The 144179-nt window shown below is 38.5% G+C and overlaps 2 protein-coding genes across 2 annotated transcripts; both read left to right on the forward strand.

Moving 5' to 3' along the window:
• Positions 1-2346: 2346 nt before the first annotated feature.
• On the forward strand, positions 2347-13508 carry ARGLU1 (arginine and glutamate rich 1). The gene is made up of 4 exons (XM_030469497.1): positions 2347-2950; positions 7474-7699; positions 10104-10187; positions 11456-13508. Exons 1-4 carry the CDS (start codon positions 2595-2597, stop codon positions 11618-11620), a joined length of 831 nt encoding a protein of 276 aa, XP_030325357.1. The 5' UTR covers positions 2347-2594; the 3' UTR covers positions 11621-13508.
• Positions 13509-19606: 6098 nt separating this feature from the next.
• EFNB2 (ephrin B2) lies at positions 19607-63236 on the forward strand. Its single transcript, XM_008492635.2, has 5 exons — positions 19607-20762; positions 42160-42443; positions 58698-58790; positions 59546-59659; positions 61244-63236. Exons 1-5 carry the CDS (start codon positions 20635-20637, stop codon positions 61624-61626), a joined length of 1002 nt encoding a protein of 333 aa, XP_008490857.1. The 5' UTR covers positions 19607-20634; the 3' UTR covers positions 61627-63236.
• Positions 63237-144179: the final 80943 nt, after the last annotated feature.

Here is a 144179-nt window from a genome sequence, read left to right on the forward strand (position 1 = left end):
TACTGATTTACATATTTAAAAACTTAAAAATCTAATATTTAATCCAGAAAAAAATTTCATGAGTTTAATCAAATATTGAGTATTTTGAGAGGGAACTGACATGAGAAATTACCACTTTCTTTTTCAACTAACTGAAAATGAGAAATTAAATTATTTCATGAAACAAAGCTCTTTAAATTTAGAATTCATTAAAACTTCATTTACTATAGTTCCATATCAATTGTAACTACAACAGAGGGAGGGCTAAATATTAATATTTTATTACTACTAGACTGGAAAAAATAAGGTAACAGGCTAAGAAAAGAAAAAAAAAAAATCACAGATACAAATACTCTTCCACCACTCTGTCAGATCTCAGGAATGTATTTTTAAGAGGAAAAGAAGCTTTTTCCAGAAGTACTAGAACTTAGTCCTCATAAATAACAAAGTAAATGGACTAATTACCTTGACATACTATAGGTATTAAAAATCTTGTGCTCTTATTAATTCAGGAGTTTAAAAAAAAAAATTAAAATGCAGCACTACAATAATGGAATGGGGGAAATTATTTCATTATACCATATTTTATAATTCCACACAATCTATCATCATGAATGTTCTCATATTGTATATTGCATTTTACAGCTCTGATGAACACTACTAAACAGCAACAGAATTCCGCAGTCCAAAATTGTATTTCCTCAGACAACCAGGATGCTAAATATAGGTTCTGTTAATAGTGGCTTACCAAGGAAAAAATTCAGCTTCTGGTGAATATTTTAAAAACTCATTTATACTTAAAACTTGCTGTAAAACAATTAGTGAGGTCCCTCCCCCCATATTCCAGGTCAGGTTTGGTACATCCAATATGGAATGTTAATACTGATGAAATTATGACAAAACTTTTCAGCAGAACCTATTGCATCATATGAATTTTAAAGCTCCAGTACTCAATTGGAGCCAAGCTGCCATAGAAATGATGCCAACTGGAAACTCACCCACCCGGTCTGGAGCTCGACTTCCTTAGTTACCCGTTTCATGAACTTGCCCCAGGGCTAGACACAAATAAATGGGACCAGGGTCTGTGACTGCAATTCCTGCCAGGCAGGTACCACAGTGTCCATTACTCTGCTGTTACTTGGAAAGCAGTTGGTCAAAGATGCCTCAAGTTTATTTATTTTTGGTGCTAATTAGAAATAGTCTGAATTTCAAAATAAAAATGTCCTGGCTCAAGAAAAGTAAGAGAAGCCAGTCAGAGGAAAAAAAAAAAAAAAAAAAAAAAAAAAAAAAAAAAGAATTAGACCTTTTAGATGAGACTGGATTTTGTCCAGCAGTTAAAGGAATGTTTTGCAAAACGTAATTACACTTACTAAAAACGTAGACTTGGGCAAAAAAATAGAATCAAGCAAAAAAAACCCACAAAAAAACAAAGCCCCAACAACAACAACAACAAAAATATAAACAAGCAAACTGTCCCCCCAAAGCACAGTCCCCCCCAAAAAAAGCAACGAAACAAAAAATCAACCAACAAAAAAACCCCCACAAATTGTGAAAGATAACAAGCAGCTAACTTCACCTGAAAGTAAAAAACAGCCTTAACCATCTATAACTTGCACCAGTTCACCTGAAATCATGAGTATTTAGTATTTTCCATTGCAAACGCTGTTAGAGTAATATAAAGATTTAACAACTATAAAGCATCGAGATACATTCCTTGAGAATTGAGATAAAATCTTTGTACAGGGATGGCTACGGAACCACTAGTTCGCTCTCCCTCTAACCTGAAGATGCTTCCTTTGCCTTCATACCTGTTCCCAATAAAGGGAAACACCCTGCACAGGTAAACTCCCCCTGGACACTTAAACCAGCCCCTCACTGTACCACGTTAGACATGAGCTACAACAGATTCCAGCCCCTTGGTAGCTCAACCCAATGCCTCAAAGCCCCCCTTACCTTTCCTCCTCAGCCCCCTCCATCCCCCTCTCCCCCATCACCCCGGGACTCCTGAGGATGCTGCCCTCCCCGCGGCCGGACCGCTCACACTCCGCTAACGGGACTACGGAGCGGCAAGTACAACGCCACTGCAAGCGGAGCACCTCACAGACCCCTTGAAAGGCTGACGCTGACACCAGACCCCTCACCCGCCCCCCAAAAACACCCCCCCAAAACGCTGCCGCCACCAGCACCGGCACCGAGCGCCCGGTACACTGTGCGCATGCGGGAAGTAACAGCGCTGCCGGCCGAGGGTGCCTCCTGGAGCGAGGCCCCCTATTGGTTGCCGAACATTGCCGAGTGCTTTCGGGCTTCTCCGGCTCGACGCCGAAGGCAGCGGGCAGGGGAAGGTACGGCTCGAACGCGGCGCAGTGCATTGTGGGGCGGAAGAGGAGAGTCACCGTTCGGCTAGGGGCCGCCATCTTGCCTGCGTCCGGACTCGGTCCCGCTTTCGGGGCCTGCTCCCGCTCCTCGCAGTGCAAAGAGGTGAAAAAGGAGAGGACGAGGAGCCCGCCCGGGCGGTGCTGATGCGTGCGGAGCGTCCTCGCACCTCTATCTGACGCCGCTAGGGAAAGGGGTAGGGGTGGTTGGGCGGTCGCCGGTGCGGCCTCTCCTCTGCCGGGATGGGTCGGTCCCGCAGCCGGAGCTCGTCCCGCTCCAAGCACACCAAGAGCTCCAAGCACACCAAGAAGAACCGGAGCCGATCGCGGTCCCGCTCCCGGGAGAAAGAGAGGGCGCGGAAGCGCTCCAAGTCCCGGGAGAGCAAGCGGAACCGGCGCCGGGAGTCCCGCTCTCGCTCCCGCTCCAACACGGCCCCTTCCTCCCGCCGCGACCGGGACCGAGACCGTGATCGCGCCTCCTCCCCGCCCGATCGTATCGACATCTTCGGGCGCACGGTGAGCAAGCGCAGCAGTTTGGACGAGAAGCAGAAGCGGGAGGAGGAGGAGAAAAAAGCAGAGTTCGAGCGGCAACGGAAAATGTGAGCCCCGGGTTTGGGATGGGGGCTTCGGGGGGGGCGGCTATGGGAGGGGGTGGGGGGAAAGGGGAGGAAGGGAGGTTGCTCGGTGCCCCGGTGCTTTTCTCTCCGCGCCTTTCTTCTCCAGACGGAGGCCGCCTGCGATGAGGGTAAAGGCGTTTAGGCCCTGGCCGAGGCCTTAACCTCTGCCTGTTTTCCCGCCATCCTTCCTAAAAGCCTGGCTGCTTCAGGTGCGCTAGAAGCCGCCCACTCGGGTGCCAGCCCCCAGCAGGCTGCCCTTCCCCCTGCCCGGCGGCTCTGCTGGCTGCCGATCTGCCGCAGCTCCCCTGTGCTGCTCAGAAACCTCCCTCTGCTGTGGAAGCCTCTGCACCCCGCAGGCTTTGTGCTGCCCTGCCCGCCCCTCCCCTTTCTGCGTGCAGCTCTTTTTGCGTCGAGCGGAGGCATCCGGAGTTGCCCGACTTAAGGTTTTAATAAATACTATGCAACGGTTGTGTTAACTTTGAAGGGTTTGGGGTTTTTTGGTCTGTTGTTTTTTCTTTGAGTTTTGTTTTGTTTTCTATTTTTAGTTCCTTCCCAAATGGGACACTCAGATCCGGTGACTTGTTTCATTTGAAACCTTTCACTTCTTCCGCTTTTCTTGTGGGGGATGTGGTTGTTTAGAAAGTTTACACGGATGGGCCAGTTATGTTATCATGAACGTTGCATGTGCATTAATTACCTAGCAATATTGTTGCGTTGTGAAAGAGACCTTTTCGCAGCATGGGTAACGGTTTTAACAGTTGCGATAAAATGGTTCTTGTTCTTTGGATGTTAACTTTGCTCATTGGAGCACTGAATCCAGAAGTAGCACATGCTTGCAACTTGTGAAGCCAACTACTTGTGTTAATTCTCAAGTGGAGTTCTGAGTTCTGATTCGGGGATATTGTTCTAATGAAATACTAACGGCAGTTCAGAAATTTGATTATACTGAGTGGTCACTTTCATTTTTGTTTGTCAATAATCACTTTTGCTAACTCCAGAATTTGACAGCCGTGCCATCAAACAGTTGCATAGTAACACAAACACGTGAAAATGTGTGTTTGAATTTAAAAAATACTTTTTAAGTAATTTACCCTAATTTTGGGGTTTATGGTTTTACTCAGCAGCGAAATAAAAGTATTCCATGCATATCTGCATGAAGGATTGGAATGTGCTTAACAATTTAAGAATACAGTGAATGGTTTATCTTGGTATTCTGGACTTCTTTTGTTACATATATGTTGTTTATTATGTAAAGGGATTTAAAGATTGATAAGAACATTAAGTTAATAACAAAACATATCTAAATTAAAACATCAGATATAGCACAGAATATTATGGTTAGTATGTGTCTAGGCTTTAAAAGTTGAAAGAGAGAATCTGTTCAAGTGCCTATGGAAAATAAAGTGTTTATAATCTTAAATATCTTTAAAACATTTGCTTCCATTTGTGCTGTGAAGTACTCACAACTGAATGAACTGTAGTTAATTCAGTAATATTAGATGTAGCAACACATGTTTTAAGTCGGTTTTCCATAGTAAAGGTTTCTATATAAGTTAGCTTTGAAATTTTAAAACACCCACAGAGTCTGTAAACAAGGAATATGATATTTGACTGATATTAGCAACAGAATAGTGAACTTCTGACGGAGAAACAGTGTTGGGGAATACTGGGTGTAAAATTTTGATGCTTCTAGAATGTGGTTTACATTTCAAAAAGGAAAAGTAAATCATAAGTAGAAAACCATGATGTTTGAGTAAATAATCTGTAAATTGTATTATATATACTAGCATATACTCATATTAATGAAGGAAAGAAAATATCAATGAATTAGATACCAGACAGTTCATCTATTGAAAGTTACTTTCTTCTCATGTGTGCTTAAATCTTAATACCTTGCTTACCTTCTACTTTTTCCTAATATGCTAGTTTCCTATAAATGTTTTGCAAATGTGACTGGTTTTTTCCTCTGAAATCTGATAAAATGCAACCAGTTTCTGCAGATTTTCTGAAGTCAGCCTTTACAAATTAAATGGAGCATACTAAAATATTTTTACAGTGATACTTTTTTCTCTGGAGTCATGGTTCAGTAGATCAGGATGATAAGGCTACACTTGTATATAAAATAATGTAAGTTCATGCAATTTTTAAAAATCAAGGAATGGTTACTTTAAACTACATAGTAAATAACTGAGATTATATCTGTTTATTACTTGTTTTTGAGAAACTCAACATTTGCTTGAAACTTATTGTTTATTTGTATGGAAGTATATTATCTCGCTGCATAGGCACAAGGTGGTCTTATCAGTGAACTTGGACAATAAACATTTACTTTTTTCTGTTTCACTTTTTTCTGTTTCTAGTGTTTCAAGAAATATAGTTGCTTACACTGAACAGTTATGATATACAAATCATATAGCCTATGAATGTGAAAAGATTTATTTGCCTGTTTAGTTAAATTTTAGTGGCATTTGTTGGGGTGAGAAGAATGAAATGTCTGCAGGCATAGTGCTTAATTTAAGTACATCATTTGCTGAGGATATTTCAAAACTTATTTCAGATATCTGTCAGGAAGATTTTTGTAACTGTACAATCAGGTAGCTTTTATTCTAGATTTCTCCGATGCTAAACATGAAGCTAAAAAAGCTGAATAAAACAAGTAAATATGAGCTTTCTGTAAAGTTACTTTTGTAGAGCAGTTTCTCACATGTGCTAAGCTCTGTTAGTACAGGGTGGTGAAAGTACTTGCAGCTAAATAAAAAAGCCATGAGGGAAGAAAAACCTTTTATTTTTAAATGTTTTTTAATTTTATAAAGGGTATTTAAAAATTGTCTTGTAAACTTTTGACTCTTCGCCTTTCATCCAAAAAGGATTGTAGGTAGCAATGGCCTGACAGAAATACATTAAGGAAGGTAGTTGATGTGGTTTGTTCTGGCTTTTTTTTTTTTTTTGTGGTGGTGGTCTTGGGGTTTCTTTATTCAGCTTTTCTGAAAACAAATTAAAAAACCCAAACCTCAAGAGACTTTGTGTCACTTTAGGAAAGGTGAATTCTGCCCTAACTTGACACTGGATAAGCTTACTATCTCTTGAGGAACGTAAGAATAAAAATTGTGTTCTGCAGCTGGATGTTTAAGTTTTGGGTTTCAAAACTTTACTGAAGGAGATGGACTATCCATTTGTTTCAGTACACTTTTGAAAAGAAGATGTATGTATAAGAGGGGGAATTTGTGAAACTTTCATCTTGGTATTTTACATATTTATTTAGATCAGTAATCAATACTCTTACTATCTCCTATTGCATGTGTGCAAATTGTATGCTGGGAAATCCAAAGTTATTAAATCCTGTAACTTTTTTTCAAAGTTGTATTTATGTGTCAATATAAGTTAAGACTTTTCAAGATAATCAAGAAAATGCAAACGTGAAAATGACAGAATATTAGGATATAGCTAGATCTTATGCTAACTCATGGATTTCTGGTGCTGACAGTCAAAAAGATAGGTTTATAAAATTGTTCTGTACTTCAGAGTACTTGGAAGTTCAGTTTCAAGGTTAAAAGAACAACTTTCTTCTCAAAGTAATTCTAAATTCTTTACATCTAAATAGTAAATTCTAAATTCAACTTTCTTCACAGTAATTCTAAATAAATACTACTACATAAAACACAGCTATACAGGATATGCTTTTGCTGGTCTTTGGATTTCTAATTGCCAGTTTTACTAGTGGTAATTCCTTCATTTGGTAATAAAGCTTCAGATTGACATAATCTTTCTGTGTCCTTATAAATGAAAACTTCCATCAGGGATCAGGCTAAGGGATAATGCTACTGCTAAGCAAAAATAAAAATAAGAAGACATGCAGAATTCAGAACATGGACAATTTTAAATGTTGAAAGGATTTATTTAGCACTTGGTATATTTTAGTTTAGATAATTATGGTAGAAACGAAGTGCTGCAATGAAGAAGTTAAGGAGGGTTGATATCTTTAAAGTATTATAAAGTACTTGGTTAGATACCTAGACTACAGATATAACACCTGAAATTCTTGTTAATATGTTCAAATTAGAAATTGTATTGCTTCCATCTTCTATTTTAGTTATCAAAAATCAGTCTGGTGCCTCTGAGGTGGTGGCTTTAAGACATGTTACAAAATGATCTTGCTACACATGGCTTAAAATTGAGACCATTTTTATTTGTTTCAGGGTGAAGGATGACCAAAAACAGTTGAGGTCTTTTTTTTTTCTTTGCTCGAGAAGCTGTCTTCATAGACTTAGTGTCTTGAGATAAGGAAAGATGCAAAATATGATACAGTCCTAATGGATTCCCTGTGGTAGAAACACTGCCTGAATATTCACTGGGTACAACAACATGGTCTTTGTGTGTTAAGGATATAAAACTGTTTGAGAGTGATTCAGTAGTGTGACTGATAACTGTGTATTTGAAAGAGTTTCTTTCAATGAAGCCGTTCTTTATTGATTAAAAAAAGTAATCCTCGTGTTTGCATTTTGTAGCCGTCAACAAGAAATTGAAGAGAAACTCATAGAGGAAGAAACTGCTCGAAGAGTGGAAGAGCTTGTGGCAAAACGTGTAGAAGAAGAGTTGGAGAAAAGGAAGGATGAGATTGAGCGAGAGGTTCTCCGCAGGGTGGAGGAGGCAAAGCGCATCATGGAAAAACAGTTGCTCGAAGAACTCGAGCGACAGCGACAAGCTGAACTTGCAGCACAAAAAGCCAGAGAGGTAACGCTCGGTCGTTTGGAAAGTAGAGACAGTCCATGGCAAAACTTTCAGTGTCGGTTTGTGCCTCCTGTTCGGTTCAGAAAGAGATGGAATACAGCAAATCTAATTCCCTTCTCGTATAAACTTGCATTGCTGCGAAACTTAATTTCTAGCCTATTCAGAGGAGCTCACTGATACTTAAACAGTTATTCTCCTAAAACCTGAACAAGGATACTTGATTTTTAATGGAACTGACCTACATATTTCAGAATTGTTTGAAACTTTTGCCATGGCTGCAGGATTTATCAGCGGTCCTTTCATTTTTGGGGAAGGGTATTGAAAATCTGTAATTATGTATCCTTCATTTGTTTCATGTTTTTTTTACTTAGACTGTAAGAGGCTTTTGCCTTCAGCTAGGCAAAAAGCAGGGTCCAGCAGTGAGCTGCAGTACCTGTCTTTAACAAATAGGTTTCTTACTCTTCATTTAAAATGAATGTTTTCCCTGAGCATACATTGGACTAATTCTGGGACTTCCAGCGTAAGCCCATCCACGTCTTCATGAAGGATCTATGTCCAAATCATTATATCCATTTTTAATAACTACTAACAACTCCTTTTTTTTTTCCCTAGAAGTTATAAAAGAGCAGGTTGCAGGTTGCCCTTGTCTGAAGTCAAGCTGAACATGTGACTTGGGTTTTTTTTGGTTTTGGGTTTTTTTGTTTTGGTTTGGTTTTTTGGTTTTGTTTTTTTTCTTCTTTTAATCAGCAGCTGGAGCAGAAGCTGAAAATGTCTTTCTGTGAGACAGTAATTTGCTACTACAGGCTTTGATGCCTGCCCGCACCAATCATTCCAGGATCCAGAATTTTCAGTACAAACTTTTAAACTATAAAGGAAATTTGTGCTAAATAGTCATAAATCTCAAATGCCTTTTTCACTCTCTACCTCCCATGCAGTTTATCTTAAATTAAAATTTTGATTGGCTTGCAAAAGTAAAAATGGTAGCGAGGAACCATTCCCTTTCAGACTAAATATGAGTTGTCTTTCACGTAGTATCTTTAAATCTAAAAAAAAAAACCCAACAGCCTGGAACACCAAGTTACAAGAGATATTAAGAATATTAAATTACACTTGTTTTTCAAATTTAAACCTTACTATGAAAAAATGTAAGTTGAATTTAGATGCCTGTAGTCAGCAAGTATTAATGTATAGAAGTTTTCATTCAATCAGATTGATACTTTTTTTTTTTTTTTTAAGAAAGTATTTTTGGCTATTGTCAATGTGATGTGGAGGTGTCTCATCAGTTCTTTATAATGCAGAGTAAGATTTCATACCTGGAGTGAAGTGTGCTAGCTAGTAGCTGGTTACTAGTCATAGTAAGAAGTTTTCATATGCTTGCTTTGTTCGTATTAACTTTTTTTCTTATACAGACACAAATCTCTGGCTAACTTCAAATCTCCCAAATATTAAAATAATTTGGATATATATTACGTGAACTGAAACACCTCAAAAACTTTAACGCAGTCTTCATATTTATGAGTTGCATAACAAGAGTTCCATAAAATTCACCAGGAAAACAACAATTACAAGGCTATTATTTCCTGATCTTGCCTTCCCTGGACTCCTGAATTCCAAGTTCAGACTGCAAATGACAGTTTCAGCTGTCTTAAAATTGTCAAAATATTGAATGTTAAAGTCCATTCTCCCCATGAAAGAAGCCCATAGCTCCATGAAGTATGGATTACCATTTGTATTTTTCACTAACAGTAAATGTATTTTTCTTATTAATTGTTTGCCTTAGGAATGATTTACATATTTTTGTTCCTTCTTATCATAAACATCTGCATTCCTCAGCTCAGCCTTCCTTGTATGTTGTTTCTTTATAAATGGTTGAGCTGCTGATGCAGGTATTGCCAAGCTAACAGTACAAATCATTTTAAAGAGGAAGCTGGCGCGTATGGCAGCCGAGGAGCACACTCTGCAGGACACTGGACAAGACAGTAAATATTCAACTTTTAATGCTGATTAAAGGAGTATAGGTAAAGAATACGTAGGTATACTTAATTGGTGAGACAAACTATTCACTTTATTTATCTTTTCTATATTACTTTTTAATTTGGTAAATACTATCCAGTTTTTGTAGTTGTCCGTGTTGATTTGTGTGATATTAAAATTGTAGTATTAATATTGTCAGGATTCTTTGATTAGGGAGGGTTTAGTTGGTTGCTGTTTGGACTGGGCGGGATGATTTAAATTGAGTACTAGAAACCAGTTTTAGTGGCTGCACAGTTTACCGTTGTGAGACAGAATAGGTGGCTGTAAAGCTGCCGCTTTAAGACAGTTCACAAAATAATTCTGAGAAAGATTAGTGAACATGCAGAAATGATTATTTTACTTTACTAACATCTTGCCCTGTCCTCCCATTTAGGAAGAAGAGCGTGCAAAGCGTGAGGAACTAGAACGAATACTAGAAGAGAATAATCGAAAAATTGCAGAAGCACAAGCTAAACTGGTATGTGAAGATGCAGTTACCCTTTCTGTAGGGGAATACAGGTCCTTCTGCCTCATTTGCAACACAATTAAATAAACAAATCGACCCTTTTTAGACTTTAGCTTGTCTGTTGCTGGTTATGTCAGTAGCATTGCAGTTCTCTTGAGCGTAAGAGGCCAGATCTTCAGCACTAATACTAGTCTGAAAAAACAGTTCAGGTGCATCTAATTTAGGGGAAGATGGCTGCCTGCAGAATTAAAAAGAAATACGTTTTTATATCTCGCAAGGATGGCTGAAAGAAATTTACAAATAACAGGAGTTCTAAAACAGAAGTGACGAATTCTGTTTTGTTGAGCAGAACAAGTACAAACTGGACTTGAGATGAGTATAATGCTGATGTACAATTGCTGAAAGAGACTTTCAGCACAAGCTCAAGGTATCTAACTTACGAAAGTGTAGCTGATGCTAGTCTCCAAGCCTGTTGATGCAGGTGCCTGCCTCATGAGAACATATAATGTGATTTAGCCAATTCTAATCAATTAATGATAAGCTAAACTAAGCTGCTTCTACATCCTGATTGAACTCTATCTGGTTCAATTACCCACCTAATCACACCTTTTTCAGGTGAAAGTGGATGCTGCTTAAAACTCTTTCCTTGAACTACGTCTGCTTTAGATCTCTTCCCATTTTACCCCTCTTCTCAACCTCTACAGTGGAAAAAGGACAAGTAGAAAATTTAAAGTATTAACTGACCTAGTGAACAAAATAAGCACATTTAGAAGAGCACTGGAATAGCTCTAAGAACCACAAGTCATTGTAAGGATTGACTTGTTACAAATCAAGTATAAATGGTCTTGAATTAAGAGGGGGCTTTAGGTGGGATTTGGAGTGGGGAGAACTGTTTGCTTCACTGTTTGTTTGGAGAGGGTCTGTTGCTTCATTATATTGTGCTTTCATCTGACATGTGGTGTGTCAGGACAGTTTATATGTATACTGACTTCCTTAATTAAAATGGGATTTGTCGTTTGCAAAGCAATGGTGAAAAGCATTGCATGTAAGCACTCAAGATTTCAATCCATTAGCTGTAGAAAGTTTTCAGTGTTTCTTTTAAATTCCAGTAACAACTTTTTATAAATAGTTTCACTGAAACCAACTATGGCATCTAGCTGAGGTAGAACTGCTTACATACCTGTGCAGGATTGGACCTGTTTGGAAGTTCATACAGACTTGTAAATTGCTTTTATGACTACAAAATATGCTGGCCTAAATTCTACCATTTTCATATATAGGCTGAAGAACAATTGAAAATTGTTGAAGAACAAAGAAAGATTCATGAGGAGAGGATGAAACTAGAACAAGAGAGACAACGTCAGCAAAAGGAAGAGCAAAAAATTATCCTGGGCAAAGGAAAGTCTAGGCCAAAACTGTCCTTCTCACTAAAAAGCCAGGATTAAATTGCAATTCTGAACTCTTAAAAGAAAAAACAAGGAAAAAAAAAGAAACAAAAACAACAAAAAAGGAAAACAAAAACAAACTTTGTATGGTAGCTTCATGTTGAAGTGTTGTTTTTTTCTCTTTTTTTTTTTCCCTCTTTTTTTTTTTTTTTTTTTTTTTTGAAGTCTGGGAAGTTAGCTTGTTCTAATAGGGGCTGTGCTCTGCAATTCTTAATTTTTTTTTTTAACTTCCATTAAGTTAAACCCTTATCAGATCATTGTTGCCTTTTAGAGGGTAATCTGTTCTCATCAGTTTTGTTTCTGTAGTAGTGGTCTGAAGCAGATCAGGTTGCTTTGTGAACTGCAGATGATCCGATAAGGTTTTACTGACCTACTCATCAGAGTTTGACTCTGATAATTGACAGAACTTTATACCAGGTATTGCTGACTTTTAATTTTTTTTTATTTTTTATTTTTTATTTTTTTTTAAGTCAGCAAATACATGAGTAAATTGCCATAGTATTACTGGACCTCTGTGGTTTATTGTTAAATCAGTGTCCTATGATACTGTCCCATTGTTGCTCTTGATGTTCCTGATACAGGTAAGGAAATAGTTTGTCATTTACAAATACATAGAGAGAGTTCAGTATTGTCTCTGTTAGATTTGTTTTTATTACATTGACAGCGTTCAACCAGCGTTTCCCATTGTGTAAATAAACCAATTTGCTGAATAAAGTGAAAGTCTTAAATTCATATGTTTAAGTAAATTTTTTTAGTACACTTAAACAGCTATAAGAGTGACAATACACATTATTAAATTCAAGGCTATAGCAGTATTTTTTTTTTTAATTTTGCTTTAAACTGTTGTGGCTTCTCCTACTTACAATGCAAAATTACACACAGTAAAAAAAAATCCCTGCAGTTGTGAATATTTTTATGGCTGCTGCTGTTTTCATGAATGTTGTTTTTTATTCTGACAGAGACTTATTTCGACTGCAGTATCATGTTTAAACAGCTGTTTGGCTTACTGCACTCAGACCAATACTTCAATATCTAATCCCCTTCAGTTCACCTCAAAGTATAGTATATTGTATAATTTAAGGTCATTACCATATAATGAATCTGATGGATCCTAGGGGATTTAAAAATGGAAGTTTTTTTCCCAATGGACTGGACTGGCTAGCATACTTGAAATGAAAAACAGAAAATGAGATTCTGCCTAAATATATTGTTTTAGCCAGAAAGCAACTTGTTACTTGTATACAGATCTTGAATGTTACCCATTTATATATACAGGTTTTATTTTGAAAAATGAAACTACAGAGTGAAAACTATATATAAAGTCCCCTTTTTGTATATGTCTTCTACCAAAACCTGGATTACTATAGCTTGTCCAGTTCTAAAACTTTCCTGTCGGTATGCAACTTCTGTAGTAAGCATAAAGTAAAAGTTACCAGTTGTTGCCTAAGCATTTGAATGTCACTGGACAAAGTTGGAAATAGTGCTGGATTTTCCCAAAGCATCTGTTTCTTTAGATTTGGCAAATTAAATGTGGGAGCAAGTTGAGTGTGTCACTGAAAGCAGAATTCAACATACTTTGTATGAAACCTGGGCTTGGGGGCAGACTAATGTGTATCACTTTGTCCAGTATGTCAAGAAAAATGTGAAGACAGTAGAATACCTACACTATTACTGTACTTAAATTTGTTTATATGTTGTATTAGAAAAGAAAGTTTGAAGGTTGCTTAATGCATAAAAACAGAAGCTGAAACCAAATAAATGTGTACAGGACCTGTTGGCAGGAGCAGGCTGTATTTAAAGCTCAACTGATACCTGTATTTCTAAAACAGAAAACATCCCCTGTTCCCTTATGAGAAACAAGCTATTAAAAGTCAATACTTAAAATACACCTATGCATTTTTGTTTCCTCTTCTAAAAGCAAGAAACTAAGTTCTCATCCATGCAGCTCTGGTATCAAGCATTTTGTTTCACATCACTACTTTGCTGGTAAATGTTTACACTTAACGTGGCATAGGCTTAGACTTTGAGAAGTTATTTTTCAGTTTAGGACTGAAAAATATTAGGACTGACTATTTTTCAGTCCTTTAGGACTACTTCATGGACAGTATCACCAATCACAATTAGATTGCCCCTTCCATCATTCCACACTGCCCTACCTCTGTTTCCTTCCCCCTGCCCTCAAAAAAGGAAAGGCAGCTACATACTTTGTGTTTTTATTGGGGCAGAAGTTTAGTTGGAAGAAACCATACTGTCCTAAAGCATTCTTTATTTCTTGGATGGCTTTTTGTAGACCTGGTGTGGGTGGACATCATATTTGCATAATACTGGGGTTTTCTTTATAAAATCACTAAGACTTCAGGGATACTCTTGATTTCTAGGAAATCAGGGGTGTGCACAGTTTGGGAGGGGTAAACTGACATTTGATTGTAAGAATTCTAGATGTTATATTCCCTTAAAGCTTGATACATGGATAATGAAAAGTAGTTTAAAATGTATACTTGCTTTTAGGTAATGATTAAACTAAATGAGTATGACCTCTGTATGTAGGTCTATGTGAGGTTGTTAACCTACCTATAGAAAATGTTAGAAATTGGAATGAGTGTTTTAATTTTTATATTATTACTGTCTGAAGCTTCAATTACATATTTTGGTTAGTTTTTAGTTTGTTCTGGTTTTATGTGTACTTTGGTTCCCCTTCCCCCTTCTCCCCCTTGCCGTCCCCAGGACTACTATTTTTCTTTATATGATAACAGAAGAGATCTTAGTTTTTCCCTGTTCATAAATGTCCTGGAGAACTATTTTAATACCAAACAATGCACGTCTCTGGCAGAGGCAAGTGGAAAGCCTTACAGCAGTATCCTAGCAGTGTGCTGTTACTTTGGAGATTTGTTAAACTGCCCTTTGAACTTCCCATGTTCATTATCATCATTTTTCCAAGCACAAGTAGAAAGCTGACTGCTGTGAAATGTATTGGAGAACTGGTGTCCTTGAAGCTTAGCAAAGAGAGACAAGTAGGTTGGCAAGATGTCTGAGCTGCCAAGCAACTGCATACCTACATATAGACAGATATGTCGGTATCGTCCTGCTTCTGTATCAATACTTCATCCACTCCTATCTCCTCTTGAAAAAAGAAGGCTCTATCTTAATTGTCTCTTCTTTCCCCTTAAGCCTTGTGGCATGTCGTACAACTCACCCTATTGACTTTGCTGACTTGAAGATCCAAAGCCTCTATTTCTGATGCATTAATATCCCCTCTTAGAATATATGGAGGATCTATGCTATTTTTGTGCATGTACATAAAATATGAAGGTGTTGATTACGATTAACTTCAAGCTGCATGAAGAGTCTAGTTAAACACTTCCAGAGCATTTGGGAATCTACTGTCTCTTCCACAAACAGGAGTGAAATTATTACCTGTGATTTCAGGGTCTAAACTCCGAAAGTTCAAGTAAAATCCAAATTGGTCAACCCTTTTCAGTTTGTATTGCAGAGGTGTTTTGTTTCAGAAGCTCTGGAGCTCCCTGTGTGCCTAAGGCTCATTCCAAGGCAGGAGGGTATAGTCAAAGTGCCTGGGCTGGTACAGTTTCAGACCAACAGGCCAGTCCGGGTGGAGCTGAACCATGACTTTCATGCACCTCTGCTCCATTTTCGTGCTAGTACCACCGAATGCCTACATTTTAGGGTTATCCCCCTCCTCCTGTCCCACTGTTTAGTTAGCCAGCTGAAGAGTGCTGATCCTCTGTTGACATTTCCATACTGAACAACCAAATGCTTCCGATCATCTGTCCTGAACAGGTAGAGCCAAGGGTGATGCTGGCTCAGTGGTCACCTCATAAACCCTTGTAAAAGGCTGGTCATGTAGCAGAGGTTAGATCCCAACTATTGCTTCCCACACCATTTACATCTCTGTAAACCACAAACTAATGTGGGAATTTATGTTTTCATGCAGTGGTACTGAAAATCAGTATAAAAATAAGCGGAGAATTAAAAAGAATGGTTCAGGAGGCTGCATGAATTCTATGGCTGTATTTAGGAGTCAAGCTCATTTTCTAAGCACCTATGATTAACTAAAATTGTGGTTATAAAATAGATATGGAGAAGACAAATCAACATCTAGATATACACTCAGTCAACTGAAAATGCAGAAAATACATTATGTTTGAAATGATATTTTAGGAGCTGTTACAAGTATCTGTCACACTTGGCCTTTTTTACAAACAAAAAAAATGATTTAAATCAGTAAGCTTCAATCATGCGGTCATTTGTTTTTATGGAAATTAGTAATTTTATCTATTGAGTTAATGCTTTCCACTTTCAAAATCGTGTAAAGTAAAAAAAAAAAAAAAAAAAAAAAGTGGTGTCTTGTGTTTTCTCATGCCCGATGTTTAGACTGATGTTTAAAAAACAACCCGGGCTTGTGGGCCCGATCCTGATGCCATTCAGATTAGCTGCCTTTTTGTTACAAGGTTTTGTGGGATCAGAGCCAAAATCTATGTAATTATTGACACATCCCAAACGGAAAGAAAGAAGCCGAAACGGGTTATTCAGCGATAAACCTGACTTTTGCTCTAAGGCCGGCTGAAGTACGGGAAATAAAGGTTTCAGCGGCGCAAATGACACAGTCCCGGCTCCTCCTTGAAGGCAGGGTGAAAAAGCAGGTCCCACTCATCCATCCGTCTGTCCCTCCATACGTTTTATCCATCTATCCCTCCATACGTCTCCATCCTCCCAGGGAGCCGGGGGACTTCGGCGCCTCTCCCAGGGCCGCGGCAGGATTTCCTCCCCGCAGAAGCCTGTTCCCTGACAGTCCGGCTGCCAGGAAACTGCGTTCCCCGCGAAACCCGAAATATCTGGCGGGACCTCCTCCTGAAAGAGAAACGGCTACTGAGGCCGAAGCCGGTTCCTAACTTTGTAATATCTGTAGGCTTTCGGGTTTTTTCTTTTTTTCTTTTCTCTCTCTCTTTTTTTTTTTTTTTTTTTTTTTTTTTTTTTTTTGGCTTTTAACCCCCCCCGCCCAAACCCGCACTCTCACGTGTCCTCCGTGAGATTCCTTATTGCTCCTCAGAATCCCGGCGGGAAAGTTGGAGGCCGATGCAGCGGGCAGCGGCGGGACGGGGACCGAGGACCGGGAGGGAGCACGGCCGCACCGCACCGCGGCTGGCCCGGGGGCTGCCCCTTCGAGCGCTGCCCGCCTTGCCCGCTCCCGCTCCCGCACGGCCCCCGCCTCCCGGCCTGGCGCCTTTCAGCTTCGCAAATGACTCCGCGGCACAGAACCCAACCGCAGACATCGGCCCCTCGGGCAAAAAAAGGTGACCTGAGTGGAGTAGCCCCCGAACCTGCATTTTTTTTTTGATGTCTGAACCTTGGTTGTTTGGGTTATCTCGGAGATAAGTTCTGGTTTTCTCAAGGTTCTTATTTAAAAGTGAATTTATCAGCGCTGACTTTTTATACATCTACAGCGTACATCAGTAGGATGCTGAAGAGCAGACTAAAACAGCTGTATTTACGTGAAATGATTAGCCGCTTGACAATAGAAGTCGAGTGATATATTTAGCCACAGGAGGATATTTTCAGACAATACCAGGGCTCTTCATTTCCTCTGGTTTACTTAAAGCAAGGATACAGAGAGTTAGAGGTCACAGTTTACTCACAGCTTCTACAAAACACCGCTCGTAACCTTTTGCTTCAAAACAAACACAAGTAGCAGCATCACAAAATTGAGGTAAACCCACTTTACACGTCTCTGTTGCTAGAAGCATTTATCAAGGTTCAATGTTTACATTAGCTGACGACTGAAAACACACCACACATTTGCTTAAAGTTTAATAATTAAGTACTTTCCTCCCCTCACTGGCGAAGCTCTCCTTTGATGCCCCTCCATGTGCATAGATACCCAAACTCTGTCTCCCAGTTGAGTGCTAAGCTTCCGTCCTGGGAATCAAATCCTTTTCCACCAAATTGTGTCGCCGGATCTGCAATTCCTTCCTCGCTGCAAATTAAATTTAATTAGGCAGTTTACTTAAAAAGTATTCGATGTTTTGTGTGAAAAGCAAACTGATTTCCTTGTTTCTTTGAGTGGTAGATTTCATTAGAAAACTATCAAACATAATTAAGACAAAATCTATGGGGCATCGAGCGCGCCTCAAATCTCCTTTCCCGTCTGTTGAGAGAGAGTGGAGCGGTCTCTGCCAGGCGGGGCGGTGAGGCTGGAACACCGGCTTAGTTAAAAAGAAGGAGGGGGGAAACAGATAATTTTCTTCCAAATTGATCGGGGATATAAATTTTAATGTCAGTCGTTTTCCTTATAAGGGTTTCTTCGCCTTCGTCTAAGAGCCGAAAGAGCACCATCACTAACCCGATTTTTAAGTAAATGCCCATATTTCTTCGGGAATAAAATTATACGAAATTGGCTCTTTATTACCCCCTTTTGTAGCATGCTCTTCGCATGCCTTAACTAAAAGGCAGGAAAAATTACAGAAGGAGCTCCATAATTTCCTGGGGTTTAATTTTTAATCCTTTCTGCAGATACTGTTTTGGCAAGAAATCCCTACTGGAAGAAATTCGGTAACCCGTCTTCATTTTACGAGAGGGGCTATGACATTATACAACTAGCATTTAGCCACCGCTACCCATCCCGGCGCCCACCCTTGCCGTGTGCCTCCTCTCCGGTACAGGGCCACCAATCCGGGCCAGCGGTACCGGTTGGTGTTCTTGCCCGGGGAACCGCGTAGTCACCGAGCAAAGCAGGAGACGGGAGCGGCAGCGGGGGGACAACCCGGGAGCACGGCCGCCCCCCGCTCCCCGCGCAGGGCTGGCGCTGGCCGCCAGTGGGCGCTGTGGCGCCGTGTATGCGCGGCCCGCCGGGCCCGAGCGCAGCGGCGAGCGCACCCGCGGAGGCAGCGGCCACCCCCCTGAAGCCCCTCCGCACCTCCCCGGGGGTCCCTGTGGAGCCATCGGGGAAGTATTTCCAGCGGTTCCCGTCGGTAGTTACCTGTGGCTTGAAATGAATTATAAAATGCAATGAGAGAGCTAAGTGACGGAGGGATACGCGGGGTCAGAGGAAAAAAAAAAAAAAAAAAGGAATTGGATCACTGCGTATTCCACACGCAGCCCTGGCCCTAAAAGTGTGGGGCAGGGAAGAGAGAGGCGCTGAGCGATCGCCTGGGAAAGGCGAAGGAACCTGCACTCGGCTCAGCACCTCCGCACCGCACCCCTTTGCGGAGCTTCCGCGCGTTCAGCTCCTCTTTTATTTCGGGACGGCCCGCGGCTAATGGTCGCGCAACGAGAAAAACTGTGTAAACTCAGAGACCCCCACGGGAAGAGACCGGTGGGTCCGGGCGGCAGCGAAACCACTGCCCCTCTCCAACGCCCCGGCAGGACAGAAGCAGAAAGTTGCGCGGGGAGTTCCGCGTTAGCAGAAAGTCGGGCCCAGCCCTTCCCGGCGCAGCTGCCGCGCAGGGTCGGCACTGCTCTCTCGGGGAGAAGTTGGGGGGGGGGGGTTCACTCCGCGGCCGCACAGAGGGTGTGCGGGAGCCCCGCGCCGCCGGGCCTTGCCGCTGCTGCCCGCGTTGTGAGCGACAGTGTACTTGAAAAAAACAAACCAATTTTAACAGACGGGGGGGTTTTGATTTTACTGCATTTTATTACCCCCTCCCCCCGCCTCATTTCGCCCCGACAAGGCCAGTCGCGCCTCTCGCCCAGCCCCGCCGTGACTAAGAGCCAGCTGCCTCCCCCCCCCCCCCCCCCCCCGGCGGCCGCCCGCGGCGCGGCGGGACCGGGGGGTGTTACCTGCCGGCCCCTCACGGCTGGGCCCGGCGCTGCCCCGCCCGCCCCGGTGGTGGTAAGTGACAGGCGCGGCGCCCAACCAGCGCGGCGGCCCGGCGGCGGCCCTATGAGCGGCGGCGGCGGGGCGGCGGGGCCGCGCTTATATGGCTACGGCGGCGCGCTGCCGCCGGCCGCGCTCCTGCGCCGGGGACTCTCCGGAGCGACAGCAGCGGCAGCAACAGCAGAAGCAGCACCGAGGGTTGAGGGCGCCGCGGTGGGAACGGCCGCGGCTGGCGCCGCTCCTCCTTCGTTCTCCTCCGCGCTGGGTTGCGCGGCCGCGCAAGACCCACGCCCGGCTTTTCTCATCCTACCGCGGCGCGCACTGCGGATCTTGCAACGGGAGAGAGAGGGACGTTTTGAGGCTGCGACCCCCTCCTCTTGTTTTGTTGTTTTTATTTTTAATTTTTTTTAAATTAATATTTTATTTGGCAATTTTTATTTTTTCGCTCCCTGTTTTATCCTTGCTCCGCTCCGGAGTCTTTTGCCCGTGAGAAGGACAGCAGTGCCCCCCAGGGAAGCCGGAACCCTGCGGATGCGCCTCCCCGGACCGGGGGCGCTGACTCTCGGAGTGGATTTATTGACTCGCGGTTGCTTCCGAGCTCCCCGAAACAGCCCAGGCTGGTGCGGATTGCAAACTGCAGGGAGCAGTGAGAGACACACAGGAGGAGCCTCCTGCTGAAGCTGTGTCCCTTTCCCCCAGCCCTCTTATTTCTCCCACCACCACTGATTTTCTTTTACGTTATTTTACTCCTTTTTCACTCGAGCCTTAGACACTGTGAACGTGTATGGCGCACTGGATCCAAATGGGAGTTGGCAGTTTGAGTGGCATCTTCAAAGGCAGCCGGGAGACCCCCAGTAAAAGGAAGGACTGAGGCGTTTGCATTTTATTTTGTGTTGCTGCTGTTGTTACTTCGGAGGTAGCTTGGATCTTACCTCGCAGGAGAATTTCCTACATGCGAGTGGCATATATGACTCAGTAGATCTGCTTTCAGCTCTCGCCAAGTGCATCGTCGACTCTTCGCGTGTGTTTTATTTTCTTTTTTTTTCTCCTTTTAATCTTCCTTCTCTCTTCGAACCGTCCCGGTTGTTGGGATACCGGGTACCCACCCTGCTGTTGCCGCTCAGGTGCGGGGAAGCCGCGCGGCGGAGTTGGCGAGGCTTCGGGGAGGGACTCGGTGCCGCCTGCGACCATGGCAGCGCGGAGGCGAGACGCCTCCGCCTGGAAGTACTGCTGGGGAGTCGTGATGGTTTTATGCAGAACTACACTGGCGAGGTCCATCGTTTTAGACCCCATTTATTGGAATTCCTCCAACCCCAAGTAAGTTTCCATCCCTCTCCCGCCTCCCCCGGGGGCCGATGCTTCCCTGCGCTGCGCGGGGCGGGAGGGGAGGAAGGGGGGAGGGAAAGACGGTGCCGCTGCCGTCGGGAGCCACGGGGACGGGGCGGGGGACGCTGCGAGCTGCATGGCTGCCGGGGGTTGGGGGCCGAGGGGGTGTGGGTGTGGGGTGTAATTTAGGCTGGGCTGGCAGCAGGACCTGGCCCTCCCCGGGTCCGGTGGTCCGTGTCACGGCGGAGCTGCCCCGCTGCCGTTTGCCCCCGAGGGAGGGTCCCGGGAGGGATGGAGGAGGCAGTGGCAGGAGCGGCCAGAAACCTGCGTCGGGGTCCGGACTCTGCTCCTGTGAAGCCGCCGCCACCACCTCTCCGGGGTTGGTGCAGCGGCGGAGGCCGGCGGAGCCGGGCCGCGCTGGGCTGCGCTGCGCCGCCAGGAAGGGGTGATACTCTTCAACTTCTCCGTCTGCAGATACAAACCCATCCCATTGACTCCAGCGAAGTTACATCTGCTTATAACAGGGCTAAATTTGGTTGTGGAGTTGATGGTATCAAGGCACATGTCAGTGAGTAATGAACTAAGCATTACCCATCACACAACCATTTAGTGTCATTCTTCATTAACAAACCCAGGCAAAAAAGTACATTCGTTCCCAGGACTTCACTGTCGAAGCATACTCTTAAAATAGAAGCATATCCTTAAAAAAAGGAAAAGAGAAAAAAAAAAACCTACAAAAAACCAACCCACCTTCTTTACTTAAACATACAAAATTATTGCTGTTGGAAAGAGAACTTTTTGGAAAGTGGGCCAGCTTTCTAAAGTCTTGAGTCAGGGATGAAATATCATTTCTAATTTTTCATCTCCCCTCCCCCTCCTTTTTTTTTTTTTTACATGCAAAATAAAGGTTGGCTTTGCTCAGTTGTGAAATCCTTTGAACTTTTGTGATTAAACCCACTATTTTAGAAAACAAAAACCATGATGGGAAGAAATAGTCTGTGATGAGTTTGGGGAGTTCTACACCAGCAATGGGTTAAAGTATTTTCTTAGTTCATGAAGTATTTTAAATTATATATGTTTAAAAGCATACCCAAATGCATTGTGTTAACTGAAATTACAATTTTCTATTAAATCCAGTTAACTACACATCTTATTTTCCCGGGGGGACTTTTTAGGGGATATGCTGTTGGTGATGAAACAAGAAAAACAGCATTTCCTGAACTGGAGATTAATTCTTTGTAGGTGGAGGGATCTCTAGGAGTCAGTGAAGATTTCAAAGTTTGAATTAGTAGCATTTCAGGTATATATAGTAGTCCTGCTTTACAGTACCTACCATTGTAACCACTATAGGAAAAACTCTCTAAAGATTTATGCTAGTATTTTTCTAAAATCACCATATTAGCTGTATCTGGACGATTTCTGATTGGTGAAGTTTTCTCATCTTTAAAAAAGCAAAACAAAACAACAACAATGAAAAAAAGAATCAACACACACATAAAACCCCAAACAAAACCACACCAGACGGAAGCAGACAGGAATGTAGTGGAACTGCTCAGTTCAGTGCTTTTACTTCTAGTATTTTGTGACAAATTATCATTTTATATATACATCAGGTGGGAAGCTGGTTAAAATAAAACTTTAGCTCCAGTCTCTGGCTCTGCACTTTTATTATGCTACCGAGCTAAAGCCTACACGACATCGGAGAATAAAGCGACCTGTGCGGTTGTAAAGTGGGCTTTATAATGCAGTTTGAAATCTGAAAAGTCAAAGGCTACGAGCCGGGGTTGCATTGCATTAGTGGGCCTGCTGTGCTGGTGGAAAACAGGCTGGGCTCAGCCTTGGAGGTAGGGGAATGCTTTCGCATCCCCAGCCCCGATGGCTTTATGCCTACAGAGGTCACTCTTCCAAAGCAGAAGAGCCCGCTGCTCTGGCCTGCCTCTCTCCCCGGCCAGCTCCAACCTGTTTTCCCTTCTTAAACTTACCTCGATAGCTTTTATTAGCCATCAGTGAAATGAAAATACCCGAGCAGCTGAATTCAACCCATCTTACAGTGCCTGGGGATATGCTTCCTCTATCAAATACAAGTTGTGTTTCCATTTGGCTAACTCTAAACTATTTGATTACAAAAAAGGTTTGGATGTTGTTAATAGTAGATCTCATGATAATATCTAATTACTTTTTCAACTTAAATGCACGCTTAAAAATAGGTTCTGCTGTTGATGTAATTGAGTTTTCTTGAGTGATTCATTGAGGCTTAATCACAGTGAAGAAGTACACTATTAAAATTAGTCTTTTCAATTGCTGGGGCTAGTGATTTATAGGCCACTTGGAGGCCCGTAGTTTGAGGAAGCTTACAAATGCATTACCGATATTGCTGCCGGTGAGATAGCTCCTCTTCTCTGAGCAGGATTTCTTACTAATTCTTGTCACAATTGTTTGCCTGAAGGATACTGAATAGTTTCTCCTAAGACAGATTGTCCTTACTCTGCATTCAAGCTGCATGTTAGCTGGAGAAGTAAGCTGCTGAATGGTTGTTGGCATAGTATAATAATAAAGCTCCTCTCTGGGTTTGAAGTAATAACTATCTTTGGTGCTGGTTAATTTATTCAGGGAAGGTGTGCATTTAACTCTACTGAAAGCCTCAACACATAAATCTACTGAACAGGTAGGCAATTAAATGCCGGTAGTAGTTGTTAGGTTAATATAAAGTTTGACATAATAAATTTTAGGTTAAGGTGAATACATACACTGAATTGGTTTTGCACTGAAGTTTCAATTGTAATTTCTAGCAGGTGGCTGGGATGGAGAGCATGTGATAGTTGTTTGAAGACAGAGCTCCCTCCCCTGTTCTCCCCACTCCTTCCCATTTTAGAGATCTGCCTTCATTGCCTCAAACAGATCACAAGAGGTGTGTTTTAAGTGACATACATAAAATAATTATACCTGGGGCTTTATTGCTTAGGAGGTTAAGCATCACTGTTTTGACAGACTTTACATACTTATCATCTGAAGAACTTTGGATCTCATGATCCTGAAAACACATTAAAAAATTACTCTGGAGACTTAACTCCTGTTGACACTTTTTAACGGGGGACTTCCTGCCTGTGTTGTTTCTGCCAAGAAAAATAATGTATATAGATAGCATTGATTACCTTAGTTTCACCTCAGAAGGGCTCAGCACCGCCTTTGGTACACAGGACAGCCCCTCAGTGTGATGGGTGCCTTGTAGCCAAATGGTAGAGTCATCTCATTCAAAAAAAGTACTGCTTATGTCTTAAATGATGCTGTTCCCTGTGTGCTGTAGGCCAGTGAGTAAAGCTGTTCTCCTTGGTGACATGTGGAAGGTTATCCTCACAAGTGGTGCCTTTGACACTGATTAAGTTAGATTATATAGCTGTTTTTCCCTCCCTCTGATAGCCAGTTATATATGGGATATTTCACAGCCTGCCTTTGAATGAATGCTAACTTGTCAGAAACTGATAAAATAAACTGCAATTGATGACCCTGTTACATGGTCTATTCAGTGGCATATAGACTAGCCTGCTTCTCATTGTAGCCGAAATTCTTATTTTTGTAGGTAAACAAATGCACATTCACTACCGATTGAATAGCCCCTTGAACTATGCTCTGCAGTTTGCATTTGGGTTAATCTTGTCGGGTTTAATACAGAGAGTACAAAAAAAAAAAAAAAAAAAAAAAAAAAGAAAAAGAAAAAAAAGAAAAAAAAGAGAAAGCACCAGGGGTGGAATTGTTAGTGCTTTCACATCCACATTCCTCACATTTTGTCAGGATGATAAACTGTAGGTAATGGACAGCCGTTGTTTCACAGGACAGGCAAGCCAGCCAGAGCACAAAGAGCTTGCTAAAGCGATATCTCACAACATGTTTGGGAGCCTCTCAGCTAGACAAGAATTTATTTGGGAGTCCTGTGTCATGGGACCACACTTTCTAACCTCAGCAATTACAGCCTCAAGCTGAAGAAACAGGAGTGGAAGGTTAAAATGATTTAAACACATGCTCCTAAATTGTACCCAAAACATAGCTGTTGACACTTGGCATGCTAACACAAGGAATGAGTGGTGGCTTCCAGTCCATTTGATATCTCTAGCATTTGTAGCCAGGTCTCCGAAGCACAAGTGAATTAGCAAAATGAATTCAGAATAAACCGAAGGCCAAATTCTTGAGCTGGTTATTTTCCCCAGCCTTTTATATGTGGAGTATAATTGCTATATTATTTATAGTAATTATCTTAAAGCATGTTATCTGTAAGCTGTGCTACGTTATTTCATTTCGTTTAATAAAGTAATTGCCTTTAGAAAGGTAGTGACTAAAAGTCAAGCTAAAATCACTTTAAGTTCTCCCTCTTCCCACACACAAGAATGAATGCCTTTCTCTTTTTTTTTTTTTTTTTTTTTTTTTTTCCCTGTTTTATCATAAGGAGATCACATTGCTTTAGGTGTGACGGTGTGACGTTCAGGACTGTCTCAAATTCAGCCAGAGTTCTTGTAGTGGGAAGTCAGCAGAGGACTTAAGGTGACTTGTGACAGGCTGGCAGCGACAGGCCTTTCAGCCCAGTGCAGAAGCCAGGGCTGGGGCTGGGGGAAATTTTTTTTTTTTTTTTTTTTTTTTTTTTGGGGGGGGGGAGGATCTGGTCTTCCTGTGTCGTGCAACCTGCAGTACTTGAAATTGCTTGTTGCAAATGAGAAGAAAGTATTCTTCTGAGAAAAAAATAGTGATTAAAATGTTATTCATGTGTGCCTAATGTCTGCCTACCTTGGCTGCTGACATAAAGAAACCTGTTTTTCTGGTCATTTATCATACATCTACATGGATTTGCTTATGAGCTCATTCTTTGTGAGGCGTTGTGGAAACTTAAATAGGAATGTTACACTGCTTGAAATATTTTGATTAAAATATGTAGTGCCACCAAATATAGACTTATAACCAGAACACTGTTGTCTTGAGTGAGGGGAGATTTTCTTGGGGGACGGGGAAGGAGAAGCAAGGGAGAAGAGTTTGGGGGGGAGTTGCGTGAAAAGCAGAGGAAGGGAGGATGGCAAATGGACAGTGTTAGAAGAGCTTGGAAAAACTCCTGTGGCTTCATTGTCTCTTTAAAGCTGGAGAACACAAAGACAAACGCAGTTCAGCCTTTCTCCCATGATGGAAAATGTAAACCGTTGACACAGCTCCCATGTTTAACTTGTTTAATTCTCATTTTAAATTCAGTACTATACTAGCCGTGTGAACTCTGAAGATTTCTTTAGTAATCCATTTTGTAGTTCCGAATCAAAAACAAAGTGAAAAGGTCTGACACAATTTGCTTTTATTTTTAGGCAAATCAACCCTGGTCATAGTTAATAAGGGGATTACAACCCAGACTAGGTCTTTACAGATGTAATGTAAATCAAGGGCAGAGTATAAAGAAACTGATCCCTTTTGATTGAAGTATGGTAAAAAGGCATAGAGAAACTAGCAGCAGTAATCTGATTGTATGGCAATAAAACCACCATTTTCTGTCTTTCAGATAAAAATAATGTGGTAAATCCATGCAGTTCATAAGATGTAAAGGCAGATAAAGGGTGATACCATGGCAACATATAGATTAGCTTGATGTTAGAAATGACACGTCTCTGAAAGGGGTGTTAGAAACTAAGGGCCTTGCTCCGGGCTCTAAGGTATTATGTGAGAACGGCACAAAACTTGGGGGCCGGGATTAGGAAGTATGAAAGGCCTACTTGTGGCTTGGGATGGTTAGAGCAGTAAAGAAAAGCTGCTCAGTTCTTGCTCATTGGTGGTGTATAATATGGTAAAGATAGATTTCATTTACTGCTTTCTGCCGAGATGGGCACCGATTAAAGCTTGAGCTGCCTGCAATTGTTAGGTGTGGAAGGTTTTCCTTTTTAACTCCTGCCCCAGCATCAGCCTTTCTGAAGAATTAGCTGCACTTGGGGTTTGTTGCCTAAATCTATTTGGGCTTCGGGCAGGAGCACGCTGGCAAGGAACAGAGAGCAGAGGGGATAGGTAGGAATGGGGTTATCTGGAAAGAAAACAGAGGCCTTTTGATTTCAGCTGTGTTCCAGGCTGTCGTCTCCATCTCCCACTCTGTGGGAACAGCACAGATAAACACTCTGCATTGTCTGTGCCTTGGCCAGGTGATACTTCAGCATCTCCTGTGATTCCCACCCTGAAAACATATAAAAGGGGAAAAAAAAAAACCAACCAAAAATCAAAGCAAAACAACAGCTCTAAAGAGAACAGCATTCATTCCTATTTACCAATAAGGTTGCAGATAACCAAATTGACCCGGCTTAGTCTCTAGGTGGTATTTATTTCCAAAAGGCAGGCTGAAATCTAGAAATGAATGAGATAAGCATCTGCCTACGCTCCGGCCCCTCTGCCTCAACTTAAAAATCATTGGGATGAGTTTGCTGTCAGGCCCTTGGGTTCAGCTGGCAAACAATCAAGCCATTGTTTTGTCATTTATTTTAAGCGATCTGCAGCTGTAAAGGTAGTAAAATACCTCTTCTAGTGCATCTACTTGGATTTTTTTCTTGCCTTTTAAGAGAAAAGAGCATTCTAAATGCTTAAGACTTGCTTTTCTACCCAACTGACAAACCTAAACACCCACAACTTAAAAACCGGGCGTTACATTGCAGATCGGGGGTACGATTCAAACGAGAAATATTTACTTTATTGCCTGCTCATTTGTCTGCTCTGGGGAGGGGGGCGGAATGAAAGCATTCTGCATTTGTTAAGCAGAGTCTAGACGTAAGGGGAAAAAACACTGAAGCCTACAATAACAGTTGTGTCTTAAGCGGGAATGAGCCTGGGATGAGCTCGGCAAAATGGAATTCATGCTGTTTGTTTGGCACTGGCTCGGACACTCTTAAAGTTCGTTTTTTGTTTGGTGGGCCTTTTTTTTTTAATTGTTATTATTATAAAGATGTTAATTACATGCTTAAAATTATCATTCTTATCCTACCCCATAGTATGCTGGAAAGCTTCACACTTCTGCCTGAAAAGTGAAGTCCAAACCCAAAACTGTCAAGCTTCTGATGCGATTTAACAAATGAAAAATAAACAAGTGCATATAGGGAGCTGAAGAGATTGACAGAATATAGGGGGCCTGAAATGCTCAAATACGTTTCCTCTCTTCCAGCTTAACCTTCACAAATCTATATCAAAAGATCCAATTCATTTGCTGAAATTCTGCAAAGCGAAGGGGCACCCTCATCTAATTTACAAGCCGGTCACATCCAAGCACCTTGCATTCTGCATTTGACAATGATTGCTAATGGGCCATTCAACTAAAGTATTTGCTTGTTAACAGGGAACAGAGCATGATAAATGTCCAGCAAGCTTGCGGCCTCCTTCAGCTTTTCAGATGCAGACTGGTGCATATTTATGGCAGGCAAATGACAAAGAGAGAAGCTGAATTACTCTGGCCTTATGCTTTCTGTTCGAACAAGGGTTAAAGTAATTAAAGAAATAATGCAAAAACCGATGTCCTTTGTTTGCTCACCATTATCCTACATTTAGCTTTCGAACCTGCCTGTCATGTCACATTTCAGACATGTACCAGATAAGGCTCGGTGGGTTTGGCAGGACACAGAAAGGAGCGGGGGTAATTCTGTATGGGCAGTGCATGCCAGGTCTCCTTGTTCTCATAGAGAATCTTCTGGAGGTTACTCTCTCCTGAAATAGTTTTTGCTGACATACATTAGCTCGAAAATGTACTTAAAACAGAGAGGTTTTGCGATTTGCACTTCTGTCCCCTAATTGGATAAAAGAACCCAAAAACCCCAAACCAAATAAAAAAATCCAAAAAACAACCAAACCAAACCAAAACAATACCAACCCAAACCTAAAACAGCAAAGAGGCTTTGAGAAAACAAGCACATTGCACTCAGCATGTTTCTGAAAGCCAAGTATGAAAACAAAATGGCAGAATTAAAAACAGTGTTGCCATTCCTCCTCTGCCCTCAAGGACAGATAGATCTTCAAAATTCAAAACTGCAGAGTGCACACACACAAGCTGCCTAAACTTGAAGTGTCTTTATTTTGTTTTTTTCATTTTGAAATATTTGGGGAGTTTGTGCTTGTAAATTCATGTCTAATCTTAGCCTGATTTCCAGAAATTTTCCATCACATTTAAATGCAGAATTACAATAGATAATCTTAAATTACATATTGAATATTGTGTAGTTAATTTGCTATTTCTAGGCACTTCATAGCAACTATGTTCAAATATTCTGTCCAGCTCCCGTTGAACTCCATGAAAATACCTTCAGTGATTTCAGTGAGCATTACATTAGCCTGCAAGGGCTTACATTTCAAATGGTTTTCCATTACAGGCAAATTTTTTTTTCTTATGATGAAAATCTATCATTATACTCCAGGAAAGGGAACATCTAGAATTTATTTTTTTTTCCCATAATAATTGTGGTTCAGAGAACTTTCTTTTTGATATGATTATAAACATTGTCAAAGACAGCGAATAAGGGCAGGACCTCTATCTTTTTTGGCAATCCTGGCTAGCCAACACCCAGTGTTTATTGCGGTATCAGCATGGTAATTATAATGCAGCTGATTTAAACTTTGATGTAATAGTCTACGCTTTCTTCTGGTTTTGAATGTAGATTCTGATCCAAAAAAGATAAAGGCTGGTAGAGGATTATGTTGCTAGGTGAATCATTCCTGATGTATGGCATATACATAACTAGAAGATGGTTGGTTTTTGTTTTTTTTTTAACCTATAGCGTTATTTTAAAATGTCTTCTTGTTAGCAGTTTAAATAGGATTTAAAGAACATTATGTATTAGGATACGGAGCTGCGTACACTTGAAAGAATAATCAAGTTTTACACCAACAGAAAATGCGAAATTATATGGCTTGTTTTATACAGGAGGGTAGGTTAGATGGTGGAATGATGTGTCAAGCTGAAAAATCTGTGATGCTGCAAATTGCTTCTCACTGTTTGGTTAGCTTTTGTTTGAATTTACTTAGGTACCCAAACCAAAGAATAACAGTGGGAAAAGAGAACAATGCACTGTAAAGGGAAGTGCAAGTTAAATATGAGGTATTCTGGATTTATTATTATTATTAGTTAAAGCCCAGTCGCAATTGAATGCTATTTTATTTTGGATTGGGAGTTCTGCCAGACTCCAGCCTGTCAGAGCTGAGAATACTCAAATCAAGCCCAGGCCTATTTCTGCAGCAAACGGGAATCCTGGCTCCTTGCCTGCGGATTCATTCAGGAAGGCCCATCTGGCTTTTGATGTTCTGCAAGTTAGAAGCAGTTTGTTTAAGGAACCTATGTAGCAAGCACTGGTGAAAGCACATATAACTGTGCTTCTGACTTTCTGAGTAGTGCATCTTTTCATTTTTCATTTTTGCTGTTGCTAGCCATCTGCCTAACTACTGCCTTAGCAGCAGTTGGTTTCTATACCTGTAAATTTGGTGTTGGGAACATCTTGATTCCTTTTGGGGATTTGCAATCCCATAGCATTCACTGTCCACACTTCAGTTGCTTTCTTCATGTTTAATTAATTTCAGTTTAGTCCAGAAGCAGTTTAGCTTAATCACAGCACAACACTTGACCTTCAGGGCTTTTTGACTTTTCTTTTTCAAAGGTATTGCCACGCTGTATAGATTAGCTGAACAAAAGAAGGTCATGTTGGCAGGCAAGATTATTAGTATGCATGATAAATATTACAAAAGAGATAGTTTTTAGTGGTAATTGCTGTTCCTCCTCTTTTTTTATCAGACAGTTTCCATGCACTTTTTGAAGAAAAATAAAAGCCAAGTCTTCATTTGCTTATGGTAGTCTCTTCCATTCTGTGGGTTGGTGTGTGACAGCAAGGCAAGCAAGACTGTACTGTGCTGCTAGTTCCTGGCTGTGTCCTTATTCAGAAAAGCTCATGTTAAGCATGTGCTGAATGCTGAATATTTTTGCTGAAGCGAGACGAATTTAAGCATGAGCTGTCTTGAACCAAGGCCAGAGCAAAAAGGTTTTTTGGGGTTGGACAAATACAGATCTCTCTGAAGCCTCTTTTTTTTTTTTTTTTTTTTTTTTTTTTAATATCATAAAATGATGTCAGAAGCTACAGCCTTGTCTCCACTTGGAACGAGTCTTAATTTTTGTGCAGCTTGTCAGTAGTCAGCAAATTAAAATGGAATGGCTGGAGCTCCTGCTCACCCTGGCTGTTTGCTGAAGTCCTCTGATGGTCTCTTTCACCTAGGATAAAGGATGTCTGATTTAATGATCAATGAACTTCAGGACCTTTACAGATTTTCAACTACTTCAGTGTGAGTTTAGCTTAGAGGCTCAATCCTGCAGTGAGCCAAAACCTGGTTATTGTTAGGTCAGATACGACTATTGCTTTGGAGGTGACAGTGGTCACTTGGTTTTACTCAGCTTCCAGAAGTCAGGCAAACTTTGGAAAAGTTTGTATTTAAGTCAGAATGCAGGGTCTCCATGCTTGTGAGTCAAGGAATCTTGGGTTTAATGTGAGATACAAGTGCAGACTGATTGTAGATCTCCCATTTAGGTCTTTATTTAACATAATTTACTCCCACCTGAAAACTGCCACTTTTTCTCACATAAAGAGGAAAAGGGAGAAGTACAGGAGTGATAGAGACATGTATTTGGATTCAGAAAAATCTTTGCATAACAGTGAATTGCCAAAATAGTTTTGGTCACACAGTGCTGTTGTTATTTGGCATAATTTTTCCTTAAAGTTAACAACTTGCTCTGCTTCCATGTAGGCAAATGGTATGAAGTAATGTATTTTCTAACAACTGCAAAGCAGCTGAATTTTTTTCTCTGAATCTGAGATATAATCACTGATTATTAATGTCTCATCAAGTAAGAAGACAGTCCCCGCCCTCTTTTATAGACTTTGCTTGGAGCGTGTCTTGGAACAAGACTGCACAGGTGTGAACAAATTGTAGTTAAGAGAAGGAAGACTGCAAACTTTGGTTGGTATCCCTGTATTGTGGCTGACACAAGATTTGTTTCTGTAATAGGAACGGTGGGGAAGAGCACAGAATAGCCCAGCAATAGAACAGTCTGGTTTTATTGTTTCTTGTGATTTACAGTGGCCTTTTTGAAAAGTAGTTCTGTGGCGAATGGCAGCTGCTCTCTGTTAGCTTTCTAAAAGCAAAGCCTTTAGTGAGTTGTGCAAGAAGCACACATGGTTTGGTTTGACTTTTCTTTCCATGCTAACTACTGCTTTGCATCTTTTCAACAAAGCTCCATCTTTCTTGGGTTTGGCACACCCATCCTCTGTGTGCACAAGTCAAGTGGAGAAGTGGTTTTGTGTTACGCCGAATTAATGGCACAGATTTTTTTTATTTTTATTTTTTTTCTAAAATCCAAACCATATAAATACCTGATTATCTTTGCTGCAAGAGCAAAGAACTACTTTAATATTCCCAGTAGCATATTTTGAACAACAATTCTTTAATTAAAACAACATTGGTCTCTTCCTGTATTCCATGGCTAGCAAATGAGAGAAAACACCAGTGTTAATATCAAAGGGAGTCAGTTTTCATTACAGTAATGGTTCAATTGTGCAATGCTGTAGGCAGTGAAATTTAATATTATTGTGACTTGTATTGTAATTGTAGGATGACAGAGGAAAATGGATTAAGTTTAAATATAAGTGTATGAAGCAGCACATGGACTTTGTTGAATGGAAGCTGAGGGCTGGGGTAGAACAGGTCCCCCTCTGGCTCTGTCATAATGAATTAGTATTTTGTAAATAACTGCCCAGAAGACTATAGATTGATTACCTTTTGTAGGTATGTGTGGACACACAGACATACATGGATTCTGTGCTGACTGTAATTGCAGTGTGGAGTTGCAGAACGAGTTTATGCCTGTAGGCTTGCAGGGTATTTGAATGTCTAGGCTTCTTGTCTTCACCTATCATGAAAATATTCTTGCCTGCCAGTTTGTGAAGTTTTCTTCTGAAGGATACACCCATCCTTTCAGTTAAGGGATTGCTCATGAATGTCCTCGGAGGGGAAAGCCTTTTGTCATGCTTCTCTTCCCGATGAATAAAACCACACTCAAGTTGCAGATGATCTTTGCTTTAGAAAATCGTTCTAGAGAACAGCTAGTGCTAATGAGCAATATCCCTTCTTTCCCAGTTGCCCATATGCATGCAGATTAAAATGAAAAATGGTAATTTAAACTGAGATTGTTACTGATCTCTGTTAGATTAGGGACAATGAAAGCTAGATGGTTCATTTGTTTACATGTAGGCAAGTAGAAGATGTCCCCAAAGCAGTGCCTGATAGTCTTACTAGTTCATAAATAGGATGCCCTGTCGTCTAACCCCATATCTTCACAGCTTGTTCCAGAGACGTTCATGTTGAAACCTGTTCTAATGTTAAAGTGCAAAAGGGGGCAGTAAAGTGCTATCCAAAAATGTTTATTTTTTAAAGGTATTTTTTGTAGCAAAAGTTGCATTTGTCAATAGTCTTATAATCTCCCATATTTAAAATAACGATCACATGAAGATCTTCTGTTTGAAAGCCTTATAAATGTCCCCAGAGTGTTTCGTTAAGCTTTGTGGGAACAATGTCTGCTCTGTCATTTAACTCTGTCCTGAAAGATGCTACATATTTGGAAGGAATCAAAGGCAGGAAGCTTTCCTCAGATATATTTAGGACATAGCTATAAGAAGCACTTCTGAAAGAATTCCAACTTTGCTAATCATGTCTGGTTCTCATGTTGTGCCTTACCAGCACAGTGGTTCTGGAAAAACAAAATGAAAAGAATGCTGAGGCTAGGGGTTTCTGCTTGAAGTACTAAAGCGTGTAGTGGTGGCATGGGTCAAGAGTTGGGCTCTCATCCAGACCCGCATGCATCATTTGTCAAGAGGTAACTAGAAAGAGCAACTAATCACAATGCACCTACTGAGTGTTTTCTCTCTCAGAAATTCCTCAGAATAAGCCATTTATACAGATTGGCTGCTGCTCTCCACTGCAGGCACTTGCATTTTTTAAACTCTGTGTTGAAAGTGTGTCTCTGCTGAAATGCAATAAAAAGGAGAACGTGGCTATGTGCATTTCTGTGCTTGTGCATGAGAAGAGAGCGAGCAGTGACTGCAGGAGTGAGCCCCTCTTTGCTGAAGCTGAGTAAGCCCACCACTGTGGTGAGGGTTCCTATTTCTCTAAATGCTGATGAAATGTTAATATAATACACTTTAAAATAGCATGTTGGTCATATCTAAGCTGGTTGCTTGCTTTTTTGTTGTTTTGGGTTTTTTGGGGGTTTTATGTTTGGTTTGTTTTTCTTGGGTTTTTTTGTGGTTTTTTTTCTTCTTTTTTCCTTAGGAGACTGTCCTGAAGCACATTAGCAGTTCTTTTATGGTAACCAGAATTGATTTTGTAAATGGATCAGAATTCTCAAGTGCTTTAAGTACTTTTAGCCTAGCAGTAATTGCTTTCTGCACAAGAATACAAAAAGCTAATTGCTATTAATAGTGCTTTATGTGGAGGTCATGTATGAAAACTGAATACAAAATGTATAATTTAAAAAAAAATCCCATTGTCAGCCGTGTTAAAAAAATGAATTGTACATCTTTTGAGCACTTCAAGCCTTACCCCTGTGGTAAGTGTTCTAAGCCAGACTGTGTGTTCTTGTTCAAAGAGCCCAGCTCTTGGTTCTCATTGTGGTGAAAAAAAACTGTTGTGGTTTTTTTTTTTTTAAGGCAGATGTGTTTACAGCAGGAAAACTGTGCATCTCTTTTTGTACCCTGGATTTACATTGGGGATGGAGTAAGCTGAGTAAAGCACAAGTTGGTCTGAAGGTTTTAGTTATGTAGTGGGGTTTTTTTGCTTTGTTCTGTGAGTGAAGAGACAAGCAGCAAGGGAAAGGGGCAGCTTTCCAGCAAGAGTGAACTATCTCATTCGGGCAGAGATGGCATCCAGTTGAAACAGATTTGTTGTCTTACAGCAAAACCCCTTATGGCAGCTGTGCTTTGGGGGGGCTGAAGGCGGGGTGCTGCCTCTGCTTGGCTGGGTGGGCTGAGGAGAGGGGGCTCCTGCTGTCCTTGAGTCCTGGTGTCCTTGGTTACTCTGAGATGCCACAATCCCCTGAAGAGGAACTGCATAGTGGGTTACCTCTTCCTGAGCCCAGGACTTGGGTAGCCCTGAAGGAGAATCTACTGCACCTCTTTTGGCTTATTTACTTGTTCACATCCGTAACCTCATACATCACAGCTATTAAGAAACCAGATTTTCTCTTAGAAGAGTTTCTCCACTAAGTTGTATTCTGTGCCAGGCTCCAGGTGATCCTCTGTTTATGTGAAGAGTGAAAAGGGTAAAGTTCGTGCCAAATCTTATGTCTTAGCTGCTGGTTTTGTGCTCTCCCAAGTGCAAGGGACCTTTAGATTTGTGGCAGCCCTAAGCTGAACAGAGTGAAGAAGTTGTATCTCTGCATCAGCAACAGTCACGAGGTATCTGATGAGGGAAACTCATGATACATCTATCTAGGGGACTGATCAGAGCATTTTCTGACATGTTTGAAGAGGCATAGTGTCTGTGGGTGCCTCTGTACAGTGGAAGCTATGTGCACCTATTAAAAATCCTTTCTTGTATTCTAAATGTTTTCCTCTAGTATTTTGCAAAAGGTAACATGATGAATTGCTAACCAAAACAGGAAAAAATTCATATATGCTCCTCATTCCCCATTTATGTAAAAATTCGGGTTAACACCATAATGCCACAGAATCATTCTTGTGTAGGTTATTAAGATTTCAGCTGTAAATATTTTGCATTGTTCTGCCCCACTGAAGTCAATGGAAGTTTTGCAATTTATTTCAGTAAGAATAAGTCCAGGAAAAGGCACCAAGAATGGCATCCATTTGCGTGGCTCCTTGAGACACAGGAAATGGTGGCACCACTACCCTGTTGTATCCATAGTGGTAACTGAAACAATGTAAACCCTTGACCATTCCCTTTTTTAGTGCAATACATGCATTTTCCTGAAAGAAAATGGGCTCCTTTGTGTCTGAGGATGGGTGAGAACAAGAAGGTGTTCCACAAGCCAGGACGGAGTTTGGCTACATTTGCAGTGTGCTGTTTCAAAACACTTAGGGACTTGGTGCAGGTTTTATTGCAGGAGAGTCTGAGCCCCAAAAAGAGATTCATCTCTTGCAGTGGAAGTGAGAAGTATGAGAGCTGCAGTTTTAGAAACTTGTGCTATGGTATTTTATAATCTGGCTTTGTATAATGTGGTACTCACGTTAAAGATCTCAAGGGATGAGCATGAATTCCTATATTTATTTGTTTGAATTACATTTAGTTCATTGCTTACATGAATAATTTCATTAACTGTGTGGAAAAATGTTACATATAAATAAAGGTCAGAAGATTAAACTTCTTAAATTTTATTTAAATTAAAAAACATGCCTACTTAGCATGTTCTTTAAGCTTTGTTACATTATTAAAATAATCTATTAATACTGTGCTGGCAAGAAAAAGTACCTTTCAAAACTCCCTTAAAATAATTTTAATAATATGAAATGCTGTACTTCTTTTGTTTTCCAAGTTCCATTTGCTAGTCCGTGTATAAAGCCAGTCTGCCTTCTTACCATGTCAAACTATGGTAATTTTTCTTGGAAAGACTTCACTTAAGAGTAGTGCCTTTCTTTTTAACCAAATTCTATACCCATTTTGAGAGAGAAACTCCACATCTTTTTTTTTTTTTTTTTTTTTTTTTTTTTGGTGAAGCTTGTATTTCTGTCTGTTCCACAGCAGTCATTGACCTTCTTTTCACTGAACTCGCCTTCAATTAATTCTCTTAATATGGAGTAAGATCAGTCCTATAAAATCACTGCAAAATGTGAAAAGACTCAGGTTTACAGCTGGGTGTGTATCTTATATCCTTATGACATATCTCTGCATAGGATCCTGAATATAACAGAAACTAATGTGAAAACTGCATGAAGCAAAGGACTGTCTTAACATAGAGCACTGGTCTATTTTTTATATTTTTTATTTTATTCTGTTTGAAGTCTTTGCAAATCAGTTAACCGGGGTTTATGTCATTCAGCAGGCTGTGATTAGGCCATTTCTACTTCACTAAACTCACTAGGACCTTTTCCTAGAACTTTTATTTGCTTTGCATGAGGCTGGTAGGACTTTTTCCTTGCTTAAATACTTCTCTTGTGGACAAAATGATACTCAAAATATGAATGATGTTGATTTTCCAAAAGTCAGATGAATATATGTACTATTTAATAACAATTATTTTTAAACAGTAAGGACTTGTACATGGAATGCTCTTCTGTATTCTGTTTCTGTTAGCACTTGTACAAGTAACAGACTTGAGACACTGTGTTATTAGTATTCTTGACATTTCCTTAATAAAACTTTTCAATTAATAACTTTATAGTCAGATTGGTAGTTAAACTTCACAAAGTTAAGTGGGTAGGATTCCTTAACAGGAAGTTTCAGGCTGCATTTTAAGAAGTATCTTGATTGTTCGCATTTTTAGGGTTATTTTTGTTACATTAATTTTAAGTTAACTGCCTACACCGATTAGTTCAGGTAAGGTATTAAAGCACAGAAATTTGGCACTGTTTCCCTAGTTAAATATGCAAGATTCTCAACAAGAACTAATACACTTTATAAAAAATGCATTTATTTTATAATTAGTGGGATATAGAAATCTAATTGTGCATATGTATGTTTATAGTGTGTGTGTACATAGTTTTGCAAGTTGGGAAAAGCGTTTTTTACATCAATCCATATTGATTAATAAAATGTCATTTGGAATTTACTTCTAAGAATTTTATCTTTTGATAATTTTGCAGTTTCAGAAATGTCTGTAGGAATAGTAGAATATTCTCAGTGAAAAAGGGCTGATAGATAAAGCTCCAATTTTTTTGAGAGTACTATTATGACACGAGGTAGATTTGAGTGGCAATCATTAAGGAAAACTCCTTTATAATTTAATATGGTGGAATGTGCCAAGTTTCTCTAAACAAATAGATTCTTAAGAAATTAGTTGGAAATTGTTTTTAATATAAATTTTAATTTTTGTAAAATTTCACAATCAAATTTAATTTCTCTAGGACTTTGACCAGAAAGGGTACATTGCTGCCAGGAAATTCTGGGCTTTAAAAGCAGTATAGTACAAAAAATTCTTGTAACATTGTTGGGAGTGGGGAATAGGCTACTCTGTTCCTGCTTTCTGTTCATGTGTTATATGAATTTTTGCTCTGATAGAAGTCTTATTTTTTAAAAAGGTTTGAGAACTCTGCATGTTGTTGTTACCTGATAACCTCATGACTAGTTGGTCGTGTGGGAGGAATTCACATCTTTGGGCTTTTCTCAGATGTCAGAAGTTACCCACAGTACACCAGTTTGGGGATGGCAGTAAAAATGCTCCCTGTATCCAAAAGAAGATATCTCTATCCAGACAGAAGGCAATTGAATTTAATTGTAGATCTTTCAATGTACTTTATATAATTTCCTGTACTTTCTCACAGTAAGCACTGCGATTATTGATTGCGAGCAAGATTCTTTGAATGCTCAAGTCCCACAGAATCTGGCTGCTGACAGAAATCAGCTAGGAAACTCACTAAACATTTTTCCTAAGTTTCTTTTGGAGTATGAGAACCTATATTGGTATGTAGGCTTCCCAGTGGGGTCTAAGAAGCAGCAACTTAGAAAGTTAGATTTTTGTAGAAAGCAATAGTTCCAGTGCTGTTGCTACCCTGGCTGCTCAAAGGACATTTCACTGTCCCACCCAACCACAGAAACAAAGCAGCCTCCTTGGATCAGTCACAGGATTCTGAAAACTTCTTGCTCAGTCTTTATTTTATTTCTGTTTGAAGAAAAAAAAATAATAAAGTTTTTTAATTAGTTGAAGGCACATTCTGATGAGACTTTTAAAGCCAGCTCATTAACTTGATTTTTACAGATGCCACCCTGCAAATATTTCATAAGCGTTGATGCTACCCTCAATGCTTAAGGCTACATCAGCAGTTGCAGAACTAAAGATTGAGGATTAATCCTCAGGTTTTTGTTAACCTCTACCATGGCTGAATGCACATTGTCCTCTTTTCTTTAATAGAAGGTTTTCAAAAATAGGATAAAAAAATCAGTAGTCTTAATCCTCCTGACATTTAATAAATAGCTTCAGAAAATGCTTAGTACCCAGCAAAAGATTTATTTAAAGTCTTTATGAAAATACAGTAGCAAAAGAATTACACAAATGGAGGGATAATAATCAGGCCTACAACTAATCAGCCACTCTTAAGTTTTGTGGTTGAACTGCAATGCATGAGGTGAAACTTTTTTTATTCACTCCATCCATATTTGTGCTTTATTGTTGTAAGAAAATAAGGAAAGGAAATTGAAAAAATATCTTTCTCATAAAGGTCATGGTCAAAACAGCAAAGTGGAAAAAATTTCAGTACAATCAAGTTCTCAGATTAATCCTTTCATTTTTCAGCCTTTTTTCCTCTTTTTTTCTTTCCATCAGCATTAGATCCTCCAAATTCAAAAACTCAAGTGGAAGGAGAGTTAACAGTTCTCAAACTGTAGAGACTTCAGAGCCATAGCAAGAATATTTCCCTGCTGTAAAGCATAACGACTGTGTTGTTTTAAAGCTCTTGTAAAATGTGTTTTAGCTGTCTGCTGGGGGTGGTTCTGTCCTCTACCTTTTATGGGGCAATTTCTGCCTACTTAACCAGGGCACACAAATGCACTTTCTCTCTAGTTGCTGTTTCTGAGGGTTGCCTGGCATGCTGTTTCTGAACCCATCCTGTTCGCTCTTGGAGTTTGCATGGAGAGCAGATATGGCTGCTGCTTCTTTGTTACACACGTGTATGTACATGAAATCTAAAATTGGAGTCAGTGGGTTTTGTTGGTGTGTGTTTCTAACCTTATGAATGTCATTTATTATGCATGGGAATGTAAGTTGATTATCTAAAAATGAAGATACAGTCCTCAGAAATATCACACGTTTCATATTCATAGAATCATAGAATCATAGAATTGGCTGGGTTGGAAGGGACCTCAGAGATCATCGAGTCCAACCCTTGAACTGCCGTTGTGGTTGCTAGACTATGGCACTGAGTGCCACATCCAGTCTCTTTTTAAATATCTCCAGGGACGGAGAATCCACCACTTCAGTGGGCAGCCCATTCCAATGCCGGATCACTCTTTCCACCATTACCTGAAGAAGAATTCCTGGCAAGAAGGAATATTTGCAGTGCTGGTGGTGGAATTTGTCAGTGACCAGCCTTTGTCCTGGCATGCAAATGGTGGAATACGAGTAATTTTCATCTTTCTGGTAAACACAGGAGCAAAGTAATTAAGGCTGTGGTCAGAAAAGGTGGTAAAGTCAGTTGCAATTGAGCTGAGGTCGGCTCAGAAACTCACTCAGTCCCTTTACCTTTGCCTGGTTGGAGATGATCCTAGAGAGCCTGAGTCAGAATCCGTGCTGCTCCCTTGGGAATGTTTGCTGGCTGGGATCTTCCATCATTTCTGTGGCAACCTTACAGAGCTGGCCTCTCCCTCCATTGTTCCTCCTCAGGCTGGTAACTCTGAGGAGGATGCGTTTTCCATCTTACTTCAATTTTTTCACCATTTCAGCTTTCAGCAGGTGGTAGTCACCTCGTTCCTTTGGGGTGTCTGTAAAATGAAGGAGGAGGTGCAGCTTTGCCCCATCTCCAGTACATCTCAGCTTGCACAGCCATGGCCAAGCCTAGTTTCTATAGTTTGGAAATTATGCTGCTCAGCATAAAAGAGCACAGTGATTTATCCATAAACAGTTGCTTTTCTTGCCATAACATTTAATTGTTCATTTTTCCTAAATCTGTAATTATGTGTCTTTGTCCTGCTTTGTGCTGCTTCACAACAAATATTTCTTACGCAGGCTTTGTGATTAAAAATAATCCGGCTCAATTAGCACAGGTCATAAACTTTCATTGTATGGGAGCAAGCAGTTTTAAATGAGGGATTCAACATTTGGGGCATTGCATCAACACTTTCTCTAATTTATTAAGTTTTACCCCAGTACTACTGTGTGCTGGTGGGGTGGGCTGGGTTGCCTTAGCCAAGCCAGAGGTTGGAGGTCGCTGACGCCTACAGCTTTGTTCTTCTTGGGTCTTAATACTGTAATTTAAAGTTTCCAGGAAGGCTGCCTGTGAATAAACTAGATTTACTACATGTGCTGTTTAAATGTTAGCACTTGAAGAAGGGTGTTCATTAGGCCACAATTGTTTCAGTCCTTTTTCAGGATTCTCCATTAAGCAGCTCTTTGGAAAAGGCTCTCAGGCGGGGGAAAGAGGAAAGAAAGTCCTGCATTCGAGGACATTGTGTCATTGGCTCTAGTTCTAAAACACACACTTTTTTCCTTAATTAGAACAAATATATCCTGAAGAGAAAAATAAATAAACAAACAAGCCTGCTGTGGTTTTTGCCCTTGTGAGAACAAGGCTCTTCATTTTGTGGATCAATCAATAAAATCAGTAATTATTTATATTTTTCTTTGTGGTAAAGTTTGCCTATAAATTAATACATGTGGGAAAGTTACAATGTCTCATCTAACCCCAAAGATTAAAGCTCACTGACAGTTTGTGTCAGAAGTCCTCATGAATACTAAAGCAAAACCCCACCTGTGTCACTTGCAGCACAAAAAAGGAAAAAAAAAAGGCTAAAATAACGATGGTCAGAATGGAGTCTTACAAAATGAAGAAATCATGGTACACCCTCTTGGAAAAGTGTTTTATCAGAAGTATGTGGGGTCCCTGGGTCAGGTAGATCTCTGTCCATCCCAATTCTATAGACATGAGCGTGGTGAATGACTGTTGTTCCCTTGAATTATGCTATTAATATAAATCAGCATCTTAATATGTTGGTAACTCCTAAAGTCTTAGGTGTTTTCTTTCCCACATGGCTGCTAAGAGGGGGTAGAAAGATTACTCTTGTCATTCTCCTATGTCCAAAATTAACAAAATATGTACAAGAATAGTAAGCATATTACCAAAGCAGAAAAACAGGACTGTGGACCATCAGACATTATATTAGCTGCTGTAAATGCCAATTGTGGAAGAAACAGCAGTGGCTGGCAGAGACATAAAACCTACTAGAGTTTCCAAAACTGGGATAAGGCCTATAAGACACAATGAATCTGTAATTTCCAAGTTCTAAATAAATATCTTGTTGTTATTAATTTGAGTCAGGCCCAAGCTATTAAGATCTGGTTTGCTCACACTGTGATTTTGGTTTTGGAAACTCTGTGTTTGTTCTGTTTTTTTTTTTTTTTTAATCCACAACAACTGCTACTTTTATGGATGAGTTTTATCAAGTGTTTTACATTTTCCCTTTTTTTTCTCTCTCTCTTTTTCTGTTTTAGATTCCTTCCTGGACAAGGATTGGTACTATATCCACAAATAGGAGACAAACTGGATATTATATGCCCAAAGGTGGACTCTAAAACTGTTGGCCAGTATGAATATTATAAGGTCTACATGGTTGATAAAGACCAAGCAGATAGCTGTGCTATTAAAAAGGACAATACACCTCTACTCAACTGTGCCAAGCCAGATCAAGATGTTAAATTTACCATCAAGTTTCAAGAGTTCAGTCCTAATCTCTGGGGCCTCGAATTTCAGAAGAACAAGGACTATTACGTCATATGTAAGTTCAATATTCCAGTTGTTCATTTGTATAAGTTCTCTTACATGTCTTGTAAATTATGTGCAAACTAAGAAGAATGTGAATGGGTTTGTATTTTTTGCTCGGAAAATATTTTCTTGCCAGCATCTTCTCAACATTATCCCTGACTTCTAGGGGTCCTCTGTCTCTTTTTTTTCCTTATTTTGTGTAAACCAAATCAGATTGTACTTGCATACCTGTAAAGGGCTGCTGCTTTTATGTGCAATACTGTGTCCTGTATTCAGATTGAAAGTTGTGTGCAGCTAAACCATGATGTGTTTCCTGCCCTCAGCTCCAGTGGCCGTGCAGTGCTATGGCCTCACCCTTGGGTGCCTTTACACCAGGAGCAGGAGTAGGGTGGCCCAGCCATTCTGAGTTGAGGCATCCTACATGATACAGCTGGACATTGCTCCAGGTGACCCAAGGATTCTTGCAGTGACCTTTTGGCCACTTTTGACAGTGGAATTTCCCTGCAAACCTCACTGCCATACACACCTATTGAGTCCGTAGAGTAGTTAGGAGGGTTCTTGGGCAAACCCTAGACAAGCATGATCTTGAGTTTCCTCTCTTTTAATGGTCCTGGACTTGTAAAACGAATGTGCCTGACACAGGCCTTATAAACTTTGTGTGAGTTTTAGTCCGATAAGGGATTTATGGCTGAAAGCAAGTCTGGAGGTAAGCACTGTGTTAAGTGATTCAAATTACTTACGATGTGTAAAGTTAATGATGTGAATCAGAAGTTAGCATAAGCTGAGACCTCAGCAGTACAACAACAATTTACATTAGTTGAGGTTTTGTCACTGTAATACTATGGTCTGTGGATCCCATTTGGCCCCATGGGGACTTCTGAAGTCTTAAGCAAGGATCACCAGTTAGTAGGAGATGGACACATTCTGTGTATTGGCTTTCTGGTAGTTACAAAGATGTTAGATAGTGGTATGTGTTATTCCTACAGCTTTCTTGAAAACTGGGGGGCTTATATTTTGCATAATGCCCACCACTCTAAATATTTCTTGTATTTCTTTGATTAAAATATTAGTAATTTTACAAGTGCTCTGAGCAAGTACTTTTCAAATATTTTTAAAATGGAAATTCATTTAGTATAGATTAATGCTCACTTTCCAGTTATATCTATAACGGTACACATGGTATATAAAACAGGTTGTATGCCACAGAAACTAAGTAAGAATTCACTGTATTAAATATTAAATGTAGAAATTACTAAGTAGAAGTTGTGGGAGATACACATTTTTTGGCTTTTAAGGTTTGACCAAAAAAATCACATTAAATAGATCCTTCCTCTGTTTGTATAGGGGCATATAAAAAACCTAATCCCACTTACACAGCATTTAACTTTGACAAATTTGTAATCCAGTGAGATTTACCAGTGTAAAAACTGCAAGTGTATATGTTGAGAGGCAGTTGTTTGTAACTCTGTTGAAAATCTGTAGTATAAAAATGACCACACTGTTGGCTTTAATGATAAAATAAGTTCAGTATTTAGTGCTGCATTTAAAAACATGCACATCAAACCATCTGTAGTGGAACAAATGGCATTATTACAATTATTACCTGAAAATTATAGGCACAAATAGAGCTTTCTGATACTGTCAGTTCTGTCATGGCTATGTCATGGATTTACTCAGAGAATTATTAAATATGTCTCATTTTCATTAGTTTTGTATTATTATTTCATTATAAGCAATAAGACATAATAGACATTGCATTTCCTGGAAGATTACAGTATAGTCTGGTTGAAAGAACTTGCTCAGCCTTCAGCCTAATACCTCAAAAGTCACACTGGCCTTGCAGTAATACTGGAGTGCCTTAGGATATTACTTTCCTTGCTCATTTTGGCATAAACAAATGGCTAATTTATCACTATATTGCTAGCATAGTAACTGAGCTACAGAAAGGTTACCCATACATTTTAATAAGTCAGACAGGAAAAAAACCAACACAAACCCTGAAAACCCAGCCATCCTGAAGCTAAAACTCCTGCTTTTCTATCATTCAGGGAGGAAACAATGAACTCAGTGATGTTGATCTCAGAAACACTAAGAAGTGTAGAAAACTAGGCCAGGGCTCAGCTAGGACACCATTTTACAGAGATACTGGAGCTAGATAGGATTTTAACAGTTTGTTTTCAAAAGCTCAGAATCTGACACGGCTTTTTCATATGCAAGTTCTGGTAGTCAGGATGTTTAATGTCAATTTTAGAGGTAATATAGTACATCTTAATCATGTATGCAAATCAAGCCATAAGTCATTTGCTTACATCCCTACTTTCAGACCTGCAATTTAACACGTGTGCATGAAAGGGGAATGCACTGGGTCTCCCACTGACTAATGCTACTCACTTTCTCACTCTCTCCTTCATTCGTTCTCTCTTTTGCTCTTTCCTTCTTTTTTCCTTTCTTTCTCCATTTTTTTCTCTGGGAGTCTTGAAATTTGTCATTTTGTCTTTAATTTCTGGTTGGTTTTTTGGCAGTGTTTTTGTTTGTTTGTTTGTTTGAGGGGTGGGAATGCTGTGAAGTATAGGCAGTAATGCATCTCATTTGCCAGCTTTTGATTTTTGATAGATTTTAGGATCTTGTATTCCTTTGGCTAAGGGGAATACAAGATTTTACAGACCCCAGCATCTTTGCAGTACTCACTATGGCTGTGTCTGCAGCCTCATCTCATGCTGTTTATGCTGACTGGCTATTGCCTGTTTTGTCTATCATCACATACCTTTATCATCTTGCCATTATTTGAAAACATGGCTTGTTTTTCTAAGGTAATAGTAAGTGGTTTGTGGAGATGTATTAAACAGTAAAATCTCCATTCAGATTAGGGGTTTAGTCATATTGGGATGAATTACAACACAGGATGAAACAGCTTCCTGAACCTTGTGTACCTTTAGGGAAAATGTGATTGTGCAGGAATTCTTTAAGCCATAATTTTTATAGCATTCTAATGTATTCATGATAGGTATAGCAGAAGGAGACCCTTTCTACTGACTACTTCCCTAGAGCTAAGCATATAAAAGATGCAACTTTTCTCATTTAATTTTTTTTTTTTGTAGTAAAAACATAGATGAGTTTTGGATGCCTCCTTTCACACTTAATAATACTTTAATCTAAAAATAATCTAATCCATTTCTTGGCAAAATATCCTTAACCTGAGTATCAGGATCAAAAGAGTTAATTCTGTGAACAGCAGTACTTGGAAAGATGATACTGAATGGTATTGTGGAAGTGAATAAATGATGTAACAGAGTGCCCTTGCTTTTCTCTTTCTTGCTATCATCAATTTTTGGTTCCTGGGAAATTAATAGATTCATTTTCCTCCAGTTATCTGATTTCTTTTCAGAAGAACTGGAGAAGGTCAAATGTACTTGAGATCTTGGAAGTATTGTTAGATTATCCTAAAATATGCAGCCATTCAGCTAATGCACCGTAAATCTCTAAGGATATCCTTAAGCAGATGCATGAGGAAAGAAACATCACGCCCAACATCATAAATACCTGTGCAAAGGGCAAAGGGAAGCAGAAGAAGGGTGTGCAACTCTGATTATTTGTGCATTAAAAAGTCTTTTGACATCTTTGCATGGTTGGGGAACAAAGTATAATTTAATGCTGTTGTGGATTGCTCAGAATGAGCAACCAGCATGTTCTCAGTACTAGGGCATTGCTCTGCAAGTACTTGGGTCATGGTGTAGCTGCTGCAGGACTTCTCCCAGGTGCTTGTATGGGAGCGTGGTATGTTAGTGTAATACAAGCATACATAATACACCAACGCTGTTTACTTCTGGTGAATAGGAGTTGTTTTGGACCCTTACCAACAAACTTGGCCTTCAGTCAGAGGGCACAGGGAGCACTGTGGTCCCCCGGGTTTGCACTGAGGGAACACCCTGGGGAAGCCTGCAGGAATCTGTGCCAGAGGGAAGGGAGCAGTTCCACTGGGGTCCGAGCCGCCACCATGCTCCACGGAGAGTTTGGCCAAGCAAGCACGTACTCTGCTCACTTCATCTCTTCTTTTGCATGAGTAAAATTATGATTATGGGCTGGCATCATCGGCCTTAAAAAATTAGTCACCTGCAATGAAATCTTCACCTGTTCGAAATTTGCAAAAGAATGCCTTGAGACTTGGGAAGGAGCAACAGAATCGTCCTAAAAAAAGGTTCCTGTAAAATGCTTGCTCTGCCTGTGACCTCGTTAGCCAAGCTTGCCGCGCTAATGATGCTCATTGGCTTTGACATTGGCAAAATGGAATACTCAGCTTTCCTTAAATGTTTTTTTAAAAACTTTTTTCAAGTGACCCATTTACATAATTGGCCTCTGGCTTAAATTAAAAAACATATATGTAATATATATTTGATTCCTGACTGATTTAAAGGTTTATACTGGCTAGCAGCACTACATTTTGGATAACTGCTTTAATAGTACCGTGGCTTAAAATCAAAACAGTCATTCTGAAACTTAAGCATTAGTTGAATTTGAAAAAAACTCTTTATGTTTTCACTTTGTCATTCTGTTACAATTAAAGGGCAATAACTGTCTGAGGAAGAACACATTAAAGGACAATATAGATTGTACCCTAAAATATGGCCCAGCTGGGAAGAATAAATCTCTTTTTGTGGCTGAATAGATTTACATTAAAATGTTACTTTAGTATTCTGACCAGACAGTTTAAGTACTGGCTAATCTGGCTGGCTGGGCACTCTTGACACCTTTCTGAGGCAAGTTTCAGTCTGCAGCCTCCTGCATCTTCCCAAGCATTTAGTGAGAGCTACTGAAAAGGAAACAATATTTTTTTCTTTGTTTGTGGGTTGATTCTGAACTAGCCAAAACTGTGACAAAGCTGCATCACAATTTCCATTCCGTTTCTTTTTTATCAAAGACGATTCCTATGCTTTTTGTTGAAGACTGTGGTCCAGGAATCTTTTGTTATTTTTTTGCTGGTGGTAGTTTTAATAAAAGCCTGTGTGATAATAGCCCCCCCAGTTCCAGTTGTACAAAGATCACATTTTTTCTCTTTCCTTTCCCCTCCTCCTTGCTCAGAAAATGAGATAAATTATTTTCTTCTCACTGTAAAATGATATCCAGAGGTCAGTCTTTGACTTTGATGAGAATCTTTTAAGGGATATATCAGCAATACCACTTAGCTCTTGTTGAATTAAATATAAATACAGCTCATACAAATAATATTATTGGAGAGAAAAAAAATCACTGTCTGTGAAGCCTCAGATTTCTAACAGAGTCTACAACGTACAGGATTAATGGAGTCATGGTCCTTTGGGGTTTATTCCAGACCACACAGGTCTTGTAAGAGAATAAGGGTATTTTAGATTGATGGACTTTGTTCATATTCAGTGCCATTACCTAGGCAATACCAACCGTTTATCTCCTTTAAAGTAGACAGAGATAGTTCAGCAGGAAATCTGTTATTATTACTCTATTCCTAAGGGAAGGAAATGAAAGATAGGAATGCTCAGTTTGTTAATTGAAGGCATCTTGTGAAAAAATACATTTATTCTCACACACAAAATATTCCAAATAGATGCGGAATCAGATGAAAAGGAAGAATAATTATTCAGATTGGAAGGAAGAACTATTCAGGAAATACTAATGAATTAAACAGGTCTTAAAAATTCGTAGGTAGCTGTATAATTAGTCACTTATTTATTTTTCTCATTTTTTAGTTCCTCATAAACAATTTATAAATACTGGATATACAATCCATACAACAATAAGGGCCGCTTGAAGTGCTTTGCAAAAAACATCTTAAACCCTGACCTTCTACAAGTTCTGTATGCTTAGATTTACACATACATCTTTAATATGACTGTGTGCAGACCAGGGTTGGGTTGAGTGTGTATTTTATGCTTTATATGCAGGATATGAGTAACTTTAAATCAAGGGAGTGTGTACTGGGGAGACATGCCATGCTGTGAGGAAAGTGTCTGCCTAAACTGAAACTTTAAAGCACACAAGCATACTGAAACCTATTTAATATTTAATTTATATTTTTTAATCTGTTTGGTGGTGAGCATTTTATCTTGTTAAGTGGGATGATAAGTCTTTATTTTATATAGTTACTTATATTGTTTATGTTCCATATTACAGCATTTTAAGTCCCTAAATATAAGGCCAGAAACTGCATATGCTTTTATGGAGGACTTAATGAAATTGATTTTAAACACTTGAAATTGTTTACCTCCCTTAAGTCTTGACCTAGCTGGGATGAAGGTAAATGTACTTTTGTCTGAGAAATGCATTAGCTAAAAACCAGGATTGAAATGGTTGAAAATCAGGGTTAAATGTCAGTTTGGCCTTTCTTTCCTGACTTTAGTCAATCCTGAAAACTTTGGAAGAAAAATATTTCAGGATTTGTTTTTGATAAATGCTACTATAATACTAAGCCCTAATGGGCAATCTTCCAGTTGTTTTTTTTTTTCACTTCCAAGAAAATTATTCAAATATTTCTGTGAGTAAAAGCAGGATTAGGCTTAAGGTAGTCTTAGCAGTTCTTGGAGAAGAGTCCATACTAAGATGATAAGTCTAGTTTTAAAAAGCATATTTGGATCTTTGTTAGCATGACTTATCTGTTTTCTGTTTAGTAGATGAAGACAGCAAAAAATAACTAAATCTCAGCAGCAGACCTGTCCTTATGTACTTACTGAACTGCTGTAAAGGAACAGAAGTCTGAATCCAAATCCTGCCAGGGAAACTGAGATGGATGTGTTTTTCAAGTATTTCATGTTGGCACATGGATGCTCTAGATCCCAGCAGTGCAACTGATCACAGAACACAGCAAGGCTGAGTTTGGATGGCACCTGCAGATTGTGTAGTCCCCTACTTAAGCCCCTACTCCAGCAGGGTCTGCTGCTGCAGGTTGCCCAGGACCATATCCAGCTGTGTTTTGATTATCTCCAAGGATGGGGAGGCTCCCCAGGCTGGCTGGACAACCTGTTCCAATGCTCAGTTACCCTCACATTTAAACAAATTTTCTCAGGATTAAGCAGCACTCCCTGCATTTCACTTTGTGGCCATTGCTCCATGTCCTTTTACCAGGCACCACTGAGAAGAGATTGGCTCTTCTTTACTCTCACCCCCAGGTGTATATACACAGATAAGATCCCCCTGGATCTTCTTTTGATAGGTGCTCAGACACTTCTCTTGTGTTTCATCATCAACATGAGCACTAACTGGAGCTGCTCTTATAAGCTGATGTCTGTCTTATCCTGAGGAGACCATGAACCAGCACTCCAGCTGTAGTCTCACCAGTGCTTCGTAGAGGGAAGGGATCACCATCCTTCTGCCTGCTGGCACTGCTTTGCCAAATGCTGCCCTGGAGGCTGTTTGCTGCCTTTGCTGCAAGAGCACATTGCTGGCTCATGTGCAACTTGATGTCCACCAGCACCCCCAGTACATTTCTGTAAAGCTACTTTCCTGGTGTTTGGCCCCAGCTGAAACTGGAATTCCACCTGCCCCAACTGAAAAGTGTAGAGGCTTGCCACAGCAGATTTAATAGCATAATCAACACATGAATTAAATAAATTCTGTTGGGAAAAAAAAAAAAAATCCCAGAAAAAACCTAAACTTAATAATACTAGTAAAACATCAGTGAAATATTAAAAACTGTGTGAACAACGTTTTTTAAAATATTGATTTGCCTCTCTAGTTATGGGTTTTCAAAATTCCTAACACTGGAAGAATTAACTTATGTGCCCCATCGGAGTTTCTTAAAATGGACCAAGATGTGTCTATGTGCCATTGCTAAAGCTAAATCCCTTGATTTCTTATGGCAAGTATTTGAACTAGAGGTCCTGGAGTACCTTGAAAATTCAGAATGCTTTATTTCAGCAATGTTCCCTCACTAAGTTCCACTCCAAGGCTATTTGAAAGTTCTAAACACAAACAAAAGCCAACTGCAATCAAAACACTGCTTAACTTCTGATCATCTTTGCCAAGTGCACAGTCATCCAATAGAGTCATAATTGATCTCAGCACTAAGGTGCCAAACTTTGTGTTCCTGAAGGATAGTTTGATGATGTAAATAGCTTTTTGTGTTCTGCAATAAAGCATGCTTTTGTTGTGCTTGATGTAAAAGCGGGAGATGAAGGTATTCTTTTATTGAAGCAAACATGTGGAAAATTGCTCTAGATTGTAATAGTATAGAGCATCTCCCCTGAAAGGAATGAGGTTCATCTATAGGGCAAACTCTTACCGTAGCACTTTATGGGGGTTGCTCCTGGACTCTGTGTGGTCAAAGCAAATAACATCATGTTCACCTAAACTGTTAAAACCATGAGACTGGCACATTTTCTCATCTATAGTGTTATATTCTGAACTGTCACTAAGCATTAACTCAGTCACTGGTGAAGTCCTACCACCTAGAGATGAACTCTGCCTCAAAATGATGTTTTCCACTTCAGTGCTACTCGTATAGCAATTACTGGGTCATTAATATCATTTCACGCAATTAGTGACAGTAGAATGAGCAAGAGGTTTGCTATTTATTTAATATGAACTTTAGCTATAACCCGTTCTTATCCAAGTGCTGGAGACAGAAACCAGAAAGATTTTCAAGGCAAGATGAAAATCCCTGAAGAGTGCTGTTGAGTGGGTTTGATACAGAAAATAGGTCCTCATTTAATGTTAAAGCTTCTGCTTTTGTTTCCAGCAAGCCCTCTTGTCATTAACAACAATCAGTGTAACTTGAATGCTAACTAATAGAATTAGTTCCCTTCAGCTGAACTGTTAAGTGAAGCTTGCTGGGGTAGAGGGGAGATATTTCACCCCATCCCTGAGAGGCTTTTGCCAGTAGTGTGCCAGGAGAAAGGATGAACTTAGGTAAAATACTTATTTGTGGTTGGTGAAGTTAACTAGCTGGTAATCTGTTTTAGATGCAATACTTTCTGACATACCCTGAATACATCATAATTAGTGATCTTACATCTGCCACAGTTACTTCAGTGCTCACAAATATGTAATTTGTTTATGTAAACTAGAAGCAACCATGTGTGCAGTAGATCATTATCTGACAACATTTCTCAAAGTATGTGAAATATAGAACTGAAATACTTTTAGAAATGCTTAACTATAATGAAAGACTTAAATTGTCATTCACAGTCATATAGCATTGAGATGCTTTTATTTATTTTTTTAATGCACTTTGAATCATTCAAGAGACTTTTTAAAGAGAGATACTTGACAGCAGTGAAGCAAGTAGGGTTTTGTTGTGGATGGGTGCATACTGTGACCTTCTGTAATGGGTAATAATTCAGGAAATAGTTTACTGTTTAGGACACTTCAGCTGTGTTATTCCTTAACCCAGAGATAAAGTGGTGATAGTTTTTAAATTATAGGTAGCACAAACCAGTTGGAGCTCACAGCTTTTTTAAAAATTTCCACCTCTGTCTTGCTTTTGTCTCTTTTTCCACCCATGGGAAGACTTAGTTGACATCCAGGCCTTTTTTATTATCAACTCTATTCATGTTGTATGATGTTGTCATCTCCCTGGAATTAAGAGTATCTTTCTGAATGTAGGAAAGAGGGGAGACGTACTATTTTGTGTTTAGTGTGGGAAAGATGTGGGAAATACACTCCATGGATTTCCAGAGGTTGCCTGGAATTAAACAGTTTTGTATATACTTTGGTATATACCAAAGTACATTACAGTACAGTACTGATTGGTTCTGTCTTGTGTGTGTCCTCCACATTACATTCCTCCCCCCCCCAAAAAAATTATAAAAAAACTAAAAGAGCAATACATTCCTGTCCTGACATAATAAAACAAGTGGAGAATTTTATGGGGAATTACACAAACGTAGTAAGTTTGCATATATAAGTCCTACCACGAGTCATATCATTCACATTTTGACAAGGTACATTTTAGAGCTGTGGTTAGAAAAGTGAATCACCAAGGTTCACTACAGAGATTTTGCCTTCTTCCAGGCAAGAAGGGACCTGTTGTGTTTCTTGTTTTGTTTGTTTGTTTTTTACTTCATTTTCTTCTGGTTTTAGCTTGACTGGAGAGGGCATTGCTGCTTACTTGCTGGCAAAATATAATTTGTAGATTCTGCTTAGATGTAAATCCTGAGACATACAACACAGGAGTTAATTTAAAAAACATGAAGCATGAGAAGTGGAAAAGAAGGGAGAAATCTGGTCCTTCATGTAGAAGTTTTGCCTCATATGTGAATAGAGCAAAAAAAGGCTCGAGTATTTATAAACACCTAGAAAAATCTATCTTAGTTTAAATAAATGTGTAGAACAAGACTGAGAAAATAAGGAGTTTCCTGATGGTCTTGTCATTGAGAAACTTCTCAGTTCTGCTGCCACCTTGCCTTTTCAATTAGGAAAAAAAAATAAGAAAGAAAAAACTGAAATGTTAGAAAAGTGCAAAGTTATTGGTCAACAACTGTTATACATTTTTCGTTAATGTCTTGGTGACCTATATTGGATAAATTGAGCAAATTTAACAGGCTTTTATCTTTTTTTATTAAAGATCCTTTCTTTGTCTCTAAACTCAGTATGAAGGTTAGGATGTGGCTTTATTGTTAAAGCACAAAAAGTTAAAACAGAGGAAGTCTTCAGTCTGTAGTTAGAAACACATTGACAGTAATTCATGCAATTTAAGTTTTAGCCCTTGTGGTTCCAGTTTGGGACTGCTGGTAGTTAAATTTTGGAAGATTATTTCTTTTTTTTTTTTTAAAGGGAAGTTTCAGTGTCAGTTTCATTTTTTGTCACTGTAAGCAAGTGTAAACCATTAATTTCTAGCTGTAATTAATATATTTATCTTCTCTCAAAACTTTCTGCAGCTCACTCAATGTATTGTTTGCCAAGCTACCTGTTCTTTGGTGAGAAGCCTGAGCAATTTTTTTTCTAGTTGTTTCAGATCTCCATGTAGATCTGGCATTGCTACTAAGTGAGAAAAAGAAAAAAAAACAACATTTAATTAAAACGCTTTCTATTACCTCAGCTGCCTTGTTCTCCATCCCTGGCTGGTCTAGAAACAACCTCTGTGTTGTGATCTGTGATTTGTGGTTTTGCAGTGTGTGATTTCTGGTGTACTTAAACCTGTCCCATAAATTTAGATAATTTATGGGAAAGAAGAATTATTTATTTGGTGCTTTACTAAGAGAGTCATTAAAAGGACCAAAAGCAGATGAAAGCAGTCAGAACAGAAACACACAATACCTGGCCAAAATAGTATTCTGTTAGTTAATAAAATAAAAAACCCTCAAAAGCTTTACATGTGCTTAGTAATCCTGTGAGTGCATATGAGATCGAGTGCAGCTTTGCTTTAACAATAACTTCTTACTACTGTTGGATCTAAAGCTTTCGTGGATTTTTTTTTTTTCCCTGCTGTTTAGGCTTTTCCATTCTATTTTAAAGCATAGCTGAGGAAAAGTGAACATGGGTAGGGTTGTTTGATTTTATTTATTTAGCTCTGATTTTGAGGAACCTACTTTCTCATGCTGGATTCAAGCGATATTTAAGGAAAGTATGGTGAAAATTACTATGATTGGACAGTTCTGATCTACTCAAAGAAACCAGCAATTCTAATTTTTCTGTTCAAAGCTCCACACCAGTAGTAATTAATTCTTGACCCAGTCAGTGCTGTGTCTGTTACGTTGCCAAATTATTTGTATCATCCAGCACACTAAGGGGCAAAAAATTTAATTTTGTCCTCCATCATCTGCTGACATCACTCATCATTCCTATAGTCTTTGTTTCAAAGCCTACTTAGTTTCGACAAGGAAGTGAAGTACAACAATCATAATTTCTTTCTGCAGCCATGCAGCCCATTCCATATTCAAACTCCGGAAATAAATGAGTTATAAAGTTCTGTTGGTTCAAAGGATACGACTTCTAATTTGCAAGTAGGTAATGTTTTTCATAATCTTAAAACGTAAAAGTGTGGGTAATAATTGTGGCAGAATCAAGAGACTGAGATTTTATCCTGGTGGTGTTTTCTTTTAAGTAATTGTGGTGACATTTTTTCATTCTGTAATGGATGTTTTAGGAGTGAAAGAAGCTGAATTTTTATGACTGTGCTTTAATTTCTAAACTCTTTGTGAATGAAAAGCTATATACAGGCACAAATCCAGCAGCTTAATTCTCCATCTGATTAGAGCAATGTTACCAACCTGATAGGTTAAAAACAGCCAAGATCCATGCAGTGGCTTGGCCTCCTGGGAGGCAGAGTAATAACAATCAAATGAAGACATATTAAAATGTAATATTACTTCCTCTCCACGGGGACTGTATAAGAATCATAGCCAGGAATTATTCTTGTCAAATGACTCTGCTTTGCTCACTGGTTCCCTGCCTCTGCATTTATGACTAAAGCATTTCATATAATAAACAACACTTGTGAAGTTTTAAAAGCAAACAAATGTAGGACATCATACATTGATTTTCATGAATTCAGATTTTTACTTTGGTTTGTTTTTTTTTTTTTTTCTTAAATAAAAGGAAGTCAGGACTGGAATTAAATTCTTTGGTCTGAATCATTTCATTTCCTTTCATGTAAGTGAGACGATATGCTAGGCAGTAGTCTACAAAACTGAAAAATGAAGACCTGAGCTTAAATTCTTTACAAAATAGCAGCTGCTCTTGTATCCAAGGAATGCAAACACAGTGTTTACATGGAGCTCAAATGCAATTTTTGACTGCTGCAAACACTGCCTATAAATTATTATGATTTTGTCAGAAAGTCTTCAAAATTAATAAATTTGAGGTCACTTGTATATTTGTAGGTGTGCATAAACTGTTGACTAAATAATGTAGTATGCTTTTGACTATAAATATTAGTTTTGCAATTGACACCAGTGGAACAAGTCTGGTCTCAGAAAACCTGAGGTACTGATCCCTCAAAAAGATTTAAAAATATTTTGCTACCTGTTGAGCAACATTGTACTCTCAGTTTCCTGTGTCTTGCTGTATGAATATAAAGCAAAGTGTGGGATTCTGAGAACATTTAATACTCATGAGAAACTTCATATTAATCATTAATTATGTTAATTTATGTTAATATATGAGTAGTACCTAGTTGTCTTAGCACAGGGCCATATATGGTAGTTCATGTGTGAGTGATTGCCTCTAAAATATATACATATTTAGACCTAAATTTAACAAACCCCAAATATTCTTTTTTAAATATATATATATATGTAAAAATAAACTGTATGTCTACAATTTGATCATATAAACACAACAGAGAGTAGCTTTTCTAGTTTAACGCAAGGAATTTGGTTCATATGTTCATATTTCTGTGCTGAAACTCTTTATTACAAACTTTTTTTTTTTTTTTTTTTTTTTTGAAATGGGATAGAATGATAACATCATAGAATTGTTTCAATAGGAAGAGACCCTAAATATCATCTAGTCCAGCCCCTTTCAGAATAAGGAGAGTTCGAGATACATTTTTGTTGCCCAATATGAGTGTAATGGAAGAGTTTACATGATAGCAGGTATAATTTTTATTTGGAGATCTGTACAGGAATGCAGCAGCAAATGTTTGAGGATAATTTTGTACTCATACCCTTGTTTGACTTCTGCACACAAAATTGTCAAGGGACATTTGCAGTATGCAACTGTGTTTTCTCTGATGTCCCAGATAACTTCCTTTTCTCCATGCAGCTTTTCAAAGCTTGAAAAGATGTGTTTAAAACTACTCACTTTCTTCCTGGTACACTAGGGATATGTGAGGTTATATTTCTATAGTCTTAATGAATTTTGAAAAATAATTTCCTCCAGTGGCCTTGGGTAATTGTCAGTTTAATTACAGAGAGAAGCTGAGAGGGAAACTTTCCTTTGTCACTGAAATGCTCCTCTTTGAAAATTCCCCATTCCTCTGGACGTAGCAGTCTGTACTTTGAGCTATAACATAAGCTTTCCAAAAAACCCTTGAAGAACTGTAGAAAAAGTGAATACTTCTGCAAATTCATTCATCTGACATCAAAGCTATGAAAGCATTCTTTTAGCAAGCAAGTGCAGCAGATTGCGCTTGCGTAGGCACACAACCAAACTCATTGTACATCTGGGCCTTCCCATTTGGAAGTTGTATTTGAAATAGTTTTGCATCCTTTTCCTCATCTTACTTTCTTACTCTGCACTGAGGTCAAGCTGCATCCTCTGCATCTTACTGGGGTCTCCTGCTCTGGGTTAAATGGATAGGCCTTTGAAGAATAAAAAGGCATTGATGTTCAGAACCAGCAGCGCTCTGTTTAATTAGAATCTAGTAGAAGGTGTTTAAAGAGATGTGAGCACCCATCGCCTCAATTTAAACACCAAACAAAAAATCACAAAAAAAGGTTAGATAAAGTCAGTGTTTATTAGTTGTACTTTCCGCTGATGCTCAGCTTTGGTATTTCTATTTACTGCTTTTTTTCCCTTGTCCTTGTGCTAGTACATTGGCAAATAGGTCACTTTCAGTGAAGACACATTTGATTTATGTCCAGAACTAGTTCTTAGTATTGATTTTTTTTCCCTCTGGAAAAAAAACAAAAGAAAACAAAACTATATGTCTCCATTATTTTCTAAGCCTGGCAATGCAGTGGCACATTTCAAATCGGCTTTTATCTTAAATTACTCATTGTGCTCCTTTATATTTTAAGAAGTCTTTTTGCAAGTTAGAAAAGAAAGAAGTAGTTGCACTTTTGTCTATTGTAATGTTTTTACAGGAGGGAGGGAACAAGAGGTGGAACTGGGAGGGACCATCTGTGAGGGAATTTTAGGAAAAGAAAGCACAATTTGGGAAGTTTGTATGGTGGCAGTAATTTGAGTTGATCACAAAAGAGGCAGAAGTAGAACAAAACCAAGAAGTAGATCAAAGGCTAGGAAGCAGGGTTCAGCAGTATGGGGTTTATATCTTTACAGCTAGAGAGAAGATTAGATCACGAAAAGTACTGCCATGGGGCTAGGAAGACATTGTGAAGGAAAAGGGAAAAATACATAGGCTGAGCTTGAAAGAAAATCCCCAAGGAAGGTGAAAGAGAAGCAATGAGAAATTAAAATGAAGATCCAAACAGTGTGAAGCCCTGGCTGAATGAGATCCCTGAGCTGAAAGAGGGACAGAGGTAGGGAAGTGCTGCTTAAGCAGTTACCACAGCCACAGTATGTGGTGAGCTCCGTGATCTTCTATTTTCTGTTAGTGGCCTGGTGCCGATGTGCTTGCATGCACCCACCTACTACCAGCATTTTGGGCCTTGGGTCGACAGCTCCAGGGAATAATGGTGAAACTTCCACCTCTAGGAGGTGGGAGAGATGCTGGTGCATTCCCTAAATAGTGAAACTGGAGTCCACGGCTGGCAGACGTGCCTGCTTTGCCATCACGGATGGTGCCTGGTGCGGGGTGGCACCAATGCCCACACCTGGGGAGCTGCCAAATAGTTTTCCAGCAGCTGTTGGGGTTTTGCAACAACAGCTGGCTCGGGCAGTGGTGGTGGCACACCCCTAGACCATGACTCAACATTTTGGATTCTCCAAGGGAGTTGTGCTTTGCAATCTCATTGCAGTGTCAGCTTGCACCCAGGGTGTGTGGTTCCAGCCGGCACCTAGATAAGTGAGAACAATACAAATGCAGGGAAAAGCACCCACTTGTTTGTACAAGCTAAAAGGTTTCTGTGAGAACAGAGAGTATTCCCCCCCCCCGCTATCCACCCCCACGGAGGCTCCTCAATGCTGAGAAAAGTGAGATTGTACTTTAAAATATTAAATGGGTTTCCAATCAGTGCAGAATCTCAGCTTTCACCTGGTTCTTTTGTATGCATTCACTTCTTCCAGCAGGAGATTTGTAGTAGAGGAAGCAGGTGTAATGTAGTGATTATAAAGATATTGTTGGGGGGGGAAAAAAAAAGGTGAATTTCAGTGCTCTGCTCCTCTGAGCCTGCCAGGGCTTCCTTTTCAGCTGACTCCATCACCTTTTAGCAAGGTGCTGTGTTTTCATCCCAGGTCAGTCAGTCAATTGTGCATAGGAAAAAAGGTCAGTGGGTAAATTTGACACCTCGATAACACATTCCTCCATTTGTATATATTGTATGCCTTACCAGTGTATTCATTCCTTTGGCTTTCAACATTTCACAACTTTCCATAGGTCAGCCAGCCTGGGCAACAAGAACAGGTCCTGCTAGATTGAAAGATTTCTGCTTTCAGACACTCATGTTCACATCACTTTGCTTGTTGATTTCCTGATTTTTATTTATTTTTATTTTTTTATTTTTCTTTTATTTTTAATCAGCAACATCAAATGGGTCTTTGGAGGGCCTGGATAACCAGGAGGGAGGGGTGTGCCAGACAAAAACCATGAAGATCCTCATGAAAGTTGGACAAGGTAAAGACCATCTGCTGTTTCATGAAATCACTTTGATCAGTCTCAGTGTCCTTTTAGTTTTCCGGCTTCTTTTAGCAATGTAGAGCAGAGAGCTAACTGAGTCTAGTGTGGTCATTTCTCCCTTACAGTCTGAAAGCAAAGCCTATTTTCTCTTCTTTGGCTACTGACAGATTTCTACAGGAGGGTTAGTGTAATAAGATCTCTCCGTTGGAGAGATCCCTAGAAGGAAAGGTCACCTGGGAGTAGTGTGCTGCAGTCATTTTTATTTTTATTTTAAAAACAAAAGCCACAACTCTGCTGTTCAAAATTATTTAAAATACATGAAAGGAGGGAAACTAATATTTCTATAGTTTGCTTGTTATGAATTCTGATAACAGAGAGGGTTTTGTTCATTGTCTCTTTTCACATATAGATAACCTATTGTGCAGGAAGAAAGAATTATTCTTCTAAGTAGAAGTTGGTTTAGTAGTCAATCAGCTTCCTCAGTTAAACTGAAATGTCATCTGCAGAGCTTTTCTTACCAATTACAGGAGTCCTTATAGTTTCTGCAGATGGCCTCACAATCTAAACCTCTGAAATAACTAATATAACCATTTTGCTTTAAAAGGAAAATTACGTTCTTATATCTCCCAGTCCTTTACATAAAGATGCTTCTGTTCAAACCCATTCATGTCTCAGGAGGTACCTAGAGCTGGTTTTAGAGGCTCTGTACCATCGAGCACCAAAGCTGCATGAGTCTTCTTTCTCTCCCCCAGATCCCAACTTGGCGGGGCTGCCCCGGCACACAGATCCCACCAAGCGCCCTGAGCAGGAAGCTGGCACCAACGGGAAGAGTTCCACCACCAGCCCCTTTGTGAAGGACCACTCAGGTAGGTGTGGTGGGGCTCACATCTAGGGGGAGGCTCTGGCAAAGTCTCTTCGTTTGTCCCCAAACTCATTTTATTTTGCCATTAAAGTGCCAGAAAAAACTGTTTTCATAGTGAGGTGAAGCAAAAGCCAGTTTTGAGGCCCCGCTGGGTGGAGTGGGAGCTGCAAGTTTTGGCAGCAGCTGTTCTCTCCCCTCTTCCACTGTGCAGTAGAAGTTAATTACATCTTGTGAGAATGTTACTCATTTACAGGAAAGTTTTTGGATAGGATGTTCACTAAGCAGCTTTACGATGGTAAATGCTGCTTTACATTTAGTACTCTGGCAGATGAACGAGTCTTTCTGTCTTTATCTTCCCGTATAATACATCAAGTGGTTCTCGGCAGCCATTTATAAAGTTTACTTCACGGCATCTATAATTAATGCCCTAATCTTTTAACTGACCATGTAAAGTATACACATCATTCACTAAATTAAAAAAACTAATTTCTTTAAATAATTACCTAAACAAGGTAAACGGATAGCTCCTAACAAATATCTCTGAATTAATTTCAGACATAAGACAAACAAGGGAAAAAACTAATTCTTAGGACCCAAGGTCTCTGGAAGAAAATTTGATTAATTGGGAATGCTAGAAAGGAAAACTTGCTGGCAATTGATACTAGGGATCCTGAAAATGGCTGCAAGGTTTCCGTACTAGCTCTTTCACTAGTTACTGGACTAGTGGATCTTTGATATGGTGGTTGATGGGCAGGCTTCAGCCATTTCCTAAGGAGGTTCCAGTAGGAAAAGTTCACAGTTACACAGACATAGCATCTGCAGCTTGAGTGAGCATCAAGATAGGGAAGTGGGTCCAAATTTTCAAGTGAGAAAATGTCAAATTAGCACTCATTTAATTTTTGTGACAAAAAATACAATGTTATGATGGTACCAAACACTCGACAGGGTGATCAGCACATGAGCTTTTCCTGACTACCAAATACATTGTGTTGTTTTCTTTTAAGTAAATGTAAGTTAATGCAAACACAATATGCCATAGCCATTTTGCCTGTCTCCCACACTGTCTCAAGCTTCTTTGTTTCGTGTGTGAACGAGAGGAGTCCACATAAAGAGGCAGTAAGGACAGTTTAACTTAGATCAGTATGCAAAAGATATAATAGCAGAAGAGCAGTGTGACACTGAACAGTACCAGTTTTCTTGAGAACTGTAATTTCCCTCTGTTATTTTCCCCTCACAGTCCTGTCCCACCCTTCTCTGCTGCCTGGGGCTGGCCAGCATCTGTTAAAAGATGCTGTGTGTGTCAAAGGCTCCCTTGTCAGTGCCGGTCCTCGCTGCTGATGGATGATGATGTATGAAACAGGGTGGTTTGGGAGCAGCACAAAGTGAGACCAACAGACACAAAGTCTTGTTTAATATTGATTGCTGACTTCGGCTGTTTGCATTTAGCTATCTAACAGAGTAATTGGTCTGTCAAAGTCTAGCTGTCAGTTAATTCTTTCAGTCTTGCTTACTCTACACATTTTTAAGCAGCATAAATGGATCGCAGGATGGCAATAACTTTTGTCTGTTGTATTTCCATTCTTTCCAGGATCTAGCACAGATGGCAGTAAGGCGGGGCATTCCAGTATACTGGGTTCAGAGGTGGCCTTATTTGCAGGGATTGCATCAGGTTGCATCATTTTCATCGTCATCATCATCACTTTGGTGGTTCTTTTGTTGAAATACCGAAGAAGACACAGGAAGCATTCACCACAGCACACGACAACTCTCTCACTTAGTACATTAGCCACCCCAAAACGCAGTGGCAACAACAATGGTTCTGAGCCCAGTGACATTATCATTCCTCTAAGGACTGCAGACAGTGTCTTTTGCCCCCACTATGAAAAGGTCAGCGGCGACTATGGACATCCGGTGTACATAGTTCAAGAGATGCCTCCTCAGAGTCCAGCAAACATTTATTACAAGGTCTGAGAAACACACAACCAACTCTGTGGTACAGTTGAGTCGTAGAGGAAACTCACTGGTCAAATGCTTTCTGTTGGAGTTTGTGATGACACCTTGTGCGCAAGCATTGACTCAAGCACAGGGAGGGGAGAAGGCCACAGCTCTTTCTCCGGGAGCCAACGTGAGCTGGACAGCTTACCTAGTCTGTAGAATTTCTATCTTGGTGAATAAGTATTCACTAAAAGCTGGAAGACTTTTATGTAGAAGATGCCCATTCTGATTGCTGTACTCTCGTTACATTCATCATCCTCAAAGCCATGTGCTGCAGGCGTTCAGGCATGTACAAAAGCCAAGGGAAGATGGAGTGATCTGTGGATGTTAATAGCTTTAGGCATCCTAGGAAGGTGCTCTAGGATATATCAAGCTTGAAATGCAATCTTCTGACTTTTGTGTGTCTCTCTCAGTGCGTACTGGATTTGTCACACAGACCTTGGTGTCTGAGTAAGACTTGTTAAAGTTCTCTTGCTTTTAGTCTGTCACTGTTCCATTTGTTTCTGTTATCCAGGGCTCTGCCATCCTTCACATAAGATTTCTTTTCACTCCACCTCCTGAATCACTAATGGAACATTAATGTTTGGAGATCCACGCTCCATCCATCTGCTACAGCAGCCTCACTTGAATGGGTAATGCATTTATAGAAATTGTGTTTGATAATAAGGAACCTTCCAGCCAAAAAGTTATGCTGTCAACAAAGTCAAAAGCAGGACTGGGTGGTGGAGGGAAGGGCTGACTGCAGTGGCAATTGAATACTGCTGCCTCAAAAATAAAAGCTGGGAAGTGAAAAAGAAAACAAAAAAGACATTTAGGTAGCACAGCACTTTGGTATGCTAAGTTTTAAGAGGCAAGTAGGAGACACAATAACACGTGGGGGATTAGGGCTGCATTTGAAGGAATTAATGGTTATCAAATACCAGTGTGCAGAAACAAAATAGTACCTTCAATACAGTAGAACAAAGGGGTATTGTTAGTAAGTGAACAAGCTTGGAGAGGACAAGACAATAGCAGGCCGCTGTGAATATATTGGGGCAGGGCTGTTGTGGTACTGGCAATAAAATATACAGCTTTGAAGCTGTAGCAAAAATGTAGTCTGCTTAGGATGACTTTTAGGCAGACTCAGCTGCTATACTATCACATTATACTCAACACAGGGAAAGCATTTAAGAAAACAGCAGAGAGCCAAATCTGACCAAGGTGGTTATAAGCCAATGGGTCAAATGAGCTGTCATTCTATTACTGGTGAAGTTGTGGGGAAAAAAAAACCAAACCAAACCATCTCTAAAAATAAGCCAGAATTTCTTTCTGACTGAGCCTTTTGACACTTTGGTTTATTGTAGTGCTGTCCCTGCACAGCAAGTGTAGGTACTGTGACTGACACAGCAGTTCATTGGTGCTCTGTTGCAAAGTTAAAGCACATATGGCAAACCTCTTGCAGTCCGTAAGAATCAAATAAATTATGACACTGAGATGGAGAAGAAAGCTATGTCTTATTTATAATAGGTGTATAGAACACAAGGGATATAAAGTGAGAGATTTTCTGTCGTTTGTTCTTTCTTTTTTTTCTTTTTTTTTTTTTTTTTTTTTTTTCTTTTCTTTTTTTTTTCTCTTTTGGTTTGCTATTTTTTACTAATATATATTTTGAGATTGCACAGAATCTACACCAGAAGATGTGAAATTTGTTTGCGGCAATTACATAGTCTTAAATTGTCATCATTTTACATATATATATATATGTGTGTGTGTGTGTATGTGTATATATGTATATACACACATATCTATGTTTATATATGCGCATATATATATATATATATATACACATTAAAAAAAAACAACAAAAAAACAACAACAAACCCCCCACATTACTTCTGGAAAGAACGTCAGCCATCAAATAACAATGAGAGCATATAAAAAAATAATTCAAAGCATCTCATGAGATAAAATTAAGAAATATAAAGCCCAAAATATTAGGAAATCAATGTTACAGTGTCATGTATTTACTGATGACAGGGTGTGCCGGCATTTATTTTCTGTATTGTGTTTTCCCTTGCCTTATGGACTGATGTGTTCTGTAGATTTTGTTGAGGTTCCTACAGGGGGCTTTTAAGGTTAAAGTTTTCTCTTTAACATGGCTGTTCCCCTAAGCTCCCACCATGGGGAGGAAATAAAAAAACTCTACTTTTATATGTGCTATGCAAATAGACATTTCTAACGTAGTCATGTTACTATGGTAACACTTTGCTTTCTGATTTGGAAAGAAAATGTAGCAACAGCATTTTGGGGTTCTCAGACCTCCGGTGAGCACCTGCAAGAAAAAAAAAATCAAACAAAAAAATCTGTCATAGAAATGATCACTCTCTCTGTTTTCTGAACCTGAAAATGATGCTGGGATGTTGGTCCAAAAGAGAGAAACAAAACAAAAAAATCTCAACCCATGGTTCTGTGGAAGGTTACCATGGTGACTAACTACAGTACATATGTAATTCTTTTCAACAACCCTTCCTTTCTGTGAATTCATCCATACAAGGTTCTCTTGTAAGTCATTAAGATTTTATTTCGGGGGAGGGGAAGGAAAGGAAGAGATGGGTTTACTGATACTGATTCCTATTAAATCAAATCTGTTTCAAAAGTTTGCTACATTCTAGTTATGTACTAAACTGTGAAAAAAAAAAAATCAGATGAATTACTCAAGAGCAACCTGCAAACAATTGAAAAAAAAAAATTGTACTGTGCGTCTGTTTTGTGTCTGGTGCAGAATTATGACAATCTACCAACTGTTCCTTTATTTGACGTTGGTCCAGCTTTGAAAAGTTACTGTAAATGCCTTGCTTGTATGATCATCCCCAGTCACCCAACTTGGAATTTGCACCATCATGTCTAAGTGAAGATGCTGTAAATAGGTTCAGATTTACTGTATATGGATTTGGGGTGTTACAGTAGCCTTATTCACCTTTTTAAATAATAATAATAAAAAAAGAAACACATGAAAACAAGACAAAAATGGCTTTTCTTAACCAGATTGTGTATATAGAGCAATGTTGGTTTTTTATAAAGTCCGAGCAAGATGTTTTGTATAAAATTTGAATTTTGCAATGTATTTAGCTACAGCTTGTTTAAAGGCAGTGTCATTCCCCTTTGCACTGTATTGAGGAAAAAAATGGTATAAAAGGTTGCCAAATTGCCGCATATTTGTGCTGAAATTGTGTACCATGAGTATTTATTTAAGAATTTCTTTGTCAAGTTTGTAAGTAACACAGTATTATGCTTGAGTTATAAATGATTTCTAATTTCCTTTTTGTGGTTTTTTTTTTTGTTTGTTTGTTTGTTTTTTAAGTTTTTGTTGTTGTTTTAGCTTGTTTTTTGTTTGTTTGTGTTTTGGGTTTTTGTTTGGTTTTTTGTTTTGTTCTGTTTTAAAACTAGCCGGTCATAAGTTTGAAATCTGCTTTAGTTTCACATTGCAATTAGTTCCCAGAAAATGAAAATTATGAAAATCACATTCCACGTCTGTTTCAAACTGAATTTGTTCTTAAAAAAATAAAATATTTTTTTCCTATGGAAACCTTGCCTTCTAAGTATTTTCTTCTTCTGTTTTGTAATTTTTCTCTTTTTTAAAAGATTATAATAAATAATAAAGAGATCTCTCTGTCCCTCATCTCTTCTGTCAGTCATTCTCCTCTCCCCCATCTCTCAACCCTGTCTGTTAGTGGTTTATAGGAAAGAAAGCTCCTTGTACTGCTGACTTCTGTTAACCTATTTCTTTCCCAGGCTTTCTCTTGCTTACATCAGCAGATTTAAAAAAACTCATGAGGGTCTTATGCCCTTGGAAGTCAATTAGTCTGGTGCAGTAGCCAGGTTGCCTGGGTCATCTGGGAGATGAGACTGTAGCCACACAAAGAATTTCCAGACGTCATGGAATGATGTTGGATGGAATATATTGGGAGAATGGTGAAGGATTAGAAGTTCTGCAATGTCAAAATATCTCTGCATGGTCCTTTCAATGGGGCTATACATCACCCTGACCCTGCTGTAGTGTGCCTTAAGTTAAGGGAGATGGGGAACAACATGCAGGTGAATCAAGCCTTAATACAGGACCTGTGGTCACTGTAATTTTAATTCCAATAACCAGTTCTGTCATTTCATAAGTAATACCTTCATTTTTGACAAGCCCCAGTTACCTTAAAAGTGAAGAAACTTTCAGTTTGAAAGCAGTGCATAAATGGTGTGATCATCCATGGAGTAGCAGGTGGGAAGGTTTACAGAGGGGAAAGATGCATTTGTCATTTCAACAACAAATGTTTGTCTTAAGACTTTTCATTTAAGAAAGGCAGCCAGTTATTCACAGCACTGGTCATGCAATTCCCATTTGCCAAATTATTTTTTCTTTTCTGAATGATCCAGGAACTGTATGGCCAAGGCCCTATACGTGTTGCAATGGCACAATTATGCTGAAACCAGACTCACAGAAAGCCCTAGAAACTTGGAACAGTTGTGCCAGTATGGCTTCTTGCTGAAGGAGCTCATTTTATAGGTCCAGTTTACAGAATCTGTGCTGGAAGTTGACCTTAGAGGGAAAATCACACTGTGGCACTAATGTTCACCTCCTGACTCTGCTACAGATCTCCTTGGGAGAGTTACTTGGTCCAACAGAAGGCATAAGTGCCATGGTGAGCATCATCTGACTTCTCAGGTAAACCACGGGGGCCTAATCTTGCATTTATGTCTGTGAGCCACTTCAAAGGAGTTAGTCCTGTGTACTCAGAGAACTGATGCAGACCTGGATGGATGAACACTTCATTCCCTGCACCACGTGGGGATCTTCACTTGCTTATTGTCAGGAGGGTGCCCACACCACTAATGCCTGTGAGATGCTCAGGTCTGGTCTGATCTACATTAGGGGCTTGTCTGGCACAGCCATCTGTCAAAGCTGTGACTCCAGTTCAGTTAAGGCTCAGGCTATTGTTTTTATTTTAGGCCTCGGTAAATAGTGGAAGATGGTGATAAGGAAAATAATCAATAGTGTCAATTTTGTGTGGCATTTTCATTTCTGATCCTCTTCTTTTCACCTATGATAAACATATGTCATTTATCACTAGCGTGTATACGAACACCCCCACACACCTATTTTTGTCACTGGGTTAGCAATAAGAGAAAAACAGGGTTGCTATAAACAGTGTCTCAACTGGGGGTGAAAAAAATGGTTGCTGGTGTAACTGTCTGTCTGTAGTTACACTTGGGAACAACGATGCTGGGTTAATGGGAGGACCTTACACACATACCTTCACAAACATAACAGAGCCTCCATTAAGTCTCCTTAACTCATTTTAGTAAATGATATGTGCCTTAGATAGCCAGCATGAAGTCGCTGACTTATAACCCATCTTTTATAACTTGCAGAGGAAAAAAAAAAATCATATTTGCATTTTGCACTGCTGCTGACACTGCACTAGTAATTATCAAAGACAAAATCAGAATTTACTGCCTTTATTACGCAACTGATTCCCTGGCAAGAACTAGTCCAAGTCAATAGGCACTGCTAAGTGGAAAATAAAATTATAATTCAAATCTGTTATTCATCTAGAGTGGAATAAGGATATGTTACATAAAGTAGTGCCTCACAAAGGAAGCATAACAGTGTTACTGCCTAGGTTTTAAAACATTATACCTCTTTCTTTAGTCTTTCTCTCTAGCTTTGCTGTGATACAGTGACCAAATGCTCACTCCGTCAGCAGCATGCTCATTTTGATTCAATGGGCACAATAAATTTTCGTTTTGCAGGAAAGCTTAGAATTGTGTAATGGTTAGCAAAATAAAGGAAAACGAAAACTCAGTCTGTTTAAGAGACTCTCCATCTTCATAGCCACAATAGAAATTTTGGTGGGTATAAGACCCAGGGTTTAAAAACACCAAACTAACTCATTTTACAGTTGATATGTCATTACATGAATCATCAGATCAGAATTGAAGAAATATTTATTTTGGAAAAGATGAGTGTTAGGGGTAAACCACAGTGTATACATGATGTTCCATTCTTAATCTGAATGGTGCTGGATTCAGCCAAATGAGCTATCATCTCTGAAATAAAATAATACCTCTCTTTCACATGACTCACGGAAATGCTTTGATGCTTAATTAAGGCATAATGCAACCCATAGGAGTCACCCTACAGATAAAATCATGGGGCTGGTAGTGGAACTGGAGTTCCTGTTGGAAGCAGTTTGCAGATGATATCCTTGCCTGTGTCTGAATCTGCCAATGATGGATGAGGTAGTGGCAACTCTTGCCAAACAGGGGCAAGAGCCTGCCCACATGTGGTGATGATGAGCAGAAGAGGTTCAGGTGGTTGTTCATGGAGAAAGGAAGAAAGACCTGTGGAGAAGAAGGAGAACTGGAGGAGGAAGGTGTGTAAGAGGGCAGTGATTTCTCGAGGAGGAGGCTTGGGGACGTCTGTAGTGACAAAACTCCAGGGAGACATCAGATGAAGATGAAAGGCCCAGCTGTGGAAGTAGTTAGAAAGACAAGGTCTTGTGGCTGTGGTAAAGGCTTTGGTGGAAACCAGGTAACAGCAAGCAGAGGAAAATGTTGACAAATGAAAGACAAATAACAATAGTATTTGGTAATTGTTGGCTGTGGTTTTGAGCAGGTTAGGAGAACAGGTCCATTTGTTCTACTATACACTGAGAGGAGAAAGTCTACGTGGGATGGAGAACCTAGACCAGAACTCTGTTTTCTGCAAGCCAGGATTCTGTGAAAAAGAGATCAAAGATCTGCAAGAATAGATAAATAGAACTCTTTTTAAAAGTCTAAACAGCAGAGAACCTTGTACATATCTGTCATAATCTCTGGAATAGGACCTGTTTTCATAAATGCATTCACAGAATCTCATATGCTTAGGCTGCTGAAGAAGTACAATTAATTTAATAATATGGGGAATCCCTTGAGGGTAGAGGAATGGTTGCTTTTAGACTGGACCTTCGGTGGGTATAAATTACCATGAATCAGTTTGATATCTGATCCTACTTATCACTGTTCAGAACTGCATATGCATAAGCAATACTTATACAGATTTTATTATACCTCTTACCTGTGAGAAATTGCTTTGTAAGAGTGTTGTGTTCGATATTATAAAGACTGTACTCAAAAGCATACCAACAATTACGTGTTTTTATAAGACTGCTATTAAATGCCATAACAACTGTAATTTGTATTTTACTGAACATCTTCAGTGATTTGCTGTATCTGTTCATTAACAGTGGGTTGGATTACTAGAAAATGTATCATAAAAATTGTTCACATTTTAATGTGTCTTTTTGTCCTGTCTTCTAAAATTTTAACTCATTCCTTCCTATGGTTGCATTCAATTCTAATCCATATGCATAACCAGCAGGTCAACTGTTCACTGCTATTACATTATCTGTTCATCCTCATGCATCATGTTCCCAGTGTTTCCAAATCTCATAATTAGATAAAAATACCAACTGTTGGCTTTCTTTAAACTCAGCTGTTGGATTTATATGAACAATTTAGTAATTACTCACAAACAATAGCACTTTAGCCTTTATCACCATGAGGAATACTGGAGGATATGAAGCCAGGAGGCAGAAGAAGGTGCAAAAGAGCTCTCTGTGACACCCTGAAAAAACAAGATTTGGAGAAATTCAAATGATGATGCAAGAGTTAATAATAGTTACGTGTTTTCCCTTTACTTCACAGTCTTCTCTTTATTATGTGCCATGTTTTCCTTTTGTACATAACCAGCAAAGCACATGTGAGTCTTCCAGGACTCAAAATTGCTTGCAAGCTGTAAAGATTCATACAGCCAGTTCTGAAGGTCTTCTCTTGAATTCCCATTATTAAGAAAAAAGTGGCTGTTTTCCTGCAGCCTGTTTATCACATACCCTGATGCCGTGCCCTGGCCACCTGCTCAGTACACCAGTGCTGTCAGAGAGCAGTCCCAGAGCCCTTTCCAGGGCTTCATATCTGCCTAGATAAGGTTTCACTTCTGCACAAGTCTTTTGCTTCTCACTGTGAAAGTTTCTTTTCAAATGTTGCCCTAGGCTTTCTTCCTTTCATATGACTGGCTCTGGATTTCAGCTGGTGACAATGTTTTCATGAAAAAAAAAAAAAAAGAATTCTGATGGAATACAGGAACGGTACTTGTACCAAGAGTGTGTTTTCTTCTAAGCTTCTTATTTTTCAGTCAGCTTTAGTTTGAATTTTTTATGTGGCTTTATCTCTTCATATTTATTCAGTACCATCTTAAAAAAAATAGCATGCAGTAAAATTCCTAAATATAATTTAAATATAGCTCATTTCAATCTATTTGGTTTTACACCTTCATTCATCAATACATTAAGCTAAAAATATTGCAGGTTTTTTTTACTTGTAATTGAAAAAAAAATTAAATCTCCTTTCAGAATAGTATAAGCAGTTCACTTTGAATTAAGAAGCAGTGATTGGTGTGCAGCCCTAAATTGAGAGCATATTTGAAAGACAGAATGACTTTTAGAATAGCCAATATTTGGTTTCCTTTTATTTCCTGCAGTCAGCTCAAAACTGAGAAGCAGAAAGTGCTGTTGGTTTTATTGCTGGTGCACTGGCCTGGTGGCAGCCAACTTTCATTTCCTTATGACGAGCAGCGATAAAACTTAAGTCTGGATGCTTTGCCCACTAGTAGGTGTAACCTATGTGATTAAACTCAATACAAGTGATTTATTCTGAGACATTGTTCCTGCAGGAGAAACATAAATCCCTTTTGCCAGCTTCCCTCCACCCCCTTCTAGTGCTGCATTTTAAAAGCGCAGACATTTCTCCTTTGGATTTTTCACCCAGCCGAAATATTTCAAAGATAGCATCAGAACTATATTTACCACGTTATACAACACTTTTGTTTTTCTGTGTGCCTTGCAAAGTTCCCACAGCATCGCTTCACTCAAGGCACCATTAATAGATCAGCGCCTACGAACATGCAGATGAGACTTGGAAGACTTATTTTCTTGTATCAGTTTCTTGAGAGGTATCTTGCCATCACATTTTGTCTGTGTTATGGTACTAGCAGATTGAAACATCCATACACCTTAGTTCAGAAAGACCCTGCTCGCAAAAGTTATGAGGACTGACTGTATTTACTCTCTTTCAGTAGCCAGCAGGGAGGCTGTCCAGGCTTTTGCAGGGAAGTGGAGAGGAGGTGATGAGGCCTCAATGCCCAGAGCTTTGATCATTGCTTCTCAAAGGGAAGAGCTGCTCCGTGTTGCAAAAGATGGGAGTTTTGCACTGTCCTCTCTGTGATAAATGAAGGGCCGAAGTGCTCAGTCATTCAGCTTTCTGAACGTGGCTGTGACAGCAACTGTTCAGAAATCAAAAGTTTTCTTGGAAGCAGGCTGATTGCATAAGGAAGGCACGTTGGGGGCTGGATCCAGGGCTTTTGGAGTGCCTTGGCTCACCTGCTGTAGCACTGCTGAGTGTTCTGCCAGCCGTGCTTTGCAAGAAATGAACAATGAGGAAAACTCGGCTTAATTAAGCCCTTGGAAACTGCACGGATGGTGAAAATCATAGAGGCAGCGAGGAACAGCTGTAATGATCACAGCAGTGTCTTCTGCAGATCTGGAAGTGGGCACCAGTTTCTCAGGAGAGATTGTTTCTGGGTCGCAGACAGAGGTCTGGGAAGGTTCACGCTTCCTATTTATTATTTGATGGCTTCACTTAACATTAGTGCTGGCACTTAGCACAGCGTTTGACCCAAACATGATTTCTTAAACCTGAAGTGGAACTTTTCCTTGATTCAGTTGACTGATTTCAGTGGCCTGAAGAATTTGGCCCCTGATAACTAGCCAAGTGGCAGCCATGAATGAGTTAACAATTAAATCACTGTAAAATGTAAGACCCATTCAGTAACATTTCTAAGTCTTTCTGAAATAACAGAACCTGCAAAAATCCTACCTATTACCAGCTATTCTAAGATATAATTGAGTGTATAAAGAGTTTTTTGCTTGTTTGTTTTTTAATAAAAAACAAGGTGAAAATCAGGGCTCTTAATCAGTGTTCATATTCTGATTTTTTTAGTCTTCCTAAAGTCTAGACATAAGGGGCTTTCTGTGAAGGTGAGGTTTATAGTTCACATCATATGAAAAGGTGTTTTCTTTGATCAATTTTTAGCTTTCCACCTTTTAAACTCTATTTGTTTCTTCTGAGAACTCCTAGGTTCTATCACTTCTTATCATAATTCTACCTTTAAACAAAAAAGTCATTAATCTTATTCTCACTCTTATGTATCCATGCTCCTCACCTTATTTCCATTTAGTGAGTTTTCTGTGCCCCAGACTACTTTTTTCACTGCACTTTGAACTCCCCCTTAGTTCTCTTTTATCCTTTGAAAATAAAGATATGGGAAATACATATAGTTTAGATTGCCTGGCTTCTTCCTTTAGTGTAATCTTAGAAGATCTGAGGAAGAACTGTGTTTGAAACAGTTTGGATACCATCACGGCCAACTGTTTTGTTCACAGCGTTGTGGCAAACAGCTCTGGTAGAACACCTTGGATAGTGATAAGTACTTTAAGCTGTATTAATAGTAAGTAGTAGGATTTCAAAATGCTCAGCATCTCTTAGGCATCCCATCCAGAAAGAGGATTATATTTTTGGCTGCAGTCACAAAGCTTAAGAGGTTTCTCCGTATATTTCTCTACAGCAAAATCAGGATGTTTCCTTTGTAATACATACATAAGAAATACTTCTCTGAATACTCTCACTGTATTTTCCAACCTGGAACAAAATATTCCTTTCCCAAATAGGTCTCTTAATCCATTTGTTCCCTCACAAAACGTGTGAATCAGCTCTGTATTAATGATTTGTCTTATTTCTCAATACATCTTTTGTATACAGACCATGCTTTAAGCAAAGGCTGGGTCCTTTCATAAGTACCAAGCGTCCCTGCTAGCAGCCAGATTCACACCATCACCATCACGCCTAAAAACATGCATTTGCCTATGAGCCAGTTTGTAAATTCTCCTCAGAACTTTTGGCTTGAGCTGAGATCCCACACACTTCATTAGCAGTGGACAGTTAACTCCCTCTGAAGGTGGGGTTGGTTTTTTTGGGTTTTTTTGGGTTTTTTGTTTTTTTGTTGGGTTTTTTTTTTTCAGAAATCCAGTCACTTGCTTGTTCTGATGTCAGGGGGAAGTGTTAACAGCACCCATCTGAGGGATTTACTTGAAAAAGGCACAGTATTGAGTCTTACTGCTTCAGAAGAGCCAAGAAAGATGAATCCATCAATTTTTGCTCTAAATGGGAAGCTGAACTTTAAGTCATGGCTTAACCAAAGGGCAGCATATGGCAGCACTACAGCTGTTTGAAATCCACTTCCACTTCACCCTGGCACTTTGACAAGCGCTATTGTGTTACAAGTACTGGATGACACAGTAAATTTAGGGCCATATTCAACTGTGGCATACACAAGCATAATTCCCACTGACTCTGTACACGTCTACACCAAAAAATGTACGGAAGTGCGTAGGACTGAAACAAATTTACAGTGCTTGTAAGCAATCCTTCTGGCAGGCTGAGAAACATTTTGATGCGGTTAGACTGCTGTAGCAGGAGGCGTGAATGATATAATGTGGAAATGGAGGAAAGATTAGGGAATCCATGAGGTCTAAGAGACACCTGGTGACTTTAGAGACAAAACTTGAATTTCTGCATTGGAGCAACAGGCACGCTGGCTGATCATTATAAGGCAAAAGGGGCTCCCCCCAGTGATATCCATTTGTGGTGTTTCTCATCTCTCTGCCAGTTTCTACAAGGAAAGAACTCAGAGGGATGTTTTCTGTAGTTAGAGCCTACAAGAGGCTTACAGAGAGCATTAGACAAATATATCAGAGAAGAGAACATGTTGCAGGGGAGCTGAGGCTGCCAATGATGAGATCTTCAGTTTCTTAGTCACTTTAGGTCAGAAACCAGGTGTTACGCTGTTGATCCCACGGCTGCTTGCCATCCCCTGCTTCCTTCTGTAACTAACAGTCTCAGCCATACAGCTTTTTCAGCTCCAGATGTTTAAAAATACACTTATAAAGTGCTCTTTTCAAAGTACTTCTTTCTATGTTCAGTAGCTGAACTGGTGCTGGCTTCTATACACTGATTTTTAGATGGCATTTTAAAAGCTTCAGCAAGTCTGGACACATATTTTCTTTGCTTAAAAATCTGCTTAACCCCTTCAGCATCCTAGTTTTAGATCCCCTGAGGTTCATATAACTACAAAAGTCTTAAAATTAGAACAGTATAAAATAAACAATAGGAAATCAATAGCTGCCTTTTTCTCAACAAGAGGAAAGGCAGAAAGAAGACTGCTGTAAACATATCATGAATTCAACTTACGTGCGCATTTTCTACCAGTAAGAACCAGAATGAACAGACATATCAGACAGTCAGGCAGCAGGAACAGTTTTGCAAAGTGTACAATAGCTGAAGAGAATACCATCTCACTGAAGCATTTGGGGGGCATTCTTTTCTGACAATCACAACACCAAATTTATTAAGCCAAATGACATTACAAACATTTGGAAAAACAGCAAGAGTAAAACATTCTTTATTGTTCAATAAATAAAATCCATCCTCATGTTAAAAACACATACTTAATCCTAGAGGAGGCTGAGCTGATGCTGGCATCAAAGACAAGGGTGTCAGCAGGAAATGCAGAGGAAACAGCTGAGGCCTTGCACTTCAAAAAGCTTAGATCTGGGCGAGAGATGTTCCCAGCAACAGTCAAGTTTCACAGATGACATTTTCAGATGTCTTCAGTATTTTGCATCCAGGCAATCCCACGGTGTATCCTATGCCATATGTCTTTTCCATAGGCGTCCTTGGCTCAAGTGTCTACAACTACTTTCAGATCTTTGTTACAATTAGTTCTTTGCTACAATTCAGTTCTTTTCTACAACTAGAATTAGTTCCATGAAATTTGGACATATTCCTATCTCTTTCCATTAGTAGAGATGACAATTTTTAGCTGCTTAATGGCAGCGTTAACCATTTTCTCTGACAAGGACATGGCTGACCCATCAGATCCTTGACAAATGATTGATTTAACCTAGAAATGTCTATTTGCAAGCTAATGCAACAAAATATTAAGGATGAGTAAACTAATTAATGAGCAGTGTATTCCCCATGGCAACAAGAATAAAATTACTACTAGGTCAACAGAGAATTCAGCATTGCTCCATATGCTCCTCTTAGTGGTGTTCAAATTTTACAGGTGTAAACTTTAAGTCACCATATTGTTTCATAGTTAAATGGGTCATTAAAGGAAGCTAGGTTTTTGGGTTTTTTTCTTAACTCCTTCATGCTGCAGTAGGCAGGAATAACAATCTTATTTTCTTGACAATGCATCTAGAATTTTTATCAAACTCCTGCTTTTAGAAAAACTGTATCCCTAGAAATAAGGCTGAATTTCCCCTACAATCAGAGACACCATCTTAAACATTTATAATCTGAAACATGGAAAGAGAAGCTCTGACTTTAATGCCCTTCACCCATTTGTTTACTAAAGTAGGGCAAGAAACCTCTTTCTGAAGGGGTGTGGGAGGAAAAAACAGCCTTAGGCACAGCTGATGTAGGTCTCTGCGTGCCAGATGCAGAGAAAGTTGTAGGCATGGCAATGCTCAAAACTAGATTTTAGGTGTCTGACTTCTGTAATGGAATCCAGAGTTCCAAATGTGGTGCAAGAATTCCCCATCTACTGCCTGGGGAGAAGAACAAGGTGAATCATAATCTACCCAAGTAAATTCAGCTATTATGTACAGGCTCTGAAGTCAGCGAGGTTTAAGTTTAAGCTTAAATGGAGAATACTTGGCTTGTGGTTTACTTGAAAGGAAAAAAAATTATAAAAGTGTATATTTCTTTAAATTTTCTGCTGACAGACCACAGTTAATTAGCCTACAGCTGCAGACTGGGGAGAGCTGTTCTTTTTTCTGCCTTGAAGCAAGCAGGTGGAAGCTTAGATAGAGAAGCTGGGTGCCATTGACTTAATTCAGTTGCTTGAACTGAAGGTAGCATGTAACAACACAGAGAAACTGGGAAGTGGCAAATCTTCAAGACCAGGATTTCTAAAGAGTGGCAATTAATAAACAAAGATAAGCATATGGCTATGGAGGAAAAAAATTATTTAAAACATGTATTTATGACACCCCTGTTGTATCTTAGATGCCTTATAAGGGGATGAGCAAGACGCAAGCCCAGACTCAGAATTATTTCATTCTGATGAGAAACGTGATAGAGCAATGGAGAATTATGCACAACAGGAGATGAAGGAGCAAAAGGATGAAGGAGCAAAAAGGTGAAGGAGCTTTACTGAAAGTATCATGCTGTTAGGTACTGCTACATGCATATCTTATGTAAAAAAACTTTTCCCAGTCCCACAATGTGCTCTGCACCCTATCAAGGCCTCTTGTTCTGCAGGCAGTCTTTGTGACATCCAGATACTCTTTCCTGTTGTGAGCCAAAACATGCAGTTGTGCACTGTTTGCAATGTTTTTTATATTTTAAAAAGCTCTATTTTAGAAATCTGTAAACATGAAGATAATGTTTTCTAAGGGGAAAATTATTTGCCCGTCTTAATAGGTAATGGTGTAGGAATAAGAAAAGGCAATAAGAATAATGAATTAATGTAATTATCTGCCCACATAATTTCTTATGATACCTGTTCTATTGGGCATTTGTTTGATGAGGTTTTTTATCTGTATGAAATTATAAAATTTACTGAGATAAAATTGCTCCATCTTCTTTTTTCAAAAAGGATCTTCAAAGTGGCCTGATCATTGTATGCTGACATTTTAATAACATCAATGGGAGGACTTGAGGAATAAGTTTAAATAAGTATGGCAAAGTAAGGCACAGGATTAAAAGGTGTTAGAATGAATGGTTGGTTAGAAGTTGCCTTTTGAATATATTCATTTGAAGATGAGAGAGAAAAGTGTGAAAAGACAACTATGCTGCTTTGTAAGTCAGGAGATAAGGCTGCTGGCAATCACCAGTCTCTCCTTCCCATTTGCCATGAGCACACAAGGGCAGATCTGGTGAGGTAAAAGGAAACCTTGGTTTGGCACTGCAGTAGATACAGTCAGAGGTGAGTACAGCTGTGATGTGAAGCCACATACGACTCCACAGAAGCAACACAGATCTGGCCATACTTATTAGGTCAGGTGTTGTGTAGCACAAATACTTGGAGACATTGTCCAGAAACAATGAAGTTACATTTGAACGAGCTTTACCCAGGGTTAATATTCTAGTATTCTAATATTTCTAGTTGTAAGAGAGCTAACTAGGTAGGGTGCAGATCCAGGTGGGGAAAAAAAGCCACAATACCTTGAGGCTTGAGCTGTCTGTGAGCACTCACCACCACACCTGAGCAAATAACCCATCCCTGAGCAGCAGGTGCCCAGCAGTAGATGAAGAGACAGTACCAAGCAGGAAACAAGCAGTTATTAGTCACTTTTTTCCCCACCCTTTTTATTTTTGTTCTCTCATTATGTCAGGATATGGAGAATTTGTACATCCTCCTGTGGAGTATATGCTTGAGGTGCTGCAGAATGTTGTGGGTTTTCTTTAAAGCCTGCTCTAGCAGCCATTGTCTTTGATATACCATCACATCAGCAAATTTACATGCTTTTGATTAAACTTTTTGCTTCAGAATGGCACCTCGTATTAACACATGAGAGCAGAGCCAAGCAGAATAGCAAACAGAAGGAGAAAGAACGCTGGAGGAAAAAACCTGCAGATCTTGGATAACTGCTTAGAGATTTTGTGTGAAAAACTGTGAAAATTTCTTCTGTCACTAAGCAAAAAAAAAGATTGTTTTAGAGGTTTATAAAAAGTGTAAACAACTGTGTACAACACAATATTTTTCCCTTGTTTACCAGGTAAATCATTATTGCACCAAGGTTTTTCAAAGATTGTATTAAGTGGCAGGTGCTAGGTTTTTGTTTGTTTATTTATTCACTTTGATAAATTAATGCATTGGATGCAAAATCATTTGAAGGATTGCATAGTTGTTCAATGAGCATAAATCCAAGGGCCTATGTTAGATTTCTGGCACTGCAGTGAAACTCAGCCATGCCCACACACCTGCATGAAGTGGGTGTTTTTGTTCTTTGGATCATGTGGATTATCTCCACTGTAAACTATGCATTAATGAAAAGACGAGCAAGCAGTTACCATACTCCCTTTTGGAATTAAGAGATAAAAGGAAACTTGCATCCTTGGCTGCCCTTGAGGAAACTTTTAGAAAAGAAAGTTTGGAAGAAAAATACCAGGAGTATAATGGGTAAAAAAATAAGGAAAAACACTGTGCCATTTCAAGTGTAGATGTATCTTGAAAATACCAATGCAAAATGCTACTGAGTAGCTAAGGGAGATGTCCATCTACTAAGTGTTCTTTTGCCAGTCATTTGGAAAAAAATAAAACCCACAACAACACCAACAAAACCACCAAACCCCAAAATCCTCTTTTGCAGAAAAATGATATATAAAATATTTCTGATAACTATCAGATGCGACAGTTTGTATTTATAAATAATAAGAAATGTCAAGGCAATCACATTCATTTTTCCACCAACATTGGCCTCAGTAAAGGAAACAGAATGCAGAAAAATGGTCACACCTGATAACTATTTCATCATCAGTTAACAGAGTGCAATGCTGGGGCAAAGGACAGTTTCATCAAGAGGTCAGGAGACTGAAGAGCTGGGAGTGCAGAGGGAAAGTATTCCCAGAGAAGGATGGGCAGGGAGACTGGGATACAAGATGGGCTGGGTTCTGTAGGTGTACAGATCCAGCAGGACAAATATGGAGGGGAGAGCTGGTAGGCAGGGAGCAATGCTTTGTAGAAATCCACCTTGAGTGATCTTAGTTCCTTATTTGCTGTAAATGAGATCAGTGTGGCTATTCTTAGGCTGTGGCACAAAGATATTAAAATCTGGTCTTAGCTAATTGAAAATAACCTGAAGCTTTTGGCCACTGAGATCCAGGTTGCAGGGAAGGTGGAAAGGAGTCCAGTTCTAGGGGCTGAATTTCTTTCCTTACTCATTTTGTAGTAGCAGATACATCTGGTACGAAACAGGCTACTTATTTATTTATGTATTTGTTGTTCTGTGACAACTTTTTAAGGTATTTTCTAAAAATATCACAGTGGTATATATTAATGCCACCTTGTTTCAAGGAAACACATATATTACCACAAAACTAATCATGTGATTCAGTGCTTTGTGGCTGTAGGCTCGTATTACCTTGATGTTACAGGAGGATTGTAGCTGCTGTTCTTTGTCAATTTGTTTTGTGCAATATCTCTTATTTTTCTTAAGGCAACATGCAACTGTTGTGGTTAGGCAGAGAACCACTATATTCCCTTTGTCTCTTTTTTAGGTGTGCTCACACTGTAAAATATTGTGATAATTTCAGAAGGATATAAATGAAAGAACAGATTAAAAAATAAGTAATTTCACGTATGTCTCACACTGTAAGCTTGCATCTTTCATGCACAGCCAAAAATCTGATTATGTATAAAGTTTTTCCCTCTTTATATTTGAACATTTATTCCAAAAAATCAAGTCCAAACTAATCAAGTCCACACCTTTGTGCGTATACCCATTCCCTGAGGCAAAATTATTACACAGATTGTTGCACCACTGTTTTATTAAAAAAATTAATTGCCATTTAGTTCAGTTTATTTTTGCAGGTTGGTTAGAATAAATACCTTCTCTTTTCACATGTTTGGCTGCTCAGTCTCATCTGACTTTGCTCAGTGAGTGTTTGTGCCAATTTAAGCATGGGCCAACTTTGCGAGACAAAGTATAAAATGAAAGAAGCCACTATTGCCCAGGGATATCAATTTTGTGGCTAGGACAGCTGATTTTACTGACAACATTATCAGCTGATGTTTCCAACCCAGATGATGAAAACGGGAAGATTTGAACCAGGCCATAACTTTGGTACAATTAAAATGAAAGTATTTGTCGAATTGCCAGGGGTTAGTGATTTACTGGTGACCACAACAACTTTTAGCATGGAGCCTATCTGTGTTAAATTCAATTCAGATAATCATGGTCATCTTAAACACTTACGTCTGCTAAGTGTAATCTTTATCTCTTTTTGTAACAGAACTCAGGCACACGGGTTCATCCACACTACGCCCTTGTGCAAGAACTTAGGCAGAAAAAGTTCCCGGCTTACTTCATAATTGTGAAGGCCTTGTTCAGCTTTTCAAAGAGTTTACAAAAGCTCCTCAAAGTGAAAGCCTGGAGGTATCCTAACCCCACACAGTGAAAGTGCCAGTCAGTCACTGGGATGGGTCACAGAGGTTACCAGAGATAAAGGAATTTTGCAAACCCTGCATAGATGCTGCATGACTCAACACAGTGAGAGGGGAATGCACTCACTCCATCGAGCAATTTAATGTCCTGGAGTAATGAAACGATAAGTTTGTTTTACACATTGGGCCCGTCAAAGAATAATAATAATGACAATGGGATTCCCTTAGGAAACCTCTGGAAAGTTTTACTTGGAAGACTTGAAATCTTTTATTTTCCTGATGCAAAAGTCATAATTCAGTCTAATAAACCCCTGTGGCATGTGGTGAAATCAAGTTAAAGACTAACCATCAGAAATATTGAATCAACCCTTTTTATCCATTGCACATGGCTGAAATAATTAACTACTGTTATCCCTGTGGAGTGTTCTGGTTTACTGAAGAGAAAAATACAGTTTGGTCCAGAAAGTGTTGAGGAATTCTTCCTCAATTTATGTTTCATTTACTTATTGGTTTAGTCTTGAATTTGATTGAAATTAGAACCCTCAAATTAGACCTTATCATTCACTTGCAAGTGTACAGAGCATCTCCTAAAAATAATGTGCATACATGCATATGACACAGCATGTATTTTTAATGTCCACACTTCTGTAAAACTTCATATGCTTGTATTTAATGAAAAATTAATACTTGGGAAAAAAAGGAGGACAATATGTCACAACTGCTTCTTCTCAGAACAATAGCCATTTATAAAAAGCAGTCAGAATTTTTTTTTTTAAAACAAGTAAAACAAGGTAACCTTTTTTTCCCCATGCTACACATTTACACTCTGCAGAAAGTCTGTACACTTAGTCTATGTTAGGTTGCAACATGTTTGTTTTTTGTTTTTTTTTAGGTTAGAGATTATTTTTACAAGCTTTGCTCAGGTACAGCAAGAGGAAGGATGACTGTGGTTCTATCTAATGAACACTACTATGATTATACCCTTAAAATATGGTTTTAAATTTCTGCAATAAGATGGGAACTGTACAAGGGTGAAGAAAGGCATTCTATTATCACTGCTGCTAGCATATAATCTTTAGATAAATAACTTTTTTTTGCTTTGCACACCTAGTTTCACTTTAGTTAACCACAAATTTAGTGTAAGCTTGTCACTAACACAGCAAATACATGAATAACAGACACTTCATATTCAGCAGTAACTGGGCTTTATTATATTCAGTAATATCCAACACATAATGACTTGGAATGAAGCCATTTGTAGAGTACATCTTTGAAACTAGTTTCAGAAATCATGCATAATAGGGGAATGAAATATGGTAGCCCTACAGGAGTAATGCTTGGACAGTTTTTTTCCTAATTGTATTCTGTATTTCCTGAAGTGAAATCCATATTTGAGTACCCGCAAATGGGAACCTAGGTTCCAAAATCTGCTGATTTTCTACCAAGAGTTCCCATCTGCTTTCTATTCTACTTGGCTCTAGTCTTGTGTCAGAATATCTGATGTCACTGTAAAACAAAAGGAAGGTAATTCGAAAGCATAAATATTCCATTAAGTTAAATCGCATTTACCACTGAAAGGTTAAGTTTTAAAGCAAACCCTGTTTTAAGGATAAAGTATTATTATCACCTGACCTAGCAAATGAACTGGTTAATCACTTGATTATTTCTTTCTGTAAAAAGACCTTAGCCTTTTACTTTGACATACACATTTCTAATTGCAGTGCTGGCCTATGGAAGGCTTGGTAACAGTACAGAGGTCCAGAAAAATATGGCTATTCATTTAAATTTTGCTTCATTTTACTTTACGGGTACCAATCAGATGGTTTGAAGATGGATGTTCAACCTGTATTTAGATGTGTCGTTTTGTGGTCAGACTCACTGAGACATGAAATATGTTTGTCATGTAAGCAGAGAAATCCCCTCAGAAGTTGGCAGCACAGGCAAGGTGTGGAAATAGTAGCCTTGCAGCTTGAATACAAGATAAATGAAGACTTTCAAAGTTTGTTAGACATCTACTACAAGATTGGTACTGCCTGCATTAAATATTTGTTATTTTGATAGCCATGAATCTATTTGTTGGGCTCATACAACTCAGTATTTTTAGTTTACTTCAGCTAAAGCCTTTGAGTTATTTTGTGCTCTATATCACAGAGATAACATGTCAAAGTATTTTTTTTAATCCTCTTAGGCCTGTATCTCTTATGATATTAATTGGTGGAAAATAGCATTTAATAGTTATCCCATTACACAGTATTTTCCTTTATCACTACTGGTTTGTTTTGTATCTCTAGAGCTCAGATTTTCCTCTGGCTTTAATTCAGTACTTTTGGAAATTCAGAGCCTCAACAAAGGCATGAATGGAAGAATGATATCCTCGCTCCTTGGCTAGCACAAAGAAAGTGTAGTATATCTCCCCTTTGTTTCTAGCTAAGGATTTAGAATGGCTTTTAAAATATCTCAGATTACTTTTCTCACTTTGTTTATCCAATATGACCAATCATAGCAGGCTCTCTGCCAATCCCCTTGTTTAACTTATCAGCTTGCTTAGTTCTGTGGAATCTTTCTCATACATTTTTTCCCTTCACACAACACTCACCACAGGTGAAATTCATTCCTGGGTCTAGAGCCAGATCAAGGCTTTTGTGATAAGTTATTCCTTAAATTTATAGCAATATTATGAGGGCTTAAATTCATTTTAAGGACCTGGCATGTTCCTCTGAACAGGTGTGAGCTTTAACTATTAAGATAAAGTTCTCTTCAGCTGGAAAACTTGCAGCTTTGGCTTTGCTTTCAAACAATTTAAACTTTCAGTCTCCTTTACTATAAATGCAACTTCCTGTGAGTGAAAGCCATGGTAATGTGATGCTTAAACTTGATTTGCATGGAAGACAAACAATGGCTGTTAACAGAGTTTCAAAATGATGTGGGAGACCAAATTATCCAGTAGTTTCAGTATGCCTGATATAATGAAAACATTTAGAAATTTCAGTAAACTCAACTCATACCTGCATGCTTGGTATTATCTACAGCTAAATTAACTGTGAGAAGTAGCTACTAAGAAAGTGGTTATAGTAATGATAAGAAAAAAAATGAGCTAATTTCACTTCTTGCCTTCTTCTCCAACCTCTTTCCCCTGTGATGCAAGGCCCATCACTTCCATAAAGATCATGCTGGTTTTTATTCCTGGAAGTTCACTATGAAATATAGAAAAAAAGCCTTAGTGCATCTGTCACATCTCATGCTTTGATCAAACAGCTCAGTTGCACTCTGAAATCTGTAGCTGATCCAAATGATACCACAGCAGTTTTTGCTGTCCTCCTGGAAGGGTTTGTGGTATTGGGTGCAAATACAGGTGGAGTGTGTCTCCTCATCAGGCTTCATGTGAAAAGGACTCCCACTTTTCCCTCGTTATTGCTTTGTGGAACAGGCCCTCCTGCATGATGTGTCTTCAACTTATTCCATTTGAGTTCCTCTCTTTCCACTTTTGGTGATGCAAACCTGCCATGTAGGTATGCCATGCATATGCCATGATCTCTTGATGGGAAATGTGTGTCACACAGTGGAGTGTTTTCCTGGTCAGACTTGTCCCTTGCTGAGGTTGTGCATTTCCACCTGCTTATGGATGGCCAGTACCTGATGGATAAACTTGGTATTGAGGGTACCTGCTAACAAAGGTAGTTTTTATGAAATGCTTCCTGGCAGCTAATAATTGGACACAGCTTTGTAATAGTAATAATATTAATAATAATAACAAACAATAACAGCAACAGTAAAGAAAAGAAAATTCAGTACTAAGCAGCAACAATTGCTGACCAAGACAAAAGAATAAAAATGAACCTTAATTAAAGGAAAAATTCACTGGTTTTGCTTCTGTATTTTTTCTTCTTTTTCTTCTCTCTCTTTCTCAGTATTCCCTTCTATACTTTCAGTCTGTCATTTAGTGAAAAATGTTCTATCTTGGATTACATCATTTCATAATTTCTTAATTATTTTCAAGTATTTTCCTAAAACTCCTGATTCACTATCTATGATGTCTAATTCTTGATATATTAGACACTGATACTGCATTTGCTGTTTTTGTTATACTTCCTCTTTTAATATCTGTCTTCACAATTACTCAATCACTATCTTTTATATTATCCTGTTTCTCTTGTGTCTTATCTCTGTTTCACTCATCTTTTCCCTGCAGCTGGCCTCCCTCTCCTGTCACCTCTTTGGAGTCTAAAACTAGGCGTGCATCATCATCTCATATGCATTGATTTTTTTCTAAGTGCATCTGCTTGTCTCTTTAGTTCTGCTACTTGATCTTTCAGTACCATGAATGATAACATTTGCAAATGTTCAGTTTTTCTTCACCATTTCATCCCTTCACAGGATAAAAAAAAATTCTATTTCATACCTGAAAATCTGTCACCACTTGAGAAATCCCCAGTATATTACACAAATGTTAATGATTTACTGTTCTGGCATTAAAAGCTATTTTTTAGAAGAGGTTGTACACAGGTCTATGGCAACTGTCATTTTCTTGTCTTAAGACTATCTCCACCTAAGTCAGAGCAATTTGTCCTGTTGGGAAGAAGAAATTAGCTCAAACTGCTGCCACAGAATGTCTGAAATAACCAGGTTAAGTTAGTCCAGATAGCTCTGTGCTTCAGGGAACTCACTTCTGAGCAGCCATACCCTAGGAATTGTGAGATAATTAGGAAGCAGTCTCAGATAACTCATGAGACGAGTTAATTATTTCAAGGTATTGCTTTATAGGCTAGAAAACTAAGATTTTTTAATTAGTAGTTGCAAATTCCTCAGCTCCACTCTCTAAAAATCAAGCCTTTTAAACTCAGGATGGTTGCATGAAGTCAGGGCAATCAAAATTGTACATCATTATTAAACACAGTGGTCGTGCAATTATTCTAAAGGGCATGTTTGACACTACATTACTTCCTGATTATCAGTGCTTTTTCTAACTTCCTTTGATGTGAGGATGACAAAAACATTTCTATCTTCTTGGATGTTTCTTCAGTTCCTTTGGGTAGCCAAGCCTCAATAGTTATTTCATTTTCAACTTCTGTTCATGAGATTCTCATCTGGTTATTGTGTCTGAGAGGTGGAAAAAATGTCTTTTTCCCTTTTTGCATCTCAGAAAGCCTAATGGGGTGTCCAAGGAATCCCTGGAGATATAAATCTGGATCTTCAGCCCCACTACAATTTGTTATTTCCAGATTCTTATTGAATATCTAAAATAATGATCAATGAAAGCCTGAGGTAAATGGAGGTTGTTTTATCAGTCTGATGTTCCTTTATCTCTGTTTCCCAGCTATTAAACAAGTTTCTGGTGAGTGAGACAGGATTTTCATAAAGAGCATATGGAGCTGACTGTGAACCAGTTTTACTTTTTAAAAAAATAATTAACCTGACTCTACCAGTGTTAGATAAAATTTATCATTTCCATGAGATCCTTCAGGAACAAACAATAGGATACTCTTCTGGGTGTTTTTTTGGGGTTTTTTTATTCTTTTTTCCTCACAGCAGGATTTTCCCTCCTTAACGTCACACTTTTGGCCATATTTTTACCTTCATTAAAATAAACAAACAGACATAAGAAGCTGTGAGGAAGATCTGCTCAGACTATTTTGAAAGTATTTGAGGGTTTTCATCTGTATCCTGCCATTAAAGAAACAGCAGAGATGAAAAGCTGGGAGCATAATCTTTGACTCTGTGAAGCCGGCGGAGGCAATGGTAAATTCTGGGCCCTCAGTGGTGTGGTGGAGAGGTTTCTTTTTGGAGAAGATAAGACTTCAGTAGGAAATATCCAACACCCTCTTCTCACAGTAGCTGTTGATTGTTGCTCCAAGGTGTTGCAGAGATGAAGAAGGTGAGGAAGGTCAGCAGCCTAGGCTCTTGCTGAAGTATTTCCCCAGGCCAGAGCCAGTGAGGGTCACCTCAGAAGTTCAGTGCTTCAGGTGTGTGAGATACAAACCAGCTCTTGCTCCAAGAGCCACATGTGATAGGGAGATGTGAAGAACTCTTATTTTTTTAGAGGCATACAATAAAATGTTGAAGGAGTCATGCAGATCTGTATTAACTGAAACATAATTAATTGAGCATAACTAAAATCTATCAAAGTTCATCCACCTGAAACCAGCACAACACTAAGGGCTGCACTAAGCTAAGGAGTAGAGGGGCTCATATACACTGTTTACATACAGGGAAGAGAAATGCTTCCTTATTACTCTTTCAGGGTGCTATTACCTAGACTATATATACACAAATGCAGCTCAAAAAAATCTGGAAGAAATAAAGTCAAGTTGCCTTGAATAGGACCAGTGGCCATCTCTTCTGTCTCACACTGTCCCCAAAAAATAGCAGCCTCTTGAAGAGAGACAGAGTTCTTATGAATATAAAGGGAAAATTAAGAGCAAAAAAGGCATAAGAATTCATATGTCCCTTCACATTTTTTTATTATTCTTTCCCTATCTCTTTTCCTTTTAGTGGGAGGTACTCTGCAGTCTATCATATTTTAATGTGAAACATTTGTGCACACATTAAATCTTGTGATTGCTACTTGCCCTGGCACTATTGGGTAATGATTTGGATCATGGCTGTCTTCATATTCTGCACTCTAAAATTGTAATAAAAACTCTGAGTATTTTATTTTGCAGTCATTCTCTCCTCTCTATGAGTAAATATATATTGAAATGAGGTAAAGTCCAAAAGCATTATATTGGATTGTGATGGAATCAAGATGTAAGGACATCTGTCAGAAACAACCTCGCGGCTAATATTTTCATAGTAAAGTTTCTCTTTATTTATATATAGGGTGAGAAAATGATTCTCATATATGATTTCCCCTTGTCTCAACTACAGGCTTTTCCTGAGGAAAGGCAGTTGGCTCAGATTTTAACCCTTTGTCCCCTTTCCTTGTTTTTTTTGGCTACTGGTACAGCAAAAATTATTTTTTTTTACGTTAGAGCCAATTACATTACTGGCTGCACATGTCTGACAGACCATCAAAATTTAATTGCCACAAAAATTGCTTGCAAAAAATCAAGCAGCCTGAGTAAATTCTCACTTTGATTCTGTAAGCTTATTTGATAATAAAATAGGGAAAATGCAAGAAAACGGTAGATAATAGTTATTATTTATGCACTAGCATCAGAATTTCTGTGTATCCTCCTTCACAGATTAAAGCAAGACTGTCAGTTCTGAAGATCTTACTTTTATAGGAATTGAATTTATTTATGATTTACTCTTCCCAGAATCAGTGCTTGCATACAGAACTGAACTATATATAAACATATGAAATTATAAAAAAAGTGGAAAAAAAATCAGATCTGTGCAACTATGCTGTATAAAGTATATTTATTATGCCAGTTTACTGGCAATTGGTTTATGTATTTGACAGCCTTTGAATTAATAGAATTATTAGATAGCTTAATACAAATATTTCCATCTCCTTCTATCAACATCAGAATTAGAATGGTATAGATAAATATTATGTTATTTAGTCATAAGAATATTTTCCAGCTTTTCAGCTGATAAAATAATTGAGTCTGGAAAGTAGATAAAACAATCAAATAATATAAATATTCCCTCCCTACCTCACACATGTGAAGAATTAAAAGTTCATGATTAAAATACATTCAAAAGTACCTAGAGAAGTCTCACGTTTTTACACAAAACTGGCAAGACCTGAGTCCTCATTTTACAGCTAAGTTGCTTTTGTTGTTATTTCACTCTTGCAAAACAATGATTAGTGGTTGGTTGCAGTGGAATTCTGACACCTGTGAAGCCCTTTTTGTTTATTAGCTAAAGTAAGTCATAGCTTGAGCTTTAAACTTTGTTGGTGGGGTTTATGTTCTTTTTAGCTCTAACCTGCCTCAACTCCATCAGTCTTTGATGTGTTGGATGGACATTAATAGAAAGAACAAGATATGCCATAGAAAACAAGAGGAAGTGATTTTACTGCAGTACATAAGCCTGTTTAGGGCTGGATCCAACATCCTCTGAGCAAAGTTCCTCCTGATGTCAGTGGAGCAGGAAACACAAGGAGAACAGACATAACAACTGGATTTGCTTGCTTTTCACATGCAGAATACTACTCATAACAGGGAAGGGGACCTCTGTGAAAATAGAGAAACTCCCATAGGCAAAAAGCCATCCATAAAATAAACGATAACCACTGAAAATAATTTAACCCTCCTGGGACATTTTGTGACTAATTTTGTTTCAGGTAAAGAAAATACATTTTATGAGTTGCTGGTTGCAGCCAATATGAATCAGTAGCATGAAGAAGTAGATCTTTGGACTCTGCCCTGCACTTGGAAGGAGCAGAGGTGGAATATTTCTCCAATTTAAGTGTCCCTGCTGCCTGTGGATCCTCCCCTTCTTGACCTCCTGTGTGAGTGTCCTTGTTTGTGCGTTTGTGTGTGTATCCAGGGTCAGGAGAAAGCAAAATGGATCAATAATTCCCATCAGACTGGTGGGAAAATCTGAAGAATGGGGAGAGAATTGAAATAAATGGCAGACAGCTGAGCTTGGAGAACTGAAATCCTGATCTTATGCACCACACAGGGAAATGAGGGCTGTTCAGGGTTGTCTCAGATTATCTCAGTTGAAGCAAGAAAGCTCAACGCTTGCTTGAACTGGAAATCCATACAAGAAAATATCTAGGCACTTGTTTAAATCACTCTGTTTTACAGAAGTGTCCTTCCCATCCTTCTCTCTGAAGGGACCCAGGCATGTGAGCAGGGAAGGTGCTGACACACACACAGATAAGTCCCCCAGTCTGGCTGGTCAGAGGGTCCCCTCTTATATACGATGGATGATGGAGAGTGAAAGTCTTGTAGTGAGAAACTGGTGGCTGCCTGAGATTAGGGATCATGCTTTGGATCACACCTGTCCCAAGGACCAGAACATCTGTTATTGACTGGTAGGCCTATAAACACTTTCTCCATGTAAGGTACTTCAAAAATGAGAAGCAGGACTTGCCAAATGTCCTTCCTACTGCAAAATGGAAGAGCATAACTCACAAATGAAGCACTATTAGAAAACACCACAGAACTCAAAACAACAAGAAAATTCCTGCTTTTCCAAAAATGTAATAATTTCATTTTAACACAATTATTTCCTGGCTAAAAGAGCTCCAGACCCTGTAGAAATGTAGAGCCAAAATGGAGAAAAGAGGTTGTTGAGGCAGTTTCTATTTTACCTCTGAAACTGATCCCACTGAAAGAGGTATTGTAATTACACTTAATGGGCATGGAAAATTATATTTTTTTCTGTAAACAGATCTCCCAAAAGATTTTCATTTATTACCAGTAAGTGGACATACATGTATAATTCAGTAAGGAGATTAAAATCTTACTCATTTCCCACCTCTTCCCCACCCCCCCAAAAAAAAAAAAAAAAAGAGAGAAAGAAGAGAAAAAAGATATAGTCAGTTCTCTGCTCCTCAGTTTGCAACCAAATTTCACAAGTGTGGTTTAAATCTGGTGTCAACATTAGAATTTCACCCATAAAACCAAATACATTTGCTGGCTTGTTTCAATTAGTTTACAAAGGTAACTTTGTGTTTCCGATGAAACTTCTATTAGTGATTTTTGGGTAGTAATGATTTTTTTAAAATAAACTACTAGAGTTTTTAGCTTTTAACTTTTAATTGAAAAAGAAGTCTGTATTTTTTTTCAGGAGCCAGAAATGTGAACATAAGTTGACTAGAAACAATTACTTCTAGAAATGCATGATCAATTTTAATATGTTTAATGAAAGAGTAATTTTAGAGAAAATAAGTATTTTGTCACATAACACCCTTAAAATATAAACAAAAGAGAAATTGGAAAATGAAATTCCTTTTTTGCAGTGATCATGCATATAGGCATTCAAAGGGCATATCTAAACTCATACCTTTTTATTCCCTTAGATGTTGTAAGAACAGGATCACTGTTGCTTGACTTTCTGATTGGTATGAGCATCTCTTTGAACTTTCTGTATTAAAAACTCATCTTCAAAAATGCAGATGTCAGTGAGGTTAATGTTTTGGACCAACATACTTTTAACATCTCCTATGGAGGCAGAATGGCAACCACATAACGTGTGCGGTAGAGCATAGCATCACCAGCTATTAATATATAGGCAAAACTTTCAGAGAAAGACACTTCTCATTGAGCAGCTTTACTAACAGAAGAGAGTCAAATTACAAGAGCCCCATACTCTTGTTCATGGGGAAATAGGTAAACCACCATCTGTGCTCTGGCAGAAATGTAGCTTTCAGTATAGATATCTGTGGTAAAGAATGGTATAGAAATCTCTGCTTGCATCCAATGTAAGAGTTTTACAACTGCTTCTGAAATAGCCAGCTCTGGATATTGTTAAACACAGGAAAAAAACCTGTATGAAATTGATTAAGTCCTTCTGATCCTTCCAAAAAAATTCCCTGCATTGTGCTAGGTAGCTACAGAGGCTATTATAATATGTATACCACAATGCATTCATTCAGTGGGACGTAAGCTTACTGCAAAGTTATATTAATTAACAAACATTGTGAGGGTTGAGCAGCAAGAATTTTTTTCTAACAAACAGGATTTTCATTCTCAGGTTATTTTTTGGGGCTCTTGATACAAAATAGCCTTTTAAAAATTGGTGATAATGCAGCCTGAGGTCTTATATTTCTGCTTAGTTTTTTTTTAATATTTATGGTAAAAAGCTATAATATGCCATCTATGCTTTTGTTCTGAAGCACAATTTGGTCAAAAATAATTTTTCTTTTTCAGAGAGCTTAATCTGATGTTAACAGTTTATCTGTTGTTTTTATGAAAATCCATGTAAATTATGTGGTGGTTGGACAAATGTACATTAACCCACAAAAAATCCAGCTTGTAGACACAGCAAAATGAAACTCCGTGTACAATATCCAGAATTATTCCCTCTCATTCACACAGCACTGATTGCAGTTGTATTTTCTTCTCCATTTAATTTAGGAATAACTGTATGGGATTAAATTGTGTGTACCTGATAGCCTGGTACATCCAGAAGAGGAAAAAAAAGCTTGAGAGAACAAAAACATTAAGATGCACATGATTTGAGGATAATTGTCTTAAGTTAAAAACATTTTACCAGCACACTAATGTATCCAGTAAGATTGTCTTGCCTTCCGGTTATTTTGATGGTGTCACAGCACGGTGATCCCTGTTCCTCTCAGATTGATCCCATATTATTTGTATGCAGCATATAAATCATTTAATAAATCTGCTTTAGGAAGCTATTTGCAATTTTGTGTCTCATGGAAGTATGACATCAGATTTCATGGTCTTATCCAATTTTTACGACGTGCTCCCCAGTTGCTGTAGCAACGCTGTTGCTATGGATTACACAGTGGGAGTCAGTAGGGTCAGCAAAGATCAGAGCCCCGCCATTCTTCATTCAAAGGCAATTGTCCCTGAAAAATGTGACTTACTTCAATATTTAAGGCCTGGGTACTGATATTAAACTAGAATGATACTTCTGTTAAAAACCCATAATTAACCTTGTCTTCAACTCTAGGTCACACATTAATAGCAATTTCATAAAGTGGACATTCCTCTGTCTTTCATTCTTGAAAGCCTAGACAGGTTTTAAATAATATGTCTCTTGGAAAAATACATGGGTAATCGTTGCAATTTATTTCATGTCATTATCTAAGCCCTTGAGACCTCACATTCCCAGCTCCTCTCCCTGAGGTAATTGCATACATCTTGGGAATGTGTGAAATGGTGTTAATATTCAGCACACCATGCCTTTTCAGAGGATCTGCAGCCTACAGTGGTGTACTGCCTAGATGTCTCTCTGTAGAAACTATTTTTGGGCAAATGTAATGTGTAACAATTCTTTACAGAACCAGGGTCCCAGGATGCTTAATGATCCAACAAAGTTTTTAATGGTTTCAGTTGAAAAGTTATACTCTGCAATTGGTTGATGCAGCTGGCATCCACTGATACATTCTATTGGTTCTGTTTTTCTTTCCTCAAATAAGTATCAGCAGTACCATTTCTATCTGGAAGTCATTCTTATGTCTAATGTCCGTTCAATAATATTTGTACCTTTTCTGAATTTTCTGGGAGAGAAATTTACTTATATAAAGACATTTTTAAAGTTTTAGGGTGCAATGACTGAACCCTGTACTCTCCTATCTTGCATTGTCATTACCTTGTACAAACCACATTCAAAAAATACCCTTGCTCAAGGGCAAAGCAATAAACAATCAAGTTCCAGGTGCCTAAAAGCATTAGAATTTAATTTATTTCCTGTAGAATTTAACTTGAAAAATAGCATGAGTGTCCTCCTTTCCTGCTTACTTCACAGTATCAATTGAAACTACATAAGTTACAACAACCTATTGAAAAAACTAGAATAAACCATGTCCTCACAGTATCTCTCTTTGTTGCTCCTTGATTAGAGTTCCTGATAAAGAATACATTCCCATCTCTTAAAGGCACAGCAGTTAATAACATTTCTTTCTGAAGTAGTTAATTACTTTGCAAACTTATTTTGTAACTTAGCCTTGAACTGCCCTGTGAAACCATCAGGTACACCCATTTAACAGAGAAGACAGCTGAGGCATGCCACAGATGCAATTTAAAAAAAAAGTAAATCGACTTTTCTCAAAATCAAACACATATTCTGTACTGCAAAGGTTGTACATTCACACCTTTGTTTAATGAGGTTGAATTTTTGACCATTTTCTAAATCGTCACCTGTACAATCTTTAAAAGCAAATCTGTTCTCCTGTCCTCCACAGAACCTGAGCTGTTACTGGACTTCAGTGACTTGCTGCAAAACCCCCTAAAAGAGCACAGAGCAATCAGGATTTATCTCACCCACCAGCTGTGAGGAAGTGAAGAGTCTAGTTTAAATTCATTGTCTACAGCAACGGAGTGAGATATCATAAAAGTCATAGAACCATAGTATGGTTTAAGTTGTAAGGGACCTTAAAGATCATCTAGTTCTAATCCCCCTGTCATGGTCAGGGACACTTCCCACTAGACCTGATTGCTCAAAGCCCCATCCAGCCTAGTCTTGGAACACTTCCAGAGAAGGGGCATCCACAACTTCTCCAGGTAACTTCTTCCAGTGTCTCATCAGCCTAACACTAAAGGATTTCTTCCTAATGCATAAACTAATGCCACATCTAACCATAGATGTCTAGTGCCACACCTAACACCACATTTAATCACATCATTCTGTCCCAGCAAGATTTTTTTGATGGATAGGCTTTGGAGGGGAATTCCCAGGTCTATTGCTCACCTGTACTCAGGAGAGCTATGTCATTTGTTGTGGAAGAAAGTTTTATTCAGTATATATTCATGGCATAATGCATTCTCCATAGGCTGAAATCTCACTGTAGATTTCAGTGGAGATCTTTTAAAAAATATATGTATTCTCCTCTCTCCCTTGCATTTACATCACGTTATTATTTCAGGTATCTTAAATGTCAAATTATGAGTGTTCTTATTAGAACAATGATTTTTGTTGAAAAGACAAAGACAAGGCTTGCTTTGCTCTGAAATGGTAGCAATGGTTCTATGGTGATGGTCAATTCTGTAAATCTTAATCAGAAGTGTGGCTTCTGTGAGATTTGTAGGGATATTCAAGCAATACTTGCCCACAACAAGTTAAAGAAACCATACAGTCTGTTACTCTGATGACATTGGCTATGCAGATGAAACATGAAAAATAATTACTTTATCTAGCTACCATTTTTACTCTAATCCAATTCAAAAGGGATGGAATACTGGTGATGTGACATACTCAATTCAGAAATCATGTGAAGAGTAAGTCTGATGCTGGAAAAATTTAATAAATCAACACTTGCTTGGTTATTGGAAACATTGATTTCTAAACAGTTACTTTCTTGGGTAATTAACACTCAGAAACACAAATGTAATTTCAAAAAATATGAATTATTTCAACATCACACAATGAAATCAAAGTTGATATAACTGAGGGACTTGTTAATTGCATAGCATCACACAAACTAATGCACATGGGAAAACAAATTGTTATACATTTTCGTCTACTCTGAAGTTGGATCCGAACTTCAGTCACACGTCAACTCATCCTTTCCAATTAACAACATGGTTTGGAATGACTTTCCTTTTTTCATGTAATCATTTTTAATAAACCTTCTGATCAACTGCACCTCATTATCTTTCATGAAGAACTGAGATAGTCAAGATGATTACTTAAAACAGTTAAAACTGCTTTATACTCATTTAACTTTGAAGGTGTAAGAACAAATGTGAAGGAAATTGGAAATATTTACTTTGTTAAATTCTTAAAGAGCTTTAAAAATATGTTCAAGATAGATTATTTTTTAGAGCAATATTAATAATAATGGTAATCTTCTGCTTTTACCTTGTAAAAGAACGTTTTTAAAGGTGATGCTTTTAAATATAACAAATGAAGTGGGGTTTTTTCAGTCTGTTTTCCTCTTACATCCAAATGGGAAGCTATTTAGAAATTTATAGAGAAAATCAAAAGCCAAAGTAAAAATGTATCAGTGTTTGATACAATGGTGTTATCACATCTAAATTATTCTACTGTATTTATTTTCCAGCCAAGATTTCTTTTTGTTTGCTTTGATTTTCTTCACTTTCAAGCAGCCAACAAAGCAATTACACATTTTTCTGTCTGGTGAGTATCACCTGTAGCTCCAAATTAAAACATACCGTTGTAATTAGATTTTAAATACGCATCTTCTAAAAAGGTAAAATGACCAGTTATTGCTAGATAAATTGCCACACTGAAGTTATAATCAGTTTAATCTTTACCTTTATTTATTTATTTATTCATTTTTTTTCTAGAGGAATATTTTGCAAGTAGTCCAATCCACTGAAGTCAATGGGGCTACCCTGGGTGGAAGAGTAATTCAGGATAAGTAGGTATAGCAACATTTAGCCCTGTGAAATGTGTTATAAATAGGATCTAATTTCTTCACTTTTTTTTTTTCTTTTTTTTTTTTCCCCCCTTCTCATTTTCTCCTTCTCTTTTGTAATTATCTCTGTTTAATTAGAAATGATATAAAATTGAGTCACAGCTTCCCTTTCACCACACAGGTCACTTAATACCATCCTCCCTCCTTCTGTGTCAAGGGAAGCTGAATGGCATTTCCTGAACTCCGTTTCAATAGAAACCTACAAATACAGTTTAACAAAGAGATCACGGGATACTGTAAGGATGAGGCAGGTTCCTTTTTATTTTCTGAAGGTGTGAATAGCCCCACTAATTACACACCTGCGCTCTCATACACACATTTTTTTGCCTCTCACTCTCTTCTCCCCATCCAGCACCTCTGTACCGGGAGGGCTGGAAGCCAGGCACAAAGAAGGTATAGGCTGTTTATTCCCCGTGTAAACAAAGCGTGGGTCCCCAGCCTCTGCCAGCTCACTGTTCAGTGAGATAAGCAGACCTCCTATTGCTGAATTATGATCTTTCTTTCAGGCTTATGCCCCCAGGATCTATAGCAATCCCTCTAACGGCTTGAAAAATGGGAGCGTTTTCAAAGACAAGCTTGCTGGTACTGTGACTGACAGACTATGAAACCTTGTTGTTATTCACACGTTGAGAAAAGACCATTCGTTCGATTTCAGCTCGTCTTTTCACTGAACTGTTTCCCAAGCAGTTATTTAAGTGATGATAACAATTTTTTAATTGCAGGTTTAATTACGGGGAAAAGTCAATTATCTCATAGGTATGGCATTTTACATAACGAAGGAGCCAATTTAAAAACAACAACAACAGAAATTAAATCATGGCTCTCTCAAATATTTATGTTACTGAAATTTCATAGTGTATTTTTTTTTCAAGTAATCTTTGGTATGGCTATTAAAAATGGCTTATTGTATTTAGGACGTTGAGCAGTAGCTGATAATTGTAGCAGCAGCTTCTCTGGAAAATATTTTGCACGTATTTAAATGATTTCTTAAAAAATTTATTGATCTCTACTGCTGGATCAGATCTTCCACTGGTGCAAATCAAGCCAGCTGTAGTGACAGCTGTGAATGTCCCTTTACATCTGATGAATATTTGGCCATTTTTTGTCAAGCATATGTCTCAGGCTGGGTTAAATTTATGAACAACAGGTCGGAGTCTGGGAGTACCTATTGAAACAAAGGTGACATTGACTCCCTATATTAAATTTAAATAAATGTAAAAATACAGTAATTCACTGGAAGTTTTGCCTAAATACAGATTAAGCCCAAATTTTGTTCAATATTGGGCCATAAGTATATTCAGTTACAGCTTTTGATGTCAGTCTCACAGGGAAAATCCCAGTCATTTTTCAAAATTTTTTCCAGATCACTAGTACAATGGCTGTCTGTTTTTTAATACAGTAAATATTTATAAGGAAAACTTCTTCTCCACAATAATGTAACAGCTGTCTGCCCCAACATCCCCCTAGTGATTCCCTCTATTACTGTGCTGCTGTTCCAGTCAATCACTCCAGTTTCTTGAATCAGCAAGGCTTTCAAAGTCTCTCATTCATGTAGATGGATATGGAGAAACCTGTTGAGTTCACAGCAGATCCAGTCTTAGGAGAAAAGGAGGAAAAAACAAGACAGAAAAGTGACTTCAAAAGCAGTATCAGCACCAAAGCTGTGTTAGGCAACAGGACACTGTTGATGGGAACACAGGAACAGATTGAGCAATCTGCATCGAACCAAACAGGAGAATGAGGGAGACTTCTTTTCTCCTGTGAACTGTAAGTGCAAATAGAGTCTTGCTATGTTTGGATGGCAGTAATCCCTGGTATTGTATCATGTCATGGGTCTGAGGTTCAGCTGTGGCTTCCCTTTTGTAAGGCCAGTCAGGCAATATGGAGCCAGCTACCATTGCCCAAGGCTGATGTGGTGCTTCTCTTTCCTATCATGGTCTGTCATAAGCTATAGGCAATACTGGCAAATTCTACACTGATGTCACTGGCCAGAAAACAAATACCTATATAGCAACCTCACTATTTGACTCAGTTACTGCTACTTCTGCAAGTTCAGCCTGTGGAGCAAGGAAACAAAGATGGGAATGCTGAGTGTTGCCAGACATGCTCATGCAGCCCTTCCCAGGTAAAGCAGACCTACAATGGGATACATAAGTATTCTGTCAGAGCACTGGTGCAAAGCAGTGTTGTTGCTTTGCAACCCCACAGAGGGGAAGGTCTCTGTTCCCTTTTTTCATGTAAGCCCATCAAGGAAGGGTGTAACTTGGTGCTTTCTAAGAGTGGGGGAGGTTTTCATTAAATTAGAGTTCAAATATTCACATTTAATATCAGTCTTTGAGTGTAATAGTGTTGTCCTTCCTTCAGAAAGATCTATATATGCTGAATTTAACCTGAGGTGCTAGAGAAAGGAGCACAGACATGGAGTATCTCTAGTGCTCCTAGCTTCTGAACACAACTGAGAAGAACTGAGAAGAACACGGGGTGGACTTCAAGATTTATCATACCAAATACAGTACTTCACTGCTTACTTATGCACCTGTTTAACACCAGGACTTCTTAATACCCCTTAGGCTTCTTGCTATATGGGCTTCCGAGGCAAACCCAAAAATGGAAGCAAGATGGAGTCTGAAAGGTGTGAAGATGTTCAGTTATGAAGACTGAAAACAAATATTCTTCAGGCTTTACAGGGTTTTTTTTACATCTTCCAGACATGTATTAAGCAATATGCATAACAACTGCTGCTTGCGGTTGTTCCCCCTCTCAAGAGAGAATTTGTGTAGGCAATGCTATGGGCCAAGAACTGTGTATGCCCTGTGGCATGGGTTTTTTTCAGTGAAAGCCACAAATTGGTCACTCTTGGTTTTTGATTAACCACTCATTGCTCACCACTGCTTGCCTTCTATTGTCATTCACCATGAAGGCAAGGTAGGGCTCTTATCTTAAGCTCTGATGTTCAGAGGAGTAAGTAAAGTGTAAGTATGTCACTTACAAGATGTATTGCATAAATCGTGGGTTGATTTGGAGACTTGAACAGGGTTGCAGCAGTCACAGAAATTACAGCAGCCACAAAAATGAGATTTTGGAACATCACCACATCTATTGTTGTTTGGTGAGCATGTTTAATGGAGATGTCATACTTTGAATGTGTAGGCAAGAAGGATAACATTTTTCTTGCTAGAGATCCCAGGGCATAATGGATATCTGCTTCTTAGGGTTTTTTAAAATTAATTTAGAGTTTCTAATAGTCACCTCAAGAAGGGCTAAAGGACTAGTAGTCCCATTTGTAGTATATGTAGTATTTGACAAAGGTCAAAAACCTTTTAAAGTATACCATTCTTCAGAGCATGTCTGAAACCCTCTGCAACTATTTTGACTGCCTTGATGATTGTACAAGAGCTAATGGTAAAATATAGGAAACACAGATAAGTAGAAAGAATATAATTCCAAGTGCAGCAGCTATAGTTATCTAAATGTAGTCACTGAAAACAAATAGTATCTATATAATTGTAGATGTGTGTGGTGCTCCATTATAAGTATTTTTTGTCTGTGGAAATTTACATGAGAAATTGTCTAAAAATAATATTCTAATAAATTCTTGAATAAGAAGTACATATTGTACACAGCATTGTCTTTCCTTGGTCTTAGGAAGTCAAGTGCAAAGGATTTTACAAGTCTTTCAAAAGCTCTCCTTGATCCATTGAGCTTAAAATAGATTAGTCTCAAGGGAAAGTCAACTTTCCAGACACTGCAATTACAGTGAATGATAGCAAGCCAGAGACATCTGTTTAATGGAAACCTCCAGACCAATAGAGCTAACTACATAATTTTCTTTTTCTTTCTCCCTACACCAGGGATTCTGTCACATGCTTCTGATCTACTCAATGCCAATATCTTCGCCTAGTATAAAAGTCAAAAAAAAAAAAAAGAAAGAAAGAAAAGAGTAATAAAGTAATAAGAGATATTTGGGATATTTGTCACAGGGTGAAAAAATTATGAGTGATTGAAATTAGCTCTTCACATACCAGAGAGACAGACAACAGAACACTAGGAAGAAATATTTTTTGTTTTTGGACTCATTCAAATATTAATAAAACTTCTATGTGGAACACTGAGGACACAACATAATAACTCATAGGAAAAGTTGCTGAAGAGAGAAATTATATACAAAGCACCTATTACTTTATGAAGACTTTTAAGCAGAGGGATAAGCACTTCTAAACACAAGAAAGCTCCAAATTTCAAGACATAAACATAATGTTAAGAACTCTAAGCCCCACCAATACAATGACTAAGGCTCTACAACCACGGTATTTTATGCCATACTCCTTTCAGGGTTCAGAAAAGAAATATTTTTGGGGGCTGTAGGTCTAAAGGGCTGTGAACACTACTTGGAAGAGATGTTGAATTAGGCCAGAAGGCACTTACAATGTATGCAGCAACAGTAGTGGTTCAGTCAGCCATAGTCTGTCCTTTTAGTCAGTGCTGGTATGCAGGAACTCATTAGCATCACATTTCTGTTGAGCTGCAAGTACTGCATTAATGAAAAAATTACAAAATGGGGAGTGAAGGTAGTGTTTTTTGAGGTAATTCCCCAAACAGAAGGGAGGCTCTGAAAGGAAAAATCCACTGTGGCACTGAAAACATTTGCCACTGGGAAAGCTTCTCAGGCTATTGTGGGTGATGTAATGTGAAGATGTCATGAAAGTGCTAAGCTTATCCAGGTGTCAAAACTAAACTTTAATTCTTTAGATGACCACAGAATGGATGTGGAGGAATCTTTGTCACCTGTTTCCCATTTCTGGTATAGCTTGGTCAAGGTTAGAACATATAATTCAGATTGCCAAAGTGAGTTGAGAAAGATGTCACAGCTCTATTTGGCCTATCACAAAGTTTTATAATGGGCACAGAAAATGGGTTCCCTGAGCAGTTTAAAAAGCAGCTCATTGTTGGGCCTTCTGTATAGTATTATTCTCATTGAATATACATCATGGTATTTTTCACTTCATCTTCCGTTAGGAAGGGTACAGAATTTAGCACCATCTGAAGATCCTACCATAGCAGCCATAGGTAACTCGAAAAAACACTTGTTAGGTTCACTACATTTCTAGAGAAACATATTCTGAAAAGATCTGAAGAAACTGGTAATTTGTAAAATAAATAATAGAAGAAAGGTGATTCTGGGTAATCTTTTGCTGTTACATATCAGAAAAATTGTATAACTAAGGAATTTTCCATAGGAAAGCTCTTGAACAAGATCATGATGTGAAGCTATTGTTTCTGGAATATAAATGTCTGCCTGTGGCAGCTGCTATACATAATTTTTTTATATCAGTTGCTGCTTATTGACTCTCATCATGATTTAGCCTACTCCACTCTCCCTTATGCAGTTATCCTGTCCTGCTGAATCCTTAAAAATTCCTTCTTAAAAATACAGAGCTATACAATCTTTTGAGAGGTATTTGGAAGCCTCCATATCAATGTACAGTCCAGTGAACTTGTATCCACAAAAAATAGGAAATTAAAAGCTTATTTGCTAGTATGAAACTTTCATGTAACCTTCTCCAGAGGCCCATGCCATTTCATGCATACTCAAGGTGCACATATTTTTTCAGTCCATTACTGGACTAACTCTTCCCCAAAGAAGACACTAATCTGAACACAAGCAGCAAGGAAAGAGAATTAAAAAATTATATTACTGTGCTTGGCTCTCGATTTTCAAGATTTGTTATACTTCTGACTTACTAAGTTTTATATGTCTGAATGGCTTAATGTATTGTCTTGCTTTTTTATGATTTTGAGTGAGACATTTGAGGTCAGGAAGAAATCTAACTATGATGAATCTTCTGCAGCCTTGAAAATCAAGTTGGGGTGATTTGGCTGCCCAGAGTGAATGCTGGGTTTGTGGTACTAACAGGGTCATGTGTTACAGACCCTGTTGCATCTCCTTAAATCCACCAGGGATTTTTTATCTTTCAGAATCTGTGCTACTTCACTAGTGTTCAAGTTTAGATATTTAAGTTGGAAGTATAAAAGAATGATGTTTAAACTGTGACCAAACACTCTATTTTCTTTTCCTTAAAGTAATTTTTAAATAGAATCTTTAAATTATCCATTATAACTTTGTGTTCCCTGAAGTAAGCAGTTAGTGAGAAATTTGTAATGCTACATAGAAATCTATTGTACAGTTTATATCTAACAGATTCTCTTCTTTCTCAGAGCCACTAAATATAATTTTTAAATCTTCACAATCTGTTTTCTTCCCCAACCTGTATCTTATCAATCTTTGATCTATAATAATTTCTCACACCTCTGTTGCTTAATCAGAATCTGTCTGGATGAGGCAGTAGCATTGCTTCAAAGCTCTTTAATCGCTGTATTGAATTAATGCAATTACATGCCTGATGCGTTAGAAATCTCACCTCTGGTCTCCATATTCACAGCTCCTTTTGAGTCCTTTGTAGCCTTCTTTTCACCATCCTCCACAGTTTTATCTGTTAATGTTACTAAACAGAGCAGTACATAGAGAGACGTTTTCAGTAGAAAGGAGGAGGAAGAAGAATACCATCCAAGCAAATAAAATAAGTGTTGCTTTATTTTCTTAACTAAATGGAATCACTATAGGTATAATTGAAATGGGGTTTGTGTTTAAGAAGGAAGTTCTACTGTTCCAATATCATACTCTCGAGATGGAAAATCCAAGCACTTAATTATACATGTAAATTGCATAAAGTTACTGTTCCTTGCAATAATGAAACACTGAGCCCCTTGCATTTCAAAGGGAAAAGGTTCTGAGGGAGTTGAAGGTAACTTAGAGAGAAATATTCACAGTAATAAACTTTAATATAAAGATACAATGATTACTTCCTTTTGTAAGCAAAATGGATCCTGATAGGGGGCAGACACAGCTTTTTCCTCAGTGTTCCTTTCTGTCCACAGGATGTGGTACCACTTTTCAGCATATTCTCAGTAGGGCTGGATCAATACAACCTTAATGACATCAGTAGAATAGCAATAACAATTTATGTTATCTGAGGATCTATCCCTTCATATTTAGCACTTAACCTGTTCAGTTTTGTCCTCAATTTGAAATTATTACTATTCCCAAAGAGAATTTCACTGCTCTGCTACAATCCATCCTTGCTTTAACCTGTTTTAAACAAAAGAAACCCACGAAACGCTGGCCGATATCTCTGTAGAAGAAGTATTTCTACCCTGTCACTCATAGACTAGTACAGACAAATGGACTGGAAAAGTATAATTAGAAATGCAACACTGATGCAAACCAGATGCAGAAGAAGATGGGGACTATCAATGGGGACTTAGCTGATGTTCTGTTTTAAAACTGTCTGCTGGCTCCCAAGCTTCATCAGAACTACATACTTTTTTTCAGAAATTTTTTATTCTAAATTTAATTCTGACTAGCTAGGTAAAATTCATATTAAGTTATTATTGCTATGATATTTGGTTATGTTTTAGCTTTAAGGAAAAATGCTTTTTCAGTTTATGATATCAGTGATAAACATAATAACTTTGCTTTGACTTTGTTCTGTGGACTTTGGTAAGGAAGACCTTTCAGTATTTTCAAGGGGATTTAATTAGGGACATTTCTGAGAGATTCGATGCGTAGTTTTAAACACACGATATTTACAATTGGAGGCTTTTAATTAGCAACTGTTCCTTTTCTGGTTCCAGATGTTTGGCCTGAGATGTGAGAAGGAGGATTTAGGAAACCAGAAATTGTGCGAGGAGGTTGAGAGGACATATGGCTGGGGGAAGATGAAGAGCAGTGTGATCAGGGTATGGAGAGGATGTAAACTGAGCATGAGGGAACTGAGAACATTGAGAGTGTAGGAGTAGAAGAGGTCACAGGCAAAGGGGAAACATCAACAAGGTTAGAGAGACAGAAGGTGGTGGGTGCATGCAGTGCTTAGGGAGATGGGGAGCTGAGGTAACAGGAACAGAATAGATATGGAAAAATGTTAATTTCCCCCATGTATTCTAAACATATCCTGTATAGGCTTAACTCCCACAATCAAAAACGTCCCTTTGCATGGCTACCATGCACAGCACATGAGCTCTGGTTGGGTCAGGCTTGTATAAAATATGCTGGGGTTTAACCTTTCTCCAGCAGACATAATGATTAGCCCAGTTTAAAGTGGTGTTCATTAAAACAAATCATAAGCAGAAACTGCTGCCAATAGGGAGTTAATGTTGAAAGTATGCTTCAGTGGAGTCTGGCCAACAAAATACCCTTTTCCACACAAAAATTCATCACCTTTTGAAAACCCAAATGTTAGGGAACTTGTAATGAATGGTTCAAGAGATGCAGCCAGTTCACAACTGAAATTTAATCTCTCCCTACTCTTTGCTACCCTACTCTGCATATGCTCACCCATCCCAGCTTAAATGGTCCCAGAGTAAAGCTTGCAAAAAATGTATGCAAAGGTCAGAATAGCAAATTGCTATAAAAGGTCCACTGTGGGAATCAAGTATGACAGGTGATCGGTGTTAAGGAAACAAAGAATGTACTGTAAAGGCATTGCTCTCTCTCCCTGCCCCAAATGGCCTTGAAATGCTCTGGCTCATAAGAAAATCTAATAATGTTCTGCCCTATTAATAAATACACCATTTTCGTATTGCAATAGATTTCATTAGGACACTAGACTTGGCTTTCTCAATGTTAGTACAGGCAGCATATCAAATTGCTCCATATTTTTTGCCCATCCTGCAAAGAAAAAGCAATGTTCAGCCTGTTATAATAAGGGAGGGAGGAAGCTGGAGGATGATGAAATTATCTTCTTTCATGTTACCCATATAGGTAAAGGGACCTTTTCCAATTCTATTCTCTTCTTTGGGAGGATCTTGCAGATCTCTTAAGACTGAACACGTTTAATGCTGTTCTTCCCTGGACAGAAATCAGACAAACCAGAGCGGATTTTTTTTTTTTTAAGGTGAAATGCAAATGCCTCTGGCCAGCAGTAATTACATTTGCAGCTCTGAAGTTGCCTCTGGCTCTGTCATGCATCTAACTAAATATCCTTTTTCTCAGTGAATCACAGGGTTTCTTTGTTTTCAGCTAGTTACAAATGTCTTGTGCAATGCCTGTCCTGAAAAACTATGAAAAGTACTTCATCCATTGTGAATAAGGATGGCAAATCTAAAGCTCATACAGCCAGGTGCAGACTGCCCACTTTATGCACCTCATTTGAAAAATGCAATCCATTTTTCTATTAATTGTTGCCAGCTGACTCTCTGTTTAGTCTGTACAGTCAATGGAGAGAAGGAGACACCTCATTTACACATCTTGACTTGCTTTTAGGAGTGGACTCTGCCCAATACAGCTGGTTTTGGAGGTCACACATAGATTTTAAATTCATTTCTTGAGGCCACTAATCACAAAATTACAGAAAGACCTTCATATCTGGCTCCCAGTTCTAACTTTAAATACTCAAGGAGACAGGATTCTGGATGAAGCCTCCTGAGAGATATCTTGCTGTGGAAGGGGTCTTTCCTGATCACAGATGGGACCACACAACAGCTGCTTCACTTCAAGGAAAATCAAATTATCTTCTTGTGCTTTACCAGCCACTGGGACACACAAAAAAAAGAGTGATAGCTGCTCCAGACTTTGATTTCATAGGCCTCAGTCCCAAAAAATGAATACAGAAATGATTCCACACATTTGGAGGCAGAATGTTTCCTGGAATGCATTGGCTGTCTACTTGTCTGTGGCCACTCCTCCTGTGCAAAACAAAGGAACAAAACAATGCTTAGCACTGAACATCAACAGAGAACTGCTTTTATTAAAAAATAAAATAAAAATTAATTCTTTAACTAAGCTGACTGAAACTAAAACTCTGAGGGTCTGGATCTTGTCAAAATTTTCAGTCTTTTAGGTAGATAAAACCATTCATTAAACAGTATCCATGCTAATGTCACCCAGTAGCTTGTCATTGTCTTTTATGTGAAGAGTGATTTACAGTAATTAAATACTGTTGTCAGCAGAAAGATTTAAGATTGTTGATATAAAGTTAACCTGTTTACTCATTTGATAAAGAAGTCACCTCTGTTGAATAGGATTCAGTCCTCAATGCAGACAGTTTTGATTTTGTATTAAAAAGATATTTAATAGACTAGCATGCCAATTCTTAGAATCCTTGATAGAGCATTTGTCAACTGCTTGATATAAATGACAGATGTTTATATGAAATGGAGCAGTGGAACAAATTTTGTTAAGAAGGGTATGAACCAGATGTTCACAATATTGGTGTTTTGAGAGGAAAATGTCTTTTTACATTGTCTGTGACTCATGAGCCAAAGGAAAATGTGTTTATTACAGGAACTCACACTTGAGACCTTATCCTTTCAGCAGCAACATAAAAATGATAAAGTATCGGGCATAAGAAAGTATCTAAACAGCACTTATATTTTACGAATAATTGTGGGACCATGCCATGAAACCTTTCACACTTACTTTATCTGCATTGTTTCAGATGTAAATCTGAGCACAAAGGGTATAAAAGCATTACTGCCTGTAACATCTGCTCAATTATTTTTAATCAATCATAGTGAAATATCAAGGATTTTGAGGAGCGAAAAATGACACAGTACTAAGCTTTTTCTTTGACCTTATTCTTGTGTGAAGAGCAAGCAAAACATTTTAAATTGCTTGTGTTCCTCTAAATGATACCTGCTTACTATGCTGACAAAGGGTTAAAAGACTGCATTCTCCTTAAGGGTTGTGGTACTTCTCACAGTTTTCCTCTTCTGTGAGTGGAAATGTGAATGGTAATCCAGAAACTGCAGATTTTACCCCAATTAACACTCAGGGTAGCTTGAAAAACAACAACCAAAACCACTTTAATTTCAACTTGCAGAATGTTGGATTTAATCCCCTGTTTTAGAGATTGAATTGAGGCCATAGAACAGGGAGAGGGTCCCTTGTTAAGATAGATTAATTCTTTGAAAGTATGCAAGAGGTGGATGGAATGGAAGAGAGTCCCTTTGATAAACATTCAGCATTCAGTTCCTCATTAGTTTGCTAAGGTTATGCATTTTGAGAGTCAAATGAATGTTGTTGGGCTAGGGAGACTTATTAACAGATGTCCATGACAACCTTGAGACTAAGCATATTAGTCCAAGACTAGCAGTGTATCTAAAAATGTTTAGAAAATTGGCTGCACTTTGTGATTTTTTCACAATATATTTTATGTCTTCTCTGCCCCCATTATATACTGTATTTCTTACGATCACATTCCACACCAAAAATAGGATTTTAAGGTCTCTGAGAACACTTTTTTTTTTTTTTGGCAAAAGCATTGATATGTATGTTGGACACACTGGACGTAAGTGGAAAATTTGTGTGTGCACTTAGGACAGCTTCCACAGGTGCTTAAAAGTATCTTAATCCCCAAATAATCATGAGATAAACTTATACTTTTTGCTTCTTGGGTTCCATTGTTTAATATGACAAACAGAAAAAAAAGAAAAAAAAGAAAAAAGAGGAAAAAAAGAGGGATTACAACATTATCTTTTTTATATAATTAAATGCTTCCTTCTTTGGATATATCATTATTTTATATTGCTAGTCTGTAATGATTAAGGAAAATCAGTGATGTAGTTGCCAAGACAGAGTTAAGGCCCCTTACAATGTTCTTTCCAATCTGCAGGAAGCAGAAATGAACTATCAGTGATGGTGATAGTCCATGTGGTGAAAAACAATAAAAGAATGAGTTATAGCTCAACACTGTTCATTCAAATATTTAAGGTCCTTGTGAAAGTACAAGAAATGGGAAGAACATCTGATTTTCTTAGATCACTTTCACTGCATGAGGCATTGGCACTGCACTTCACTGGAGTGCAAAAATGCCAGCAAAGCTATAAGTCAGGTATTTGTAGTTTATTTTATTAGTACTAGGCTGAACCACAAAATAGATAAAACGTTTTTATGGCTTACATCTGGGTGAATAATAAAACATATGGCTCTGGAGTAAAGCATGTGCAGCTGTAATTTACTGTAAATATCCAACTCAAGATAGCTATGGAGATAAAAAACTTATGGCATGCACTCAGGGTTTATCCCACTATCCATCACTACTTGAATATTTATGATACTCTGACATTTGTGGTTTATATGTTAATTAACCACTTTTTTAGGAGTTTTCTTTAGGGCATTCTCTTCTATGTACAAGAGATATGAGTTCACAAGGAGCGGACACTGCTAAATTAATTTTTTTTCTCCTATATATTTGTTTAGCAAGTCCTTCATTACACAGTGATTAAAATAATGGAACCACAACTGATATTGTAGGACATTTTCCAATATAGACTAAACTGTGACATCTGCCTCATGATTTTTTTTTTCCAAACACTTTCCTTAATCAGATTTTCTATGAATGAATGCAAAGAGTTTCTTCTCTTGTTTTTATTCTTTTGGATAATTCTGATAATAGCCTTATTAATTAAATTAGGCTTTTTTTCTTTTGGGGTAATACAACTAAAAGTGATATTCTGAAATTTTTAAATAACTTTTGCATTCAAAAATCAAGAGTGCTGATGGAATTTTTTTAGACCCTTTTATATCCTATAGATAAGATTTTTTGTCAAACCCAAGTATAAATGTTTGAATTGATGTTTCTCTAAACCTTTGATTGTGTTGGGTGTGACTGAATTAGTTCATCAGCTTAAGTTCTAGCCAGACTGCAAGATCAAAATATAATTCTGAGTTTGACAACTTAGTTTCAGAACATTTATTTCCATGACTTTGGAGAGGTACTTATGTCATAACCAAAATAAGAGGACTTCATTTGTTGTCTAATGAGGATGTGGCCAATGGGAATGAATCACCAGAGATACTACAAACAGTGTGTAAGGATTGTAGTAAAATGTGGCCCAGATTTTGAAATTTGTGTCAACACTGATCAGCTTTGATGCTAAAAGCTATCCTGAACCCCAGTTAGAGTTGAACTTAGAAGATGACTTCATTATACTCCACATAAGGCCAGACATGGTTTATTTTCCTTACCATCTTACAGTCCATACTCTGAGACAGTGGTCTGCTATTGTTGTTGCATTGACTTCTAGTAGGTATTTCTTGTTTCACTCTGAGAAAGTGAAAACAACCTTGGAAGCTTTTCTCTGTCTGATGAACATATTCATTTTCTAACAATGTTTGTTTTGGAAAATACATCTGTCAGTAAAAGTACTGGGGCCTTAAAACACTCCACAAGATTTCAAAGCAAAAGCCAGGTGGTTCATGGCAAATGATAGTCTCTGAAAGACAGTGCAAAGACCAAACCATTTACCTTCTTACTAGAAAAATAGGAGCAGACAGGATCAGTGAACTTCCTGGTGCACTTTACTCGGTTCACTATCCCCTCCCAAGGGCCCCTGTCAGACCTTTGATGTGTACTTAGGTCTCCTTTCAGATCACTGAGGGATCCTTTTGAATGATTTCTCCTAATGGAGAGTATCTTCTACAGCCACCTGTCATACCTGAAAGTAAAGGAATGCCATATACACGTAGACGGGCTTCTTATCCTGCTCTTTCCTCTAAGGGAGAGTTTTTTGCTCATTTTCTGCAGCTTTGGGTGTGAGATTCCACAGACTGAGTGGGGACTTGAATTTGATGTTTCTACCCTTCCAGACACAGTAATGAGCAGTGAGATCTCCTGAAGGTTTCTTCAGTGTAAAAGGTTTTTTTGTTGAGAATACAGTTCTACCAACAGAAACTGAGCTTGCTGACCCATCAGTGAAATGTGAGTGTCAGAAGGAATGTGTGTGAGTGAAGTAGTGAAACTGATTGCAAGAGAAGGCTGGAACAACTGAAAGATGAAACCCTGTATTTATTCAAAGAAGATTCCTCCAGTCACAATGAATCAGGGATGCAAATGTCACCTCTTAGTCTGCCCAAAAAAAGATTCAGGGGTATGTGTTTGCTGCTGCAAAGGGAAAAAAGGAGAAATCAGAAGTTTGTATGAAACCTGGAGACACCAGGTCTGTCACGACAACTTATTATTCCTTTGTCTACTCTGCTAAGTGTTTGGTCCAAGCCTTTACTCCAATTAAAACCAGTGTGACTTTGATCCATAACTGAGGGATAATTCATTATATAGTACTGTCTTTTGGAGCTATCTTTGAGGGGCACTTGCAGTTTTCATGCAGTGAAAAATGAACCACTGATATTTTAAGTCAGGCAAAGGGTAACAAGAAATACATATTTCCAGAGGAATCCCATATGCATAACCAAGGACTTGTTGCTTGCCTGTTTTGAAGGACATTTAAATGATATTTTCTACTAAGTCTAAGCAGTCCTAGCTATTGCATATATCAGTTCTTCTCTTTTGTCACTCTACAGGGTTTGTAACATCCAACATTTTAGATGAACTGTGATCTAGCCAAGGGTATACTTATGCTTGGCTCCAGTGGATTGCAAGAAGCTATGTAAAAAATGCTTGGTTTAGACTGAGATTCTCCTATGGACTGATGTATTATTTTGGGTTAGCAATGGGGCTAAAGCTGCTGCTGTGCAGGAATTTTTTGCCACTGAATGTCGAAGTCACGATGAATTTTTTTTTTCTGCTTTCAAAAATGATTTCAAAACTGGTTTTTATTTAGTGAGATGTCTGGCAGAAGAAGTGATATCCACGTTTCTGTGTTTATAACATTGCTATTGCTTTTTTTTCAGCAGCTGGGGGGAGCAAGAGAGCCGGATTCTCCACCTGGCCCCATATTAGAATTCTCACTCCAATCATTTGCTATAAAGAAAAATAAGGAAATCAAGAGGATGAAAATTAATCAAACAAAGAAGAAAGACTTACAAAAAAAATCACTGAGAGAGGCTTATCTTAAAGCAATTTCACAAGAAAATAAGATCAAACCCAAAGCAAATTGCATGCAACCTACGAACCCAGAAAAGCAACAATTACACAACAAGAGACTACATAAAAGACTATGCCCTATCATTAACTCTTTTTACTCAGCTACACACTCAGTCACTAATTATGGCAGAGTTGCGGACAGAGAACAGATTGATCAGTGCAGAATCTCTTGGAAGAAAAAAGAAAATCCCACAGACTTGAAACAAAATAATAAAAAAACACTTTATCAATAAAATTTCTGCCAAGATAAGAAATTAATGAAATGTAAATTTTACAAATTAACCAAGTGGTTAACACACAGTGGGATCACTTCAGGCATTTTGCTTTGCTTCTTGCCAGGGTGTAATCCTATTGAGAGTTATTGCTGCCTCAACATTTCCACAGTGGTATCATAAAAAAAATTCAGTGACATTATAGAATCTGTGTTTTAAACATTAAGGCACTTTTAATTCTACTCATTATATATCTTAAAGGACAGTCTTCTGGAGCTGTTTGTGGGCTTGAAGTTGACATCACGTTCATTCTGTTCCTTTTGAAAGCTTCTCATTGAGTCACTGTTTGGCTCAAGCTCCTTAGAATCATAAAAGCTTCTGATCAGCATTGATGAGTCTGGAGGCTGGGATGCTAAAGGCTAAATGATTAAAATGAAGGATGTATAACCAAAGTGTATACAGAATCCAAAATTAAAACAAAAGTTCCCTCCTTGAAGCATGTAGTTGTGTGCAGTAATCCAACTCTTGATTAATTTGTGGAAGGGAATTCTTCCATGTTTATCTAGGACTTCAGGAAACAGAGGTTCATATCCCTCTTCTGTGATTCCAGACACTAAAAATGAAGTTGAACAGTAATCAATATTTAAATTGATGTCATCAATGACATCCAACCATATATGGGATTAATAATTGAAAACCATAATCAAAAATAATTTTCAAAGTAAAAATGAACCATTGTTTTCATTAAAAATAGACTTTTACACTGTCTTTTTTTTGTTGTTGTTGTTATTTCAGTCAGATGTAGGTTTGTCTCCTAGATTCTTTTTTTGCATGCAGATGTAAAGAAAATGTAGTGTTTACTCAACCCAGTGGGGGATGATGGCTTAGACATTTTTGTGGCTGGTGTCAGGATTGTGTAGCATCTTTAGTGCCACTTCACAGGATACTTCATTTCTTTTTTCAGACTTTCTCCATAGCGTCCAATTATTAGGTTTTATGTGAGTGAAGCGATTTTCAGTCTGAATGCATATTAAGGAGAACACATGTTTTCATTTTATGGACCTGTAACACTGAATCTTTAGTAAAAGAGAATGAAATGCTTATGAAATGTTGTTACAGAGCGTGCACAGAAAAAGCAGTCTGTGTCTTATTGCCAATTTATTTGAGCAGTTACATTCCTACTTCCATAGAATAGTACCAATACACATGAATTTTCACTCATCAGAGTTGCACTAAAAATTGCTGCTACACTGATAATCAGAATACAGCCTTAATACAGATGGAAGGAGGAGAAAAGCTCACAGCCAAAGTGAAGTCTTGCAAAATATGGTGGCTCGAGAGGGACTTGTACCCAAAGCTGTGAAAGGCTGCTGGTAGCCTAGGTGTAATTCAACACAAAGATGTGGCTTCCATGCACTGTGCAAGCTGTTGCTGACCATTCTGGCTTCTCCTGTAGCAGTAAATTAAACATGTCTGGGACTGTACTTTGGCCAGCTGACAGGGAACAGCTAATGCCAATGCTATTAAACTCACTTTCTCTCCTGCTAGGAATAGTCCCTGGTCAGTGCTAACTCCTGAGCCATTCCCAAGTATTTCTTGGGATGGTATTAATTGGCATAGGCCAAAAATATGTCACAGGCTTTTATGGCACTGGTACTCACTTAATAGCATTTACAGTTGATTTTCAGTGTCTTGGTATGTTTCTTGGGACAATTCAATTTAGTGGTGGGAATATAGCCTAAACTATCACCACAAGAGAAGAAATGGCTGGTGCCTTGATGCTTGAGTTTATTAGGTGAAAAATACTTATGTTTAATTCTTATCTACAAAACGAACAACAGCTTTTCTGTACTTTGTAGATTATCAGAAAAATAAGCACAGTGAAGACCAGACATGGTATGGTAGTGAGGCCTGTGATTTATATAATTAGAGAGAATAACCATCCCTTTCTGTCCCATGTAATTTGTTCCATTCCAGGAGTTGCAGGGAATGAAGCAGAGTAAAGTTGGATAACAGGCTGCCAGCTTGGAGTATTCTTTTGCCATCTGGGAAAATGTGACAATTTTTCAGCTCCACTTTCTCTACCAGATTGTGGTTACTGTTTTGGATTAATGTGTGTAATATAGAAAAACATGCCCTATACTGAAAAGCCAACATTTTATTAGTCCTACAATTCTTTTAACATCATTTGTAAAGGAAAATTCTCCTCTTTTTAATAATCAGCCAGCCTAAATTCCAGCTTGGAATGTGCTCTCATAGCCAAGGCACAAGTATAAAACCACTGAAAAGGAGGGAAGAGATTTACAATGGAAATTCTGACAATCACTTTGCAATAATAGGGCTTGGAGACACCTGCTTTAATCAAGATGGTGTGAATATTTAAAGTGGTCTATTTCTTGATTTTCAGTTCAGCTGATGAAATCATAATTTCCAGTGATAATAATTTCCACATTTTTTTTCTTCAGGATGCATGAGAAAGAGAGGAAGTGAAAGATCCTAATTTTCCATTCACTTGGTAGAAATAAATTATAGCTTCTTTAACCCTCTTGATTCCAGGGCTGGCAGATGGAGCTGATGGAATTGCTTTTGGTTAGGAGTGATTCTTTTAAGTGGCACTGCAGTGCAGAAATATAGCTGGTTCAGGATGATGGTAACTCAGGTTTTATGATCACGGCACAGTTTCTCTCTGATCTTTCTGTGGATTTGGTAGCCAGTGGTGTGTAAATATCAGAGCAATTTGGACTTCTGAGGAGGGACAGTTGCTGACTGGGAAAGCTGACTTATGCTGCTCTGGACTTTATTTCCATCAGTAGGGGAGTGGTCCTACTGATTTTTGGGTGCTGCATGCTGGTTCTGGCCACATAAAACCACAGTAAAGGTATCTTAACATATCCATAAGAATCCAGAAGGACAGGTGTATCTTTTCAAACACCAAGGTATATCTTCATGCATGATAGATTAGGAAGCTTTATTTGCATCCACAGTGCTGTGTCGTTTAGTTCAGCCATGGATTGGCTTCAGCACTGTAAAATACTTTACTGATTTAGTGAACTAATACAGAGAGATATATGACTGAAAAAATGTGAAGACTGCATGCATTGTGAAGTGCATCTTTAATTCTTTGAAGAAAATAGGAAAACATATGACTGGGATAATGGATGATAAAGCTAACTGATATACTGACACCAGTAGGTTAGGATATAAACAATTATCATAATTATAATATCAGAATATTAAAATGCAAGGAGAATAGGGAATGCTACATTAGCTGTCTTGTTATTTTAAAAATATATTCTTTTCAGCATTACTCTCATCCTGCTGTGGTGTGTTCTATATTTCTCTAGTCTCTTGATAAGTTAACATAAATATGTTAGAGACCCATCAGTGTTTAATTTTCAAATTTATCTGAGCTTTAAAATAAATTGTGATTTTATAATATTTAGCTAAGTGGCTTTCTAGAAGATTTTCCCCAATTCATTCCCAGTTGCTTTACTGGCCAGTATCTATTATTTAGATAATAATGTACAGTTCCAAGAAGTAACATGCAATCTCTACTGGATGAAAAAGTAATTACTTTTTGACTATGGCCTAATTGTACTGTTCAGTTCTGCCCTGCTTTATTTGATCTGATTTGACCTTCTTATTCTGTGACCATAGAAACAACTTGAAACACATGAGGCACAGCAGTTAAGGATGTCTTTCTCTAATTCCCTCAGCTGTTTTCTTGCTATTATTTCACTAGATTTCCCTCCTGTTCAAGTCTTCAAGTTTCTTGCCAGGGTTCAAAATAATTTTTTTTGTAGAGGCTTTCATCTTTTCTCATGCTTTTCCTGACTTGGTGGCTGTTGACTCTTTAATTGGTGCAAATATAATTCTTTTAAAAAACCATGTCCAGTGACATGATGCCCTAAACTGTCATAATAAACAATATTTGTGCTTTGATATCTGTAAATAATACTTTTTATCCAGGTAAACAATAATGAATTGTGTGCCCTGGACTTGGCCCAGCTTTGTGGTTTAGTGAAGAACTTGGATTTAAGAAGCAGTTTGATGGTAACATAAGCTGGGACATGCGAAAGCTCTTTTGTAGTGTTCAAGATGGTCATGATAAATTGTGAAAGAAATTTGTGAAGTAAAGTCAGCATAGAAAACCATAAAGTGCTATGCCTAGGAAGAGGAGGAAAAAAAGGAAAAAAAAGAACAAACATAAGAAAGGGATTAAACAGCTGGGTATTATTATAAAAAATAAAGACAGGAGGCTATCTTGGATAATATCTCTTGTGCCTTAATAAGATTTAATATTCTTATTTTATATATAAATATATATATGTGTATAGATATGTAAGATTTAGTATCTTTATGTCCATATTATTGCAATCAGGAAAAATTCTGTGGGTACTGGTATATATACCAGCCACCTGCAAATCCATGTTAGGACAGGACCCCCACTCTACATACCAAGAGCCCTGGTTCCATCCACAGAAAGTGTCTTTGTGTCACTGCTCTTTGAAGAACAATGACATCAGGACCCTGTGGTCCTACAACAAGCTCTAATGAGATACAAAATCTGGAATCATCAGTTGTGCTGCTGTTGCAAAAGAAAAAGGAAATCCTGTTCAGGGATATACTGATTAGAGTATTGTACACAAGAAAAGGGAGGTAATTATTTACTTCCCATGAAGCCTCAGATTCATCTTTGCATGCAGCTACCATACTTCAAGAAAAACTAGTGACAGTCCTTAAAGTATTATCAAGAAGTGTTATCAAGAGGTTAGATAGATGTCCTATGGTGATGTGGATTGGCTTTGCTTAGTTTAAAATAGAAAAGTCTAAGTAGGGACGTGATTACATCTAATGTGTAAAAGATGCTGGAAGAAGGGTGGAGATTATTGCTCACATCAGCCACTGATGGAAATACTTGAAACATATTCCTCCACAATTTCTGAGAGAAAAGAGTGACTACAGAAAACAAAAGAGGCTGGAATAGGCTTCTTGGTTAGAGTCTGGAATCTAGTGGATAGAGCAGAACAACACACACCATCGTGTAGATCTTGCCTCATTACTGTAGGATGTACTAAAAAGTCTCTTCCAGCCCAATAAATGAAGGAAGTGACACAATGAGACAATACCAAGATATTGTATTACTTGGCACTAGGATTGCATTATTTGTCTTCCAGGCAAGAAGACAGTAAAGTGTCACCTTGGGCAGCAGCTTTATGGATGTTCCCGGCTACAGCACTATGAAAAAGCAATGATGGAAAGGACCTCAAAGTACCCTTTACTCCAGTGCTTGAAGTTGGAGAAGATTCAAATACTTCTGCTTTTGGGAGTGGTGAAGAGCACTGTGTTACCATCAAATTCTAGATTGATTCATTCATTGTGTTGAATGTGAACATTATTTTAACTACCTTTTGCTGGCATTCTCTTCTTCTGTCACAGAAGTCTTTGCATTTGAGAATAATTTACGCCTCTGGAAGATATATTTCTATATTAAAATTAGCCTTGGGCCTGATTTTTTTCAGAAGTTCATTAGAGATATTTCAAATAATGTAATTTTGACACTATTTTTTGGCATTCCCCTTAATGAGAGACATATTATTTTAATGATTTTTTAAAAAACTTTATGAAATATTGTGGCCAGATATTTTGGAAATAGAAAATTTTTGAAATGAGATATTTCTACTAAAAAACCCCAGTAAAATCACAGGAGCATTTATTACAAGTATGTTACTTTATTCACCCTTTGTATTTTTTTCAATTTCTGCAATAATTTACGTTGCTATAAATCAAATATAGTGCCTAGATTGTACCAAATCAATGATTGAAGATCAGGAAAATAAAATCTTTTAAATTTACCAGAAAACAAAGTTAACATTCCCCCCCATCTCCTCGTAGATGAACACTATGTGAAAGGATTTGAATTTATGAATATTTCTATGAGATAAGTGAGGATGTGGATTTACATCAAGTTACTCTGAAGAAACTGCCTTTGCATATGCCCTACCCTTATGCAGAAGGAAAACTGCTTTACTGAAAATGCTGTCAGCAGCAACTTTGCCCATGTTTACCCATAATCTGTGAATGTTTAGAAGGGCTGTTTTCAGACAGTTCCTGCCCCAAAACTGGTATTATAAATGCACTCTGGTTTGTTTTCCAATGACTGTGTATGCATGAGCATGAGTGTAACTGTGCTTTAAGAAGAGCAGTTTAACTCTAGGATATCATCTATCAGGACCACCTCTGAACTCAACTGGTGGAACAATAGCAATTTTTTGATGTGACTCAGAGTCCTTAGTGTTTTTTGCCATTAATCATAGAGTGGTGTCCTCTGGAGATGTGGCATATGATTGTGTATGTGTGAGGGAACTGTAGAAAAAGAGAGAAAGAGCAAGAAAGAAGGAGAGAGGGAGAAAGAAGGGAAAAGAGAGGACAGAAAGAGAAAAAGAGAAGGAGAAGGGAGAGAGAAACAGAAAGAGAGAGAAAGGCAGAGAGAGAGAAAGAGGGAGAAATCGAGAAAAAGAGAAGGAAAAAGAAAATGAAAGAATAAAGGGAAAGAATAAAGAAAAAAAGAAAGGAAAAAGAAAGGAAACAGAAAGAAAGAAAAAGAATGAGATAGAAAGTAAGTAAAAAAGGCAAAAAAGAAAAACCAAAAATAAACACTTGTGTTTTCAAATATTTGGCATGCCTGGTTGTTCCAGCAGTGCTATTAGAGCCCACACCAGAGCTGTTTTGGGTCCTGGGGCAAATAGACTCTTCTCCCCCTCACTCTTCACCTGGAAAAGTACCTGGGTGGTCCTGTCATGCCACTCCTCTCTCCCCAGTGCCCTCCTTCCTCCTGTCTTGCACTGTAGCACAGAAACCTTAAATATGAAGCAGCTGGGGCTGCCAAGAAGTGAGGGAGTCTGAGCCAAGCAGAGGAGAGGGTTGCAGCCAGAGGAGGAGCAGAGTCCCACTGGCCCTGGGTCTCCTCCAGGGAAGCTGCCCTGTTTCTCCTGTCTTCTTCAGCCTATACCAGAGCCCTGCACAGCCATTGACAACCTACAAGGGGTTGGGATATCTTCATCAGAATATCTGGAGGCAGCCTGGTGTTCCCACAGTACTTGCAGTGGGCCTGAAGAAAAGGGCTTGGGCTAATTCTTGTGGCTTCATCACAGGTTGCTGTGTCCATGTGGACAGGCGCAGAGTGTATCTGTGGTTAACTGGTGATGCTCTTGGAGAGCCCCAGGGGATCCCAGAGGGCTGCCTGGTGAAGTTACATAGCTTGTATGCTTTTTGCCCACTTTCTTCCTTTGAAAAAACAATGGCATGCCTCCTGGTTCATACAAGTTTTCCAGAATGGAATCCTGTCTCTTATGGAGATTGTGTTTTTCAACTCAAAATTAATTTCTTAAATCCACAGAGATCTGTTAGATTGGAAAAAGTTTCGTACTGCCACATTCTAGTAGGTTGCAAATAGTGATTTATGTGACTGAAAAAAAGCCATTTTGTTCAATAAAATTTCATTACTCTGTAAAAACACTGATCATGATAGTACCATTAGCCCCGTCACACTGGAAAAGCTTGACAATTATGCCTGTGAGGGAGAACACTGACAACACCTTCCTACTTTTCCTAAAGCATGAAGGGTATATTGATTTGTTTTCTTAAGTGGAACTCTGCCATATTCTATGAAACATAAGCTTCTCCAAGACAAGATGTTAATCTATATCTAATACATGTATAAGGTTAAATACAACTTGAGAGGCAATAGAGATTACCACAGTTCTCTGGTTCACTGCTTTAAGGGAGAGAATCCTAGCGCAAATCTAATTTTACAAGGAAATTGCTGAAATAATGGATGTAATAGAATGAATATAATAGAACAAGGTATTTAAAAATTCCATGCTCAGGTGGATAACAAGTACTTCAAAATTTTATCTGGCCACTCAGAAATGTGCACTTGCTCCAAAGCAAGTACTGCTCTTTAATTGTCCCTAGCCAGAGCCTTTAATATCTGACAATTTGATTTTTAGTATTAAGGTGACTTTAGTTTGAAAGTACATAATATTCATAATACTGCATGATTTAGCTTTTTTTTTTTTTTTTTTTTTTAATAAAACTGTGTATTTATGACTTAAAAGCAGGCAAATACTAGACTTTTCCTGAGCTGTATTAGAATAATCAGCTTTGGAGGATGGTGAAGGAAATACCTTAATATCCTAACAGTATGGCTGAAAAGCAAATATTGATACTTTCTGGGAAGCAGGATATGAAATGAAAGACAAAACAGATTTCTATTGCACTGTCTCTCAAGGATTTTTACAAGCCTGACAGAGAACTGAGTTGTTTAAAGCACAAGCTGACAATCATTACAAAAAAAAGGGAAAAGACAGCTCATTTGCTTTGCTGAGATCAGCTTTCAGCATAAAAGGAGAAATTAATAAATGGTTAAAAGCATTGAGTCCAGTTTAACATGTAAGCTTGTGTCTGTCAACCTGAAATTGTGTTTGGGAGCAACTCGGTGCTTTAGAGGTGACCAGCTCAAACATGATAGTATGAGCTGAGATTTCAGTGTGACACAGAGACCAGTGGTCCCTAAGGGATCCTCCTGTTTGATTCAGAGGCAAAAGTCCCATTGATAGGAGAACTGTCATGTGGAGGACAAGTCAGTGGCAAAAGGATGCACCTTTTGCAATTTTGGACAGATGTGCTTTGTAGGAGAAGTTTGGCTTGCTAGCTGAACTGTCGCAGAGGGATTTGAATTCACTAGCTGAAAAAAAGTGATAAATGTATTAAGTTGTTTTGCACGCTGTGACAGATTAAGGGTAATCTTTCGAAAAGCTCCTACCTCTTATTTTCAAGAGAGTCACCAAGGTGTTTAAAGGGGCTTTGGATCAGTGCCTCAGTTAACTGGTGTCTGATTTTCCCTGTCAGTTGCTCCAACAGAGATTCGTATGGCAGTCTGCAAGCTGTCTTGCTGCTGCTTGAGGAATGGCTTTCTGACTTGCATTTTAGCAGCTATGTATAATAGGGGAGGATTATTCTTTGCACGCTGGGGGCTAAGCTGTGGCATTTGTGGCACTAGTCTGTGCAAGTGGTATTAAATCAATAAGGTGTACAGCAGGTCCTCTTGGGCCACATGAGGTACCAGGGGTGTGTAAGTACTGGAGCAGGTGCTCTTGCAATGTGTCAGCCCTGCTGCCCTGTTTCATGAAGCACTGCAGATGCTGGGTTAGCAGCAAAGTCCTGGCACTGCTCCTTCTCTGCTCCTTGTTTTCTCTATGGCCTCTCTTGCTGGATTATTCAGGCATCTTCAGTGAAATGCAAAGGTATTCTGCAACAATAACAAGTGCAATGAAACCACGGAAAACAGTTATTCACACGTTGGTACACACAGGAGGTAGCTCAGAATCAGTAAGTATTAGGCTAAGCACTTTTGTGCTCTTCACCCTGACGAATGAGGCACCCAAATTGCTGCTGCTGATGCCTGGATTCAGGTTGGGTGATAGTATCAGACACCACAGCTCTCCCAGAGACCCCTCCACAAAGTTGGCACTGTCTCCACTGGTGACATTGACAGGTCAGACTTATTCTTTCACCTGGGACCTTGCCACCCCGACCCCTATGCATCTGGCTTTTCCCTTTCCTATCTATGCTTGTTTTTTTCCTCCTGAGTCCTCAAGTTATAGATGATCCCACCTAAGCATTCTCAAATTTTGGCCTTTTGCATCTCTGTACAGTCATTCTCCCAGCTGTTTCTTAGCAGAAAAAGCTCAGCTTGGGACAAGGAGGAAGCTTGCTGTAGGGGTTACAGAGACCTCCCAAGGTCATAGCTGGTTGCCCATAGCTTTCTGGGTCTTTATGTTTCTGGCTCTGCCTGAGCATAACTCAAACAGCACCACCAATCCTATCTAAAAAACCTTTTCTTGGTCTACTGTTCATCCCATTTTGCTACGGGCCAGCTCATCTGTGGTAACTCACAAGGCTAATGTGATGCAATTCATCTTAGCTCAGCTGTCCATGAAAGCAGAGAAATCAACCTAGGTCTGACCTAAGTCATATTTGCAGTGGTGGTTAAAAATATGTACCTGGGCTGTTACTGGAGATTCATCAGTGTAAGTGGTTTTTTTTTTAATCCACACTAGTTTTTTCATGTTTTTATTTACTTAACAGTCTCTGTGTTGAATGACACTTTCCAAAGCTTCAGCTTTACACTAGACAGACTCATAATTCCTTCCAGAGTTTTAATTTGTGAAAAGTAACCATCTTTTCAACATTTTCCTCTATCTAAGCCTTCCTCCTCAGCCTTAAATATAAATATTGATTGCACTTATGCAAATAGGAAGATTGAATCACAGAGGTATTGACTTATGTGACTTAGATAAAATTTATTGTGGACAGAATCAGTAAAATCAGATCTGTATAAAGAACTTGCTATGAGTGCTGTCAATTTTTTTTTTTTTATACAGACAGATTTTCTGGAGTGATCTTTGCATTAAGGACAAAAATGTGGTATGCAAGACCAGCTAAAAAGAGGATCAAGGCCTGCTGAAAAGAGGAGCACAAGAGTGCAAAATAATTCATTATATCTAGAGAGGGGAAGGGAATAAACTGAAATAAAAAGCATGCCACTGATGCTTCTCATGACAGGCAATCAGATAGGGAGGCTGAGTCCATCTGAAATTTCTAGATGCCTCAGGAATCGAGCCCGTGCAATTCTCTACAGGTCAGCAGGGGATAATAAGAAAATCTGTCAAAGTTGAGGGAAGAGTCAACTTTCTAGACCACAAATCTGATCTGAGCAGAGTCGAGAGACAAAGAGTTCAAAAGGTTAATGCTGCTATGCTTATTTAAGTGAACATTAACACTGTTGTGAGAAAACAGATGGAGAAGAACAGGAGGAATTATTTGACTGGTTAGGTTTATAAAACAGAGAGTAGAATGACAGACATCTCACGCAAAGAAGCTTGTCACAGTGAAAGTGTAAGCTGAGGTCTTCTTTTTCTTTTGCCTACAAGTATCTTGGATTAATGGCCTCACAATCATCACAATTATATGCTCCTATTTAAGAAATCAGTGGGGAAACATCTGGGTTGTACATTACATTCACTATCATGTCTTTCGTCAGATAAATTAACAGCTTTGTTTTTCAGTGGCTGTAGAAAGAGACAAAAACATCAGAGCACAATGGTGCTTACCATTTTTCTGTCAAGATGGAGCCACTATTAGGGATGTTACTATCAGTGCTGATCAATGTGAAGCAGACATATTTACTGGGAGTCTGTTCGAACACAATATGAGAGAACAAACGGCAAGGTGGGGCCATTTTGTGGATAGATTACAACCTATTGCTCATGATCTGCCTTTATTACATCCCTTTCTTTCCATCTGAAGAGAAGAGAAACCCAAATAACAGCGGGTTCTGTTGCTCTGATGACAGCTTGAGAAAAAGTAATAAGGAATTCCTACAGCTATAAAAACAGAGTGAGGAAAGGAAGCCAAGTTACCCTTGGAGCTGTCACTCTTTGCAAGGCTCTTTTCTTTTCACTTACTTTTGTATAATACTTTATGGCTAAACTGCTATTTTTATAGGCAGATGAGGACATAAGTCATTCTTTGAGGAGTCTTGGAGAATCAGCAAAGAATTTGTGGTAAAACTTCAGATGGCAAGCCTTACTTTTCATCTGCTTAGATGCTGTGTATCCTGAATTTTCAAGCAGATGAAATTATGGATTACCTCATGCTTATTGGATCTGTTGTTTGGCTTTGAACTATGACCAACCTGAACAAGCAATGAATGCCAAAACTTGTTTTTACGTAATTTATTTTTTGGTAAACATTTGTCTTTCAAAAACAAGGCAGCACCCTGAAAAGTGCTGCACTAGACTACATTAATTGGTTTGGAAAGCACAGCCCCTTCATATTCTTAATTCCTTTGCATACTATTTTAACTTTTTTTAATTTTCTTTTCCATAATGCAGGAAAAGCCAGAACTGGATGAACATTGAACAGCAGTATTCATGAACACTTGCAGGAATTTGAAATGGCTGTTTGATCTATCCATATCAAGGCCCCTTGTTATCTGCTGCTCCTGCGGTTTCAGACAGAAAGGTTTTTGTTCCTGAGGAGGTTTGGGGAATGGCTGATTTGTGTGAATACCCATATTTGCATGCGAACGAGGCTACTCCTTTACAAACAAGAGCGTTCATTATTCCTCTGTTTAAAAAGATACACTAACCCAATTAGTGAGCTAGAAGAATATCCCGTGACTCAGCTAGCCAATAACATGCTCCAAATAGGAGGCAGTGAATACTTCACAGTATCTGAACCCCCAAGTTGGCATTTCCCAAACCTTTGAAAGCTGAACCCTCCCTTTAGGAAAATAAGAACAATTGCACTCTTCACCCATCCCATGTGTTATTAAAAGCATACCAAAATGAACAGACGCTCAGAGAAGTCTGCATGTTCAGAGACTTCCTCTCCTTCCAAAACATCCTTTGAACAGGGTAGAAAGAAACTTGTTGTTGATGTTTAAAACAACTTAGTTAACTCCTCTTGGAGTTGGAGCAAAGGGTGCCATCGCACCTCAGAGCCACTGCTTCAGGCTTTCTGCAGACTTCAGGGAGGTATCATTTCCACTAGGGCAAAATTTACCCAACAGCCTATGAAAGAAAAACTAAGATTAGAGAGCAGCTGAAAGACTGAGACTGTACCTCTACATTTTTTCTTATGCTCCACTCATAGTCAAATGTAGCCTACTTTTAATGATGCTGAGAAAGTTAGTCTACTCGCAGAACTTGTGCAATATGTTAATTTCAGACATTAACTACTACATAAATAAATAAAATAAATATCTATCTTTCTATATATAAATTAAAAAAATCCAAAGAATCAAGAGGCATCTCACATTTTGGAGGTCAGTCTCAAAGCAAATAAGTCTCAAAGAGAAAAAACCAGAAAAAAGTTGTATTTGCTATGAGCATTACTGACGATGAATAATCCATCCAGCTGTGCTAAGTAGCACGAGAAAAAATGACTTCTTAAGTTATTTCTGGCTAAGTTCTACTATACATAAGAAGGTTTATACGATTTAGGTAAGATCTGGAAAAGTATCCAAACTTCTGAATTTATACTCAAGCTTCTACACCTCTGAGTTCATGATTACAGGGAAGATTTATAGAGCCTGGCACAAAATGAAAAAGCATGTGTTGCCTGCCTAATCATCAGTTCTCCCAGCCCTTTCCACAGCTGCTATTTACCTCCTACTCCTTTTTCTTTATTTTTTTTACACTAGAGGGTTCTTTCCCCCCCTTCTCAAACCTAACCCCTAGGATATTTAATTAATTTTCAAAATTATCCTCTTTTTATCTCAGCTTCTTTAATGACTATTATTTCTTTACCCCACACTTTTCACTTAATCTTATCATGTGGCTTTTTACGTCTATTGTGCAGATGCATTTTCAGGACTTTTTGCAGCTCTGCCCCAGCACTTCATCTTTCATCACCCCATCTCTTTATTCCTCTTTATGGTACCTCCTCTTCATACCTTGCTGCTGCATCTGAACCTATGACACTTCCACACTGTTCCATGGGCCTAGGAGAAAAGCAAATATAAACCAGTTGAATTCCAGGACATGATGTTGGCATGAGAATGTATACAAACACTGCAATAAAGCACTGGTAAAACAAGACCTCCATGTTAGCAATAGAAATACAACACATAGGCCTCATTCAAAATAGGATTATACTCTGTCTCTGGAATGCAAAGTTTTTATTTTTTTTGCATTGATGTCTATTTTAGACAAGTATTTGTTCTGGTTTTAAATCAGAGAAGACAGATGTGTCTTACAGAAGGACTTTGATGACAAGATTACCTGTCTTACCAAGGTAAAAAAAAAAAAAAAATCAGTGATTGTGGTGGAAATTTTTTCTGATTTTACAAACTTACCCACAAAAATCTTCAGACAACAGAACTAGCTGCAACATAGACAGCACATAGTTCAGAGAAATGAGGGAAATGTATCTCTAGAGATATTTCATGGAAGAGAAAAAATTAATAGAGGTTCCATAGGTTCTTTGACAGTTGTGCTGCTGGAATCTATGATGTTGTCCCCAGAAGTTCCTGCTGACTTGCTTTCTTCCACAGCCCATGATCTGGTCACTCAATTGCCCTGAAGCATCACCAGTTTCTTGCAGTCAAATGATATAGTAATCTTTTCAAATTTGTCATTTGTCATTTGAGATGTCATAAGCTTGAGCTTAAAGACCCTTCCTAGGACAATCAGAAAAGTGGGGTGATTAGGAAGCAGTCTGATCTTACTTCCTCTTCCTCATGTTCTTTTTAAAAATAGTCAGAGCTTATAGGAACAGTATGTTGGCTTTAAATGACTTAGACTGTTTACATGTATTCCAGAATTCCTTCTTTGTTTGACTAGTTTCAGGTTGTCTGACGAAATAATGTACCTGCATACTTTTCAGGTCAGTCTTGTCTTTGCCTCCACAATATACTTTTCAAATGGTTTTACTTGAAAAACTTCAATGATAAATAGACCAGTATATGAAGTAACTTCATACCCAGGTTTCAGTGTCTCTCCAGTTTTCAATCTTTAAATGGAGTGAGGGGGTTTAAGATTCATAAGCTAATCACAAGGAGTCATTCAGTTGTTAAACAAGATAGTGCATAGAACTGCTACATCCTTTTAGCTTTGTTTGTTCAATTGGCTTTCTCAAAACTACCTGTAAGAATCCAAGTGAAACAAGAAGCAAGATGGGAGTGTTGTCCATTTTCTTTCCAGCCCCCAAAGTTTCAAGAGAAGAAGAAAAAGCTTATTCTCTGTCCCTTCTGGATTTTTGCATAAAGGCTTAAAATCTCCCCTTCCCCACCCCTTGGTGAGGATGAGGTTGCTTGAGGACTTCAGCCAGCCTAAACATGGTATTAAAGAACAAATCATTTGTATTGTGTCTTCTTCCTCTCCTAGGTCTTTCTGTAAGTTTTTGAAAAAAATGGCATGGCTTTTTAAAAGGTATGTCCCAGCATAGTGGAAGGCACATACATGTGACTCTTATACCCGCCTCATATGAACCTTCAGAATTTCAGAGCAAAGAAGCAGGAGGAGATTGTTTCACTGAAGGCTTCACCTATCTTTTCTGCAAATCTTTATGTATATTCCAGTTTAAGCTATTTCAGCTACTGAATGGACAAGGCAGTGTGTAGACACAGTAGAACACCTTCACCAACTAAAGAGAAGGATTCTGAGCTGCCTTTCCCCAGCTCCCAGCCTCTTTGTATCTCTGAGCTTCTGAAGCTACAGCATAGATTTGTGTATGTCCCTTCCACACACCTAAGGTTCCAGTTATTTCAGGCTGAGAAATACCTCCTCCATTGTCATCAATGCCTCTATAATAAAGTGGCTCTTTTAAAGCAAATGAAGGCTTTTGGCTGAGGGTGAATTGCATTCCCCTTTGAAAGACAATGAAGATGCACACAAAACAGTCATATATGTCATTAATGAGCAAATTGAACTACTTTGCTCTTTAAAAAAATGATCAAGATAGCAACTATAAAAATATCCCAAATAGTTTAATTGAAATCTCCAGGTAGCTTTAAATCAAGTAACCATCAGGTTATGGAGGATATTTTCTAAAGGAATTCAGAACCCCCCAACAATTAGTTCCATTCCTACAAACCTGAACATTCCAGTTCCTTCACTGGAAATACATCTGAAATGAGCAGCTCCTCCCAAAATGCAGTTTCGATCCTGCACTTTGATTGTGATCTTATAGAGACTGGGGCTGTAGGAGCAAGTCCTAATATTTCTTTTTAAAAATAATTTCCACTTTATTTAATTTATCATACAACAGAACTGAGCACTGCTCCTACTGACAGCCTAGGGCATTTCTAAAGCATGAATAAGTAACTTCATTAGTAACAAATTCAACAAATGCTCTCTGAACTTTCAGAACTGAAGCATAACGTTAATTTCAATAAAATGAAGTATTTTATTTTTACTGCACGCAATGAAATACTAGCTTTGCTAATATTATATGAATAGCAAAAGTACTGTTGATGGCAGAATAGGCAGGACTTTACCCATTTTTCTTAATACAACATGTTTTCAGATGTTAATTTAGCTCAGACAAAAATAATACAGAAGTTAGGATTGTTATTAGTGCTTGGAAGGTGGCCCTAATATGTGTGGAAGCTTTACTGAGGTCCATGGAAAGTGTTTATTGATGAGTTGGTCCAGGATGATTACATTTTGATCCATGTTCTGTAGCAAAAAGAGATTATATCAAATCACAGCAATAGCAAATGACTCCACTGTGGGAACAGCAAGGTATCTGCTTTCTGCCTCCATTCCCATAGGACTGACTTGAAATGCCTCAGGGAAAGGATAGGCTGTTCTGGCTACACCAACTGTTCTCTGTAGCATCAGTATTCACTGGCACAGGTAAGAGTGGTTCTAAAAATTCTTTAACTTGCACATGGGATGGAGCTGTCTCAAAATTCCATGGCCAGAGAAGTGGGGGATAGTGGGGAGGTGGTGGAAAAGTCACCTTTCTAAGATTCATGAACATTTCTCTGAGACACTGGGGGTGTAGTCCTTAATGTATCACTGAAAAATTAGATGAAAATTTTTATTTCTACTCCTTTGTGTCAATCATTCTGGTTTCCTCTGCAAACACAGACATTTTTGTCATTAGGCTAAAAATAAAACCTTTTGAGAACTCAAGCAACTGGTCTGTCTAGTTCTTTTCATGCAATGTTTTAGTGGTAGTAGCAATAACAGGATGTACTTACCATTTCTCAGTGTAATAGTATGGTCTAGTCAACAATAAAAAAACTTGCCCTTTGACCTTACATTTTATTTGCAACAGGACTAACCCAACACAGCTTAATTAAAAAAAATTAATAAATAATTTACAATTATAGACATTCCCTTAACTGTATTAAAATAAGTATAACAGTATCACAAATAGAGTCCTGTTGCAATATGTGAGGTTTATACAGCTCAAGGAAATACTGTTATCACTGTTGCTTCTCCAATTATATTCTTCATAGAAGCCTGGGCATGGTTCTGTATTTTTCTCCAGTGCATTAGCCTAGGGAGTCTAAAGGGTTGTGCAAAAGGTATGTCCACATCTGGGGGAAACTAAATCCTTCTTTGCAAATTGGTCATGCTAATAACTACGATGTATGCATATGAAGGAGAATTTAAAAAGAGTTTGGATGGGGTTGAGGGTCCACTGTCATTTCCCTCACCCCTCCCTTATTTCCTCTTTATTCACCAAACTCTCATCAAGTCTTTCATTGCCCTCCTCCCCTGCTGACTTAAGGAAGTGTTTTTGAATGGTGCTCTCTGAGTTAATTTTAGGGTTTAGGTCTGAAGGGTCCATGTTTCTCTTTCCATCCTGATCAGGAAATACAAAGCCACAGGCCTTATTCATACGCAGATTTGCAAAGAACCATTTCCCCAGCACTTATTTTAAATCTTGTTCTTCTGGGAGGAAAAGAAACCTTTCCAGTTTGAAATCAAGCCAAATTAGTTTCCCCTTCCTGAAGTGTTTCTTCAGTTTCTAAAAAATAAAAAAAAAAACAACCCCCCCTGCCAAAAAAAAAAAAATCGGAAAAAGAAAGAATAAAGCTGGAAGTCAGGAAAGCTTATTATTCTTATGTGCAGACCTATATGGATGCTCCTGTTTTGTTGAGGAAAATAACTGGATTAGAAATAGGGTTTCTGAACCTTATCTTGTACATATTAGATCCACAAAGGGAATTTTAGTTCTACTGGAAAACTTTCCCGTGATATGTAAGAGTATATCCTGTAAGTGAGTCATTACTCTAATGAGTTATAACAAATAGTGTGACTGTAAAGAACTGCCACTTTACTCAGCTATTCTAGCCATACCATGGGCTGAGTAGTTGCTGCATTTATAAGCATTGTGCCTTTTATATTATAGTGAGGGAGCTGTAGTTAGACTATTTAAAACAGAAACTGACGTCTATAGGGAGGCTGGGTATGAGGCAATGTTTTATGCTGCAGAAGCCAAAGGCTCGTAAGAATTCCTTGTTCACACACATTACTTCCGTGCTAATGCATTAACAAACTCTGGTGAAATATTCATCATTTATAAATAAACATTACACACAGTCCCACAACATATACAAGGGAAGCGTGAAATTAAAGCCAGAAGTAGGTTTTTGTGCCCTGCTAGCCCAGTTCAGACACAGGTTGTGAGGGACTTTGTATGAGCTGTAGCCCTGGCAGCCTATGTCAGGGTTTGTCAGACACCATCTACAAGGTGGTTGGGTGTTGCCATAGAATGCTTGGCTGATCCTTGTAATTTGAACATGTCAGAGAGAGAAAAATCTGGATACAGCTTCAGCCTGGAGGTGAAGGATGGTAGATTTGATTCTTTGTGCTCATACCAACCTTGGGACTGGGGTTATTTTCTGGAAGATGCTAGCTTCAGGAGAGTTGCTTTTAACACAAAACCTGTGCGACCAAGTGGAAAATCCTGCCTGTTGACCCCATGGGAACTGGAATAGATGACTAACCTTCTTTAGCTGGTACCTCTTGAGGGAGCAATTTGTGGAATACAGGATACGGGAGATTTATTTGGTAACCATATGGAAACATTTATGTGTTGTTCTGATGGGTCTGGGATTAATGTAAGAAAATATGATACTATATACTTGTTGGCAGGATGGTGTTGGAGTGGAAGCTTCATCTTTCTATGGGTTCATTCAAAAGCATCAGGGTTTTTTTTTTCCAGTATGGAAGTACCAAATATTTACAAGATAAATGGACTCATAGAAAACTCAGTTTTAAAGGCTGGTTTTCATTTATGAAAAGAGCAAAACAACAACAAAGTAAAGACTTTGGTCTGGAATACAGCATATAAAATGTCTTAATCACTTCAGTTAGTGTTGTCATGCCTTTCTGAAATAATTTTTCCAGGAACCACTTGTAACCAGTAATTCTGGTAAACACTTGCCTTCTGTCTATGTAGTTTGTGTCCTTTTCTGTATCAGAACTGCTAGACTGATCTGACTTGCTGTTAGATTAGTTCTGATTTTCCGATCTCACTCTTGTCTACTCAACGTGAGTTTTAAGCAGAGGCTGCACTGGTGGAAGAACCCAAGGAATAATCCACCCTGTGGCCTCACCCAGAGCCTTTGGAAGTGCACAGCAAAAAAATCCCGGCCCCTGCTTCCTACCCAAGATCACATCACACACCTCTCTCTACTGCTGGAGCTACTTGGGTTTCAATCTACCACAGTGCACAAGTTTGGGTGTGAAGGCTTATAGTAACTTTGCCTGTAGGTAAAAACAATGTCTGTTTTCCTTGCAGAGATTGCAGCTGTGTTTGCTGCAGAGATTTAATAAAGAATGATGATCTGTGAGGCTTCTTCACTCCTCTGAGTACCTGTAAAAAATGATTAATCATCCCCCCAAGAAATATTTTTAAGAAATATTTTCTCTCCTTCCTTTTTTTCCACCTGTCTCCTCTGAGACTACATCTGAACTTAGAATTTATCGCAAAATGTAGGAGGTGGAATTGTCTTACCTGTTACTACAAAATTACACATTATTTGGAAGAGGAAAGTGGAAAAAAATCTTGCATAGCAAAGTAAAACATGTACAGCCTTGTACCATAAATGATACCAGTTTCTCTCCAGATTCTTCCTCTGTCTTTAATATTACCGAAATGAAGGTAATCAGATAATATTCTCAGATATCTTTAATGAGAACAGGAGATAGAAAGAAGGGCTAGTTTGGACAATGTTGCCAAAATTTCAGCTGTACAGAGCCCTGAGGCCCTAGGGGCCTAATTTTTCCTCGAACATGAGGAAAAGTTAGTGTGATGTTTGCTGAGAATAGCATACATGTTGATTCATGTTAACTAGTAGCCCTGCGGTGATAGTAATATGAGACTTTTAAGAGAGACAGATTAGAAAGGGATAGATTGTTGTTTTAGGGCTGGGTGGCCTCAGGCCAATGAGGACTGCAGGATTAGCATCCCCAGTGCACCTGTACCTTACACTTTAGCTGGAAAGTAGATGTTTTCTGCTGGGAAGAATGAATTCAGAATAAAGAGAAGGAGGCTATAAATAGTGAAAAAGGAGAGGATCAAGTAGGTAGGAAAATGAGGTTTATGAAGGGGTAGTTTTTCCTCATACAGGGTCACTTGGATGTATCTGTGGTGAGCAGCTGCCTTTCAAATCTTTTCTTCTAGAGGACTCTGTGGAGAAAGTCCAGCTTCTGCTTCTCTGGGAATCAAAGCGTAAGCAACTCCAGAGTTCTAGAAAGCACAGAGCCGGTTGTGACCTGGATCAGTGACTCACAAGAGAAGAAGGTACAAATGCTCAGGTAGTATGCTGGGTATGTTAGCTGGTGAAGGATTTTGTTGGCATTACACTCCAGTTGGTGCAGATATTTGTCTTTTAAAATCTGTTGGGGGTGTTGTACCACCTGATGTATGCTGCACCTCCAAAATTGCCTGGATCTGCATTTTTTTTCCTGCAAATAGCGGCACTTCCTTTGAAAGAAGGGGAAAAAATCTGTTTTATGAAAGTGTTTCTAACACATAGCAATCTGGGTACAGCTCAAAGGATGGCATGCCTGAAGAATCAGACTCCTGAGGAGGCTACTATAACTAATATCATTGCCTGAGGAAGTATTCAAAACATATGTCCTAAAATAAACACCGCCTGCTTACATACAATCTTTCCTACTGCTCCAGTTCTTTCAAAGGAACTCTGGCTTCTAGGTTTAATACCCTAAGACTTGAAGAGGAAAGGAAGGAAAGGAAGGAAGGAAAGGAAGGAAGGGAAGGAAGGAAGGGAAGGAAGGAAGGAAGGAAGGAAGGAAGGAAGGAAGGAAGGAAGGAAGGAAGGAAGGAAGGAAGGAAGGAAGGAAGGAAGGAAGGAAGGAAGGAAGGAAGGAAGGAAGGAAGGAAGGAAGGAAGGAAGGAAGGAAGGAAGGAAGGAAGGAAGGAAGGAAGGAAGGAAGATCATTCAAGTCAATTGGGTTTTTTTTCTGTTTCCAGAAATTGGGTTTTTTTTCTGTTTCTGTTTTTTTCTGTTTCTGGACCTTATTTATCCTGGATTTCCTACAACTGAAGGAGGGAACTGGTTTATTACAAGTGTGATTCCATCTTTATAATGATTTATAATGATTTTGATTAATTTTCAGTATATGCTGTAAATAAAATGGTCAATATATGTGCTTATTTCCCTTATGAATCATGGAAGAATATGTGTGTGCACTGCATATGCTCCTATTGACAATTCTTATGCATTGTGCTCCTTTTTTTTTTAATTAGACTGAGCTATATGTTAGACTAGGCTGCATTAAACAGTTATTTATATATGTACAGATAGAGCTTCTAGCTATTCAAATCTTACATATTCAGATAAGGTAATAAAATCTTAGGTATTCAAATAGGCTTTTTGGTGGGCCACTTTGTTGAGTGGGACACACTTGAGTTCTAAAGCAAATAAAAAAACCTTTCAAATGTTAACTGAACTGACTTAATAACTCCTGTTTCTTTGATGATGCTGACTTTACAGTCCTTCCGTAAATAGATAAATACGTTTCTATTGCATTGTCTGTCTTACTTTATTGAGAAATTAATGATGTGTCTATCTATCCTAAATATTGTATAAACCCATAAAGTAAAATCAAACTCGGCCTTTATGTTTCTTTCATATCTGAAGGAAATTACCTTATAAAATTTCTGTTAAGATCTGCAATAAATACTAAAAATCAAATGCTTCTAGTGTAAGAAGACTCTTGCTTTCAGTTAGACCAAGTTTTCAGAGCCAAAGGAGGCTCCAAAATTATTACTGAATTACTACAAAATCCTGGTATCTCAATGGAATTGAAGCTCTTGAAATTGCAGCTCTCAGGGTTTGACCTCTAATGTGACTGCATGTTACAAATCATATGGTGTGCACAATGGAAGCATAAAAAAACCCCAAACAACAAACGAACAACTGGAACAGTTAGAAAAAACCTTGGAGAAGTAAATTTCAATGGACAGACTCGTGTTCACAGTGCTATACAAAATAGCTTTCTGAGTGCTGTCCTTTACTGCTATGAAAAAAGCCCCAACAACATTCCCACAAAAATTTCAGTATAAACTCCTGTCATTAACCTGGCTACCACTAGCATTTCCTCCCTGGGTCTCTTTTGCTCTAAGCCACAAGAGAATGGCTGGCACTGTAATCATCCATGGTGGGGAATTAAGCTACAGTGAATCAGGGGAACATCAACAGGTTCCAGCCCTTACAGACGTAAAAGATCGCCAAAAGAATTGTTAACGCTTAACCCAGCCATATCAATAAGGAAAGAAGTATGTTTTGAAGAGAAAACTAAAGAAATATTCTGAAAAGCCTGACAAGAATAGTAATATTCTAAAAGAGAAAAATATGCGTTAGCACATTATATCATTCTATGTCTCAAAATCTTTGGTAGAAAACATCTTTTTTTATTAGATGTAGTTTGCATTTCCTTTTGTTATTCATCCAAATTAGTCGAAGAAGCCTGTCCTTTTTCCTTGCTTGTAAAACTGATAAAAGAAGCTTTATTTGTGAAAAGCAGCTGTTGGGATTAATTGCTCCGTCTAAGTAGTCAGATCTTTAAGGTTTGGTATAATCGAATCTGCAAATAAAATTTATTATCTGGGAAGCTTCCTGATGTAGAATATCTCCTGCACTGTTGTTAACAGTTCTTAGATAAAGAACTGTAGTGACTTGCCCATGACACTTACAAAATACTAATTGTCTGCTTCCTTTATAAAGAATTTCATTTATATACACTTAGTAAAGAGTTTGTATACATTTCTAATAAGTAAAAATAAGCAAAAACAGTGAGGAATTTGTAATTTTGCCACTTATACTCTAAACTATGTAGAAAATGATCAAACAAGTGAAATAAAAATACTTTTGAATATATTTGTCATTCTGATGCTTAACTTGTAAATTACTTAAAGTAAAAAGAATTAGAAAGAGGAAAGATAATTGGAAAGAGAATTGGAAGTGATTCTTCAAGCTATTTTTTTGTCATATATACAGAATGTAAAGTGAGAAATGTAGGAGGTTTTAACTGCTTTGATTATAGGAGTCTGTTTCTGCTGAGCCCTGTGTCTCTAATGAACTTGCTGGTCTTTTTATGATGTTTAGGAGTTTCTAAATGAGTTAAAAAACTTTAAAAACCTTACACCAAACCACCTTGGTTATTTGCAAAGATCAAAGAAGGATTTTTTTTTTGTTTATTTTCTTGAGAGTTGGATTGAAAGATTTTAAAAGGTAACAAGGCAGTCAGGAGGGTTTGGAGTACTAAGAAGATCCTTGCTAGTTGATAATTCAAGAAAATACTTCATCAAACAGGGCTGGCAGGCATCTCTTCACTCCTCTGAACCTTCAGTATTGATAAGGAGATTTTATAAGATGTCATTTGTAGGAAAATCTGTTTTTCAGATGTCTGATTTTTAAGCTGTGGATTTTCAGTATGAGGGACGTAACTAAAAGTGATTGTGTCTTCATTTGAACAAGGAACTGGTATCAGTGTCACACAGATCTGCCTTTCAGCAATTTTATTCAGAAAAAAAATCTCTGGAGTCACTAAGAAAACCTATCAGTAATACATTGCATGTGCCTGTGTGAAACTAACAGACTACTATCAGAACTCTGTGAATGATGACTGAATATTTTGAAAGATGTTGTTAGTAGCAATCCAAGAAGAAACAAGGAAAAATTTGGTGTATCCATATTTCACCAGCAAGGCAGATAGTGATGTTACAGAGAATAAAGATGTTTGAAGTCCTTTCTGAGTGTTTTTTCTCAGATGAAGCAAATGACTGGATCCTGGAATACTTCACTGAGGGCTGCTGTTGTGAAACACAAGAGAAACAAGATAAGGTTGACCTCCTTCTTTGCTTATGGAAAGTTTCATATTTACTAGTATTATATATTTTAAAAGCTTTCTGTAACAGGCCAGGCACCAATGTTAACAAGTCACTGAGGGTACATGTACTGAAACGATTATACAGTGCTTCCAGCCAGCAGCAAGAGGTGGACTTAAGTTGTTTCTGACCAAAATTGTCATTGTGAGAGTACTGAAAATGGATCTTTCTCATTCCTTTTCTTTGCTTGAAAACGACAGTGGCTCTGCTGGCTGTAGACATGAACTCCCGAACACAGTGATGTTAACTGATAGAAACAACTGGAAAAAATACAATTCTACCTTGTAACAAGCAAACCCAATATACTTGAGTCATTTAGTCACTCACTTCTATCACATTCTTATTTTTGTTTTATTATGCTTTATTTTTTTCACAAGCCATTCTGGGTTTAAGTCTGTAACATATGCACATTAGGTTAATTCGACAATTTTTTATTCTTTTTTATTTTTCTCTTTTGTGTGTGTTTAGTTTGTTGTTTGTTTGTTTGTTTGTTTCTAGAAAGTACCTGCACAGTATGTTTTGTCCTTCTGTTGTGACAATAAAAAATAATAAAGAAAAAAGTCTTTTCCTTAGAAAAATATAATTATAATAGTCCTCAGATTTAAGATGCAGCCTTCTCATTCACTTGCCAAACATCCACATCTCATCTACAAGACAAACAGAATCTGGGACGTGAGCAGGAATCTGGAATCTGAACTTTATTCACTGTGTTTCTAAGTATGATCCTAAGATAATTTTTATCTATGTATAAAAGTATGTAAAAACTAAACTGTAAAACAGTACTATTTGTTTTGTTCTGGTATTTATTTCTTTTCAAGCCAACTACAGTCTCTGGGACCTTGGGATTTTTCAGAATAGACACGTTTTTTTGCTTAATAAGATGGGTGTGGAAGAACTGCATTAAGTTGGGTTCATTTCCATTATGCTTAGAGACCTCTTCTGCTCTCACTGAGGTTCAACTAAGAGGTCCAAGTTAAAGCATCCATTTGTTAAATGTTACATGACTCAAAACTTGTCACTCTCAACCTATGAGAAAATCAAGAAAATCCTGTGATTCTAGGAGTGAAAGAAATCAAAAGTACTCAATCAACAGGCAAAATCAAAGGGAAAAACTGTGTCACGATGGAGGAAAAAAGCAAGCATGTAGCTGGAAGCAGGATGATGTGGTATTATGGCAGTATACGTAAGAAAAGGTCTTGGTTAGATCTAAGTGCATGCAGTTTTGAGGAAGAAACACCACCTGTCACCAATTACAGTACAGAATCAAAATACTTTGAACATGGGCTGCTTCTGAGGTAATGAGTGAAGGCAAGGCCTGCCTCAAAGGCTGAGAAAATCCTTTTATCTTTCAAGCAGTGTATATGAGCTATTTATTTTATGGATCCTGCAAGCCATGGTTCTGATGAGCTGAGAAGGACTGAGTGGTGAGATTGACTTTACTGGCCCTTGGTGAATTCCAGCTCTGGGTTTCAGCGGTGAATCTCCCTTCCTTCACTATCTCAAGGGCATGCCTAATTTACACAATCTATCTCCTTCTGTACAACTTCCACTGGAGTCAATGGGAGCTGTGTGCCTGAAGCCAAGGGCAGAATTTGGCTCAGAGAGAGCATAACAGCTCCAGTGCTTTGCCAAATGAAATACATTTAGAGTCTGACATGCACAGTTGGATGCAGTAAGTAAAAAATCAGTTTTGCGGGGTACAAGGCTTCACAGACTAGTGCTAGTTCCCTCTCATCATTGCTAAAAGATGTGCTTTATAAGAAAAACTGTGCTAGAACAAACCAGAGACTTATCTTAACTACTGTTCATAAAGTAATACTTTACATAGTTCCTTAGTTTCCACTGCTTTCTAGCTTAGGACTTTCTGTCTCAGAGGCAGCATTTTTTATTTAGCTCTGCATCGATTATAATGAAAGTTGTGCCAAGTTTAATTGCTTTCTTTGTCACAGTTCCTTGAAACACAGTTCTTTTAACTCATTCCAAATCATTTCCCCAAGTTCAGCAGCAGTAGCTACACAGTTGACTGATATGATGTGTACCTCATTTAAAGCAGCCATTCAGCTTGCTTTGTCACTGCTGAACAACATGGATTTTACTGCTAAGTTGCAGTATCTCACAGTCCACCAGTGTCAGGAACACGGAGTCTTATGCAGGTTTTTTTGGTGACATTCTTCTGAGAATCTACTCTGAACTGCATGCATAGGACTGCCTTGTGGAAGCAGCTTTTTAATCTCCTCTCTCTTTTGCTTCACATATAGGTAATCCCTATGGCATCACCGCTTTTTGTAGGTATAAGGATTAACTGAACAAAATTGCACATATGGACAACAACAGAGCTATTCTCAGACTTTTACAGCATACGAGAGTCTTCCATGGGAACCATTAGTCGCGGCTGTTTGTTCTTCCCTAAAACCACAGTGGCTCACTACTATTTCCCAAAACAAATAACTTCAGAAAAAAAACCCAGTTAACTGCATGCTCCTAAAGGGATCCTATATGCATTTCTGTGAGCAATTAAACCTTAGCACTTGCTGTTGAAAGCCTTCATGCACATATGAAGTTAGCTTTCAGCATGTGCGAAAGTTTTCAGAGCCTGAAAGAAGGAAACAGAATTGACAGTAAGATTAGAACATTATGCATTGCAGTGGTTATCACCTGGGAGGGTCTTAAAATATTGTATGCAACCTCTGAAATATTTCCACGCAATATTACTTTACATGATGAACAGCTATTAGTTAGATGTGCCTCAACTGGTGGTTTTTGATTTATTCACATTTGTAAAACATTTACATGTAATAGAGAAGAAGCAGCCTATACTTAACAAAGAAATTGAAGAATCAAAAGCCTGTATTAAAATAATTAAACAGCACAAAGTTATTGCAATGTAAGGGTATTTTTAATTAATCAGAACCAATCAAAAACCTTAAGTAAAATATAATTAATTTTATAGACATTTCAGGGCTTCTTAATAGAATAAATCTCTTGTGTGAAATATTTAGGTAATGACTATCATAAAAGAGACTTCTTGAGAGTGCAATAATGTATTCTGAAAGAGACTTCTTTTCTGTGTCAGCTAGGAAGAAGATGTCATTATACTTGACAGTGTATTCAAGGCTCCTAATACTCAATGAGCTGTAGCTGAATAAACCTGGAATGCATGTCAGTACTCCCAGAGGGCCTGCCACTCTGCCCATAAACCTGCACCATCACTGCTATTGTTCCCAAAATTGTTGTTCCTTTTCCCTTCCCTCCCTTCCCTTTTTCTTCCTTTTCTCCTCTCCTCTCCTCTCCTCTCCTCTCCTCTCCTCTCCTCTCCTCTCCTCTCCTCTCCTCTCCTCTCCTCTCCTCTCCTCTCCTCTCCTCTCCTCTCCTCTCCTCTCCTCTCCTCTCCTCTCCTCTCCTCTCCTCTCCTCTCCTCTCCTCTCCTCTCCTCTCCTCTCCTCTCCTCTCCTCTCCTCTCCTCTCCTCTCCTCTCCTCTCCTCTCCTCTTCTCTCTTTTCCTTTTTTTCTTTTTTTTTCAAATTTATGACTGTTTTCAATACCAGACTTCCTAGAAGTGAGAGAAGTTAGGAAATATCTGTTACATCTTGGATATGTTCCTTTCCAGAGGTACTACTGTACATGAGTGGCATGAGAATACTGTGATAGTCTGCTGTTCACTAAGGGTATGTACCCGCATCACAGAAATTTTGCTAAAAATACCGCAGAGTTCCTTATGTACTACCAAGGATGACTATTGTCATGAATTCTGAAGGTACATGCAATTTATACTGGTATTGACTACACACTAACGCATGGAAAAGTTGAATTGCACAGTGAAGGACCAGATGGTCTTTTCCTTGAGGAGTTTACCATCTGCAAACACAAAAGAAATGGAGGGTGAGAGTGTATGCAAGCAAACGAAGGGCTCACCACAGATGCCTAGAGTGGGGATGAGAAGGTCTGAGTCATGTGAGAGGAATGAGCAATGGCTTGTCAGGAAACACCCTGCGAGTTCCAAACATTTTTATTTTTATTTGATAGCGGCTTGGGTAGGTGGAGATCAATTAAACAGGACAAAGAAAAAGCAGGGAGAGAGAAGCGAGGGCATTTCAGGATGTGGAGAAGAGAGGGGAGAGGAGGCATGCAATGAAGGTGAGGGTAGAGAAAGGGAGAGGTGTGGGGGCGAGACGGGATTGCAACAATAAGCATGTGGGAAAGGGTAATTAAAACTCCTGGGTGTCTGTCAGCCGATAAGCCTCTTTTACCTTTGCTATGTCGGCTTCATTGTCAGACAGGATCCTCCCTGTAGTCTCTTCCTCATTCCTGGCTGCTCCTGTCATTGTTTAACACAGTTGTGCGTGAACCGTGTGCGCAGACCGAGGCCATAAAATTATACAGTGTGCTTAATTGAAAGATTGAAAAATTGCTTTCCGGTGACAGTCTACACAATGGTCGACACTTAGAGACTGATCTTAGGCTACTGTACTCAGTAACTGCTATTTAATGCTGTAACTTTTAAGAATGAAACCAATGATTTTTCCTTCTGGAGATGGAGATTGTTTTTACACCACATGAACTTTTCGGGATGAAAGGGGAACTTCTCCCTTTACCTAAGGTTTGTAAAGATTCAGATAAGGAATAATGTTTCCCACTTATCATTGTGGCAGAAAACCTGAATCTCAAAAACAAGCTCTGTGTGTATTTCCCTAGCAGGTGCTATTTTAATTTTCCTTACCATTGAAAAGTTTTGCTTGTGTGCTGAGATTTTATTTTTGCTTTTGAAACTGACAGTAGATTCATCTTCAACAAATATACCATTGAGAAATCTCAGATCAACTCTTTTTTTTCTTTCCCTTCTCAGGGAAACAAAATGAAACTAATGTCCAATTTTATATGTCTTTCTCCTTGCTCCTCACAACTTGTTTGAATGTAGAAAAGCTACATGAATTCTGAAAAGCTACATTAAGCCAGAAGAATGTGAATGGTAAATCTCTGTGTCCCCCACTTTCTTCCATAAAACATGATGAAAACAGCAAAGTAGATCTGAACAGCTTTTAAATTGTTTGAATAGTGACAGTATCATGGCTGAGTCATATAGGTTGCATGCCTGGTTATTTAAACCCAGTTGCTGGTTGCCACAATTACACTCATGGGGCCCCAGTATCTCCAAACCATAACCTTATTCTCCAGTCAAAATTCAGAAAAAACCTCACACAAAATACCAAATAAAATCCAAAGAAACCATGTGCTGTATGAAGCCAGGCTGTTTTATTCTTTTTGTGACTTGATATATTCAGTTCTTCTATCTGTAAAGCTCAGCAGTTGCATTGTCAGCACTTATTCTTTTAAGTAGAATTAGAAAAACAAAACATCAGGGGAAAATCAAGCTGATTTCAATATTGTTCAACAAAGGGGGAATCATCTGACACTGTAGGAACTTCTTATCCCATTTTCTCTAAACAGCAGGGTAGGAGCACTTTAGTACTAAGATATTTAATTTTCTCTAGAAATTATACTGAAGACAGTAATTGTGTGTGTGTAATTTATAAATATTTGATAAATATTTGAATTCATAGTTTTTCCATACAAGATGGGGCCAGAACACACCAGAATTCCTGATATATTGAGTATTCTTGCTACTGAAATCTCACTTTCAGTATATAGTCAAATCTGAACCTTTTGATCACATATGCTGAACCTCTCACATTAGAATAAACTTTAAAATTTACTTTTCAAGCATCTTTTTCCATGAAAGTGCAGCTAATGGCACACTATTTGCAGTTTCTGTGCAGTAACACAGTTTAAACTAACACCTCTACCCAGAGCTCATTAAATCAGCACCTACGTGCCTTCAAAACAAAGGGAATAGTTTCAGGATGAGCACTGGATGCCTGATCTCCTTTTGCACAGGTTATTCTTTTTTTCCACCCCTGCTCTAGGCATTGCATGAGTGAACTTATTCCTGAAATACTGTAGCAAGAAATGGCTTCTGCTCTCTTATTAAAATGTCACAAAACATATCTGAGAACCAGATATTCCACTGCAGTATACTAGGAAATTTAGGAGATCAGTTAGAAATTCTCACAAGTGAAAAATATGAATGTTCATCTTCTACCAAGATAAAAATTACAGTAACCTGTATATTTTTTCAGCTTTGAAGAATTAAAACCTTTTAATGAATTAAGCTCATGAATGATAAATGTGAAAGCATTATTTAATATATGTAGAAAACTGAAGCACAGTTAGCACAAAAGTGTTAAGTTAAAAAATGTAACTTCAAACGTCTCTGGTTTGTTTTCAGTTTCCATTTCCATTCATAGCTTTTCAAAATGCAGCTACTGAGTCCCAGCTAGTGAAGGAGAATCTCACTCCTATGGAGTGATCAGGCACCACATTTCAAAAACGAGGCAGCATTTACCAGGGACATTGGGCCAATGTTTTGGAAAGTGTAGCTGATGACATTAGGTGTGGGTCTCAAACAGCTGCTTATTTTTGTTAAGATCTTACTCTGCTGCTCTTAAATAAAAAAATGGTTCCAGATGTTGATGATGAAATAAATATCTAAATAAATTTGATTCTTCTCTTTATTTTGTGCAGATCTTCACTCTAGGTACAGATCTCTGAATCTTGGAGTGATTAGGGGCCACAAGGAGATAGCTAAAGAAGAAATAGATTTCCTTTGCACAAGCAGTTAAGTAACCACAGCAGCATCTACGTTCTCCTAAGTAATCATTCTGAGTTACCTCCTGAGTTAAATAATGTCCCAGGAGAAAAAAGCAGGGGGCTTAAGTGTTCCATCCTTGTATTTCCAGGGAAAGTTAACATGCAGTCTGTACTTAGATCAGTAGGCTTGTCTGACTCCTGTAACAGGACTCTTTCTAGTTGAACTAGAAAAAAAACATTGTCTAGTCTTTATTTAGGCCTACATCTGTGAGAGAAATCAAGCTCCATCTTGGTGATAGAAAGCATCATGAAGGACAGAGGTGGACAATGCTAAACCACTCATAGTCCTAAGTTCCTGATACACATTATTATTTATGTTTGTTGCAATAGCATCCATCCAAGAACTGAAAATCCAAGAATCACTGTACAGGCTGACATACACAGCCATAAGAGAACACAGCTCTTGCCCTGAAGACCTTATATTTAAAAGAGATGACACATATTGAACAGACTATTGGGACCTGAAGCCAAAAGAGTTATTAAAACCATTTGCTACACATCACAGATCTGTGACAGTCATGAATGGATGACTGTTACGGCATGTTAAATTGTGTTTAACCATAAAAAAGATTTTTTTTCACTCTATGTGTTAGATATTTAAGGCTAGTTATGGTAACAAAGGCACATAAGCAACCGTTGCAATGCTTGTTTTTCAGATCATCAGATGGCCCATAGAAATGTACAGCTGCAATTTGGATTAGATCCAAAGCTGGTGTTAGATACTGCAGAGTTGAGCTTTGTAGAGAGCACCTTTTTGCTGCCTAAAAGGACATACGGTGAAGTTTGGAACCATAGGGTGAACACCTAAGCACCACTTTAAAAACTGAGAGGCAAAGGGTATGGAAATTATGTCAGTTTTCTCCCTGGGAGGGTGTATCAAGGGAAGACCTTTAGGGATCTCTCCCAGATGATGTACCTTTCAACATTGCCGTAAATTACCTGGACAGAGAGCAACTAACAGAAAGATAGACTTTGCTAAGTACCTTAATTTATTAAAATTAATAAAGAAAAGGCTGCCTACAAAGGTCTTTGTAGAACTGAACAGAGTGAATGGGTGTGGGCTGGCAAGTAAAAAAAAAGAGAGTAAATCTGAAAATGGAATAGAGAACGATGATTGAAATGATTAAAGATGTGGAAAGACACCAGTACAACAGGTAACTAAATAGAATAGAACTCCTCAGATTGAAAACTAAGTTACTTGAATGGTATATAAATGATTCCTGAAAAATAGGGGTGGCCCAGAAAAATTGTTTTGGTAAGCAATTTTGAATACTGCAACAGGCAGATCTTTTTGCCTGCGCCTGTACAGCTCTTCTTAGGATATTATAGGCAATGAATGGGCACAACTAGGTCTGTCAGCAAAACTCATAGCAGCTCACATGCTGAGTAGGAAACCATCTAAACCAGGCATATATATGCCAAGGACAGATTTGTCACAGCAGTAAAGCTCTCATCTGACCTCAGGGGTAGCACTGCATCCTATTTTAGTATGCAGTAGTGCTTTCACTGGAAGATGATGGACCTTAGTAGGAAGTACCCAGCACCAAATGGGATCAGGCCTCAAAGCATAATTAGGTAGGAAGCTCTTATCAGATAATCTTTCGCTTTGAACCAGATTGCAAAATCTCATTTAGGCAATTTGGCTGCTTTTACCTTACCAAGCAGCAAAGAGAGGACAAAAGCAAGATCAGCTTTGTGGTAGGGTTCTGCAGAGTTCATTCTGTCATTTTGTGGCTCAGAAAATGAGCTCAGTCTCACTGAAGTTAAGTCTGATTTGTAAGCAGGCTGACTTTCCCAGATCTTGCTGCCTTTACAAGGCAGATGCTGTGGAAGTGTTACATGAGCAGATTTTGGAGTGGATAACACAAAACCTTTAGGGATCTTCTGTGGTGTGTAGCCCCCTTGAGAGGAATTGGATTCCCTTAATCTGTCACATTAGCATTCCAGACTTTTATTTTTTATTTGAAATGAATAAATAAATAAACAAGCAAAGAAATGTCATACTTGATTTAAAATTAGAAAGAGAAAGAAAAAAAAAATAAAAGCATTCCACCTATTTAAATGATTGTGCACTGTATTTGGCAGCTTTGACAGGAAGCTTGTGGAGGTAAAAAAAAAAAAAAAAAAAAAAAAAAAAAAAAAAAAAAAAAAGAAAAAAAGAAAAAAAAAAGAGTAATCCAGTGAAGTTTATGAACGTTTTTACAAACTGTTATTCTGCCTCCTCCAAATTTCTAGCATCACAGGTGAGGCATTGTGTGGCTGGTATCTTGAGTTACCATTCGCTCTCGGGCTCTGCAGGGAGTGTCAGGCCATCAGCACTGATGTTCAGAGCAAAGCTGTGAAAACAAACCACAGTAGATTAGTTGGGCTGCTGACCAGGTTATTCAGTGTTAACCACTTTGTGTGCCCTCACATCTCAACCAAACAATTACCTTTTTCCATTCTTTTATTTGTGCATGCACTTATCAAGGAAACCAGTGCTTGCGGGGGGACATTGTATTAAATAGGATGATTCATTTAAGAAGCGTTTCTTTAACACTAAAAGGCCAACATATTCTGCTCTTTAATTACTCAGACAAACAACACAGAAGACAAATATCAAACTGCTAGTTATCTGAAATTACTTGACTGTCTAAAAGAGAAATTAGAGACAATTCTAGAAATGTTGGAGCCTGATTCTGTCATTGCAAATAGTTATTATATTGTTAACTTGATTGTTTACAGTAAGGTCTCTTGTGAGTGTTATCTTGTGGAAATTAGTATTGATGTATAGCCTTTAAAAGTAAGATTTAAAAAGATGAGGTAGATACTTCAAAGCTAAACATTACTCTCCCCATTTATTTTTCTCACCTTGAAGACTTGTTTTAAAATTATTTGTCAACTTGATTTGTCCCTTGTTTATAACTTAATATGCTTGTGGTTAGAAGTAACGGCAGATGAATGAAGTAGAGCTGTAATTTCTAGGGTGAAATCAGGGGATTAAAGAGAATTGTTACCTAGCTTCTTATTATAGGGACCAGGGATCACATTGCCTTAAAAAAACCACTATGCAATGTGCTTTGAAAATCACATTTATTTATTTATTTATTTTTTACATTTTAGGACTATGGCACTTTCTAAAGGGTTGTCATTTGTTTTTAAGTATTGAGACTTAACATCAACTTTCTATCTAGTAAAGCAGCAGAAAATACTGAGATTACCCTGGCTTTGTTGTAAATAAATTGATGCTGCCAAGCAACTAATTCTTCAAGAATTCATTGAGGTATTCATTCTGCTTTTGTTGCTTTAAGGTTTATGCTCTTCTCCTGCCTCTGCTCCAATATTTCTGTTGAATTGTGCACAAATACTACTTGTTCATAACCTTGGCTAATATCATTATCAGTTGCTCTCAGAAACAGTATGATTTGCTATTACCACTCACATACATACTACAAAGTTAATATTTGTGACAAGTCTGACTCAAGATTAACAATTTGCATCTAGTCCAAGTGATTGATTTCAAGACTTAGAGAAGGAAA

This window comes from Calypte anna, chromosome 1 (assembly GCF_003957555.1).
Source record: "Calypte anna isolate BGI_N300 chromosome 1, bCalAnn1_v1.p, whole genome shotgun sequence".
Classification (NCBI taxonomy): Eukaryota; Metazoa; Chordata; class Aves; order Apodiformes; family Trochilidae; genus Calypte; species Calypte anna.

Excerpts from the sequence above, each read along its gene's own strand:
- ARGLU1 (XM_030469497.1), top strand. The coding sequence starts at position 2,595 with ATGGGTCGGTCCCGCAGCCGGAGCTCGTCCCGCTCCAAGCACACCAAG. Across the intron at positions 2,951-7,473 it reads TTCGAGCGGCAACGGAAAAT|CCGTCAACAAGAAATTGAAG; the intron begins GTGAGCCCCGGG and ends TGCATTTTGTAG. Across the intron at positions 10,188-11,455 it reads CAGAAGCACAAGCTAAACTG|GCTGAAGAACAATTGAAAAT; the intron begins GTATGTGAAGAT and ends TTTCATATATAG.
- EFNB2 (XM_008492635.2), top strand. The coding sequence starts at position 20,635 with ATGGCAGCGCGGAGGCGAGACGCCTCCGCCTGGAAGTACTGCTGGGGA. Across the intron at positions 20,763-42,159 it reads TGGAATTCCTCCAACCCCAA|ATTCCTTCCTGGACAAGGAT; the intron begins GTAAGTTTCCAT and ends TTTCTGTTTTAG. Across the intron at positions 42,444-58,697 it reads CAAGGACTATTACGTCATAT|CAACATCAAATGGGTCTTTG; the intron begins GTAAGTTCAATA and ends ATTTTTAATCAG.